Source organism: Callorhinchus milii, unplaced genomic scaffold (genome assembly GCF_018977255.1).
Source record: "Callorhinchus milii isolate IMCB2004 unplaced genomic scaffold, IMCB_Cmil_1.0 Scaffold5, whole genome shotgun sequence".
Taxonomy (NCBI): Eukaryota; Metazoa; Chordata; class Chondrichthyes; order Chimaeriformes; family Callorhinchidae; genus Callorhinchus; species Callorhinchus milii.
Genome location: NW_024704746.1, coordinates 55,828,430 through 55,960,870, shown reverse-complemented (window position 1 = coordinate 55,960,870; position 132,441 = coordinate 55,828,430). Strand labels below are relative to the sequence as shown.

General features: G+C 41.8%; 1 protein-coding gene and 1 non-coding gene across 2 annotated transcripts; one reads left to right on the top strand and one right to left on the bottom strand.

The window, feature by feature from the left end:
• Positions 1–20,185: 20,185 nt before the first annotated feature.
• Positions 20,186–114,017, top strand: lrrk2 (leucine-rich repeat kinase 2). Its single transcript, XM_007909988.2, has 52 exons — positions 20,186–20,498; positions 20,583–20,668; positions 22,143–22,252; positions 25,376–25,464; positions 26,718–26,852; positions 27,527–27,661; positions 28,073–28,204; positions 28,331–28,450; positions 32,799–32,914; positions 33,626–33,705; positions 33,812–33,918; positions 34,006–34,135; positions 34,627–34,751; positions 36,759–36,895; positions 37,006–37,150; positions 39,054–39,193; positions 41,873–42,001; positions 42,094–42,264; positions 45,119–45,380; positions 45,543–45,749; positions 47,480–47,574; positions 48,692–48,764; positions 49,486–49,694; positions 50,465–50,715; positions 51,746–51,894; positions 54,009–54,102; positions 57,948–58,134; positions 58,891–59,072; positions 59,920–60,155; positions 69,121–69,248; positions 70,928–71,146; positions 76,147–76,348; positions 77,487–77,575; positions 78,479–78,666; positions 79,971–80,125; positions 80,770–80,922; positions 82,835–83,026; positions 84,125–84,271; positions 84,512–84,624; positions 87,690–87,880; positions 88,828–88,988; positions 91,154–91,324; positions 98,789–98,889; positions 99,738–99,932; positions 101,586–101,779; positions 102,229–102,301; positions 104,410–104,591; positions 105,404–105,556; positions 109,680–109,864; positions 110,952–111,032; positions 111,339–111,462; positions 112,931–114,017. Exons 1-51 carry the CDS (start codon positions 20,363–20,365, stop codon positions 111,458–111,460), a joined length of 7,563 nt encoding a protein of 2,520 aa, XP_007908179.2. The 5' UTR covers positions 20,186–20,362; the 3' UTR covers positions 111,461–111,462; positions 112,931–114,017.
• Positions 42,625–42,696, bottom strand: trnaa-ggc. Its single transcript has one exon. It is a non-coding gene; the product is annotated as a tRNA-Ala (tRNA).
• Positions 114,018–132,441: the final 18,424 nt, after the last annotated feature.

Here is a 132,441-nt window from a genome sequence, read left to right as displayed (position 1 = left end):
TCCTCCCCCCGAGCTCCTCCCCCCCGAGCTCCCCCCCCCCCAGCTCCTCCCCCCCCAGCTCCTCCCCCAGCTCCTCCCCCCGAGCTCTCCTCCCCCAGCTCCCCCCCCCCCAGCTCCTCCCCCCAGCTCCTCCCCCCAGCTCCTCCCCCCCGAGCTCCTCCCCCCCAGCTCCTCCCCCCGGCTCCTCCCCCGAGCTCCTCCCCCCCGAGCTCCTCCCCCCCAGCTCCTCCCCCCAGCTCCTCCCCCCCGAGCTCCTCCCCCCCAGCTCCTCCCCCCGAGCTCCTCCCCCCCCGAGCTCCTCCCCCCGAGCTCCTCCCCCCCCCAGCTCCTCCCCCCCAGCTCCTCCCCCCCCAGCTCCTCCCCCCCAGCTCCTCCCCCCCCAGCTCCTCCCCCCCAGCTCTCCCCCCCCAGCTCCTCCCCCCCAGCTCCTCCCCCCCCAGCTCCTCCCCCCCAGCTCCTCCCCCCCAGCTCCTCCCCCCAGCTCCTCCCCCCCAGCTCCTCCCCGAGCTCCCCCCCCCCCCCCCCCTCCCCCCCCCCCCCCCCCCGAGCTCCCCCCCCGCCACTCCCGAGCTCCTCCCGGACCTGTTGTGGTTGGTTACAGGTGGCGGCCGCCTGTCCGCTGCTGTAGGGCGGAGGGTCTGACAGACAGCAGATGCGTCTCTCAGGTGTAGCTCAGACACTCACACACGCCGCCCCCACCCCCCCTCTCCGTCTCCTTCCTTCCTCTCCCTCACCTCCTGTTTTTACTCTCCTTCCCCATCTTCTATCTTCATGAGTCTCTCTCCTCCACATCTCTCTTCATTTCCGTCTCCCTCTCCCCTACCTTCTCCCTTCTCCCATTGCCATGGTGGGGGGCGTTGCCTTGCAGGGTGGGGTGGGGTGGGGTTATCCTTCCTCCCCAACATGCGGTCCCTCACCAGCACCACTTTCTTCCACCTCCGACGCATCGCCCGTCTCCAACAATACCTCACCCCAAAAGCCGCTGAAACCCTGGCCCATGCTTTGTCACCTCTCATCTGGACTTCTCTGACGCCCTCCTCGCCGGTCTCCCCTCCACTACCATCCATAAAATCCAGATTATACAAAACTCTGCCGCCCGCATTCTCACCCGCACCAAACTCCGCTCCCAATTACCCCAGTCATGGCCAGACTGCACTGGCTGCCTGTCCCAGAGAGGATCTACCTCAAGATCCTCACTCCTGTCTTCAAATCCCTCCATTCCTCTGCACCCCCCGACCTCTCTGACCTCCTCTCCTCAAAACAGTGCCCGTTGCCCTTCCTCCACTGGGTCTGGCCTCCTCATCCCCGAATCCTCCGCTCCACCATCGGCGGCCGTGCCTTCAGCCACTATGCCCCGACGCTCTGGAACTCCCTTCCTCACTCCCTTGGCCTCGCCCCCTCTCTTCCTATTTTCAGGTCTCGGCTAAAGACCTTTCTTTTCGACAGCGCCTTTGATCACCTTCCTCCCCTTCCCCCTGGCTCGGCCCTGAGATCCGTATTGTGAAGCGCTCTGAGATGTCGTCCGGCGTAGAGGGCGCTATATAAATCCAAGTTATTGTTGTGCGTTGCCTTGCAGGGTGGGGTGTGTTGCCTTGCAGGGTGAGGTGTAAACCTATCGCCTAGTCTCTGGTGTATATGGTCCGTTATCTGTGTGATATTCCTGGGTTGTCAGAAAGGATTTACGGCGGGTGGGTCTGTTAGATTCCTACGCGCTGCAGTGATCGCACGTTGACACATTTTATGTAACGCTGAACCGTATTGACATTATCAGGATTTAAGATGTTTTCAAATAAAATTGATGTTTGATGTTTTTTTTAATCGCAGACACGCGAACATGTTGGGGTGTCGCAGGGTCCGTCATAAATGTGTAATTGCCTGAACCCCGACACTGGGCTGCGTGGACAACAAGGTGACAAACCGGTTTGATAGAATAAGTTGCAATGTCTGACAGCAGCAGGCAAGGGAATGAGTCAATACCCTGAACTGTTCCTGTAAAACCCGCTTGAACATTGGTCTGAAATTCACCTATGCAAAGTCAGAACTGTTTAACCCTAACAGTTTAAAGAAAAACACTTTTCTTTGAAAAATAATTGGATAAGTAGCCGGACAGCATTCAAGAAATTGGAATAGGTCAACAAATACTCTGTGGGATATGCCATGACATGACTGCTGAAGGAGTGAGAGGGTCTGTGACTGATTATTATCTTTCAAGGAAAGTGCCGCTAGGTTTGAATAGAAGAAATGTTGGATGGAGATTTGTTTTTGAAGTTCAGAGATTGACTTATTAATCTATATGTGTTCTATATGCATTTATGCAGTCTGTTGCACAGTATTCACTTTTGCTACAACAGCGACTTACATAGGCCCTCCGAGCATGGTAGCGACTCAGAGTGCTTAACTGTGGCAGAGCCCGACTCCAAGCCAGGGGGTGGGGGAAGGTGGCCGTAAGCCCGGTTGAAGAGTAACATTTTCAGTTAGGACTTGAAGAAGGGGAGAGAGGGGGAAAGCGGAGGGATTGAGGAAGAGTGTTCCAGAGTTTTGGGGCGTAGTGACTGAATGCACGACCTCCGATGGTGGGGCAGAGAGTGCGAGGGATGAACAGGAGGCCGGTGTCAGTCAAGCGGAGGCGTTGGGTGATGGATTGGGAAGTGAGCAGGTCGGAGTGGTAGGGAGGTGCCAAAGAGCGAAGGGATTTGAAAACAAGTGTGAGGATCTTGAAGTCGATCTATTTGGTGATGGGGAGTAATCCAAGTGGAAGGTGACAAACGCATGCACGAGGGCTTTGTCTGCATTTGGGGTAAGGTGCGGTCTGAGGCAGGCAATGTGGTGGAGGTGGAAGAAGGCATCCCTGGTCAGATACCGGATGTGGGAAGGAAGGATAGCTGGGGGTCGAACCAGACACCTGGATTGCACACTGTTCGGTGAGTGTGAGGGAGAGCCTAGGGAGGTTTAGGAGTCCAGATCTGCAGGAGTGAAGATGTTGATTGGAACCAAGGAGTATGGTTTCCATCTTGTCCACACCTTTGAACCTGTCACCCCCTGTTCTGGTCAAGGTCACAAATGACATCCTGATCATGTGCGACCAGGGCTCCCTCTGCTCCTAGTCCTCCTCGACCTCTCCGCTGCCTTTGACACCGGACCACTCAATCCTCCTCCCACCTCAAATTTCAAAGTTCTGTCCTTGTCTGGTTCAGATCCTACCTCTCACACCGCCTCCACTTCATCGCAGAAAACGGCTTCTCCTCCAGCCCCTGCACCGTCTTGTGCAGTGTTCTTCAGGGCTCTGTCCTCGTTCCCCTCCTCTTCACCCTCTACATGCTCCCCCTTGGTGACATCATCCACAGTCATGGGATTAATTTCCACATGTATGCGGATGACACGCACCTCTATCTCTCTGCCTCCACCCTCAACTCCAGGATTAATGGCGTCCTGACCGACTGCCTGTCCGACATCAAGTCCTGGATGAGTGACAACTTTCTCCAACTGAACGTCAGCAAGACCGAGGCCCTCCTGATTGGCTCACGCCAGCGCCTCCGCACCTCGGGTGCTGGCACCATCAGCATCCACGGCTGCACACTCAACCTCACTAAGCCAGTCAGAAATCTGGGTGTCTTGTTTGACCCTGAACTGTCCTTTCTCCCCCAACATACCCCATGACTGGCACTGCCTAGCACCACCTCCGCAACATTGCCAGACTATGCCACTGCCTCACCCCTCAGGCTGCCAAAACCCTCACCCACGCATTCGTCACATCAAGGCTCATTACATAAATGTAATTTTGTTGTTGGTCTTGTCCACATTCAGCCTCAGGAAGTTTAGACTCATCCAGGCCTTAATGTCTGCCAGACAAGTTGATAGAACATCGGTGGACTTGGAGTTGGTACTGGAGAAGGCAAAGTAGATAGATTACGGGAACTCCCTCCTCATTGGCCTTCCCAACTCTTCCCTTCACAAGCTGAAAATCATCCAAAACTCTGCAACTCACGTACTCGCACGTACCAGGCTCCATGACCCCATCACTCGCACCCTCGCCCGACTCCACTGGCTCCCCATCCCTCAGAGGATTAAATTCAAGATCCTAGTCTTCACCTTCAAGGCCATCCATGGCCTTGCCCTCTCCTACCTTTCTGACCTGCTGACTCCCTACAAACTGGCCGCTCCCTGGCCTGCTCCATGTCTCCCGCCTGACCCACCCTACCATTGGGGGATGAGCTTTCAGCCTCTCTGCCTCCACACTCTGGAACTCCACCCCACAGTCCCTTCACCTCGATTCCTCCCTTGCCTCCTTCAAGTCCGGTCTCAAGATCCTTCTCTTTGATCATGCCTTCGGTCGGCCTCCCACCTCTCTCTCTTCCCTCACCCCTACACCACCCCTCCCCCATGCTCGGGTCCCGACCCCTAACTGTCCAGTGCTTTGGGACATCCTCCAGAAGTGAAAGGCGCTCTATAAATGTAATTTTGTTGTTGTTCTTGTCCACATTCAGCTACAGGAAGTTTAGACTCATCCAGGCCTTGATGTCTGCCAGACAAGTTGATAGAACATCGGTGGACTTGGAGTTGGTACTGGAGAAGGCAAAGTAGATAGATTGGAGATGGGATGGTAGTGTGAGAGGTTAGAGGGATTGAGGATGGGTTTTTTGAGGAGGGGTGTGATAACAACGGTTTTCAGGGGGAGTAGAACAGAGCCTGAGGAGAGCGATTGGTTGACCGTGTCAGCCAGCAGGGAGGAAGAGGAGACTGAGTTGAGTGAACAGTAGTTGGGTGGGGAGGGGGTTGAGGCAGCAGGTGTGAACGTCATCCAGATAATTGTGGTTGAGATGGAGGAACGAGAAATGGGGGCAAAGGAGTATAAGGAGGGGAGAGTAGCAGGAGCCATGGCGGAGCGAGAAGGCGGTGTTGATGGTCTGGGTGGGGTGGAATGGGACATGGGGGGCAGGATGATGAAGCCAAGTGGATGTTTTCAATCTTTGAGGTGAAGAAGTCTAGGACCTCTTGTTTGATGTGAGGATAGAGGTGGCCTGAGGGGGTGCACAGAGGAGCTGATGGACGGTGGAAAAAAGAATCTCTGGATTGTTGTTTGTCTCCAGGATGCCTTTGGCCTGTGAAAGGGAGAGGCGGTAGGTGCAGATGTGCTCGAGCCACAGCTGGCGGTGAATCATGAGGCAGAATTTCTGCCATCTGCGCTCGAGCGTCCGGGTTTGTGCTTTGAGTGAGCGGCGATGACTGTTGTACCAGGGGGAGTGGGTGGATTTGGAAACAACCCTGGATTTCAGGGGAGCCAGGGAATTGAAGGTTGTGGAGAGACTCCTTTAGCAGCTTGATGGCTGCATCAGGATCGCTGCGGGTGGAGGACCAGAGGGAGAGGAGGTCCGAGGAAGAGAGGACATTTGTGAGGGACTCGAGAGTAAGCTTTTTCCAGTTGTGGAAAACAATGGTGGAGGGCTTGGAGGAGGGGAGGGAGACGTGGGAGGAGAGGGAGATAACCTTGTCCGTGATAGACAGTTCAGAAATGTCAAAGCTATGTGTGATGAAGAGGTCGAAGAGGTGGCCACGGATGTGGATCGGCAAGTTGATGTGGAGGGTGAGGTTTAGGGAGAGGAGGGCAGTGAAATCCGAGGAGGTGGTGCAAGGGGAGTTTAGATGGAGGTTGAAATCACCCGTTATGAGCAGGTGTTCAGTGCAGGGACGAGAGGAGAGAAGAGAGATCAGTGAGGAAGGAGCCACTTTTGCTACCCAGAATGATGAGAAGTAGCCATCACAATGAGTGGTCACAGCTACAGCTGGTGTACAGCTGTATGTTATTTTATATTATTATGTTCTTTACATCATCAAACTAGTGGCGGCTAATAATAAAGTCATCTGTCAGGCTGTTATTTTCCACATGTGATGTATATTCTGTATTCTAGGTATAAGAAAAATAATTCAGGTTTGTTAGTTTTATATATCATGTGTTGTTTATGCTATTTAATTGTAATATTGAAAATGCCACTGAGTAATCTGACGTACAGAACTCATCTTAATTAAATTAAAGCAGCAGCAACACCTTGACCCAGAATGGAAGATTTAACTCTTTATTTTCAGAAAAGTGTTGAGTAGATAATGCAATCTGTGCAGTGATAATTGAAAACGTAAACCTTCCGAGCAGGTATCAAAGATTGAGCAATACAGTGCAGTATAACTCAACTGCTTTATTCACCAAGATTATGAAATCAAATACTCTGGGGCAGAGGTTCTCAAACTGTGAGTCAGGCCCCTGTTGGAGGTGTGGGTTGGGGGTTGGTGGATGCCTCCTAAAAGTCCCAGGTTTCAATGGACAGGTCCAGTGTCCTGGTGGGGCGTTTCCCCGAAGGCCAGGTCAGGCCTTGCGAAAGGGCTTTCTGTGACAGTCAGATCCCACCTCTACCTTTCCACCCGTAACCCCAAATTCCACTACTTTGTAAAGTGAGGAGACCAGTTCATCAGCAACTGATTGCACTAACGTGGTCTGTAATTGTTTGGTGTTATGATTTCCTGAAATGTTTGTGCACTTATCACAATCACACACTCTCTCCCACACACACTCTCACACACAATCACACTCACTCACACTCACCCACAATCTCACACTCACACACACACAATCACACAAAATCTCACATACATACAGTCACACACTGTCAAAAACACACAATCACACTCTCTCACACATAATCACATACTCTCTCACACACACAATCACACTTTCTCTCACACACAATTACACCCACACACAATCACACTTTCACATACACAATCACACTCTCACAATCACACTCGCTCTCCCACACACACAATCACACACACACACAATCACACTCAGAATCACACTCTCACACACACAATCACTCAAACATAATCTCACAATCACACACTCACAATCACACTCTCACAATCACACAATCACACTCGCTCTCCCTCACACACAATCACCCACACACACAATCACAGTCACACACACAATCACACTCACAATCACACTCTCAGAATCACACTCTCACACACACAATCACTCACACATAATCAAACACTCACAATCACACTCACACACACAATCACTCTCTCTCACACTCACACACAATCTCACACTCTGACACACACTGACACACACACACAATCACTCTCACACAAAATCACACAATCACACACACATAATCATACTCTCACACACTCGCACACACAATCACACACAATCTCACAATCACATATACACAATCACACACACACACACAATCACACTCTTACACACAATCACATTCTCACACACACAATCACTCACAATCACACTCACAGACACAATCACACACTCACACACACACAATCACTCATACATAATCACACACACAATGACACACACACAGTCACTCTCACACACACTCACAATCACATTCACACACAATCTCACACTCTGACACACATTCTCTCATACACAATCACTCACACACAATCACTCACACACAATCACACACTCACACATACAATCACACACACATTCACACACAATCACAATCACAATCACACTCACACAATCTCACACAAACAATCACACACAATCACACACTCACACACACAATTACACACTCACACAATCACACACTCACACACAATCACACTCACACACAATCACACTCACACACAATCGCACTCTTGCACACAATCACACTCACACAAACAATCACACACTCACACACACAATCTCACACTCTCATACACAATCACACACTCGCACACACATAATCGCGCTCTCTCATACACTCACACATCCAATGATACACTCACACACACAATCACACACTCACACATACAATCACACACACACTCACAATCACACTCACACAATCTCACACAAACAATCACACACTCTCACACACTCTCTCACATATACAATCACACACACACAATCACACTCTCCCTCTCACACACAATCACACACTCACACACACACAATCACACACAATCACACACTCACACACAATCGCACTCACACACAATCACACTCTTGCACACAATCACACTCACACAATCACACACTCACACACAGGATCTCACACTCTCATACCCAATCACACACTCGCACACTCACACTATCACACTCACACACAATCACATTCAAACTATCACACTCTCACATGCATACACAATCACACTTTCACATACAGTCACACTCTCTCTTACACACAATCACACTCTCACACACACAATCACACTCTCTCTCCCTCGCACACACACACACAATCACACTCACATACAATCACACTCTCTTACACACACACACAATCACACTTTCTCTCACACATAATCACAAACTCACACACACAATCACACACAATCATACTTTCACATACACAATCACACTCGCTCTCCCTCACACACAATCACATACACACACAATCACACTCTCTCACACACACAGTCACACTCACACACAATCACGCTCTCTCACAATCACACACAATCACTCACACATAATCACCATCTCACAATCACACACTCACAATCACTCATACATAATCACTCTCACACACTCACAATCACACTCACACACAATCGCACACTCTGACACACACTGACATACACACACAATCACTCTCACACAAAATCACACACTCACACACACAATCGCACACACACATAATCATGCTCTCACACACTCACACACCCAATGATACACACTCTCACACACACAATCATACACAATCTCACACTCACATACACACTCTCACACATACAATCACACTCTCACAATCATACACACAATCACTCACACACACACACAATCACACACACTCACACACTCACAATCACACACTCAGAATCACTCATACATAATCACTCTCACACACACAATCACACTCACACACACACTCACACTCACACACAATCACACACAATCTCACAATCACATACACACTATCACACATTCACACACACTCTCACACATACAATCACACTCACAATCACACACACACAATCACACCCTTACACACAATCACAATCTCACACAAACAATCACACTCCTCACACACAATCACACACACACACTCACACACACAATCACACACTTTTGCGCACAATCACACTCAAACAATCACACTCTCACATGCATACACAATCACACTTTCAGATACAATCACACTCTTACACACAATCACACTCTCACATACAATCACACTCTCTTACACACACACACACAATCACACTTTCTCTCACACATAATCACATACTCTCACACACACAATCACACACACACAATCGCACTCTCAATCACACAATCACACTCGCTCTCCCTCACACACAATCACACATACACACACAATCACACTCACACACACAATCTCTCTCACACACACTGACACACACACACAATCACTCACACAAAATCACACACTCTCACACACACAATCACACACAATCTCACAATCACATACACACAATCACACACTTACACACACACTCTCACACATACAATCACACTCACAATCACACACACACAATCACACCCTTACACACAATCACAATCTCACACAAACAATCACACTCCTCACACACAATCACACACACACACACAATCACACACTTTTGCGCACAATCACACTCAAACAATCACACTCTCACATGCATACACAATCACACTTTCAGATACAATCACACTCTTACACACAATCACACTCTCACATACAATCACACTCTCTTACACACACACACACAATCACACTTTCTCTCACACATAATCACATACTCTCACACACACAATCACACACACACAATCACACTCTCAATCACACAATCACACTCGCTCTCCCTCACACACAATCACACATACACACACAATCACACTCACACACACAATCTCTCTCACACACACTGACACACACACACAATCACTCACACAAAATCACACACTCTCACACACACAATCACACACAATCTCACAATCACATACACACAATCACACACTTACACACACACTCTCACACATACAATCACACTCTCACAATCACACACACAATCACACTCACACACACACACAATCACACACACTCACACACTCACAATCACACACTCACAATCACTCATACATAATCACTCACACACACAATCACACTCACACACACAATCTCTCTCTCACACACACTCACAATCACACTCACACACAATCACACTCTTACACACAATCACAATCTCACACAAACAATCACACTCCTCACACACAATCACACTCCTCACACACAATCACACACTCACACACACAATCACACACTCACACACACAATCACACACTCCCTCTCACACACAATCACACACTCTCACACACACAATCACACAAACAATCACACACTCTCTCACACAATCACACTCTCTCACACACACAACCACACTCTTACACACAATCACACTCTCTCACACACAATCACACTCTCTCGCACACAATCACACTCTCTCACACACAATCACACTCTCTCGCACACAATCACACTCTCACATACAATCACACTCTCGCACATACAATCACACTCTCTCACACACACAACCACACTCTTACACACAATCACACTCTCTCACACACAATCACACTCTCTCGCACACAATCACACTCTCTCACACACAATCACACTCTCTCGCACACAATCACACTCTCACATACAATCACACTCTCGCACATACAATCACACTCTCTCACACACAATCACACTCTCTCGCACACAATCACACTCTCACATACAATCACACTCTCTCACACACAATCACACTCTCGCACATACAATCACACTCTCTCACACACAATCACACTCTCACACACAATCACACTCTCGCACATACAATCACACTCTCTCACACACAATCACACTCTCTAACACACAATCACACACTCTCACATACAATCACACTCTCGCACATACAATCACACTCTCACACACAATCACACTCTCTCACACACAATCACACTCTCTCACATACAATCACACTCTCTCACACACAATCACACTCTCTAACACACAATCACACTCTCTCACACACAATCACTCTCTCTCACATACAATCACACTCTCTCACACACAATCACACTCTCACACACACAATCACACTCTCTCACACACAATCACACTCACACTCACACAATCACACACACAATCACACTCTCACACAATCACACTCTCACACAATCACACTCGCACTCACACAATCACACACAATCACACACACAATCACACACTCTCGCACACTCACATAATCACACTCGCACACGATCACACTCTCTCACACAAACACACAATCACACTCTCTCACATACAATCACACTCTCACATACAATCACTCTCTCTTACACACAATCACACACTCTCACTCACACACACACACACAATCACACACTCTCACACACAATCACACACTCTCAAACACAGTCACACTCTCTCACACACACACAATCACACTCTCTCACAATCACACACTTGCACGCACACACAATCGCACACTCACACACAAAATCACACACAATCGCACACTTTCTCTCACAAACAATCACACACACTCTCACACAAACAAACACACAATTGCACACACACACAATCACACACTCTCACACACACACAGTCACACACTCTCACACACACCAATCACACACTCACACACACAAGCACACACTCACACACACAAGCACACACTCACACACACAGTCACACACTCACACACACCAATCACACACTCACACACACAAGCACACACTCACACACAGTCACACACTCTCACACACAATCACACTCTCACACACACAATCACACACTCACACACACAGTCACACACTCACACACAAAATCACACACAATCGCACACTTTCTCTCACAAACAATCACACACTCTCTCACACAAACAAACACACAATCACACACTCACACACAGTCACACACTCTCATACACAATCACACTCTCACACACACCAATCACACACTCACACACACAATCACACACTCTCACACACAATCACACTCTCACACACACAATCACACTCTCTCACACACAATCACACTCACACAATCACACACACAATCACACTCTCACACAATCACACTCTCACACAATCACACTCGCACTCACACAATCACACACAATCACACACACAATCACACACTCTCGCACACTCACATAATCACACTCGCACACAATCACACTCTCTCTCACATACAATCACACGCTCTCTTACACACGATCACACTCTCTCACACAAACACACAATCACACTCGCTCACATACAATCACACTCTCACATACAATCACTCTCTCTTACACACAATCACACACTCTCACTCACACACACACACAATCACACACTCTCACACACAATCACACACTCTCAAACACAGTCACACTCTCTCACACACACACAATCACACTCTCTCACAATCACACACTTGCACGCACACACAATCGCACACTCACACACAAAATCACACACAATCACACACTTTCTCTCACAAACAATCACACACACTCTCACACAAACAAACACACAATTGCACACACACACAATCACACACTCTCACACACACACAGTCACACACTCTCACACACACCAATCACACACTCACACACACAAGCACACACACAATCACACACTCACACACAGTCACACACTCTCATACACAATCACACTCTCACACACACCAATCACACACTCACACACACAATCACACACTCTCACACACAATCACACTCTCACACACACAATCACACACTCACACACACAGTCACACACTCACACACAAAATCACACACAATCGCACACTTTCTCTCACAAACAATCACACACTCTCTCACACAAACAAACACACAATCACACACACACACACAATCACACTCTCACACACACAATCACACTCGCACTCACACAATCACACACACACACACAATCACACTCACACAATCACATTCACACAATCTCACATAATCACTCACTGACTCTCACACACAATCACTCTCACACAATCACACTCTCACACACACAATCACACACAATCACACACACAATCACACACTCTGTCACACACTCTCGCACACTCTCACATAATCACACTCACACACAATCACACTCTCTCTCACATAATCACACTCTCACATGCATACACAATCACACTCTCTCACATACAATCACACGCTCTCTTACACACGATCACACTCTCTCACATACAATCACACTCTCACATACAATCACTATCTCTTACACACAATCACACACTCACACATACAATCTTACACTCTGTCACACACTCTCACACACTCTCACACACAATCACACTCTCTCACACAATCACACTCTCACATGCATACACAATCACACTCTTTCACACACAATCACACACTCTCACTCACACACACACAATCACACACTCTCACACAAAATCACACTCTCACAGACACACAATCACACACTCTCTCAAACATTCTCTCACAAACAATCACACACACTCTCACACAAACAAACACACAATTGCATACACACACAATCACACACACTCTCACACACACACACAGTCACACACTCTCACACACACCAATCACACACTCACACATACAATCACACACTCACACACACAGTCACACACTCACACACAAAATCACACCAATCGCACACTTTCTCTCACAAACAATCACACACTCACACAAACAAACACACAATTGCACACACACAATCACACACACTCTCACACACACACACAGTCACACACTCTCTCACACACACAATCACACACACACACACAGTCACACACTCACACACAATCGCACACTTTCTCTCAAAAACAATCACACACTCCCTCACACAAACAAACACACAACTGCACACACACACAATCATACACATTCTCACACACAGTCACACACTCTCTCATACACACAATCACACTCTCACACACACAATCACACTCTTTTTCACACAATCACACACACAGAATCACACTCTCTCTCACTCTGTCTATCACACTCTCTCTCATATTACTCTCTATCTCTCACTCTCTCTCACACCCTCTCTCTATAACACACTCTCTCTCTCTCACACACACTTTCACTCCTCTCTCACACTCTCTCTCTTAAAATAATTAACATGTCCAAAAAGGATACAGTATAATCAAATGCTCTTAAAAGTATTCTAGACAAATTGGGTAAAACAAAATAACTTACCTACCATATTCCAAAAGTATTAATTAGAAAAACACTGTTCTTTTACATAAGTGATAAGAGGGATATGAAAGAACAAGTCATGACTGAATATGAACATAATCTTGTATATTAACCTGCTCAAATTGAGTCCTGGACGAGGTACAACTTTCTCCAGCTGAACGTCAGCAAGACCGAGGCCCTCCTGATTGGATCGCGCCAGCACCTTCCATCCAGCCTTGCCCCCTCCAACCTCTCTGACCGGCTGACTCCCTACCAACCTGTCTGCTCCCTCCATTCAGCGGGCTCCGGTCTGCTCCATGTCTCCTGCCCGACCCGCCCTCCCATCGGTGGCCGGGCTTTCAGCCTCTCTGCCCCCACACTCTGGAACTCCAACCCACAATCCCTTCGCCTCGCTTCCTCCCTTGCCTCCTTCAAGGCCGGTCTCAGGAGCCTCCTCTTTGATCGTGCCTTCGGTCGCCCTACCACCTCTCTCCCTTCCCTCACCCCTATCCCACCCCTCCCCCATACTCGGGTCCTGACCCCTGACTGTCCAGCGCCTTGGGACGTCCTCTCAACGTGAAAGGCGCTCTATAAATGGAATTGTGTTGTTGTTGTTGCTGCTTGAAGCAGAGGTTGAATCAGAGAGTATAGATGCATTCAATGGGAAGGTAGCCCTTCACATGAGGGAGAACGGAATAGAAAGGGTATAGGAGGGAGTAAGGAATGGGTGAAGACTGATGTGCAGTATAAACACTGGTACAGACTGGTTGGGTTGAGTGACCTGGTTCCGTGCTGTACATTCTTTGTAAATCAAAACAGCCTACATTGCAGCACATGCAGTACAAAGAATACATGCAGAACACAATGGAATAACAAACTAAAACAAGACCTGACATATATCCAAATACAATCAAGCTGCAAACATTTTGTAACATCAAAAAAAATTGCAGATAGCATACAACATTTTAATGACTTGTCTGCCTGTGGGTTATGTTGTGCCTGGGTATCTCTCACTCCCCTCCCAGTCTTTCTTGCTCACAATCTCTCAATTGTATTCCCTTTGATCTCTCGCTCTCATATCTTGGTCTCCATAACTTGGTTTCTCACTTGTTTATCACTCTTCCATTCCACCCAGTATTTGGTTACCTGCTTCACCTTCCCAGATATTCTCAGCCTTTAGAAGGTCATTCTTTACAATGCTTTCCAGGTTATTTTTGACCTTCCGCACCTCCCTTTCCCATTTGACTGTCATTTCAATGCTTGTTGGCTCACTTGGCAGCATGTTTGCTTCAGAGTCAGAAATTTGTGAATTCAAGCCCTGCATTAGGACTTTTGAGTTTGAGGTCTAGGCTAAAACCAGTCAAAGGTGCCATCCTTTGGATGAAATGTTAAGTCTTATATGCCTGTTCATGTGGACATTAAAGAACTAATAACTTATTTCAAAAGAGAAGGAATTTCCTCTGGTGTCACAGAATATGCGGTCAATTCATTTTACAGTATGTTCTGTGAAGTGCTTTGAGACGTCTCGAAGATGCTATATCAAATGCAAGGATTATATTATTATTTATCTAACCTTTTGAAAATCGCTGGTTAAGAACAAAGGTGATCTTTAAATCTTTTCATTGCTTTCTTTATGATTTTGCAGAATGTTTGATGTTTGATTTTTTGTTTCTATATCCAGCTTGTTCTTCAGCCATTTTCTTGTCTCCAGCAATGCTTTTCAATATAATGATTCTAAGATCCTTTCCTGGAACTAATAAGGGTTCCCCAGGCCAATAGGTAAGTGTGAAATATCTTTAATTTTTGCTTTTATGAGATATCCATAAGAATTTTTTTCTTGCAACTATATCATATGTGATAGGTGCATTATCATTTTTTGCATTATATCTCCACTGTTTTTGTTTATTTTCGATTGTTATTTTGGCAGTCCTAATGCTTTCGATTCACAAACTTGTTTATGAGTTTGAGTTGTTGACTTCTTCCATCTTAACTGGTCCCAAAATTTGTCTCACATTCTGTTTATTCTTCTTTCTGCATTATTCAGGTTTCTTTGTGATTTTTGTCTTCTTGGAAGTGTTTGATCTTGTAAACTTAATGTCAACCTGGCTCAGTTGATGGCACTCTTGCCTCTAAATCAGAAGATTGTAGGTTTAAAGATCCACAGTGGGATTCTGAGCTGATAAAGTCTAGGGCTTACACTCCAATGCACTGCTCGGAGCATGCTGCAATGTTGGAGGTACCGTCCTTCAGATGAGGTATTAAACCAAGGTCCTGTCCAGATGGATGTAAAGTTTGAAAAGCGATGTGTCCTGATCAAAACCCACAAATAAAATTTGTCACTCAGTTCATGGCTGATTGTGGAATATTGTGGGACTCTTTTTAATCTATATAAATGACCTGGACTTGGCTATAGGGAGTACAATTTCCAAGTTTGCAAATGATACAAAGCTAGGAAAAGTAGTAAACCGTGAGGAGATTAGTAACAGACTGCAAAATGACATAGACAGAATGGTGAAATGTGAGGCACATGGCAACAAAATTACGTTTGCAGAGTGCCTTTTAGAATATCCCAAGGCGATGGACAGGCAGAGTTACAGACCCAAGCTGGGGGTCGGGGTCAGGGAAGGTGGAGGGCGGTGGGAAGCAGGGAGATCGAAAGCACGGTTGAAGAGGAGGGTCTTGAGATGGGTCTTGAAGATGGCGAGGGAGGGAATGAGGCGGTGGGACTGCGGGATGGCGTATCCAGCGAGTGGGAGCAGAGCAGCAGAAGCCCCTTATGCCAGTATTCAGGCGAGCGAGGCCAGGGACGTGAAGCAGCCCGGAGTTCGCAGAGCGGAGGGAGTGAACAGGATGGTAGGGGGTTAGAAGGTTGCAGAGGGAGGGGGGAGCAAGACCATGGAGGGCTTTGAAGGTGAGGACCAGGATCTTGAATTGTATCCTCTGTGTGATAGGAAGCCAGTGGAGTTGGGCGAGGATGGGGGTGATAGGGTCAGGGAGTCATGGCAGATGAAGTTTAATGTGGAGAAATGCAAAGTGATGCATTTTGGAAGGAAGAATGAGGAGAGGCAATATAAGCTGATGGTACAATCCTAAAGGGGGTGAAGGAACAGAGAGACCTGGGGGTCATATAAGTAAATCTTTGAAGGTGGCAGGACAGGTAGATAACACTGTTAAAAAAGCATACAGGATACTAGGCTTTATAAATAGGGGCATAGAATACAAAAGTCAGGAGGTTATTATGAACCTTTATAAAACTCAGCTAAAGTTTTGTTCTGTGTTCAGTTCTGGGCACCACACTTTAGTAAGGCCTTGGAGAGAGAGCAAAAAAGATTTACCAAGATGGTACCAGGGATGAGGGACTTCAGTTATGAGGAGAGGCTAGAGAAGCTCGGATTATTCTCCTTGGAGCAGAGAAGGTTAAGGGGAAATTTAATTGAAGTGTTCAAAAATGATAAGGGGATTCGATAGGGTGAACAGGGAGAAACTGCTTCCACTGGCGTGTGAGTCGGTAACCAGAGGACACAGATTTAAAATAGTTGGCAAAAGAAGCAGTGGGGAGATGAGAAGAATTTTTTTCACACAACGAATTGTTTGGATCTGGAATGAATTGCCTGAAAGAGTGTGAAAGACGATTCAATAACAACTTTCAAGAGAGAAGTAGATAGATATTTGGGGAGGACAAATTTACAGGGCTATGGGGAGAGAGTGGGGCAGTGGGATTAATTTTGGACAGCTCTTTCAAAGAGCTGGCATGGACACGAAGGGCCGGATAACCTACTTCTGTGCTGTATAATTCTATGATTCTATGATTGTTGTGCCAAATTGACTGCCGCATTTGCCTATGAAAAACCTTCATGCACTTTGCAGAGTCTCCTGTGAAGTGCTTTGAAACATCCTCCTAACGTGAGACGTGTTACATTAAGTGTAAGGATGGTTATTATTATTGACAATTTGCCCACAAGTAAAATCCCACAAGCAGCCATGAAGTTAATGATCAATTAAAAGAGTACAACAACAAGATTACATTTGTATAGCGCCTTTCACGTCGGGAGGACGTCCCAAGGCACTGGACAGAGAACAGCATTTCAGATCCGAGCTGGGGTCAGGGGGGGTGAAGGGAGGGGAAGGGGGGTGACCAATGGCATGGTCGAAGAGGAGGGTCTTGAGTCGGGACATGAAGGAGGCTAAGGAGGGGGCGAGGCGGAGTGACTGGGGGGTGGAATTCCAGAGGTTGGGGGGTGAAGGCTCTCCCGCCAATGGTGAGGTGGGTGGGTCGGGGGACGTGGAGCAGGCCAGAGCTGGCTGAGCGGAGGGAGCTGGCGGGTTGGTAGGGAGTTAGGAGGTCGCAGAGGTAGGGTGGGGTGAGGCCACGGAGGGCTTTGTAGGTGAGGACCAGGATCTTGAACTGGATCCTCTGAAGGATAAGGAGCCAATGGAGTCGGGCGAGAGTGGGGGAGATGGGGTCATGGAGTTTGGTGCGGGAGAGGACATGGGCTGCAGAGTTCTGGATTATCTGCAGCCGGTGGAGGGAGGAGTTGGGAAGGCCGACAAGCAGAGCGTTTGCATAGTCGAGCCTGGAATAGCATGAAAGGAGTAAAAAGCTTTAAAATATAGGGGGAAGCGGAGGAAAATCCCCTTCCTTATAGAAATCATTTAGGCAATAAATTACAGCTGGTTAGGCATTGCAAAGCAGCACGAAAAATAGCTGGTGAATTTATGACAAAAAGGATTACACAAAATGATATGTTAATTAAATATAAATGTGGAAGATTAATCCATAATAGAGGCAAAGCGCCAGGAAATCACAAGGAATCATTATGGGCAGGGCCTCTGCTGCCCGAGGGTGTCTGAGAGCCACAGATGGCTGTGAGGAGCTGAGCTGCTTTCACCACTCCACACTGTGCAGCGGCTTCAGTCTCGGGTGTCCCGGCACAGTGCAGGGTGTTATTTATGGAAGCGAACAGTCAGGAACCTCTCAACATTTCGCTCATTTGTTTTGAGAGAAAAAAAGCAAAATGAAGTGAAGCGGAGATCCTTAACCCCCCCCCCCCCCGGGCTATCACACTGCATCACACTGTGCAGTTTGTTGTTGTGTGTCAGTGTGTGTGTGTGTGTGTGTGTCAGTGTGTGTGTGTCTGTGTGTCAGTGTGTGTGTGTGTGTGTGTCAGTGTGTGTGTGTCTGTGTGTCAGTGTGTGTGTGTGTCAGTGTGTGTGTGTGTGTGTCAGTGTGTGTGTGTCAGTGTGTGTGTGTGTCAATGTGTGTGTGTGTGTGTGTGTCAGTGTGTGTGTGTCAGTGTGTGTGTGTGTGTGTGTCAGTGTGTGTGTCTGTGTCAGTGTGTGTGTGTCAGTGTGTGTGTCAGTGTGTGTGTGTCAGTGTGTGTGTCAGTGTGTGTGTGTGTCAGTGTGTGTGTGTGTCAGTGTGTGTGTGTCAATGTGTGTGTGTGTGTCAGTGTGTGTGTGTGTGTCAGTGTGTGTGTCAGTGTGTGTCAGTGTGTGTGTGTCAGTGTGTGTGTGTGTGTGTCAGTGTGTGTGTGTCAGTGTGTGTGTGTCAGTGTGTGTGTCAGTGTGTCAGTCAGTGTGTGTGTGTGTGTGTGTCAGTGTGTGTGTCAGTATGTGTCAGTGTGTCAGTGTGTGTGTGTGTGTCAGTGTGTGTGTCAGTATGTGTCAGTGTGTCAGTGTGTGTGTGTGTGTGTGTGTCAGTGTGTGTGTGTGTGTCAGTGTGTGTCAGTGTGTGTGTCAGTATGTGTCAGTGTGTCAGTGTGTGTGTGTGTGTGTCAGTGTGTGTGTGTGTCAGTGTGTCAGTCAGTGTGTGTGTGTGTGTGTCAGTGTGTGTGTCAGTATGTGTCAGTGTGTCAGTGTGTGTGTTTGTGTGTCTCAGTGTGTGTGTGTGAGTGTCAGTGTGTGTGTGTGTCAGTGTGTGTGTGTGTGTCAGTGTGTGTGTCAGTATGTGTCAGTGTGTAAGTGTGTGTGTGTGTGTCTCAGTGTGTGTGTCAGTATGTGTCAGTGTGTAAGTGTGTGTGTGTGTGTGTGTCAGTGTGTGTGTGTGTGAGCAGCAGCTGCAGTAAACGTTTCCGAGGTTGTGGAAGGGATGACCCACAGTGTAGAGCCGCAGTTAAAGGAAGGAAGTGACAGGTCGCGCTGTGTGAGAGGATGGAAAGTCAGTAGCTGAGCCGCTGTAACTCGCCCCCACACTATGGCTGACTTTAAGCGGTCAGAAGAACACATTAATAAACTTATAGTTCGTCTCCAAAACGTGCAAGTGGACAAATCCGTGGACACTTTGCTTCAGATCCTGGAGGACCTGCTTCAACACACTTCTGCTGAAAATGGCAAGTGAAGCTTCCCTGTCCAGTTCTGCTATTGGTTTGTCACTATCAAAAATAGGATTTCTAACTTTGTTTCTTCTAAAACAGCCTCAAGTTTGTTTCAAAATAAAAATGTCTACATCAATGTGCTGGTGGTTTTGGAGTCCTACATCAATATTACCAGTATTCAGCAGGTAGGCCTGTGATTTTTCATACTGACCAATTTTTCTGGTTTGTTTAACCATTACGCAAAGGTGTGTGAGGGTTAATAATGTTCATGTGCAATGTTCATGTTTCTAACCTGTTACACAGTAAGTTGCATTATAAGGTTCCAGAGTGAGACTGAGTTTTTAAGAGGTTCAATACTATTTTACGAAGTGAAATTCTTGGGGGAAAAAAGTCATCATGAAAAAGTGTTTGACAAATGTGTTTTTCTCCTTAGAAATGCACAACCTTATTTTGGGAAATATATTGAAGTACATGAAGAAAGGCTGTTTAAGATGTCTGCCTGCCTCGGTTGAAAGCAAGAACAACAATTTGGATTTATCCAATGCCCTTTTGTGTTGGGAGGACATCCCAAGGCGCTGGGACAGTTGAGAGTTTGCACCCAAGCTGGTTTGCTTCCCTAGTCAAGTTCTACTAGAAGTAAATGCAACATATGTCTCACAGCAATCTATATTGAGCACAATGGAAATCACCTCAGTAAGATCAATTTACAGTTAAAGCAATGTGGGGTGCTCCTCCCCCGCATTGCTTTAATCAAAATTTTCGATCTTAATTGTAATTTTTGATTGAATTTGATCTTAGCAAAGTGATTTCCTTAGTGCTCACTATAGATCACATTCATAACTATTGACTGTCCTGAAACCTGAAAATGTCAGGTATTATTGAGTCACACTTTACTTCAGCATCGTCTTGGAGTTGGGTGGTGGAGCACGACTGATGTAAGCATGTTGCTTAGCAGCTTTCTAATGTGGCAGGCTTTCTCGAATGAAAGATGAAAATTGTGCTCTACCTTTGTTTGAGTAGGATTGACGAGTATAATTCAACAAGTAGAAATACAGGGCAGTCCCATCAAACCGAGCCCCGGTTGAGGTAAGTCAACCATGGACCTATGCTATACTAGATGCCAGTGACCACATCCTGTATATTGTGTGCAGGAAACATTACTGGTATCACATTGTGTGCCCCACTTTATCGGGCACACTTTTGATCATCTTTGTCTCCACCCCAGTTTGGGCTGTGATGCAGCTGAGTGATACGCTTTGATACGACTTCCCAATGTGAAAGGCACTATTCAGAGTTATTGTTTTGTTTCCAGGGTTTCTCTTTCGAGCTCTATTTTTGTTTCTATTAATTGGGCAATGTTTCCGTCCAGATCAACGTTTCATTTTCATGTGCTTTGATATTAAAAAAAATTGTTAAACAAAAACGCTTATGTTTGTTACACTGATACAATCAGTTTTTTGGGCTGTACAGAAGCTCTTGTTGCTAAGTTTTATATTTTTGAATTGTCTTGCATCTGCTGTGCACAGTATTCAGAGGAAATTATAAGTTTGAAATTTTTATTGTCTGAAACAATGTAGATAAAGACCTTTTCGTGTTGCTGAAATGATATGAAGAGATAATGTCTTCATCTGATGTGATGTTGTTTTGGACTTTAAATAGGCAGGCTGGTCTTTACTCTATAAGCTGATTGAGCTCTGTCCAAGTATACTTAACAAACTGGCTGCTCCCTGGGACGTGGGAAAGGATTGGGATGTACTTGGAGTCCATAAGTAAGTATTTATGTGACAGAATCACAAAGTACCATTCATAGAATCATAGAATTATACAACACAGAAGGAGGCCATTCGGCCCATCATGTCTGTGCCGGTTCTTTGAAAAGAGCTTCCAAATCAATTCCACTCCCCCGCGCTCTCCCCATCGCCCTACAATCTCGTCCTCCACAAATAATTATCTATTTCTCTCTTAAAAGTGATTATCGAATCGGCTTCCACCACCCTTTCAGGCAATGAATTCCAGATCCAAACAACTTGCTGTGTGAAAAAAAATTCTCACCTCTCCTCTGTTTGCTTTAACAACTATTTTAAATCGGTGCCCTCAGGCTACCGACCCACCCGCCAGTGGAAATAGTTTCTCCTCGTTCACCCTATAGAATCCCTTCATAATTTTGAAAACTTCTTTTAAGTCTCCCCTTAACCTTTTCTGCTCCATGGAGAATAATCTGAGCTTCTCTAGCTTCTCCTGATAACTGAAGTCCCTCATTCCTGGTACCATCCTGGTAAATCTCCTTTGTTCCCTCTCCAATGCCTTGACATCCTTCCTAAAGTGTGGTGCCCAGAACTGAACACACTACTCTAGCTGAGGCCTAACCAATGTTTTGTAAAGGTTCATCATAACTTCCTGACTTTTGTATTTTATGCCCCTATTTATCAAACTTAGTATCCCATATGCTTTTTTTTAACAGCTTTATCTACCTTTCCTGCCACCTTCAAGGATTTACTTATATTGATGTAATAAAAGAAAATATTGGCATAACTGTTATAATTGAATTGATGCCATTAACATGAGAATATTAGTATTTTTTGCCACATTTATTCTGTAAGTAACCAAAAAATTATGTTATTCCAATTAATCATGCTTCAGATTTAGAAGGTATTCTGTTTTTTTTTGGTCAGCTGAGTGTCTGACAGCTAGAGAAACCCATCACCATGCTTAAGAGTATCCAAACCAAGCTGAGATTTCCATGCATCCCACCTATACATGGAAAACATAGAGATACATTGGAAGGATGCACCCCTCTCTCCCTGGAGGAACGCATCCTACTTACCTAATTCTGGAAAGTATTAGGCACAGGTTGGCAAGAGCCAATGCTTGAGGACCCCACATGTGCATTGGGGTACTGCTGGAGTCTCACCAGCTAAACCCGCATAGCTTGCTATTGATATTGCTGTTTGGCAAGCTTTCCCACTGCTTGTCCAGCTAGGACCACCTTACCCATTAGGGTTTTGGGTTGTAGGGTTAACGGAGCCGAGTGGGATTCCCTGCTCCCAATGATTGGTCTGCCCTTCTAGGCCCTGCCGATGAGCCAGGCTGGCTGTGCTGTCATCAGCAGTGCCCTGGGATACTGGGGACTCACTTGGCTCAGGAACCAGCCTGAAACATTTGAAACACTGTTGAATGCAACAATTGAACCATTATAGGCTATAAAATGTTGCTAGAGTATGTTAGTGCTGCTGTCTGTATCAAACCGAAACTCTATGCCCTCTATGTGCACAAGTTTTAGGCTTGGAAGGACTGGACATTCCTATTGATTTAGTCAATTATCGGTCATTTCCATTCCTCCCAGCATGTATTTCAGCTGCTTTGAAACAGGAGCAAAGCAATATCTCCATAGAAAGATTGACATTTACTCAGAAATCCATTCAGTTCCATTACTCTGCGGTTGACTGTACTACCATCAAATATCTCCTGCTTATGCTCCTTGGGAAGACCCTTCATTTTTTTTAACAACTCCAATGAAACAAATGTGAAGTCCTGTAGCAAAGTGCTTGTGCACTCGCCTTGCAAACGAAGGTTGAATTCCTGGGCAGGGCAAAAAAGTTTCCCTTTTCCACACCTCTCTGTTTACCCAGCAGTAAGTATGAACTGATTATAGCTGATTGGCGGATTGCTTTCTGGGGTAATAATCCCCCCACCCATCAAAAAAATGTGGTCACTCAATTCACAAGTCTGTGGGACACTGCTGTGTGCAATTGGCTGCCGTGATTCACCCACAATATATACAGTAAATTCACTTTACAATATATTATGTGGATTGATTTGAGATGTCTCAACAATGTTATAAAGCACTATATCAAATGCAAGGATTATCATTATCATTATTAAAATCTGTCCTACAAATTAATGAAAACGGCTATTGTCAGGATTTTTTCAATACATATTAAAAAAAGAATATTAATTATGTCAAGTCAGTTATTGCCTGCCTCTCTCTCTAACCTTTTGCTCGAATTTACATGTTTAATTAATTCTTTCACTATATTTGGAATTGGCACGTATGATATAAATCAGCAAGGATGAGAAAGACTGCAACCGGTCCAGCCATCAACAAAAAAAATTGCTGTTTGTGGGGCCCGGTGTCTTTAAGGAAACCCGACACAGGGAAGATCTAGATTCAGATCCCTCAATACCCAAAGACACCCGAGAAAAAAAAAGTCACATCAATGAACCCCCAAAGTAAATCATGTCCCCTTGCAATAATGCTAATCACACATCAATAATAATAATTATTGAGATAATTATCCCTCCAAGATAAATAAATAAATAATAATAATCCAATCCATGACTGTTTGTGGGACACTGCTGTGTGCAATTGGCTGCTGCGTTTCGCCCACAAATACACAGTCAATTCACTTTACAGTATTCTCTGTGAAGCCCAATCATGTCATTGAGACTTTTTGGGAACATTTTTTTTGGAACATCTCCTTTTGTAGTTTTTCTTTTGACTGGAAGTTTTGTTCTTATGTTAACGATCATCTGTTTCTAGTTTTTTCCTGAATTTCTAGCCTTGACCTAAACTATTTTGGTCGATCTTTCTTACCTGCTTGTACACATTGTTCTTCATGGAGTATATATTTTAAATAAAACTCTCTTCTAGTCTTGTAGGCCTGAGTAAGACATTGGCGAGACTGGCTTACTTCTTTCTGATTTCCTGGTAGCACATAAATGTCAAGAAGTGGCCCTGATCTATGTTGAAGTTTCCGTCTGAAATTTTGCGCAATTTCTCTTTCTTTGAATATCTGTGTTTCTTTTTTTCAAAAAATCTTAATACCAACTAAAACAGTTTTGATATTGAAATTGCATTTTGATTTTTTTGTGCTCTCTTGTTTGTATTTTAGGCAGATCCTGAATTTGTTGTTTGTTCATAGTACTCATCCTGCTTTACAGGCACTTGGCATTAAGGTGCTAACACTCCTTGTTCATTCAGGTATAGTAATTACAATGAAATCAAAATTATTATTCTGAGTTTCTAGTTTAACATTGTTACCACTCTCCTTTTTCAATAGATATGTTTATGGAATCCTTTAATTGAAAATATAATTCTACCTTAATTTTCTTCAAATTAGTTTTAAAACTTAAATCTGTTTGTCAACTTCAGATTATCAATTCATGAACTTGTGGTGAGGGCAATTATTATTCTGTCTAACAGGGCATCACCCTGAACAATACATGGAGTAATTTGTCTGTCTCTCAATAATGCCCGAAAAAAACAAGCTATCCATACCAACTCCACATTGTTATTAAAATACACAGTGATATAGAGCATGAGGATTATCTTGGGGTTTGGTAAACACTGAAAGTCACTTTGTGATATATGATATATATTCTGCAGCAAAATGTCAAAAACTAACACTTTGATCATCAGACACTATTGTTTTTTAAGTAACATTAGCATTTGTCACCTTTTTAATGAATCACCCTTATGCTATACAATATACTATAGATAGTTAATGGTGTAATCTATTGGGGGTGGGGGAAAGGCAAATGATGTCCCTGTATTGTTTGAACATATGCTTGGTGTGGTTCATGAAATTCATCTGAAATCCCTGAATAATTTGTCTTATTACATATTTTGAACAATCATTTTCACGAATGTAATATTTACCATGTTCTGTGTCTTAGAATGAATTTCTATCCATCTGAGAAAGCTTGAGAGAGGATATCCTTTAGTTGTTGGTTCATTGACCTTGGTGATATCTGGTTGTTATGGAAACATCCCATTGTAAGAGCTCTCAAAGCCAAGGTTGATCTATGTATATATATATTATGATGATGTATTGACCAACTACTGCAGAATGCCCTTCCCATTTCTCATTTTCATTTTTTGTAAAAATACCTGTTATTTACACTCATCTTTCGCCTACAAAATATAAAGTCAGTTCACTTTTCAGTATATTCTGTGAATTGCTTTGAGACGACTCAGAGACGTGATAAGGTGCTATATCATATGCAAGGATCATTATTATTATCTTTGTGAATTGTTTGTCTCATGAAAGTCTTGGCCAATTCTACGTACTCCTCATGCACCACAGGGACTACTGATTGTTTTAAAAATATTAGAGGTATTTAATATTTGGCTACAATTTACTTTTCAGTATTTTGTTTGCTTCTGGTTGATATAAATCTAGTATTTTAATTGCTGACTGTAGAGACATTACTAGTTCTGAAATCTCATTGCAGATTCAATTTCAATGTTGCTGCGAGATGAGGATACGGATATTTTTACTTTGGTTGTTGAGGCCATGCGGACCTTTGCTACTGATTCAAGCATTCAGATGCAAGGAAGTCAAGTGTTGTGTGCACTTTTAGAAAAAGGTAATTTAGCAGAGAAAACAATTCTGAATGCATTTGGTAAGATTTGTTTTTGGGAGCAAAACCTAAAGCAAAAAGATGTGGATAGTGTACATGGAGATTGTTTTTAAAAGAAGCACCCTGTTGAAAAACAAATTGAACTTTTTTCATTTTGTTTTTAATCATCATGGGAATGAAACATTTATCAGCTGCTCTCCTGCAAGTATTGTGTGAAAATAAGGACTTTTGATTTTCCAATGGGTTAAGCCACACCAGTTGTAGCATTTAATTATACAAATTTGAAGGTTAAAGTCAGTCTGCGGTGTGCTAGCTGATCTCAGCAGGGTAGTAATGTAATTCCGGGCTACAATTAGCTTGGTATCCCAGAGCTAGGGAGGGCAACATTAAACTGATCACTATCCATAGACACCTGCCAGAAGGTGGGTGTTGGCTGATGTTTGGCTATCAAGCCTTCAGTCCTCTAGTCTCCATGCCAACAGGGCACTGGGATCTGTGGAATTATCCACCTCTGTAGAGAAGGGAAAGGAAGAAAATGGGAGGATGAGAAAAAATGCTATTGGGTCAAAAAAGAAAATAATTTACACGACAATGATGAGAAGGCTGATATTCTACAAACAGTTTTCGGTGACTATTATTTTTGATCCTTGATAAATAATATTGTGTTTTTTTAATTTAAGTTTCAGATGAGCAAGTGATTGAATTTGTGGAAGGGAAAGATCATTGGGTAATTTTAGAAGCCATAAAACACTTGCAACAAAATGAAGATTCTGTGCTACATGCCCTGAGGGCTCTACTTCCATTGGCTAGACCACGTATGTTTGTCTCATCATTCCTCAAAAACTTTTAAGAATTTGAGGCGTAACTGTGATCAATTTAAATATCCATTCAATACTTCATGATGTAACTTATGGTTTAAACAATAATTTAGCAGCTATAGGCTTGCTTTACACTTTTCATACAGTAGAAGTTGACATTTATCAAGTGCCCTCTGGAGTATATGCTGAGAGGAAAGGTTCACTTTCCATCCTACCAAATTGAATTGTATCCTCAATTGGTCATTATTGACTAGTGTAGTGGAGGTGAATGAGATTATGTTTTTTTAAAAAAAGACTCTTGTTACTAGGAGATGACTGGTCGTAAACAGTTTGGTGGAAAGGGGAAGGAGAAAGAGTACAATTTTCACCTCAACATTAGGAAAATGCAACATATATTTTGTTTTTCAGCAAATAATGTGGAAATTCTGATGTCTGGAAATGAAAAGTGTTACACTGTTGTAATGACTATAATGACATCATTTCCTGATAATGAGGCAATACAAGACATTGGTTGCCGTCTGTTTCAGAAGTTCACACTTGGTAAGTTTGACTTGGCAATTTTTTTTAATATTGTGTATCAAAGTTTTGTAAAAAACTATTAACGTGATGAATATCGTTTTTTGAAGAAAACATCAGAAATTGAATGATTTATTTTTGTTTTCCCAGATAATTTTTACAATATTTTGGTATTGAACGGCGTTCAAGAAGTTATTGTGAAAGCAGTTGTAAGATACCCAGCGAATAGTTCATTACAAGCTGCAGGTCTAAGTACTTTGGCTCTTTTAAGTAAGTACTGTTCCAAAAGGATTCTGGCGTCCTTGTTCAGAGGCGCTTCCATTGTATATTGAAAAATAAAAATTTGAATCAGAAATGCTTTGTATTCCTACAGATATAGAACATTGTTTTATCTAAGCGGTTTTCAGCCATAATTGATATTTTGCAACAATGTTCCCTTTCCTGTTTTTCAATGTTTCTATAACAACTCTGGGGCTCACTTTTTGACTTTTGGTAAACCTGTTGCATAAAATGAAACTGAGTTACGCAGAAGCAGAAGTTTGAAGGCTCTGAAGTTACACTCTGAACAACTGCTACTTCCCAAGTTGGGGGAGGGGAGAATTTGTTAGGTTCTGCCTTTCTATCTCCATCCAATGACCCACAGTGTTTGAGATGAAATTCTGCTGGCCCATAAAGTTAAAATCTTTCCTATATGTGTGTGGAGAAGGGGTGGAATAAGCATCTATCTATTGGACGCATGGCTAAAAGAGTGGTGCGGAACTCAGGGGTTTCTTTTTATGGGCCATTGGCACGAGTATTGGAGGAAAAGAGAGCTTTTTCAGAGAAATGGGCTGCATTTAAATCGGGCTGGAACAAATGTCCTAGCTAAACGAATTAATAGGGAGGTAAATAGGAATTTAAACTAGTAAAGCGGGGGGGAATATATAGGTAAGAGAAACCATAAGTTAGCGTTAGAAAAAGTAAAGATGACAGTGCAGAATAGTATGTCACATAATACTAGCTCTGTTAATTAGGGATGAAATAAAAGCAATGGAGAGGAAGGATCTGAAATCCAATGACCAGGAGGTCAAGACAATATGAGTGGAAGTAAAAAATAATAAAGGGCAGAAAATATTAATGGGAGTGGTTTATAGACCCCCAAACAGCAATCACAATATAGCACGAGGTATTAATCAAGAAATCAGTGGAGCATGTAGGAAAGGTAAAGCGATAATAGTGGGTGATTTCAATCTCCACATAGATTGGGAAACCAAATCTGCAAAAGTAGGTTAGAAGAAGAGTTCATTGAGTGTATGAGAGATAACTTTCTAGAGCAGATTGCCGAGGATCCAACCAAGCGGACAGGCCATCCTAGACCTTGTTTTGTGTAATGAAACAGGGCTAGTTGGCAGTGTAGGTATTAAGACTCCTCTAGGGCAGAGTGATCACAATATGATTGAATTCTGCATTAAGTTAGAGAGGGATACAGTTAAATCCGAGGCAAGTATTCTGAATTTAAATAGGGCTAATTTTGTAGGTATGAGGAAAGATTTAGGTAAAATAGACTGGAGAATAAGATTAAAAGGTAAAAATGTAGACCAACAGTGGCAAATATTTAAGGATGTAGTGCAAAATTCTCAGCGGTCGCATATTCCCTTGCGGAATAAGAGTACCACAGGGAAAGCAATTCATCCGTGGCTAACTAGAGCAGTTAGGGAAAGCATCAAATTAAAAGAAAAAGCTTATAAAATTGCCAAGAAAAGCAGCAAATCTGAAGATTGGGAGAGTTTTAGAAACCAGCAAAAAAAACTCAAAAACTCATTAAGAGTGAGAAAAAGGAGTATGAGGGTAAGCTAGCTAGGAACACTAAGTCTGATTGTAAAAGTTTTTACAAATACATTAAGAGGAATAGGCTAGTGAGGGTAAATGTAGGTCCACTAAAGTCAGAGACGGGAGAAGTTGTAATGGGGGAAAAGGACATGGCAGAGTCCCTAAATGGGTACTTTACATCTGTCTTCACTCTAGTTGACACAACAAGTCTGCCAACAATAGGGATGCACCAAAGGGATAAGGACAGGGAGCAACTTAGGGAAATCTTCATTAGTAGAGAATTGGTGCTAGGGAAACTGTTAGCACTAAAAAGTGACAAATCCCCTGGTCCGGATGGCTTGCATCCCAGGGTTTTAAAAGAGGTAGCTTATGAGATAGTGGAGGCCTTATGTCTGATCTTCCAAAATTCCTTGGATTCTGGAACAGTCCCCATGGATTGGAAGATCGCAAATGTCACACCACTATTTAAAAAAGGTGGAAAGGAAAAGATGGGGAACTATAGGCCAGTTAGTCTCACATCAGTGATAGGAAAAATTTTAGAATCATTGATTAAGGATGTGGTAGTGCGGTATTTAGGGGAGCACAATATAATTAGGCCAAGTCAACATGGCTTTACAAAAGGAAAGTCATGTTTGACAAATCTCATAAAGTATTTTTGAGGATATTTCGAGTAAACTAGGTAAGGGTGAATCAGTGGATGTAGTCTATTTGGACTTCCAGAAGGCATTCGATAAGATGCCACAAAAAAGGTTAGTCCAAAAGATAAGGGCCCGTGGAATTGGGGGGAGCATATTAATGTGGATTTGGGAATGGTTAACGGGAAACAAAGAGTAGGGATAAACGGGTCCTTTTCAGATTGGCGGGATGTGACTAGTGGAGTGCCACAAGGATCAGTCCTTGGGCCTCAGCTATTTACCATCTACATCAACGATCTAGATGAGGACATCGAAGTTAATATATCTAAATTCGCGGATGACACAAAACTAGGAGGAAGTGCCAACACAGAGGATGACATTAAAAAAATGCAGCGAGACATAGATAGGTTAGGTGATTGGGCAGGTAAGTGGCAGATGAAGTATAATGTAGGGAAGTGCGAAGTCATCCACCTAGGTAGCAAAAACAGTAGAGTGGGTTATTTTTTAGAAGGGTAGAAATTGGAATGTGTTAGCGTCCAGAGGGACTTGGGTGTCCTTGTACACCAAAGTTAGTCTGCAGGTGCAGCAGCAATTAGGAAGGCGAATGGTATGTTAGCATTCATTATGAAAGGATTAGAGTATAAGAGTAGGGAAGTCTCGCTGCAACTGTATAGGGCCCTGGTGAGACCACACCTGGAATACTGTGTGCAGTTTTGGTCTTCTCATTTAAGGAAGGATGCACTTGCCTTGGAGGGGGTGCAGAGTAGATTTACTAGGTTAGTACTAGGGATGAAGGGGATGAGTTATGAGGATAGGCTGACCAATTTGGGCCTATATTCTCTAGAATATAGAAGAATTAGAGGGGAACGTATAGAAACCTATAAGATCAGCAAAGGGCATGATAGAGTAGATAGTGGGAGATTGTTTCTCCTGGTTGGAGAAACTAAAACCAGGGGTCACAACCTTAAAATCAGAGGCCAGCCCTTTCGCACTGAGTTGAGGAAGAACTTCTTCACTCAAAGGTTGGTGAATGTATGGAACTCACTACCCCAAAGTGCTGTTGACGCTCAGTCCTTGAACATATTGAAGACTGAGATAGATTTCTTATTGCAAAAAGGATTAAGGGATATGGGGATAAGGCAGGGTCAGGTTATTAGCTGGAGTTAGATTAGAAGATCAGCCATGATTGAATGGCGGGGCAGGCTCGAAGGGCCGAATGCCCTACTCCTGCTTCTACATGTTATGTTATGGTATGTTAAATCCTAATCCATGCTTACATTGTAAATTTTCTAATCATCTGAAATGTGAAATCTAACGTAGTCTGTGAGCAGAGGCTCAATGAGCTAAACTTGTTCTCATTATCAGAATTGGAAGGGGAACAGGTATTTTTCTCAGAGGATTAGATGGGATAGAGTCTGGGGTTCAGTCCAGAGCTGTATGGTGTGGAAAGAGCAGGCTTACTGAATTGACTTTTCTGTTTAATGTTTTCTTGTTTTTACGTTCTTCAGAGAGAAGTTTGTATTAATACTGGGATTTATTTTCATCCACAATATATAGTCAATTCACTTTACAGTATGTTCTGTGAAGAGCTTTGAGACATCTCAAATTCATGATAAGGTGCTATATCAAATCCAAGGATTATTATTATGATTCAAGTAACACAGACAAGAGTTTTGTGTTTAAATTAAGCAGTAATTTTAAAATTATTTTGCAGTACAAAATTGATTTGTACTGAAGCAGCTGAAACCATCTCCTAAGGTGTGTTTAGGAGCAGGGCTCAGAAACAAATTAAGACCTGACTGCATTTTTGGTATTGATTCAAAATAAAATTAAATTAATGTCAATTGAACTGTATATTTAGGGCAAAATATTCATATTTTTGCACAATGTATTTGAGATTTAATGAACTGGGCCTATGTTGCTGTACAAATCCGATTTTAGACTCTATGCTGTTAACAAGGGTGAGAGTTGCTGTTTCATTTAGCCCTTGAAGATAATCTACCACATGGATTCTTGCCTTTTCTTAAAAAAACAAAGTTCATGTTTAGCAAATACGTTTTTATGAGTGATCAAAGCTTAACATTACTAACCATAAAGTTTGTTGATATGAAGTTAATGTTATCACTTCAGAGAAAAACGCAGTGCAACACCCTTTATGTCTTTTCTTTGTCAAGCTGAAACAATATTTGTGAACAAGGATCTTGATGAAAGAAAAGATGAGGAAGATCTCTGCTGGCTGGAGGCTTGTTGCAAAGCATTGGAATTTCATAAGGAGAACCAGGAAGTCCAGGTGAAGTACAAACATGTTACTGTTTTGTCATCAACTAATATTTATATCCAGTTTTTGTTTATTTCAGCAGTGCTAACTTGATTTGTTGTATAATGCTGTTTTTTAAGGCTCTGAAGTTATACCCTAAAAGTCTTCTAATTCCCAGTCAGGCTTGATTTTGAATAACCAAAGCTTTATGATATTAAAGTCCTGTGAAAAGTGATCCGGGACACCTCCCCTCATGAGTGGCACTATATAAATGCAAATTGTTGTTGCTGTTATTGTGAAGGAAATTATTATATATGAGTGTAATAAAACGCAATGCTTTCATCAGCTTTCATCAGTCAATATGATCTATAACCAATACAACAAATTTTAATTATACAACTGTGCTGATTCATAATTTTTCAACTTTCAACTTTTCAACTTCACTTTTTTCTTTTTTGTGTGGCCTGTAGTCTAACATCTATGTTGAGGGAATATAACTGCACTAAACCTAAATGAGAGGATGTGCTGTCACATACAGAATGTGGTGTTGTCCAGAATTGGCCCAAAATGAGCTCAAAGTAGTTTTTTTTAGGAAAGTTACCATGAACTATTAATAGTATACATGGCAAATTAAATGTTATATAGATACAAATTGAGCTGTACTTCTGAATCCTTAAGGACATTATGTAGATATTATCCTAAAGTTACTTAAAATTTTACTTTTTAAAATATTTACATTGACAGGAAGCAGCTTGTTGGGCATTAAACAATTTACTTATGTATCAAAATGATCTTCATGAGAAGTTTGGAGATGATGAAACAAGGTAACTGCATGTCTTACATTTAGCTCCAATAATAGTTTATTATTTCATTATTTTTAATGTTCTTCTGGTTCCTTTCCCTCTAATGTTTGTACTTATTACATTGTAGATTTCCAGTGCACAGACTGGTGATGGCAGCCATGTTATTGCATTCAACATCGAAGGAAGTGTTTCAGGCATCTGCAAATGCTTTAGCAACTTTGGCAGACCAAAGTGGTCAGTTAAACCCCGTCCCCAGAACACATTCAGTATATTAAGGTGTTAATATTTCTTCGATTACATTTTTTGTTTTTTATTCTACAGTGCGAATACGGAAGCTTTTATTGGCAAAAGGGATACATATCAATATTTTAGATTTAATGAAGAAACATTCTGATTGTTGTGATGTCCTGGAAAGTGCTTGTAAAGTACTTAATAAACTGTTCTTTGGAAGGTAAATTAATATTTTTTTCATGTATTTTATTTTTCTTGCAAAGGATACCCCTTCAAATCAATTTGGTTTTCTATAGCAATGCCATATGAAATATGTAATTGACTTGACTTAAGTTTAAAAAAAGTTACATTTTTAAACATAATATACTGTAGATAGCTGAAAGTAGACCATATTTCAATATTTTTGAAGGCATCAGGAATATCCTCAAAAAATCAGCCAATATTCTACTGTACTGCTGTGATTTTATTTTTCCATTTCACTCTCCAGCCATTCTCATGGCCTCTTGCATGTAAAATTGCTGACTTTCTGTGACAGGCACATGTGTCCACACTTGTCCATTTCTGACTTAAAAAGTATGAACCTGTACAGTAAGGCTACTTTAGGTGCATAGTTTCTGTCTTGAAAACCTAGATAAAATAATAGTGAAAATTAACCACCCCCATATTGTATTTTGTCACTGAATTCTTAATAATCATGTGATATCTCTTCAGTATCCTCAGCATAGATGTCATGAGCTTGAGTTTAACCAGAATAGTAAGTTCTATGAAGAGCTATGAACAATTTGTTTCTGTGCAACTGGAGGCCCTTCGAACAATATCACATTTCATTTGTTCCTGTAAGTGAAAAAGTCTTTACGTTTATTACTATGTGTGGTGATGTGGTTGGTATTAAAGTGGCTGAACGTTGTCACCCAAGTTTGAGATGTGTTTACCTAATTGTAAACCCTTTATTGGTTTGAAATGTTGTAACATAACTTGCCTAAATTAAGAGATTCTTTAAGTATTGAATGTGAACTACAACGCAGTACCATTGCAGTGTGCTCCACTATGGCATAAATTCACTTATAATGTGGTTGCACTGTGGATCCCGTTTACTCTGCACTTGTCCAGTTGCTGCTTGCTGCTTGCACAACAACCAGGTTTTCATACTAAAATGTCTGACATGTCATTAGGTCATCTCTCATGACACTTCCTAATATTGTATGAGGGCAGGGAGAAGGGCAATCATCCCCAGCATACTTGCACTCCATTCAGATTATTCACGTTCATTACTTGAGGAACTTCTTTACTTGACCCCAGTATGTCTCAATTATTGGTGGAATTAGTGTTAAAATGTGCTGACTTCATACAAGTTTCTTTAATCTGGAAATACAATACAAAATTACATTTGGATAGCGCCTTTAACATCCCTAGGTACTGGTTCATCTGTTACCTAGAAGTACATGGAGTCCTGTAGCTCAGTGTTTAGAGCACTCGCTTTGCAAACGAGGGACCTGGGTTCGATTCCTGGCAGGGTGAAACCTTGGGTATGGAGTTTCCTTACTCCATATGCCTGATAATAATCCCTCAAGAAAAAAAAAATTAGTCACTTCAATCCACGACGGTTTGTGGGACACTGCTATGCGCAATTGGCTGCCGCGTTTCGCCCATAAATATACAGTCAATTCACTTTACAATCTATTCTGTGAAGCGCTTTGAGAGGTCTAGAAGACATGAAATAGCTATATCAAATGCAAGGATTATTATTATTTTTATATACATCACCTGACTCATGTGAATTCCACTCTGAAAATAGATTGCACGAGAAAGAGATCCCACAAGTCAGCATAACGGAAGCCCATTTGAAAAGTCAAATTTTAGATCCACATTATCAATTTGCTTTCATAGAATCTTAGAATTATACAGCACAGAAGGAGACCATTCGGCCCCGTGTCCATGTCCGTGGCAGCTCTTTGAAAGAGCTGTCCAAATTAGATCTGCTCCCACACTCTTCCCATAGCCCTGCAAATTTGTCCCCCCTCCCCATTATATTTAACAATTTTTGAGTTACAGAGATTAGATGTGTTGATCTAGAAGTTCACATGCATTTCTATCCCTCAGAGGATAGAATTCAAAATCCTCATCCTCACTTTCATGGTCCTCCATGGTGCTGCTCCCTCCTACCTTTCTGACCCTCTATCAACCTGTCTGTTCCTTTTTTCAGCAGGCTCTGACCTGCTCAATGCCTCCTGCCCGACCTACGTTATCATCAGCGACCAGGCTTTCAGCCTCTCTGCCCCCACCCTTTGTAACTCCATCCCCAGTCCTTTTGTCTTGCTCCCTTGTCTTCTTCAAGGCACGACTCAAGACCCTCCTTTTTGACCGTGCTTTCAGCCGCGCTCCTACTTCTCTGCCCTCTCTCACCTCAACTTTGCCTCCCACATGCTTGGGTCCTAACCTCTGACTATTCAGCACCTTGGTACATCCTCCCGATGTGAAAGGCACTTTACAAATGTAATTTTGTTGTTGTTGCATTTGGATAATTTGCAGTTTTCACTTTGTTATTGGACCATAAATACTTTATTGTTTTTCTCAATTTGTTTTTTAAAACAAAATCTCATGTGCAATGGAGTTAGAGGTCAGCAAGTGCTGAATTCAAATTCGATACTCAGGTTTCTAGAGCTCTTTGTTTCAACAGAAATTCTATAGACTGTTGTATGAATGACAAGATCACACTTTAAACTTAATAACTTGTTAATAAGCTGTTAATAAGCGGATCCTGTCTTCCAGCATTTAACATTCCTGTATTCAATATTGGAAGTAAACCATCTGAGTCTAATTGGATTTATTGGTTTATTATCTAGTTTGCAAGATGAATCCGGAAGAGGTTGGCAGAAATTTGCATGAAGATACAGAAAGAATGGACTTAAAGCAAAAAGTAATTAAAAATCAGTGTTTGTTGGAGGGTGTTCACACATTGGTTCTTGAAGCTATGAACAAGGTAGGAGCAAAACAAAATGTGATATTATTTGTTTCATGTATTTATTCATCTACAACTTAATAACTTTAGTTTTCAAGTATCACAATAGCGAAAAAATTAATGTCTTTCAGTTTGTCGGCAACCCGGCTCTGCAGCAGTGTGGCCTAAGAGTACTGTACGCCATTTCTGATTGTTCTGGTTCATTGGAAATGATGACGGCCCATGGTGCGATGGACACTGTACTCCATACAATGCAGATCTATCCACATGAACGAGGTAGGAAAAGTAAACATAACATCTTGTAATCCTTTTAAATCCCCTCCACTTTTTAAAAAGAGGGGATTATGCATCTCAATAATCCCAAATCGTGCTGGAAATCGTTTTCTGGAAATTATGCATTTATAACATCCAGGCTCGACTACACAAACTCCTTGCTTATTGCCTTCACCAACTCCTCCTTCCATAGGCTGCTGATCATCTAGAGCTCTGCAGCCTGTGTTCTCTCACGCACCAGGTTCTGTGACCATATCACCCCCCTCCTCGCCTGACTCCATTGGCTTCCATCACACAAAGGATAAAGTTCAAGATCCTGGTTCTCATTTTCAAAGCCCTCCTTGGGCTTCCATCCCACAGTCCCTCCACCTTGCTTGCCTCCTTCAAGACCTGTCTCAATAACCTGCTCTTCGACTGTACCTTCGGTCACCCTCCTTCTCCCCACTGCCCTCCACCCTCTCCGATCCCGACCCCCCCCCAGTTTGGGTCCAAAACACTAATTATCCAGCACCTTGGGATATCCTCCCAACGCAAAAGGCGCTATACAAATGTAATTTTGTTGTTCTGCTCAGAAGCAGAATTTTATTTACACTGACTAAATCGATCATATGTTTGAGAACAATGTGTGACACTGAAAGGTGTATTGTATCTTAGATTGATAGTTGTGTATTTTGGTAACTTTGCTTGCCAATGTATAAATAACATTGACTAAGTGCAAGACCAGTTTAGTGATTATAAAATAATAGCGATGAGACAGTGCTGGCTGTTTATTTTACTTTCCTACAGCTGCTGAGTTTTGCATTGATGAGTTCTACATGTAGGCTTGAGCCAAGCCAAAGCTTTGGGAGAAAAAAATAAATAACTGTTTTTACTTTTATTCCTGTATAGAAGTTTTTGAAGCAGCAAATTTAATAAAATGAATAGAGTGAACAATGGGAGTTCTGCGAATTGTCTTGCTTTTCTTTAATCATTGAAAACTTTGATCATTGTGTAATTCTTAAAGAATTATCAGTGAGTTATGGATTTGGGGTCGAATTATATTGTTGTCACTATTGATTAAACAATTCATCAAATGAGTAGGTTTGATGCTTAAAAGTGTAACCAGTTGTCTTTGAGATTTCTGGCACTCAAATAGCTGAAATTAAGAGCCTTTTTCAACTGTGGATTTTTGCCTATTTTAGTGAAACAACTCATAATCCAGTACTACTCACTTTATTACAATAAAAAGAAACCTTGCATGTAATTTTGGTTTAGTGTCTCATCTGAAGGACGGCACACCTGTAGACAATGAGCTCAAAATCCCAACATATGGCTGGAACCTGCAACATTCTGAGTCGGTGGCAAGAGTTCTACCAAATGAGCCAGCCTGACAATCATTATTTCATGGTTTTAAAAACTGTCATACATTGACTGCATATGTGACCTGGCCAAGTCAACCTTTTCAATTCTGCCACTTGAATTCGCTGAGTTTCTGAGTCACTTTTCAACCAGTCTTTTTTAAAAAAAATAATATGGATCCAAATTGGAGCAGGTGGAGAAAAAATAAGAGAAAATGGGAAGACAGAATGTCAAAAATGGCAGAAAAAAGTTGATTTTTAAAATATATATCTAATAATGGGATCTAATTTTATGAGGTGCCTCACAGTGCGTTTAGCATAGGTTTAAATTAACATATTTAAAATGTCTTATGTATCATGATAGATTACAGCTGGGTAGTTGTACTTCAGTTTGGTGACCTATAACCACCACAGACTGTAATGTAACTGAAAAGACTACTTCAGTGTTTACTGCACACATAATTGGTGCAGTGAGCCAACTTTGGGAGATAATTTCTATGCAAATGTTCAGCTCTTCATGTGTGAGTAGATAAACCAGTGAATATATTGTACTCTCTTTTCTGTTGCAGAAATTCAGTGTTTGAGTCTGAAATTTCTGTTTGTCCTTGCTCCTAAGAAGCATTTGAGCAATACATTGTTAGCTTTATCAGCAAAAGTTATAGTGGAAACTTTACTCAGATTTGAAGAGGACACAGAGATACAGATACAGGTAGGTTGTTGTAACAAGGAAGGTAACTAAGACTAAAAGTAATTGTGTGTAGTTTTTTGCATCTACATCTGAATTTAATTTGAATCCACCTCCCACTGCTGGTATTTGAATGACTCTTCTATTGGATGATCGTGAGTTTAAATGAATTTGGGAAGTTTCAATCACAATGAAGTGACATAAAATTTCCTATAAATTGGTACACTCACTATGGCTATAACTTCCCAGTGAACAAAGTTCAAATCTTTATAAAGTGTTACAAAATGAACTTTTCTAATTTTGAGGATAGCAGACATTTTTGAGAAAAACAGAAGGAAATCTGTTCTGCATCTATCCCATGCTACTCCAGATCTAAGATTGGTTGATGCAAATAACGTACAAAATGCTTTGTAGCTCACCAGTGACAATTTTCTCCTTGATAAATAGTTAACCCCACTGTCATTAGAAAAAGAGATTATGTTTAAAAGATATAGAAGAATGTAGAGATAGAATCTAGAGATAATTTGAATTATGATAGAAACAACGATATGATGGTACACTAGAATAATAAGAACATAAGAACATAAGAATTAGGCGCAGGAGTAGGCCATTCGACCCTTCGTGCCTGCTCCGCCATTCAATAAGATCATGGCTGATCTTCTCACCTAACTCTGATTACCTGCCCTATCCCCATATCGCCTAATCCCTCTATTTTTCAAGAATCTATGATACAGGAATCTATAATATCTGTGCTTTGTTATGATAAGAGGCTGGGCAGCCTGGGTTACATTACTTAGTGCAGAGAAGGTTAAGGGGAGATTTGATTGAAATATTTAAAATAGTGAAAGGAATTAACAGGTTAGGTAGTGGATGAATCTTCCATTTGGTTGAGGGATCAATTACAAGAGGCATAGCCTTAAAATCAGAACCAAGATAGTTAGAACTAAAGTTGGAAAACGTTTCTTCCCACAGAGGGTTATGAAGAAGTGGAATCTTCTGCCCCAGAAAGCTGTAAGGGTAGAATGAATAGATCTATTTTAAAAAGATTCAGACAAGTACTTGGGCCCAGTAGAGCTATAAAGGGATATTAAAATTGTTGACAGTGAAAATCTGAGGGATATCTCCCTTGTAATAGATTGCTTGGATCACCTTTTCAAAGAGCTAGCACAGATATGATGAGTCAAATGGCTGTCTTCTGTGCTGATTTTAAGGCTATGCCCCTTGTAATTGATCCCTCAATCAACAGTAAACTGGTTAAATGCTCATAGAACTCATCTTACATAAGAACATAAGAATTAAGAGCAGGAGTAGGCCGTTTGGCCCCTCAAGCCTGTCCCCCCATTCAATAAGATAATGGCTATCTATTCTAACTCCACCTACCTGCCTTATCCCCATATCCCTTAATCCCTTTATCCACAAGAAAGCTATCAATCTCAGTCTTGAATATGTTCAAGGACTGAGCAACTACAGCCTTTTGGGGTAGAGAATTCCATAAATTCACTACCCTCTGAGTGAAGAAGTTTTTCCTCAACTCAGTGCAAAAGGGTTTAGCCCTAATTTTAAGACTGTGACCCCTGGTTATAGTTTCTCCAACCAGGGGAAAAAGTCTCCCACTATCTATTCTATCTTCCAAAGCATGTGGATTAGTGCTTCTGGAACTGCAGATGAGCAAGTTGGGTTGGAAAAGCTAAAATATACTTTTAATCATAAATCCCGTGGGTCAAAATAGAATCTTACAGCACAGAAGGAGGCCATTCGGCCCATCATACCTGTGCAGGCTTTTTGAAAGAGCTACCAAGTATTCCATCTCCCCCTCTCTTATCCCATAGCCCTGGAAATTTATAGAATTTATAAAATGAAATAAAAAATAGGGCACAAGGTGGTATTATGGTGCAAGGCACGAAGTGGAGTCCTGTAGTTTAGTGGTTAAAGCACTCGCCTTGTGAGCGAGAGGACCTGGGTTCAATTCCCGGAATGGTGAAATGTTGGGCAAGTTTCCTTACTCCACACACCTCTGTTTACCTACCAGTAAGTAGGTTGTTAGTCAACTGGGATTCACTTTTCTGGGGGTAATAATTCCTTCAAAAAAATAAAATAATTTGGTCACTCAATGCATGACTGTTTGTGGGAGACTGCTGTGCGCAATTGGCTGCTGTGTTTCACTTTGAGCACTTTGAGACGTCTCGAAGACCTGATGAGGTGCTGTATCAAATACAAAGATTATTATAAATGAAATCTTGTTGTTGTATTATTAATATTATTATTATAATCCTGCATCACTTATTAGTCTACACTACTGAAATGGGTACCAAGCAATTTTGCCTGAAAGTGAAAAATGTTTCCAGAATTGGGCAGCAAACCCTGTCTTTTTTCAATATAGTTTACAATTGATATAGCGGCTTTCAGTCCGGAGGATGTCTCAAAGCGGTTCACGCTGCTGGCTGGGCACACAACCTGGAGGTGTGAGTCAAAGAGGGAGGGAAATATAATTAAGAGTGCATTCAAAGAGGTATATTAAGACAGGCCTTGAATGATGGGAAGGAGCGAGTGAGTCGGAGGGAATCTGGGATGCAGTTCCAGAGAGTGCGGAATATTTATTTATCTTTAAGGATATTTTAAGGGTAGTTAACCAGAACATAAATACTTTTGTCATTTTTCATACAATAGATAACTGATAAAATCATGTTAAAATATTTATTTTAGGGTTTCCAAGTTGCTTTGATGTGTTTCACCATCTTGCCATCTGCTGCTACAACTTTCTTCATGGAGTCCATTGATAAAGTTATTTTTCGCCAGATGATACTTCGCTTCATGGATGACAGAAATAAGCAGGTCATTTATTTTTTGTTCTTGTGAAGCCATTGAGAAAAGTTATACTGCCTTTGCCATGTAAATTACTTGCATTTTGTATTTCATATGATTAGCTCCAGAACCTCATTTGTAAATGCTTGTCCAAATTGTGCTGTGACAATGCAATCAAAAACAAGATGCTTCAGAATGCCTGCTCAGAAAACAATGTCACTATGGCTGAATCCTTGATTATATTGGGAGCTGACGTCAATCAGAAATCTTGGAGTGAATCACTTATTTATCAGGTAAACGTGCAAAGTGGAATTTGTATGAATTATCCGAATTCTGTGGTTAATAAAAAATTAGTACTAAGCTGAATCCATATTAGCTTTTAAAAGCGGACTCGATAAATACCTTAAACAATAATAATAATCCTTGCATTTTGATATAGTGCTTTTCACGTCTTCTCGACATCTCAAAGCGCTTCACAGAATATGCTGTAAAGTGAATTAACTGTATATTTGTGGGCGAAACGCGGCAGCCAATTGCGCACAGCAGTGTCCCACAAACAGTTGTGAATTGAAAATGACCAATTTATTATTGTTTTGATTTGGAGGGATTATTATTAAGTGTGTGAAGTAAGGAAACTTGCCCAAGGTTTCGCCCTGACCTGCTTGGAATTGAACCCAGGTGTCTCGCTTGCCAGGCGAGTGCTCTAACCACTGAGCTACAGGACTCCACATTAAAGGAATAATTTAAAGGGTTCGTGGAACGGGCAGGACTGAAAAGATTGCTCTTAAGAGAGCCAGCACAGGCACAATGGGCCTAATAACCACCTTCTGTGCTGTAGATTTCTATGTTTTTATACGATAAATACAACATAGGTTTTAAAATGAGCTATTTACTGACCTTAAATATGTTAGGAATTCTTCTCTGAATCTTCTCACAGATGTACTCTGCTTCCTCCTATGAACAGAGACATTGTAGGCATTGAATAGAGACATTGTACCCAAAATATCCAGTAATAATACCCTTTATAAACTGTGGAAACAGCTGTTTTCTATTTGTGTAGCCTAATTTATTCTTCATATTGTTTATTACATTTGTTAAGAGCAGTTGAGCTGCAGTTGAGCTGCCTTTGAGTTGTGCTTTAGACCAGTTATATTTTGCAGGCATTCCTGGCTTAGGGTCTCAGGCAAATAGAGATATAAACAGAACTGATCCCCAGGCCTTTAAGTGAGGTGGGCACTGTTCCACTCCCTCTGAAAACTGCTGTCATCACACTCTTCCTCAAAAAAAAACACCCCCGATCTCTCTAATCTCTCACACCACCGTCCCACCTCCAACCTTCCCTTCCTTGCCAAAGTCCTGGAACGCATTGTTGGAGGTCAACTTCGGTCACACCTCTCCCTCCTCGAGCCCCTGCAGTCTGGTTTTCGCCCTGCCCACAACACAGACATCAAGGCTTGGATGAGTGTAAACTTCCTGCAGCTGAATATGAACAAGACAGAAGGTATACTCCTTGGCTCCCATCAATGTCTTCACTCCTTCAGATCTAAACTCCTCAACCTCCCTGGGCTCTCCCTTAGACTCAGTGAACCAGTGCGCAACCTAGGTGTCCAGTTCAACCCCCAGCTGTCCTTTCTCCCCCATATCCACTTCCTCCCCCACATCGTGCTTGCATTTGTCACCTCCTGCTTGAATTACTCCAATGGACTCCTCGCCGGACTCCCCAGCTCCACCATTCACAAGATCCAGCTCATTCAAAACTCTGCCGCTTGCATACTGACCCGGACCAAACTCTGTACCACCATCTCACCAGTTTTGGCCAGGCTCCACTGGCTCCCCATCACCGAGCAGATTGACTTCAAGATCCTCACACTCTTGTTCAAATCCATTCACTCCCTGGCACTTTCCTATCTCTCCGACCTCCTCACTCCCCAATCCACCACCTGGCGCCTCTGCTCGACTGGCACCGGCCTCCTGCTCGTCCCTCACACCCTCTGCCCCACCATCAGAGGTTGCGCTTTCAGCCACTACTCCCCAAAACTCTGGAATACTCTTCCTCAATCCTTCCACCTTGCCCCCCCCCCCCCCTCTTTCCAGTCCCACCAGAAAACTTTTGTCTTCGAACATGTTTATGGCCACCTCCCCCATCTTCTCAGGTAGGAGTCAGGCTCCGCCACTGTTAAGCGTTCTGAGACGCTACCCTGTGTGGAGGGCGCTACATAATATGAAGTTGTTGTTGTTATTGTTGAGGTAGTTTTAATATTTTAGACACATATTTCAATGACCTTCTGGATGTGTGCTGCTGTACGTAGACTGGCTGACGATATTAGCCCACATCTTTTTGCATAGTGAAATAAATTGAGTTTACATCATCTATATATATAGATGTTAGTTGCTTATAATATGTAAAAGCAATGCATTGGGCAATACTATTTATCAATTGGTTCTTTAAAAAAAATGAAAACATAAATAAGTGTAAAGAGATATTTAATGCAAATTGTATTACATTTACTCCATATCTTAAGTCAAAATTCCAATCTTTCACATGTTAAGTTGAGAATTAATACTTTCTCCTGATATATTCACTTTCATTTCTAAGAAAATAACTTGCTTGTGCTACTATTACAGTGGAGTGGTGTTTGTGTGGTACTATGTGCTCAATTTAAAGCAAATTCCAGTTCACTTGTACTGATAGTTCAAGGGATCTGAGTCACTTTGAGTTATTTTCTGTTTCACGTAACTGCTCTCTGAAAACCAAGGTAATAATTTCTGTTATTAATGAACAGCAGATGTTGAATTGGAACAAATTCATAGACCTACTTTCTATTTCAATGTATTGTCATCATTTTTAGTTTGCTTTCAAAGAGCTGCATCAAAAAGGGAAAAGTGCACGTAAGAGAAGAAAACTCGTAGGAATAGATACAATCTTCACATGTTTTTTGTGAGATGTATTTGAGATTTTCTTTTATGTTTTCAGGCAAAGTGGAGTAACAAACAAGTGTAAAATAAAAAATGCATAATTGTTCTATTTTGTTAATTTAAACCCAAACATTGGGTTTAAGTACAGAAACTACTTTGATTGTTCCTTGCAATGGAAGATTACTGATGAATATTATAAAAATTGCTTAGCACCTTCTTAATCTTTTGTAGGCTTGTGAAAGAAGCAACAACCCACTTTTAGTAGAACTTTTGCTTAACAGTGGCACACGTGAGCAAGATATTCGCAAATCCTTGGATGTCAGCATTAAGAAGGGAGATGCCAACATTATCGGCTTGCTGCTAAAAAAACTTGGATTAGACCAGAACAATAAGGCTATTTGCTTGGGTGGATGTCGTATGGGCAAAATTGAGGCTGCTTGGTTAAGTCCTTTGTTTCCTGATGAAAAGTTACCTGTTTCAAGAGGTCAATTAAGTAAGTAAATTAGATTTATCTCCCTTTTTTAGGTATCAACTAGAATCTTTACACATGAAACCTAAAATTCTGTTATAATGTTTTAGGGACTTTCATGATTTAGTTTATGCACAGTATGTCTCTTTTTATTTCTTTTTATTGTGCATTTTTTCTACTGTATAGCAATAGGTACTTCCTTGGCAAAGTTGGTGCTGAGATATAGGGCAAAACCTGGGGTGTTGTTAATGCATCATTCAAGTACAAGTTCTGACATGAGCTACCCTGAGGAAGCTTGGGAAAGGAATGATAACTGGATTTTGCTGCCAGAACTTTCAGCAACTGATTCAGAGGAAAGTGGTACATTTTGTACTGATGAGCTGGAGAGTGAAGGTTTGATTAATACTTTTTCTTATGAAAATAATAATAATAATAATCCTTACATTTGGTATAGTGCCGTTCACGTCGGGAGGATATTTCAAAGCACTTCACAGGATAATAATAATAATAATCCTTGCATTTGATATAGCGCTTTTCACGTCGGGAGGACGTCCCAAAGCGCTTCACAGAACACACTGTAAAGTGAATTGACTGTATATTTGTGGGCGAACGCGGCAGCCAATTGCGCACAGCAATGTCCCACAAACAGTCGTAGATTGAAAATGACCAATTTTTTTTTATTATTGTTTTTTGGTTTTTTTGGAGGGATTATTATTAGGTGTGTGGAGTAAGGAAACTTGCCCAAGGTTTCGCCCTGCCTGGAATTGAACTCAGGTCTCTCGCTTGCAAAGCGAGTGCTCTAACCACTGAGCTACAGGACTCCACAGGATATACTGTGTGTGTGTTTTGTGGGCAAACTCGATATTCCCAGTTCTCCAAAAGTCTGCAGTTTGTGTCATCTCTCCCTCAGGCTCCACTGGTTCCCCATCACCCCAGCTCATCGAATTCAAGATCCTATTTCTCACTTTAGAGCCCTCCAAGGCCTCATTCGACCATACCTCTCCTACAGCCCAACAACCCAGCTACTCCTTTTGCTCAGCGAATGCTGGCCTACTTCATATCCCCTGCTCAATCTCACCCACTATTGAACTTTCAGCCATTCTACCCCCACTCTCTGGAACGCCATCCTTGAGCTCCTCTGACTTACTCTCTCCCTTTCCTCAGTCAAATGTTGCCTCCTGATGGGAAAGGCTCTAAGTCAATGTAAATTGTATTATGATATGCCTATTCTGAGAGAGGTTTTTAAGTTATGGATTTTTGGGTTATTTCAGTTATTTTTACCTCATTGATATACTAAATGTACTAGGATTCATTATTATCTATCTGTCTATCATTTATGAGTCAGAGCCATACAATCTAAGCTGGACATTTTGTTGTAATTTGATTTATAGTTATGCTTCATTTGATAACTTCATCCTTTTTTGATGAAAACCACCTATGGTTCGATATGTTCATGTAATTTTTTTCCAGGAACAATGACCGAGAATCTTAGTCACAATGTCCATATTGTAAGAGGGTGAGGTAGGCAAATTTCTTTGGACTAAGGACTTGAAGAAACAGAACAGTCATTGGGTGTAGGGATTCTACCCACTTGGCTTCCATTAACTCTGTTAGTCAAAGCCTTAGCGTTGAATCGCTAGAGTTGTCCTAGGTGGACAAGTAAGGAAATATTTCAAGAAACTTCAGATTTCTTCTCTTCGCAATTATTTCATGATTTGAGTACTATAATAATGATCCTTACATCTGATATAGCGCCTTATCACGTCTCCAAGATGTCACTCTCTATAGCGCCATCCCACAGTCCCTTTGCCTCACCTACTTCCAGGTCTTTCTGAAGACCGTCTTATTCGACTGTGCCTCCATCCTCAACCCCCCACACCCCACCCTTGGCCCCACCCTTCCTGAATCCAACCCTCGGCTAAGTTGCAAATTCTCTATTGTCTTGGGATGTCCTCCTGAGGTGAAAGGTGCTATATAAATGCAATTTGTTGTTCTTGTTGAGTTCTTTGCTTAATCATTACTTTTACTATTGCAGCCTTAATTTCTGTAGTTGATCATGGATAGGACAGTTTCTCTGCATTTACATCTGTTACATTTCTAGACCTTTGTTTTTTTACATTCAGGAAGTGATGTTCCCATTAGCCATAACATGATTGCTGAAGCATTCAATGAGTCTACAGCAACAGAGAGCCTGTACTTCAAACCCTCCTGTACTCAGGTATGAAAATTACATTGAGTACACCATGAGACTTGTTACACAATGGTGTTAATTTTCCATATAACACATGGGCCCTTTAATTAATGCACCTTTTTACTTTTGGTGGATTTTTGTTGTTGTTTTGCAGTGTAAAGAATCTGTGCACTTTAATAAGTAAGTTTTTTTAATCCTAAATGTATTTTTTTTTTAAAAAAACTGCAACTGAAAGCTTTCAAATGAACCAATATTTGATATTTGCACATTTCATCCACTCATACAGTAAAACTCACATAAGTCTTATCTTTATAAATTCAAAATCGCCTAAGTTGTACATTCACCGGAGTCCCATTCAGTTTCCTATCAAAACCACTGAGATTTCTTTGCTCTATTCGTATTAATCATCTCCTAACTTGTACCTCCGCTCCCCTATGCACTGGTTGGTTGTATTGAATCACGGGAAATGCAGTCTTGATCTGTCAACGCAAGCACAGAAGAGCTTCATTTCCTGTGATACAATGAAATTTCAAACCTCACTGGTAAGTGTGCATGCGGCGACAGGTCAAGACGCATTGGATCGCGAGAAACCAAATTCCTTTCATCAGTAGAGAATTTAGCTGATTTCAAACCTTGCAATTTATTGATTTTATGTCTTACTATATTGAATGATCTGTTACATTGTATTAAATTACAAGATTAACCTATTCATTATTGTACAATTTGTGGACTACATGGGTTTTGATTACGCTGTTAAGGTAAATTCAATTTCATTTTTGTTTCTATCAGAACCAGTCTTAATCTGGCAACAAAAAATGGGCATTTTGCAATCTAGATTGATGCTGGAATGTTAAATCACTACATTTTGAAAGGGAACAGCTTTAAATCTTGAGCAAATTGAAAAATACATCTGCAGTGTAAATGGTACTGAGAATATAGAGTGGATGTTTTGCTATCTCATTATTTTGTGTTTTTGTGGCTCTATAGCTACCATAATTTTGTGACAGCAAATTTGTAGAACATTATAGTTTGGTCAAATATTTATGGAAGCAATAAAATACTATGCAATAAATGTTTTAAAAAATGGAGATAGTGGTTTGACAAATCATGTTGATCAGTTATTGAGTTTTGTTTATCTTGACAGAGTTCACTTGAAGATGCTGAGCCTGTAGTGAACCAAAAGCGGAAATTTGTTCAAGTAGTGCATCACAAACCAAGTAAGGAAAATCAAATCTTCGGGAAGGCCATTCCTAACCAATTGAGGAATGTAATAATAATAATAATAATTGGATTTGATATAGTGCTTGTTGAGACATACCAAAGCGCTTCATGGAATAAACTGTAAAGTGAATTAACTGAATATTTTGTTATGGAACTGTTACTCAAATAATTCAACTTTTCTGCCTTGCCCATTATATCTCCCAAGAGAAAGGCTGTTTAAGCCTACCCCAAAAGATAAATGGAGCAAATTCTGGATTATGTAACTAACATTATCTTCAATATTATTCACCCTATTCCACAACATATTTTCATGGTCAAATTGGTTCAGAACTCTAGATCATGTTTTCCTTATCAAATTTTTTTTTTTACAAAACTGTTGTCATACCAAGCCTGGATTAGCTGGCTTGTATATTACTATACATACTGTTAATGTGAGTTCATAACCAAACAGCAAATGCAGGGCCAGTGACTAGTTATGGTGAAATCCAATATTTTACATCTGATTAATATTAGTTTATTATATCCTTATAGTAACAATTATCTTAACTCAGAAACATGTTTAGACTACACTGACTTTTAAAACCTTGATTTTGCTGTCTCTATAGGTGTTATTTTTGCTAAATATTAAAAAAACTCTTGAATGCTATGTTTGTTTCTAATTGCTAGTTGGATAACTTGTGTAGTTTTAATTTTGAAATATGTAATTTTGTTCCCTAGATTGTGCATCCAAAGGGTCCTCTTTAGGAAGTGGACAAGATCTTGCTCATGAGTTTGAATGTATCAAGTCTTTAGATCTTTCTGCAAATGAGCTGGACAATCTAAACTCCATAAATGAGAAATGTCCAGTCAGCATGCAACTTGCCACACTGCAAAAATTGGATCTGCATCAAAATAACCTGATGGGCTTCTCAAAAGAATTGTGCACTGTAAGATAGTGACACTGGTTTTGCGTAATAATAGTTTCTAGAATGCTCTCTTCATTGAATTCCGGTTTGTTCTATTAATATGTATAATGAAGCATTTCATATTTGACATTTACCAATTGCTTGTGCTGGTGAATGTAAATAGCCAGGACAAAGCTAAGATTAATGGGGTAATCTATGCAGAATTAACTTCATAATCTTACCATTCTTTAAAGCACCTACCTCTCTTGAAAGCTACTGCTGGACATCATACAAATACACCATCACATGTCTCAAAACTTACCCTTTAAGAAACAAAGGTACACTGCCTGGTATTCTTAACATAACCTGCTGGGAATAGACAACAACTATGGTTTCGTGGTTAGATTTTTGCAAAACCAGTTTAATATTTAATAATGTAATAAAATATTATTGAAAGCAGGATCTTGTGTGTTAGGAGGCTAGGCTGGATATTCTGGAAGGATAAGATCAAATGGACCAAATGATCAGTCATCCAAACTAATCTTGTGATGACTGCAAAATTTGGACAAATTGAAGATGTTTAGGAGGTTAGAGGTGCTGAATGTCTCAAAGCAAACTACAGATCTAATCTGGAAATGAACTGGTGATATTCTCCTAGGGAGATTAAAAAAAACTTTAAAGTGGAAAATGGTGCTAGTTAAAGAAGCGATTCTCATTTCTGAATTAACTTAATAGGGTAATAAAATTAGTATAGTGTTCGCTTGGTTTTTATTTGAACTCATTGAATTTGTAATAAAATACTGCTTTTTTAGATTTTCAAGGGTCTGACTGATTTGGATTTGAGCAACAACAAGTTCACCTCTTTTCCTTGCTGTGTGCTGGAAATGCCTTCAATTAACACTATTGATATCTCGAAAAACAACATTGGACATTCTTTGATTTTGAATTTGAACACTAGATGCACTACCCTCAAACAACTAATTCTGTCTCAGAATCAGCTCTCCTCTTTCCCAGAGTGTCTTGGTGAAGTTATAACTAAAATAGAGGAATTGTTTCTTAAAGGGTAAGTTTGGAGAACAGTTTCTACTTATTCAACCTCATCCTAACTTTTAGGCTGTTCAAGTGCCAAGTTAATTTGAGCATTGTATTTAATTACTATAGGTTTATAAATTAGCTTGGTATTCCAATGTTTCATCACTCTGTATGATTATGCAACATTATGGAAGGGAAATGAAACTTTAAAGTGCTGCTCTTGCAGTTTGTTTTAGAACATCATACCGATTTAAGCAATATTGTTTAACAATACTCTGAAAATATGCAGAAAAAGTACAATGTCTAGTTGAAAGCAATAATAATTACAGCATTGAGGATTTAAATCTCACAGTTTACAAAGTTGTAAATAATCACTAAAGTAAATTGAGCATTTGATTATATAAATAAAATAAATCATAACTTGGTCACTCAATCCACGACTATTTGTGGGATACTGCTGTGCGCAATTGATTGCCAGGTTTCGCCCACAAAATGCACAGTCAATTCACTTTCTGTGCAATCTTTGAAGCAATTTGAGATGTCTTAAAGACATGGTAAGGCGCTATATCAAATGTAAGAATTATTATTATATACTCACTTGCAGTACATTCACCAAACCGTGACATATTGCCAGAACGCTAGTGTAGTACATTTTTTTTTCTTCCTACACACAAATGCTTCAAAATTAAAGAATTCAATAATTAAACAGGCAGGGTAGACTTTGCTGGCCAAGCAACTGGAAGCAAGTCTATTTTGAATCAGTTTCTTATTTTAACATGCATTATCTTGAATCTGTTCCCATTAAAATTCATCTGCTACTGTTTGTCCCAATGAGGAACTCCTAACATTTAATAAATTGGTCCAGATTATTTTGCATGCTATGTACCTCCGTTAGATTATTTACTTGACCTTAAAGCTTGGTAGAGTCAACACATTTGTAATAAAGCTGTGTAGAATGATTCCTTGCATTGTAAATCTTTCTTATGCTGATTATTTACATTGATTGCTTGTAGGGTTGGCAAGAAATCTAAATAAATTCACATTTTTCCTTAACTTTTTAGAAACAAAATTAGCACAGTTGTATCTTCACTGTGTTTGACTGAACTTAATCTACTCGATCTTAGTCAGAACTGCATCACGATCATTCCAGATACGTTCCTAATCCAGTGCCCCAAGATGGAAATATTCAGAGCCTCGGAGAATCATCTTAGTATGTATACTCACTTACATAAAACCTCACATTGATAAGAGACACTACTTTTCCTCCTTTAGAATGCATGTTTATGTAAATATGTGTGTGTGCGTGTGATCAATTAAGTTCTGAGAAAAGAGATTATTCTTACACATTAATCATGTGGTGTAATGGCTTTTACCCACTGTGCAACAACAACTTACACTTATATAGCAACCTCCACCCAGGGTAGCGTCTCAGAGTGCTTAACAGTGGAGGAGCCTGACTTTGAGCCGTGGGGGTTGGGGGTAGGTGGCTGTAAGCACGGTTGAAGAGGAAGGTTTTCAGAAGGGACTTGAAAAATGTGAGAGAGGGGGCAAGGTAGAGGGTTTGAGGGAGAGTGTTCCAAAGTTTTGGAACTGTGTCATCAGTCTTCTGTAATGAGTATGTAGTATTGAGAATGAAGAAGAAGAATTTATCTGTTAGGTTATTTTCATTCTCCAAATGGTCACACAAAGATCCCACCCAATTATCCCCTCAGTCCCTTATGTGTAGGGATTCAGAGTGCCATTGCACCCCTTCTTTTGTCTGCCGATCTAAATTAACTAGAGATTTGAAATTAAAATGTCCAATTTATATTGTAACAGTAGAAATAGTAACATATATGATTTTAAGATGTGTAGCCTTTTAAAATGAGGTCACTTGCACACATTGGCCCCAGTGGGACTGACTTGATATATGCCCACCAGGCATAGATGTAATTTGAAAAACAAAAATAGATACCAGATAGGGAATCTGTCTTTCCTAATCTTTCTCAAGAACCTTTTGAACCTATTTGATGACCACAACATCACAGGCCACAGTACCTAATCTTTATTACCATTTTGTTTTTTGTGAAATATTCTAGAATGGTCTTATCATTGGCTGGCTGTTCCTTAGGCTGGCAGAACAAGCCTAATAGTGAAAAGAAAGCTGTGTCAATGTAACATGCTGATTGCTTGATCTTGCTGAATCTTATTCCTTTACGTGTCTTGTAAATAATGTTAGTGATTTTTTGGATTCAGATTAGCAATGCCACCTATGTGCTGATTTATACTGAATGGTGATCAGTAATGGAAGCCAGAAATTTATCAGCTATTATTAGCCTATTTGCAAGTACAAATTCAATTTAGCTTTTTAATTACTTCTCGAGTGTGTAATTTTGCCCATGCGCATTAAAAAGGGCATGTTGTATATTTGAAAGCCTAATTGTACTTATCTTAATGTGCATAATTTTTTGTAAATAAGAATTTGCCTGATATCCATGTTTTAAAAGCTTTGAAGTTTCCTATATGTGATACATTATGAGATGTTCTGTTAACTGGAATGGTCTTAATGATAAATTCACTGGATTAAGTAGATGCAGTGATGGAAAGTAGATTAAATGTTGTTCGTTTAACATATTTTGATTGTAGCAGATATTTAATGTGCCACAAGCAGATTAATCTTACAATTTGGTTTGTGCAATTGGTTTGTGCACCTTCAAAAAGAATGTATTGATTTTTTTTAACTGAATTTCAAGCCCATTTCTTTTATTCATTGGGAATTGAAGATGACATATGGATATGCCATCTTTAATAGAAACATTTTCATTATTATTCAAGATTGTGCTATACCAGCACAGCATTGCACAAATGTTTTACCGTCAAGAGTATACATGAATAGCCACCATTATTATTGATTTTCATGTCAATATGCCACTCAATTTTATCCTAAGATCTACTGATATGTTTTGTCCACAAAATGTAGTCAATTCACTTTACAGTGTGTTCTATGCACCACTTTGAGGGGTCTCAACGACATGATAAGGCGCTATATCAAATGCAAAGATTATTATATTATTTTTTATTTTTACTGATACCCTTAGGGGGAGAGGTACTATTAAGCCACAGATACCAAAATGTCAATTTCAGTCTGTGCTGGAAACACTGCCTTCAGTGATAGTTCAAGTGCATAACAAACCTCTGAATTTGAAATTTATTTTCTTTCACTACGTGCCCTATTTCAGATTCTCTGATTCTTTGGATAGTTATTGTGCTTGCCCCTGTGACACTGAATTTGTGTACTTTATCGATCAGGAAAACCACTGAATAACTGTTACTTCGCCTCAACAGGTATATTATCCGGTTTGCCGTCAAAAATCACTGTAATCGAACTGGCCAATAACAATTTTCATCAAGTTCCAAAAGCAGTTCTACAGCTTCAACAGTATGTACTATATTTTTCCATTCCAATTTGTTTTGCCTATTGTTCATCAAAAAGGAAATTGAATTCCTTTCTATTTTTATCAACTCAGTGGCATTACCAAGCACTCCCAGGTCAGATATAGCTGTATGTATGACAGATGTAGAGATAGGATTGATTCATTGTGATTTTTGTGTTTAATTGACACAACATACAGTATAAACCAGATTTCTGTGACATTAGTTTCCTGATTTGCACAATTCCAACACCATTTGCATAATGAATAAAGCTGATTTGTTATTACAGCTGGTTTCCAAAGAACTTTTAGACCTTAAAAGCTCTCCGCAGTTCATTGGACAACCTGAAGCTTTAACTCGTCAGATGACCCTTGATAATATTAACAATGAGCCAAGGTTCAGCAATGATTTGAAGAACTGTTTTCATAGTTCTGGCATGAATGGTTTTAGTAATCTTTTCAGTTAGAAGTAGACCATGTAACAAACCTTATAGCAGGCCGTCTCAAACTTTGTCACAGTGAACTTCCCTAAACCAAGAAAAAAAACAATTGCACCTCCTCACAGTTCACCAAGACAACACAAAGATCCCTAAATCCCATAACTCGGCAGTACTGAACTGGGGTCCCTGTTGTACAAATTATTTCTAATCCGGGGTTGCAGTGTGGAAAGGTAGAGATGGGGTTTGGCTATGGGGCCTGGCCTGTCAGGGGAGGGCCTCCCTTGGGGCTAGTGGCCAGCACTGCAAAACCTTGACCTGTTGGGAAGCACGCAACTAATCCTTCCCCTGGGGTCCACCCACACCCCCACAGTTTGAGAATCTCTGCCATAGAGAAAGCAAGCAAGTAATGAATGCTGCAGAATGCCCTCCCCAATTATGAATGTGGTGAGTTTTTGTTTTCTTCAGTCCTTGTTTGGTTAACCTAAGTTTCACCAACCAAGTTTATTTTTATTTTCCCTTACCCCCAAACCTGGTACAATAGTAAAATTCTATCTGGCCGTGTAGCTCCAGAGAACTTTAGGCTACTTAGATGCTTTATATGGTTTCAACTCAGTCACTATACCACATATTGATGTGATTTGTGCAGTGATTCAGTATGAGCAGCACAGTTAAATTGGAGTTGATCTAAAAGTAAATTGTGTTGCAGATTGATGCAACCAATATAAAGGTGGATTCAAATAGATTATAATAGTCTTGTCCTGTCCTACTGCACTTGTCAGTTGTATCCCTACGGGACAAAATGCAATAAGAATTACATAGAACATTTACAGGACATAAACATGCCATTTCGCTAAACTAGCCTGTGAAAGTATTTTATATTCTAACCTCTTCTAATCCCTTTTCCAACGCGCCACTACTACATCTCCCTCATGCATGCATCAAGTTTCCTCTTAAATACAGTACATTGATGATTTCTGTTTCAACCACAGCTTCTAGCATTGAGTTCCACATTCTGAACACCTCTTCGAAAAGAAGTTCCTCCTAAACTTATTAAATCTGATACTGGTCATTTTCACAGGATGAGCAAAAAGTCGTGGTACCATTACAATGTCGAATAAGTTTTAAAGAACTGATGATATACGCTTTAGATAATAGGGTAGTTATCACAACTTTTTGGTCACCCTGTATTTATGCCTGCTCATTTTGGACTTACAACAACAAGATTGCATTTACAGAGCGCCTTTCACGTCTGGAGGACATCCCAAGGCGCTGGACAGTTCGGTCGGGACCCGAGCAGGGGGGAAATGATCAGGGTGAGGGGAGGGAAGGGAGGGAGCGAAGAGGGGGTAGAGAGTTGAGAGAAGGGGTGAAGGCACGTTTGAAGAGAAAGGTCTTGAGACCGGCCTTGAAGGAGGAAAGGGAGGAGGTGGCTAAGGCACAGTGGGATGGAATTCCAGAGCCTAGGGGCTGAGAGGCTGAAAGCCCAGCCACCGATGGTAGGGCGGTTGGGGCGGGGGATGTGGAGCAGACCGGAGCCAGAGGAACGGAGGGTAAAGGCTGGTAAGTAGGGAGATAGTAGGTCAGAGAGGTAGGAGGGAGCAAGGCCGTGAATGGCCTTGTAGGTTAGGATGATGATCTTGAATTCGATCCTCTGGGGGATGGGGAGCCAGTAGAGGCGAGCGAGGGTGGGAGTGATGTGGTTGCGAAGCCTGGTGCGGGACAGTACACGAGCGCAGAGTTCTGAATGACCTGCAGCTTGTGAAGGGAGGTGCCGGGAAGGCCGGCGAGGAGAGAGTTCCCGTAGTCCAGCCTTGAGGTGATAAAGGCATGGACCAGTGTTTCAGCAGCGTGAGGGGTGAGGTAGTGCCATATTCTGGCGATGTTCCGGAGGTAGTGGAAGGCGTACCAGTTATGGCGCGGATGTGGGGAAGAAAGGACAGCTCAGGGTCGAACAGAACACCGAGGTTCCTGAGTGGCTTTGAGAGGTGGAGAGTGCAGCCTTGGATGCTGATGCTGTCAGCGCCTGAGGTACGGAGGCGCTTACGCGAGTCAATCAGGAGGGCCTCAGTTTTGCGCACGTTGAGCTGAAGAAAGTTGTCTCTCGCCCAGGACTCAATGTCGGACAGGCAGCTGTCAGGATGGGTGGTCATGGAGTTGAGGGTAGAGGAGGAAAGGTAGAGTTGGGTGTCATCCGCATACATGTGGAAGTTAACCCCATGTCTGCGGATGATGTCACCAAGGGGGAGCGTATAGAGGGTGAAGAGGAGGGGACCGAAGACAGAGCCCTGAGGGACACCGCACGCGACAGTGCGGGGGCCGGAGGAAAAGCCATTTGTGGAAACAAAATGAAGACGGTGGGAGAGGTACGACCTAAACCACTCAAGGACAGGGCCTTGAAGGTTGAGGTGGGAGGACAAGCGGTGGAGGAGGATAAAGTGGTCGACCGTATCGAATGCGGCCGATAGGTCGAGGAGGACGAGGAGGCAGAGGAAGCCATGGTCGCAGATGGTCAAGATGTCATTGGTGACCTTGACCAGGGCAATTTCCGTGCTAGGAACAAATTAACAGGATGCCATTCAGCCCATCAAGCCCGTTCTACTGTTTTTTAGATTATAGCACATTTCTGCCTTTTTTGTTAAATGCCGTGTTTTTGCGCTTTTCCAATTAGGCAAAACATAATAAGTAATGTTTAAAATTTCTAAATTACACAGCCATAACCTATTTTGTAAGGGCATAGACCATTTTGAAAAGATTCTGTAATCCAGAAATTTCTAGAGAAACTCCATAAGAACTCCCGTCAATGTCGCGGTTGCCTCCTGCCCAATCTCAGCCTGGGCTGAGTACAAAGGCAGCCATTATGCATTTCCACTGTGTTCAGAAGTCTGAAAGCCACAAAGCAGAAAGTGAAGAACTGCACATTGTTCAAATACCTATTTTTTAAACAATTTTAATGCTTTAAGACCTGCTTTAATATTGCAGCCTGGAAAATTAGATTCTTTAAATGTAGCCATGGTCTAAACCCTTCTTAGCTTTCAGGCCTGACTTAGTAATTTAGTTGAACTGCTTAGACTGTTGGGGCCTCTTATTACTTGGTTTATCCCTGATACATTTGCCAGTGATGACCCAAGTCATTGATTTGTTTCGCTGTTGACTTCCTGATCATTGTGACAAAACGTCCATCCTGAACAACTTCAGCAAGAGGCGAGCAGTGCCTACACACTGCAACTTACTGTTGCTCCTTGTGTGCAGAGCATACACCTGCTGAACTCACACACCCGACAAAGTGGATGCCATGTTTTATGATATGAAATATGGAGACGATGGAAAACCGATTTCTAGATCTTTGACTGTGTGATCATGATAATATCTGACAAAAGACAATCATTTGAAATGTTGTCTGTTTCGCTCTCCAGCTTAAGGAGCATTAACCTAAGTCACAATAAAATATCAGAGCTTCCCAGGCCTGTACTTTGGGCATCTTCCAACATAAGGGAGCTCATATTCAGTCACAACCAAATCAGGGTTCTGGATCTCAGTGAAGGAATGAACAAATGGTCAAGACTAGGAAAACTCGATCTTAGCAACAACAACTTAAAGGAGGTAAAACCTTTCATTGTTTAGTTATATCACATACAAGTAACTAATGCCACATCTGTGCCATGACCTGCTCTGTTTTCCCCCACCTTCGCAACATCCCCTGGCTCCACCAATACCTTACCTCACAGGCCGCCGAAACCCTCATCCGTGCATTTATCACGTCTGGGCTCAACTACGCCAACTCCCTGCTTGTCTGCTTTCCCAACTCTTTCCTCCAAACTGCAGATCATCCAGAATTCTGCAGCTCGTATCCTCTCCTACACCAGACTCTGTGACCCCATCGCCCTCACCTGGCTCCCCATCCCCCAGAGGATAGAGTTCAAAATCCTAGTCCTTGCCTTCAAGGCCCTCCACAATCTTGCTCCTTTAAGGCACATCTCAAAACCTTTCTCTTCGACCGTGCCTTTAGCCACCCTCCTACTCTACTTACCCTCCATCTTCCCTGATTTCAACCCCCCCCCTCCCGCCCTCCCCCCCACTCGGGTCCAAATCCTGCTCAGCGTCTTGGGATGTCCTCGTGACATGAAAGGCACAATACAAATGTCATTTTGTATTGTACTTGTGGCCTCTTATTTTGAACATTGATGGAAATGAGAAAAGATAAGAATACTAATAGCTAAATGTTCCAGATACTATTGCAACCATTTAGAATTTGTATTGTTTTGTTATAACTTTGCTAAATGTAGGCCTTTGAAGTATTTTGTTTCTCATTAAATAATGTTTTCTTGAACTATTATTTTTCTTTAAATCTTGCTTTAGCTACCCCTGCAGATTGGTCTGCTAGGAAACTTAACCTCCTTGCTCTTGAGTTACAATTCTGACTTGAGATCCTTCCCAAATGAGATGGGAAAGCTGCACAAATTATGGGAGCTTGAAATGCAAGGGCTGGACTTGGATTTGGATTTAAAACATGTGGGCAGCAAAACCAAAGATATTATAAGGTAGTAAACTTTTTTCTTTTAAATATTGACAAATGTTCTGATGTGTCTTGGAACAGAACAGCTTGTGCTATTATATTGGTGTTTACGACTGTGTAAATGTGTTGACTAATATGGATGTTAAAAAAGCTTGTATGTGTCTAAAGCATGCATTTTTGTCCTGAAGGCTGTGTATGAATCAATTAGGGTTAGTTTGTGTACAGAGGAGAACAGAGACTACGCATCACCAGGAGCAGATTGATGTGCCTGATATTTGGATTTAAGACTTGGTTAAAGTTGGCTTCCAGTCAAATGTAGATGATCAAAAATAACAAATGGTGTATCAGTTATGAACCATTTGATAAAACTAAGAAAGTGAAATGTTTAGTTTGTGTAAACTTGACACTTTAACAATTGTTCCAACCTTTCTATTGCTGTTGACTTGAAAACTAATTTAATGACTTTCATTAGGAGAAAGTGATGTATTCTACATTGTGTGATTGACTAGAAGACTAAATGATTGTGACTGAAATGGTATAAATCCTCCAGAAATGAAAGATACTTTATAAAGATGTGCGAAGGTGCTATATAAATTAAATTGTGTAGCTATTTAGTGAATACTTTTCAGGCTTGTAATTATGAAGAAGTTCAGACATAAATTCAAATGATGCTGCTCCTTATGCGCTAAAGCATAGAATTTTCATTACGATTTTTTAAATGTAATTTTAATTTTTCATCAGAATTTACCAATGTAATTAGCTTCAATGCAGCATAATTCAGATACTTATCAAGCTGAGAAGAAACCTGGAAAGCTTTAACAGCCTTTAATGTTATGTTCAAGACCGTATTTTATCCCCTTATTTTGCATAAGATTTTTACACCAACGTCTGAAAAAAGCAGTTCCTTACTACCGAATGAAGTTGATGATAGTGGGAAATGTTGGAAGTGGTAAAACAACGTTGCTTCGGCACCTAATGAAATTAAAGCGATCTGAAACTGGACCAGAAAAACCCACTATTGGCATTGATGTAAAGGAGTGGGTATTTCAAGTTAAAGAAAAAAAAGGAAAGAGAAAAGAGTACGTGTTGAATGTCTGGGATTTTGCAGGTATGTGTCTGCTATTTGTTTTCCTGTTGCTGGTGACTATTTTTTAGTTCTCTCTGCTTTATCTTGAAAAACAACAATAAAATTACATTTGTATTGTGCCTTTCACATTGGGAGGACATCCTCAGGCGCTGGACAGTCAGTGTTTTGGACCTGAGCTGGGGGTCCGTATCGGGGAGGGTGGAGGGCATGGGGGGGGAGGAGGGTCTTCAGACAGGTCTTGAAGAAGGCAAGGGAGAGGGCGAGGCAGAGTGACTGGGATGGAAGGTGAAGGAGGGCTTTGAAGGGGAGGACCAGGATCCTGAACTGTATCCTCTGTGTGATGGGAGGCCAGTGAAGTTGGGAGAAGATGGGGGAGATAGGGTTGCAGAGCCTGGTGTGGGAGAGGACACGGGTTGCAGAGTTCTGGATAATCTGCAGGCTATGGAGGGAGGAGTGGGGGAGGTCAACAAGCAGGAAGGTTGTGTAGTCGACCCTGGATCTTATGAATGCATGTTGAGGGTCTTGGCGGCCTGCAGTGTGAGATATTGGCTGAGTTGAGCGATCTTGCGGAGGTGGGGGAATGCAGAGCGGGACATGGATGTGGGTTAGAAAGGATAGTTGAGGGTCATACAAGATGCCAAGGTTCTGGACTGACTTAGAAAGGTGGTGTGTGCATCCTTGAATGATGATTCTGTCAGTGGCTGAGGTGTGAAGGCACTGATGGGAGTCAATCAAGAGGGCCTTGACGTCTGACAGACATTCTGTCAGGACAGCAGTGGTTCTGGAGTCAAAGGTGGAGGCAGAGAGGTAGAGATAGGTGTCATCCGCATACATGTGGAAATTGACCCCATGTCTGCGGATGATGTCACCAAGAGGGGGCATATAGATATTGAAAAGGAGGGGACCAAGGACAGAGCTCTGAGGAACACCGCACAAGACTAAAAAGTCAATCCATTAGGTATAATCAACCCTTTTGTGGATACTGCTGTAATAATCTCATCAATTTGAAACGTTCTGTTTGATATGGGAGACATAGCATGCAAATTTATAGGTCAGCAGGAAGGAATGTGAATCTATTTGCGGAGTTCACCAATTGGGAGGTAAAAGGGCAGAAGTAGCTGTACCTTCAGGCAGCAAGTGGTCTTAGAAAGCTACACCTGATAGATATAAGAACATAAGAACATAAGAATTAGGAGCAGGAATAGGCCATTTGGCCCCTCGAGCCTGCCACACCATTTGGTAAGATCATGGCTGATCTTCAGACCTAATTCCATAAATTCACTACCCTCTGCATGAAGAAATGTTTCCTCAACTCTGTTCTAAAAGGCAGACCCTTAATTTTAAGACTGTGACCCTAGTTATAGATTCTCCTATCAGGGGAAACAGACCCTCAGTGTCTACTTTATCCAGCTCTTTAAGAATCTTATGTTTCAATAAGATCTCCCCTAATTCTTCTGTACCCTAGAGAATATAGCCCTAGTTTATTCAGCCTATCCTCATAGGTCAGTCCCCTCATCCCAGGAACTAACCGAGTGAATCTATGCTGCACCCCCTCTAGGGCAAGTATGTCCTTTTTTAAATAAGGAGACCAAAACTGCACACAATACTCTAGTTGCAGTCTCACCAAGGCCCTATACAGTTGCAGCAAGACTTCCCTACTCTTGTACTCTAAGCCTTTTGCAATGAACGCTAACATGCTGTTCGCCTTCTTAGTTGCTTGCTGCACCTGCAAACTAACTTTTTGAGGCTGGTGTACAAGGACACCCAAATCCCTCTGCACACTAACACTATCTAATCTCTCCCCCTCTAGAAAATAATCTGTTTTTCTATTTTTTCTACCTAGGTGAATAACTTCACACTTCCCCACATTAAATTCCATCTGCCACCTACTCGCCCACTCCCCTAGCCTATCTATATCCCGTTGCAATCTTTTTGCATCATCCTCAGAGCTTACTCTCCCACCTAGTTTAGTGTCATCCGCGAATTTAGATACGTTGCATTCAATGTCCTCGTCTAGATCATTGATGTAAATTGTAAATAGCTGAGGCCCAAGCACTGATCCTTGTGGCACTCGACTAGTCACATCCTGCCAATTCGAGAATGACCCGTTTATCCCTACTCTCTGTTTTCTACCCGTTAGCCACTCTTCAATCCATGCTAATATGTTCCCATTAATCCCGTGGGCCTTAACCTTGTGCAATAGCCTTTTGTGTGGCACTTTGTCAAATGTCTTTTTAAAATCTAATTATACTACATCTACTGGTTCCCCCCATCTAACCTGCTAGATACATCTTCAAAAACTCTAAAAGATTAGTTAAGCATGACTTCCCTTTTGTAAAGTCATGTTGACTCTGCCTAATCTTGTTATGGTCTTCCAGGAATCCCATAATGACATCTTTAATTAAGGACTCAAGAATTTTCCCTACCACTGATGTCAGACTAACTGGTCTATAATTCCCCATCTTTTCTCTCCCACCCTTCTTAAATAGTAGTGTTACGTTTGCAATCTTTCAATCAATGGGAACCATTCCAGAATCCAGAGAATTTTGGAAGATCAAAGACAAGTCATCCACTATCTCAGTAACCACCTCTTTTAAAACTTTAGGATGTAGACCATCAGGTCCAGGAGATTTATCAGTTTTAAGACCTGACAATTTACCTAAAACCTTTTCTTTACTAATATTAATTCCTCCAAGTTGCTTGCTAACATTTTCTTCTTGGTTCCCCTCTATTCTTGGTAGGTTTTCAGTGTCTTCTAAGGTGAAGACAGTAGCAAAGTATAATTCCCCCCATTTCTGCCTGTAGTGGACCCACATTTACCTTTGAAAGCCTCTTCCTCTTTATATATTTATAAAAGCTCTTACAGTCTGTCTTTATGTTCTTCGCTAGTTTACCCTCATATTCCATTTTCTCCCTCTTAAACACTTTTTGGGTTCTCCTTTGTTGATCCCTAAAGTTCTCCCAATCCTCGGGTTTACTACTCATCTTAGCTGTTTTATAAGCTTCTTCCTTTAACTTTATACTTTCTCTAACTGCTCTAGTTAGCCACGGTTGGGCCACCTTTCCCGTGGCATTCTTATTCCTCAAAGGAATACGTGCTCGCTGGGAATTTTGCACTATCTCCTTTGTCTGCCATTAATGGTCTACTGTCAAATCCTTAAGTCTAATTTCCCAGTTTATTTTGGCTAAATCCTCTCTCATACCAGCAAAATTGGCTCTACTTAAATTTTAAACCTTTGCTTCGGACTTAGCTACTTCTCTCTCTAACTTAATGCTCAATTCCATCATATTATCATATATCACTTTGCCCTAGAGGAGCCTTAATTTCCAGTTTGCTGATCAGCCCTGCTTCATTGCACAAAACAAGGTCTAATATGGCCTGTTCCCTGGTTGGCTCCTCGGCAAACTGATCGAGATAATTATCCCTAATACATTCTATAAACTCTTCCTCTATCATATTTTTCCCAATTTGGTTGTCCCAATCTATGTGCAGATTAAAATCACCCACAATTAATGTTTTTCCTTTACTGCATGCTCTGCTAATTTCCTGATTTATACCTTGAGAGATACTGTGACTGCTGCTCGGGGGTCTATAAACTACTCCCACTAGAGTTTTCTGCCCCTTGTTGTTACGTACTTCTACCCATACTGACTCTACTTCCTGCTTTTCTGATTTAAAATGTTTCCTCTCTACTGTTTTTATCCCATCCTTTATTAGCAGGGCCACCCCCCCCCCTCCTCGTTTACCACGTTGCCTGTCTTTCCTATACATCACGTACCCTGGAATATTTAGCTCCCGCCCTTGATTTCCCTGTAACCATGTCTCGGTGATGGCTAACAGATCATACCTGTTTATTTGTATTTGGGCATTTAACTCATCTATCTTGTTTCGAATGCTTTGTGCATTCAGATATACAACAACAACAACAAGATTCCATTTATAGAGCGCCTTTCATGTCGGGAGGACGTCCCAAGGCGCTGTACAGTTGGGTCAGGACCCGAGCAGGCGGGAAATGGTCAGGGTGAGGGAAGGGAGTGAGCGATGAGGGGGTAGAGAGTCGAGAGGGGAGCTGAAGGCACGGTAATTCTGACTTCGGGCTATTAGTCCTATTCACCAGTACCCTATCCCTGGGCTTCCTTTCCCCACTTGACACCCTTTGCTTATCTCCCTGGTTAATCTGCTCTCCCACTTTCATCGGTCTTAATTTTTATTGTAATGGATTACATGTGATTGAATTTCCCCCTCCCCCCCTCAGTAGTTTAAAGCCCTGTCTACTTCCCTATTTATTCGTGTTGCCAGGACATTTGTTGCAGCCCTGTTTAGGTGGAGTCCATTTCTTTGGAATAGCTCCTGTCTCCCCCAATACTGGTGCCAGTGGCCTATAAAGTGAAACCCCTGCCCTCCGCACCATTCTTTTAGCCAGGTATTCAGTTCTTTAATTTTTTTTTGCCTGTACCAATTTGCTCCTGGCTCAGGTAATAATCCCGATATTAATACCTTCGAAGTTCTTCTCTTTAGCTTAACTCCCAATTCCCGGAACTTGCTCCTCAACTCGTCCCTACCTGTCCTACCTACATCATTGGTCCCTATGTGAATCATAACTATTGGATCCACTCCCTCCTGCTTCAAATTTTTCTCCAGCCCAGAAGTGATGTCCTTCACCCTGGCCCCAGGAAGGCAACAGAGTCTTTCTGTCTCCTTGCTACGGCTGCAGAAAACTGTATCAGTCTTCCTGACTGTCTCATCCCCAATTACCACTATATTCTTTCTGACTATTCCCAGTGTAGCCTCCTGTATAGAGGTGTTGGGGTAAGTTTGTCCATCTTTCTCACAGACTTCCTTGTCCACAGAGGTTGCAAGTATTTCATACCTGTTGGACAAGGTTAAAGCCTGGGGTTCCTCTGCCCCTCTTTTTCGGGTCCCCTTACGCGCCTGTCTGACCGTCACCCTGTCCTGTCCATAGCTGGCAACGGAATGTTCCCTGGGACTCGTGGGAGTGTCTGGCTCCAGGATGAAACTGTCCAGGAAGCTCTCCCCATCTCTAATGCTGCGCAGTGTCTCCACCTGAGACTCCAGCTCAGCTATTCTAAGCTGGAGCTTCCTCAGTTGCAGACATTTGCTGCAGATGAAGTCGCCCGGGCTCAGGTTGCTCTCCGTCAACTCCCACATACCACATTCCTCACACATCACCCTCCAGGTCATTTTCTCCTCTCACTCTATTTATCCCTGTATTATTGTCATTTGGAAGATATACTTCCCCCTCTGCACCTAATTCCCACTCTCACCCAATTCCTTCTCATTCTGGCCTCGCCTCACTCCGGACGTAGCTCACTCTGGGCTCTCTACTCATCTATCCTTAACAAGCTTCGTATTCACGAAACTCTGATCTATTAAGACACGAGCCTAGTGGAATAACTTTTATGTTAATTAGCTCCAGAGAGTCAATTGCAAATTGAGCTAAATTCAGTGCAATGATTGTAAGGTTGGTTGCAGTTCCATATTGGTGCCACCAAGAGGCAGTAAAACCTTATACTGAAACTGAAGTTGCATCAAATCAAATTTTTTTTCAAGTTTGTGGAAACCTTTTTCTTTTTCAGAAAGTTGTTTGTAGAAGTGGGATAAAAATACAAAGAAAGGCTATGCATTAGTGACATTAACCTTTCACAGTTATTACAACAACAACAACTTGTATTTATATCACACCCCTCATGCAGGGTAGCATCCTAGAGTGCTTAACTGAGGTGGGGCACAACGCCGAGCCAGGGGGAGGGGGAGTTGACCATAGGCAAGGTCGAAGAGGAAGGTCTTCAGGTGCGACCTGAAGACCTGAAGATAGGGAAGGAAGAGGCAAGACGGAGGGATAGAGGAAGAGTGTTCTAAAGTTTCGGGGCGTAGTGGTTGAAAACCACCAATGGTGGAATGGAGGCCACAAGGGACATGAATGGAGCTAGACGAGCAGAGACAGTGTGTAGTGGGTTAGGGGGTAAGCAGATCTGAGAAGTACGGATGTGCCAGGGCATGAAGAGATTTGAAAATGAGTCAGAGAATCTTGAAATTCATCCATTGGGCGATAAGGAGCCAGCGGATCCTGGCTAGAACTAGCATGATGGGGGTATGGAGTTTAGCATGGGTGAATTATGTGGGCGGCGGAGTTTGGGATTAGCTGGATCCTGTGCACTGGCGAAGAGGGCTTTTGAAAAGTTGAGTCGTGAGGTGAAGAACGCATGGAGTGTTTTGGCTGTGTCTGGGGTAAGGCACAATGACACGATGGAGTTTTCCAGGACATACTTGCATTGTGAACTGTGTTGTCTTGTTGAAAGATTAGTGGACAATAGATATCAATTACGAAACAAAAGCAGAAGTCGCTGGAAGTACAGAATGTTATCGTTAAAATAGTATTATTTCGCCCACAAATATACAGTTAATTCACTTTACAGCCTATTCTGCGAAGCGCTTTGAGACATCGAGAAGACGTGAAAAGCGCTATATCAAATGCAAGGATTATTCTTTATTATTATCATTATAAATATTAATCTTTTCATTACACCTTAAAAATGATAAATAATGTTTGAAGGCTTAACAAAAAGATTGTTATTTTAGCATTTGGATGAAGACAGCTCACAGTGTCTCCTTGTATCTACTGCATATTTTTCAATTTAGATTGCAATCTGATAAACTGGAATTATCACTTACATGCCACTGTAAATGATAATTCCAGGTTATCAGATTTTCAATATTTTGCTTTTACATCAGTAACCATGAATACAGTAATATGTTTTCACACTTCTTCCTTGAACATTTTTGCTGCATCAGTAATTGAGAACAAAAAAGAGCACTGAAGCCTTAAACCAGAGTGCAGTTCTGCTGCAGCTTGGTGTCGCCAATAGTGAAGGGCATGTACTTGTTATAATAATCCTTATATTTGATCTAGTGCCTAAATTCTACGTCTCCAAGTGTTTCATGAGCAATTCCGTTGATTAATAATATTTGTGCATTTTGTGGGAAACGGCAACCATTTTATGTGTACAGTCAACAAGACTGAAGCCCTCCTGACTGGCTCCAGTCAGTGCCTCCACACCTCAGGCACTGACAGCATCATCATTCCAAGGATACACACTCCACCTCACTGAGCCATTCTGGAACCGTGGCGTCTAGTTTGACCCTCAACTGTCCTTTCTACCCCACATCCGTGCCATGACCTACTGTGCCTTCCCCCACCCCGAAAACATCACCCGGCTCCACCACTGCCTCACCCCTCAGGCCACCAAAACCCTCATCCACGCATTCATCACATCTAGGCTCGACTATGCCAACTCCCCGCTTGTCAGCCTTCCCAACTCTTACCCCTACAAGCTGCAGATCATCCAGAACTCTGCAGCTTGTGTCCTCTTCTACACCAAGCTCCGTGACCCCATCATCCCCACCCTTGCCTGGATCCACTGGGTCCCCATCCCCCAAGAGGATAGAGTTGAAAATCTTCGTCCTCGCCTTTAAAGCCCTCCATGGCCTTGTGTCTCCTCTACCTCTGTGACCTGTTGACCTCATATCAACCTGTCTGCTCCCTCCGCTCAGCAGGCTCTGGCCTGCTCTATGTGCCTCGCCCGTCCCGCTCCATCATTGGCGGCCGAGCCTTCAGGCTCTCTGCACCCCCACATGGAACTCCATCCCACATTCCCTTCTCCTCCCTCCCTCCCTTGCCTCCTTCAAGGTGTGTCTCAAAACCCTCCTCTTCGACCGAGCTTTAACCACCCTCCTAGCCTCCCTGCTCTCCACCCTCCCTGATCCTGATCCTTAACTCGGGTCCAAACCCCTGTCTATCCAGCGCCTTGGGACGTCTTCCCGACGTGAAAAGTGCAATAAAATGTAATTTTATATTGTATTGTACAGCAAGAACTAATTATTACTGCTTCACTGAATTAGACATTTATAAAACCTTTATGCCTTCCAAAATAGTCTTTAGCCATTTGTTTTAGGACTTCAATACTTACAATGGAATAATATTTGTGCACTTAGAATATTCAATTTGTATGTTGTAAACGTATCACATTCACAAGGGATAGAATCGGTTGGACGAAGTTCATAATAGCCTTTGGTTGGTGGCGGGAGTAGATAGGCTAGTAACATTATCCCATTCAATAGGATTTCCTATGCTGAACTCATCAGACAGTCAAAATTCAGAGAGTACAGGCTCCTCTTCCTTAGCATGTGCAGTGGTCTACTTATATCCTTTCTTATTGCTGAATAACTACTGTTCCTGACAAGTCTTCACAAGCATCAACGTTGCTTTAAGTTACTATTTACCTCATATATTTTAACTATAACATTCTGTACTTTGTGCTGTAAAAAAATGACATATTGATATTTTAGTTGTGTAAATTGCTTCCATAAATGTGAATTATATTGGACCACCCTGACTTGAGTGATAGTGAGACACGTTAAACAAACCAGGGTCAAATTATCAAGAGTTTAGTGTATAAATATGTGTGGGAAAATTTGTTAATATGTTAATTTTCCCTCTAATTCGGAAACCGCTTCATTTAAGACCCTTAATTCTTTGCAATTTTCCCGTTTCTAGCTAAAATGACTTTGTAGTTGATCTATATATTTATATCAAAAATATGATTTGGTCACTCAATTGCCGACTGTTTGTGGGACACTGCTGTGCACAATTGGTTACCGGGTTTTGCTCACAAAACACACAGTTACTGCACTTTACAGTATATCTTGTGAAGCGCTTTGAGAAGTCTCAAAAGATGTGATAAGGCACTATACTAAATGCAAGGATTATTACTATTTATTAATTTTTAAGGAAATTGTTTCAAGAGGCACATTGGAAATACTATGAAGCTTTAATTTATCCCATTATTCTGCTCTAACCCCTGAAACTAATACTATCAATATCTGTATTACAAGTCTATCTATATCTGTATTTCTTTACCCATTTTATATTTTTTACTTGTTTATATTGTGCTTTTTTTGTACAAGGCCAAGAAGAATTTTACAGCACACATCCCCATTTTATGTCTCTACGAGCCTTGTACCTCGTTGTTTACGATCTTAACAAAGGAGCTAGTGAAATTGATGCTATCAAACCCTGGCTCTTCAATATAAAGGTAACATAAGATGGTTTATGAATTGAACAGTATTTATGCAATATGTGTTTATTGACTTTTTCTTCATTCAGTGCATGAAAAGGCTATGAATCAGATTACTTGGTTTCAGATTCTATATCTTTGCAGTAGTTATTCAACCCATGTGCATATGTATAAATAGGCACTTATAGCATGTGTACCTCTTTTCTTTTTCTGTAGTTGTTGGCCCAGTTGTTTAAATCGTATCAGAAAAAAATAGTTCTTTAAAATTCAACATGCATCTTAAATAATTCAGTATCTAGCTCGATTAGTGCTCTTGAATATATTTATATTTTTATCCCTTGTTGTTTAGTTTCAGTTGGTGTTGATAGTCTGAACTCTTGGTTTTGTGTTGAATTTTCAAGCAACACTTTTGCTTCATTCATGTATTTGAACTGTACAGCCTGGAATTTTTAGAAAGAGATTGTGAGTAATAAGATGATATGTTAATACTCTATGCTGAACCAGCAAAGTCTCAGTTCACTTTCCTTTTACAAGAACTCGATGTGAGAAAGAGAATTTACGAAATGATGCTCAGTCATTTGAACTTGTTGCCTCTTGGAAAGAATTGACTCCCAGGACATGGTGTACATTATTTCTGAAGGGAGTGGAAAATACTTCATGGGACTTGAAGCACCATATTAAACTTCTAGATGTTAGATTCAAGACTTCCGAATCAAGTCTTTTCTGCAGTGATGAAGGCTCAACTGATACTTCTATGATGGCAGTATCAGATAACGTTTTGTCATCTTCTAATTTCTCTACCACCAACTAATCAGGATATACTGTGAAGCGGAATGACAGTATTTTGTGGGCAAATGTGCAGCAAATTTTATGGACATAGATGCTCAAGTTAGATGCTGCAGTATTGTGAATTGCTGTTATTTTTATTTGTTGCTTAACAACAACACAACTTGCATTTATATAGTGCCCCTCTGGCAGGGTAGCATCCCAGACTTGACAGTGGCAGAGCATGATCCGAGCCAGGAGAAGTGGGGAGGTGACCGTAGGCACGGTTGAAGAGGAGGAGAAAAAAGAGGCAAGGTGGAGAGACAGAGCAAGAGAATCCAGAGTTTTTGGGCGTAGTGATTGAAAGTACGGACACTGATGGTAGAACGGAGAGCATGAGGGACATGCAGGAGCCTGAAGTCAGTTGAGCGTAGGCAGCGGGGAGCTAACAGGTGGGAGAGGTAGTGATGTGCTAGGGCATGGAGGGATTTGAAAACAAGTGCGAGGATTTTGAAATCGATCCATTTAGCAATAGGGAGCTAGTGGAGCCTGGCGAGAGCTGGTGTGATGGGGATATGGAGTTTAGTACTGGTGAATATGCAGGTGGCAGAGTTTTGGTTCAGCTGGACTTTGTGGATGGTGGAGCGGGGGGGACCGGCAAAGAGGGCATTTGAATAGTCGAGGCGGGAGGTGATGAACGCATGGACGATTGTTTCGGCTGTGTCTGGGGTAAGATACGGTCAGAGGTTGGCAATGCGGCGGAGGTGGAGGAAGGCATCCTTGGTCAGAGACTGAATGTGGGGAAGGAAGAACAGCTGTGGGTCTAACCTGATGCCTAAGTTGCGAATCTGAGGGAGAGGCTTAGCTGATGCAGTGTAATACTGTTTGTTATGCAAATTTCATCTGTGAGTTTGTTTTGTTTTTGTTGATAGGCCCGTGCACCATCTTGCCCTGTAATTCTTGTGGGTACTCACTTTGATGTGACTGATTTAAAACATCGAGATGACTGCATCATCAAAATTAACACTGAACTCCTTCAGCATCGGGATTTTCCACCTATCAGAGATTACCATTTTGTGGTCGCGACAGAAGAATCTGATTCTTTATCAAAACTCCGGAAAGCCATTATTTGTGCGATACAGACTTTCAAGGTACGAGTATACAAGAGGGAGGAGGGTATTAAGGGGTGAAGGCGCATGTGGTGTAAGAAATTCGGATAGAGTTGACCAATATGGTTATGTAATAATCCAAGGTTTATTAAGTAATACAAATAGTTTAACTTATTCTTAAAACTGATACCATAGATATCGTAGAATCGATATCGATTCCACTGGGAAGTGCGCTGACCTTCTACGACAACTCCAACTATTCCAAAGTTACATCTTTTATGTGTTTCTAACTCCATTTCCCCTTGTCACAGAGATAGCCCCCACCTTTGCAGGCTGCTAGCGATCCTAAGCTGGCTCTTTTCACATGGGAAAGTAACTGATAAAGAGAAAGATATTGACAGCTAATTGGAAACATCTCCCTGTTTCCTAGTCTTGAGATAAGCAGATGTACACAAGTGTGCTTTTCTGAGCCTCCTTGTTTTCACATCTGTGCTCAAGAACATAGAAACCTATAAGATCATCAAAGGGCATGATAGAGTAGATAGTGGGAGATTCTTTCCCCTGGTTGGAGAAACTAAAACCAGGCGTCACAACCTTAAAATCAGAGGCCAGCCCTTTCGCACTGAGTTGAGGAAGAACTTCTTCACTCAAAGGATGGTGAATGTATGGAACTCACTACCCCAAAGGGCTGTTGACGCTCAGTTCTTGAACATATTCAAGACTGAGATAGATAGATTTCTTATTGCAAAAGGGATTAAGGGATATGGGGATAAGGCAGGGTCAGGTTATTAGCTGGAGTTAGATTAGAAGATCAGCCATGATTGAATGGTGGGGCAGGCTCGAAGGGCCGAATGGCCTACTCCTGCTCCTACATGTTATATAACATGATTAATTAATTCTTAGATGGTAGGATAACATGGGACCCAGGCACCAAATGAGGGAAAGATATCAGAACCTGACCTCAGTTCGGGTCAAGCCAACGTATCTTTAACTTTCCAACGCTGATTGGCACATGTACCCTCTCAGTTATTCATTAAAAACACACCACCTTGTCCATGCCCCAATGACTAAGGAATGCCATAGTAAACAGATTATAAGTTTTTGGTTATATTTTAAAAGTATACTAATTAAAAAACCTTAAAAACAGTAAGCATCACAAATATAATCTTATAGTGGTGTATATAAATACTGTCACAGACTAATTGAATGAGTGACTAATTTTCCATGTTGTATCACTGTGTGTAAAGACTAACAACTGTGTGTTTTCATCTATATCAATCATTATAGATTTATGCATATAGGAAATAAAAATAGGAGGCATATGTAAATCATGGATGGAATAGAACTTGCCAAGGGTGAAACTGAAAGAGATCTGGTTAGATCTAATTAGTTGATTTGTCATTCATCATGTCATTCATCATGTCAAAACAGTGTAAGGCAGCAATAAAAGAACAAGGCCAATAGGATCCTGAGCTATATTGTAAATCAGTTGTGTTCAGATCCCCAGAAATTAACTTGTACAGTGGTCTGATCTGGCCATATCTAGAATACCTTAGACTGTGTAAAAAATTTGGTCACTCAATCCACAACTGATTGTGGGGCACTGCTGTGTGCAATTAGCTGCTGTGTTTCGTCCACAGAATATACAGTCAATTTACTTTACAGTGTATTCTGTGAAGCGCTTTGAGACATCTCAATGACGTGATCAGGCGCTGTATCAAATTCAAGGATTATTGATATTATTATCCAGGTACTGTTCTGATCACTGTGACATAAGAGCGTTTCCCAGGCCCTAGAGGCGGTGAAGAGAACAACAACTATGATCTGGGCCAATAGAAAAATGTGGAAATATTTGCCAAATATTGTGGGACATTTGATGAAGTTACAGAGAGATCTGATGCCTTTTGCGGAAAAAAGCGGAAGGCTGGTTGGTGCTATTGAGAGACGTATTTTGTGAAACAACCCAGATTAAAACTATAGACATATATTTCCTGAACATGTAGTTATATTTAAAATTACTAAAACTATTAATTTGAATAGTACAGCACTTACCAAGAATTGGTCGCAGGAGATCAGTTTAGGCTGCAGTGCCGGACGAAGCCGATTTCCCGCTCACACTGTTTCCGTGATCCCAACCCTCTCTGTGACCGGAACCGCTCGGCCCTCGTTAGCTGCGAAGAGCAAACAGCAAGAGAAGCCTAGGGCTGAGCACAGTGTGTACAGGTGTGTAGCGGGGCCGAGCACACTGTGTACAGGTGTGTAGTGGGGCCTTGCACACTGTGTACAGGTGTGCAGCGGGGCCGAGCACACTGTGTACAGGTGTGTAGCGGGGCCGAGCACACTGTACAGGTGTGTAGCGGGGCCTTGCACACTGTGTACAGGTGTGTAGCGGGGCCGAGCACACTGTGTACAGGTGTGTAGCGGGGCCGAGCACACTGTGTACAGGTGTGTAGCGGGGCCGAGCACACTGTGTACAGGTGTGTAGTGGGGCCTTGCACACTGTGTACAGGTGTGCAGCGGGGCCTTGCACACTGTACAGGTGTGTAGCGGGGCCTTGCACACTGTGTACAGGTGTGTAGCGGGCCTTGCACACTGTGTACAGGTGTGTAGCGGGGCCGAGCACACTGTGTACAGGTGTGTAGCGGGGCCGAGCACACTGTGTACAGGTGTGTAGCGGGGCCTTGCACACTGTGTACAGGTGTGTAGCGGGGCCGAGCACACTGTGTACAGGTTTGTAGCGGGGCCGAGCACACTGTGTACAGGTGTGTAGCGGGGCTGAGCACACTGTGTACATGTGTGTAGCGGGGCCGAGCACACTGTTTACAGGTGTATAGCGGGGCCGAGCACATTCTGTACAGGTGTGTATAGCGGGGCCGAGCACACTGTGTACAGGTATGTAGTGGGGCCGAGCACACTGTGTACAGGTGTGTAGTGGGGCTGAGCACATGGCCTAAAAAGTGTGGTGCACTTTTCTACTACCACAGATTATGATTATTCAAGTTAGAGCTCTTCAGTCTTGAAAAGGATCTTCTCTGATGGGACCTTATGAGGTATTTAAAATTTGAAAGAGAGCAAACCCAGAACAATATGTTTGAATACACAAAGACAGCAGTATAGGAGGACACATATTCAGGGTTGCAAAGAACAATTTCCGAATGGACAGGAAGTATTTATTTATCCATGGGGTAATTATTAATTGGAACAGATACTGAGGCAATTTAAGAGAAAGCGTAATGCTGTATAATAAGGATGGTATCACACCAAGTATACAGTTCCAGATCCTGGTCCTCACCTTCAAAGCCCTTCATGGTCTCGCTTCCCCCCTACCTCTGTGACCTCCTAAGCCCCTACCATCCTGCTCGCTCTCTCTGCTCAGCGGCCTCCGGCCTGCTTCATGTCCCCTGCCTCGCTCGCCCCACTATTGGCGGGCTGGCCTTCTGCCACTCTGCCCCCACTCTCTGGAACTCCATCCTGCAGTCACTCTGCCTCACCCCCTCCCTTGCCACCTTCAAGAGCCATCTCAAGGCCCTCCTCTTCAACTGTGCTTTCGATATCCCTGCTTCCCCCCCTGCCTACCCTCCCCGACCCCGTCACCCAGCTCAGGTCCGTAACTCTGTCTGTCCAGCTCTTTGGGACGTCCTCCCAACGTGAAAGGCGCTTTACAAATGTAATTTTGTTGCTGTTGTTGTATGTTTGGTGGCAAATTGTGAAAGGATAAGATGAAATGTACAATAAGGCCTTTTTCATCCAAATCTTTTTTGTAATCTTATGAAAACAATTTTCTTCAGTAAATTTTAGTGCAATTGATTTTGATCTCACTATTTTGGACTTAATCTGTTTCTGCGTGTTTGCATTTATGTTCCAAAAACTGTTCTTGCATATACAGTTTGACCTCTTGACATTCTTGCAAGGAACCTGCTCTGCATCACAAAAATATGTTTGTCTAGGGTTAGATATATTTGTTTTCTTTGTACCAAAATAGAAGTCGCTGGGAACATTCAGGAGGTCAGGCAGCGTCTATGGAGAAAGGAAAATAAGTCAACGTTTCGGGTCCACGACCCTTCATCAGAACTGGGGCATGTTGGGAGGGAGAGGCTTTTAAAGGCTAAAGAGAGTGGGGAGGCAGGACAAGGAAGACAAAGGAGAAAATGGGATAGAGGACAGGGGACGATGGGTTAAAGAGGTGCTCATGATGCAAAACAAAGAGGGGGATTGCAACAATACAGGGGAATAGAGGTGTTAATAATGCAAAGCAAAGGTGTGTGTATGGGGGGTGGGGGAGGGGGAGAAATTGCAACAAAATAGGTAGACCAGAAAGAGACAAAGTCTGCCTGTGATCCAGATGATATGCTAATGGTCACAGAAGAGGGGGAGGGGGAAGGTGAGCTGTTATGGTCTGAATTTGTTGAAATCAATATTGAGCCCAGAGTGCTGTAAGATCCCTAGTAGATAGATGTTGTATATTTCTTATTAATTTGTTGTATATTTCTGATACTAATCTTCTGTACTAGTGAAACCTTGATTAAAAAAAAATCAATCTGTTCAAGCGGTCTCGATTGCACAATTAACTGCAAGAATGAAGAAGGACCAGTAAGTGAGAAGGAAAGGGAGGTGAATACCATGATAACAAACCCGTTTGGGCAGTCTTCTCAAAGGGTTCAAGGCAGAGTTTATAATAATCTCAAAGTGCTTCAAAGTAATTTACAGTAAAGTGAATTCTCTGGAATTAATAGACAAATGGCTGTAGGCTTAGAAGTAATTTGAAACGTGCACGTGGGCGGGACTGACTCATGTTTCTGCGTGTGTAGTTTGAAAGGAAATTGGCAGGAAATCTTAAAGAAATTGTTTGGTGCGAATAACTTCTACAGTTAGGGAAGGCATAAAATTAATAAGAAACACACGAAAATATGCATCCGTCTCTCACTTGATAATATACAAATTTACTGACTCCACTGTGTAGTAAGAATTTATTTTGCTGCACAACCATTGTAATTTCCCCCAAAACAATCTTCAGTTTTTAAACAATCACAATGTTTTTGCAGATCAGAGACCAGCCAGTAATGGGTCAGCTGATTCCCCACAGTTATATGGAGCTGGAAAAGAGGATTGTTCAAGAACGAAGGGTGGTTCTATCAGAATTCCCAGTGATCCATCACCAGCGATTGTTGGAAATTGTTCAGGAGAACCAACTGCAGTTGGATGAAAATGAACTACCCCATGCTGTACACTTCCTCAATGAATCCGGTATCAACAATATACCTAGAATACTATTTTAGTGTTTCATGTTTGTTTGTCTACAAAAATGCATTACATGATTCATTTTGCACCTGGAGAAAGGTAGGAAGAGGGGAAAGGTTATAATGGTAAAACAAAATGTGTCCATTGGTATTTTGCTCGAAACTCCAAACTGTACATCCAGACTCTGACCAAGACTGCTTTCCTCAATCTCTGCAAAAGTGTTTGCCTCTGCCAACACCTTACCCCCAACATATCCAAAAGCTTCATCATCTCCATTCTACCTTCCAGAAGCTCCAAACTATCCAGAATTGCATTCAAGATGCATTCAAGAGGAAGCTAGACCTCCATATGAGGGAGAAGGGAATAGAAGGGTATGGGAGGAATAAGTAATGGGTCAAGTGGCCTGTTTCTGTATTGTACATTCTTTGTAAATGTTTGTAGTATGCCACAGCCTGTATCCTCTCCCACACAAGCCATCACTCCATATTATGGCCAAACTCACTGGCTCCATATACCCTGGTGAATCAGATTTAAATTTCTTGTCATTCAAATTCCTCTACAGCCTTGTACCACCCTATCTCTATGATTTCATGTGACACTATACCTGTGCCTCTCACTTCAGTGTCCCAAATTTGACCTGCTTTGTGCTTTCTGTTCTACTATCAGCAGGCGAACTTTTGGCCACTTTTCTCCCACCCTCCAGAGCTCTCTTCTCAAATCCCTGCCTTGCCCCATTCTTATCTGTTTTCAAAAGTTGACTAAAGACCCATGTGGTTAAACGCACCTTCAACCACCACCCCTTACTCCTCTCCAACTTTCTCCCAGTTGAGTTAAGGGTTAAGATTTTTAGGGATGTCCCACAAACAGCTGTGATCATTAGTTTTTATTTGGGGAGTTGTTGGCTAGGATACCAGGGGAAACTCGCTTCTCTTTTGGCATTTGACAATTCAATTTGTGAATGACACCACATAATTAAAATGATGCTGCATGTTTTTTGTTCAGAATAACTATATTCCAGCACACACAGTTATGCAGTGATACCTTCTATTCTTCATCATGATTTTGTGTTATAAACCATTATAAACATGATTGACAGATTCCCATTACCAAGTATCATTAAAGATGATTTTTTTCTCCTTTACAGGAGTTTTGCTGCACTTTCATGATCCAGTACTTCAGCTACGAGATCTGTATTTTGTTGACCCCCAATGGTTGTGCAAGATGATGGCACAGGTAGTGTATACAAGCCAGTTAACAAGTGGTTTCTTTAGTTTTTGAAAGGGTGAATGAAATCCGATGAAATACACGCTATGAGGAGGATGCAGGATTTGATATCAGTGTGGACCTGATGATTCAGTAATTCTCCCCATTCTCTGGAACTCCATCCTGGAGTCTCTCCAACTGGCTCCCACCTTCAAAGTTCATCTCAAGACTTATCTTTTTTGATCTTGCTTTCAGACATCTTTCTCCTGCCCAATCCCCTTCAGCTCCCATCCCCAGTTCAGGTTCCAAGCCAGTATTGTTAAGTGCCTTGGGATGCCCTTTTGATGTGAATATAAATATATTAAGGTATGTTTGTATTGTAGTGTATATTGTACAGAGGATACAGTTCAAGATCCTGGTCCTCACCTTCAAAGCCCTCCACGGTCTTGCTCCCTTCTACCTCTCCGACCTCCTAACCCCCTACTACCCTGTTCGCTCCCTCCGCTCAGCGGGCTCTGGCCTGCTTCACGTCCCCCGCCTTGCTCGCCCCACTGTCGATGGGTGGGCCTTCCGCCATCTGCACCCACCCTCTGGAAATCCATCTCGCAGTCCCTCCATCTTGCCCCCTCCCTCGCCAACTTCAAGACCCACCTCAAGACCCACCTCTTTGACCATGCTTTTGATCTCCCCTCCTCCGCCCCCGCCCCTCCTCCATCCCAACCCTCAGCTTGGGTCTGTAACTCTGTCTGTTCAACGCCTTGGGACGTCCCCCCAACGTGAAAGGCACAATACAAATGTAATTTTCTTGTTGTTGTAGTTGGCCAAAGTAAGTTTCATACATAAATTGGCTTTTACACCTGTCTAGTTTCAATAAAATAAATACATGGGGAGCCCCAGAATGTTGAATGTACTACTGTGTTGAATTTTACTCAGGTTGTGACTGTTAGAGCTGCAAGTTTTCCAAAGCATCCACAAGGGATTATTTATCGTTCTGATGTTGAGAAGTTTCTATCACAGAAAAACAGTTTCCCTCGTAATTACATGTCGCAATATATAAAACTGCTGGAAAAATTCCAAATTGCATTGCCTTTAGGAGAAGAGCAATTACTTATTCCAAGCAGGTAAGTACATTTAATAATAATAATAATAATCCTTGCATTTGATATAGCGCTTTTCACGTCGAGAGGACGTCCCAAAGCGCTTCATAGAACACACTGTAAAGTGAATTGACTGTATATTTGTGGGCGAACGCGGCAGCCAATTGCGCACAGCAATGTCCCACAAACAGTCGTAGATTGAAAATGAACAATTTATTATTGTTTTTGGTTTTGGAGGGATTATTATTAGGCTCTGTGTGGAGTAAGGAAACTTGCCCAAGGGTTCGCCCTGCCTGGAATTGAACTCAGGTCTCTCGCTTGCAAAGCGAGTGCTCTAACCACTGAGCTACAGGACTCCACTGTAATTTAAAATATGCTACCACATTTAAAATATGCTACCACATTTGCCTACAAAATACACAGTCACTACACTTTACAGTATATCCTGTGAAGCATTTTGAGACATCCTACTGATATGAAAGGTGGTAAATGAAATGCAAGGACAGACAATAAGACAAAAGTGATAAAATTCTTTGAGATATGCGAGGGTGGGCAGAACAAGAGAGAACATGTTCAGGGTTGTGAAGGGCTATTTCAAGACTGATCTGGGAAGTAATTATTTACATGGAATGGTTGGATGAGTACATCAGACTGATTTAAGAAGCATCTATAATGGGAGGATGGTTGAAGGGGAATTCAGGAAGGATGAGAGGGCCGAAGGGCTCTTTCATAACAATGCATTACATTGTGTTCATCAAATTCATAATAAAATGCATTAATGTGAAAAGCCTTTGCTCCCCCAACCCCTAAAACAGAAGTGTAACACTTCAGAACTCAATGGGTTCTGTGTGATGGAAAGTAAGCTTTGTGGCTGACAATTGCTATTATTCATTAAGCTTTTTTTAAATTGCTGGAGTTATTTAACATCTTTCAAATATGGGATACAGGAAATGTGATTTATACTTAGCTGCTCCAAATTGTTCTTCCTGGGTCTGACCTACAGCCTCATTGTCATAACAACACACTATTATCTGGGGAGCTTTGGGTTTGAACCACTGCAGTGTAAAAAATTGAGTGTGACTGGATTCCAGCTCCTAAATGGTCATGCAGCTGGCTCCTTGTGCCTGCCGTGTTTCGTGGTGATAGTTGCAGCAAGGGCAGTTGTTAACTTTTGCAGTTGAGTAATTGCTTTGGAAGTTGGCTTATTTTTTTACTTGGTTTAAAAGAGTTGGAGACAATCGGTCAGTGGATCTCTTTATTTGTTTCTTCTTCCTGTTGGTAAAAATGCAATGGTGCATGTTCTATAACTATTTTCTTTCTCTTTTAAGCTTGCCTGATCAGAGACCTGTAATTGAACTTCCTCATGATGAAAACTCTGAATTGATAGTAAGGCTTTATGAGATGCCATACTTCCCGATGGGATTCTGGTCCAGACTTATCAATAGACTGCTGGAGGTTTCTGTTTACATGCTTGGTGGACGAGGTAATGGTCGCATTTCATTTTGGTGCCTTGACCTTTCAGTTCTGCGTATATGTATATAAAACGTATAATACCTTTAGATTGTATGAGATAAGGCATTTATGATTGTGATCGCTGCTCAGTGTGATGATTAAGTAAATTACATTTTATAAAGATTCTGTGGGTTTATCTATTATGATAATGTTGCATGACTGCAATAGGAGTGAACCACATTCCAGGGTAGTAGATGTTGTTTCCTGCAGTCAGTTGCCCCAGCAACCTTTTGCAGTATTTAAGAATCAGCTGTAGGGGAGGGCGCTATATTATTATTATTATTATTATATAAATGCAAGTTATTGTTGTAGCATATTCCAGAGGCCTAGTTGAAAAGTTCACTATTCAAAAGTGGAAGGGGGAAAGTGGGAGGAGAAATTCCACAATATTCATTTCTGTGCTCTTGGTGTGTATGGTGGAAGGTATATAGAGTATAACAGGCCAAGATTAAGTCATTAAGTTATTGGTTTAAAACACATATTTTAAGATGGTTTTTTAATTGAAGATGTGGGGGAGTTCTACAGTACATTTGGAGCGATTAATAGCAGAATAAATTATACATACCGTTTTGTGCTTCTACTTGATTTTCTTTGAAAAATAAACTTATTTTCCAGATCTAGAGAAGCCTTTACGTTCAAATAGGACATACTGGAGACAAGGTATATACCTGATCTGGTCACCAGAAGCTTACTGCCTTGTGGAATCAACTATACTGGACAATAAACCAGAGAGTATTCTGAAAATAACTGTCCCATGTTGCAGGAAAGGTAATATGATGGGTTATAATTGGGGCCAAAAGAAAATTGTGGCAATATTTGCAAAAAATTGCGGGGAAATTTGATGCATTTTGCGGAAGCTGTGGGAATTGGTTGGTGCTATTGAGAGGTACATTTTACTGCTAGCCTACACTTTATCCACTTTATTGATTAAAAATTAAACTTGAAGAAATAACACATATCAGATTATTGAAAAAAATTATTAATGCTTTCTTTAACAAAAACTGGGTGGCCCACTTGGAAGGGAGGGATTAGTCCTGACTGAGAGGCTCCAGGAGGTTAACACCTCTTGCACTTCGGGGGCGCCACTGAATACAACAACAAGATTAAATTTGTATAACGCCTTTCAAGTCGGGAGGACGTCCCTAGGCGCTGGACAGTGTACAGCATTTTAGACCTGAGCTGGGGTCAGGGGGGTAAGGGAGGGGAAAGGGGGTGGCCGATGGCATGGTCGAAGAGGAGGGTCTTGAGGCGGGATTTGAAGGAGGCTAAGGAGGGGGCGAGGCGGAGTGACTGGGGGATGGAATTCCATAGGTTAGGGGCAGAGTGGCTGAAAGCTCTCCCGCCAATGGTGGGCCGGGTGGGTCGGGGGACATGGAGCAGGCCAGAGCTGGCTGAGCGGAGGGAGTTGGCGGGTTGGTAGGGGGTTAGGAGGTCGCAGAGATAGGGTGGGGTGAGGCCACGGAGGTCTTTGTAGGTGAGGACCAGGATCTTGAACTGGATCCTCTGAAGGATAAGGAGCCAATGGAGTCGGGCGAGAGTGGGGGAGATGGGGTTATGGAGTTTGGTGCGGGAGAGGACACGGGCTGCAGAGTTCTGGATTATCTGCAGCCGGTGGAGGGAGGAGTTGGGAAGGCTGACAAGCAGGGAGTTTGCATAGTCGAGCCTGGAGGTGATGAAGGCATGAACAAGAGTTTCAGCGGCCTGAGGTGTGAGGTAGAGTGGCGGAGTCGGGCGATGTTACGGAGGTGAGGGAAGCCGGGTCATGGCTTGGATGTGGGGAAGAAAAGACAGTTGAGGGTGGAACAAGACACCGAGGTTCCTGACTGGCTTGGTGAGTTGTGTGCAACCATGAAGGTTGATGCTGCCAGAGCCTGAGGTGCTGAGGCGCTGGCGCGAGCCAATCAGGAGGGCCTCAGTCTTGTTCAAGTCTTACTCAAGATGTGACTCTTTCCCATTCCAAGAATCCCATCCCACGTTCCAACTCCCAGATGGGCTATCATTTAATTTTTTAAAATAAGTAGTTAAAATTATACTAATTTAAATTCATTTTATTTAATTTATATTGTAGCTATTACTACATATTAAAATTATAAAAAGAAAATGTTATGTGCATCAGCTGTTTACAATTGGAGGATCACAAAGACATTTTATCTACAACAACAACGAAGAACAACAAAATTACATTTATAGAGCGCCTTTCATGTCAGGAGGATGTCTCAAAGCGCTGAACAGTCAGGTGTCAGTTGTAGGTTGTAGGGTGCCATCCAGTCATCAATAAGATCAATGAATGTGTTTAGTGAACCTGATCTGAATATCATCGAGAACCTTTAAATCTAGCTGTACAAATGGCTACCATTGAAAGGTTCTAATTTTGAATGCAAAAAGGAAAGATGAAAATAAATAAATAACCTAATAACAACAACAACAACTTGGATTTATATAGCGCCCTCCACGTCGGACGGCGTCTCAGAGCGCTTAATGGGTGTTTGTTGGGCACTGTTGCCTTCACCTGTAAAAAGACATTATAATTTACAGTAAATCCTGTAAAGAGTTTTGAGATATCCTTCCGATATGAAAGGCGCGATACCAAATATGCGGATTATTGCTATAATTGTTTGAAACCCTCTTGAATTTGTGTTTTAAGATAAATTCTTTTGTTTCTCGTATTTGAACTGAGCAGGCTTCATCTTATTGGGCCAGATTGTGGATCACATTGATTCTCTCATGGAGGAGTGGTTTCCAGGTTTGTTGGAGACTGATGTGAATGGGGAAGGAGGCACTCTTTTGAAGAAATATGTCATGTACAGCTTTGAAGATAGTCAAGAATGCCAGCAGATGTTATTGGATGACCTGATTGACATAGCTGAAGAAGGTAATAATTTCTTATGTTTTGAAGGAACTCTAGATAAGCTGATCACCATAGACTATGGTGCAAATACTGTAGTAAAATGTAATATTTATAAACATTATTTATTTATAGGTGCTGCTTGAGTATGAATCTTACACAAATAAACTTTCATTTGAATATGAAGTGTTACTGAATTAGAATTTGCAGCAATGATGACATAATCATAATTTATTTTAACATTACCATCCAGTTTATAGAGTATACTAATGTAAGGTTGTTCTCATAATAATAATCCTTGCGTTTGATATAGCGCTTTTCACGTTTTCTCGACATCTCAAAGCGCTTCACAGAATAGACTGTAAAGTGAATTGACTGTAAATTTTTAGGCAAAACACGGAGGCCAATTACGTACAGCAGTGTCCCACAAACAGTTGTGGATTGAAAATGACCAATTTATTATTGTTTTGGAGGGATTATTATTAGGCGTGTGGAGTAAGGAAACTTGCCCAAGGTTTTGCCCTGCCTGCAATTGAACCCAGGTGTCTCGCTTGCAAGGGGAGTGCTCTGACCACTGAGCTACAGGACTCCACATAGACAGCTATTGCCAAATCCAGCATCTCCTTCCCCAAACTGGAATATAAAGGTTCATGAAACTAAAACATATACATTTTAAAGAGGCAGGGGACTGGATGGTGAACTGGGTTAGACACTGGTCTTTTACTCTGTGACATGGATTCAAATCTAGTCAGGACTGAATATAACATTTTGCAAACCTCCAATATGAGAAGTTTGTGGCTTCTCAATCCACTTTATTTGGGCAAGAGTTCAATTGGCAGTAAATTGACAATCTATTTTCGAGAGGTAACAGGAGGATTGATGTGGGAAAAGAAAGATGTTGGGCTTGTTTGGATGCTGAGACAAGTTGTTAGGGCAGTCTTAAGAAAGCTTCACTCAGCATCTAATCACACTGAACCCAACCTCCAAGCACTTGACCTGAAAATATTGTTGCTTATCTCAATGAGCGCAATATTTACCAAATTTTATTTAGTTTTTGTGTTGTATAATATGTGAATGTAAATTGTTGCTATTAAAGTAATTCAGGTATTTTCCATTATTGTTCAGGGGACTTTTTGTCTAGTCCTACTGATAGAAGCAACAGGATATCTATATCTCGAGTTGCCCCAGACCTTGTGCTGAGTGATCTACCTCGGAATATTATGCTGGATCGTAACCACCTTGAGCTGGAGCAAACACCTGACTTTCTATTAGGTAAGTGCTAATTCAGATACTATCTGTGTTTGCATAAAGGACTCCCCCCAAAATTATAAAACAAAATTATAAGAATGTAAGGCAATGGATAAATGTAGTTTTGTTTTAAAATCTATATATAGGTATGTGTTTACTGAAGTCTAAATATTTGTTATTTCATGGTTTGATTTGATTGAGTTGAAAATTCTGCATGCTGTCTTGGTGAAATTTAAATTTGCATTTTCTTGTTTCATTCTGAAGGTGATGGAGGATTTGGGTCTGTCTATCGTGCATCTTATAGAAGCGAGGAAGTGGCTGTTAAAATTTTTAACAAACATGTGTCACAAATGCACCTTCATCGAATGCTGAGACAAGTATGTAATAGTGGCCTCCTTCAAATTATAGAAGTAATCTACTTGGAGAGGTAATAGTTTTCACTTTGTGCAGGACGTTTGCTAGTCACAGTAGCCAGCTGATACTGACAACTCAGGTTTTAAATGCTTACTGCTCAGCATCCAAGCCCAGCCTGCTGGAGAAGCTTATGTCAGTGAAGCAGATTCCTGCAGAGAAGAGTTTAACCTTTTTTTTTGGTCAGCTGGATGTCTGACACGTGCAGAAACCCATCACCATGCTTAAGAGTATCCAAACCAAGCTGAGATTTCCATGCATCCCACTTACACATGGAAATCCCAGAGCTAAATTGTTGGAATGGAATGTGCACTCTCTCCCTGGAGGAAAGCAGCCCGCTTACCTAATTCCGAAAAGTATTAGGTGCAGGTTGGCAAGAAACAAGGCTTGGGGACCCCATATGTGCGCTAGCATGCTGCTGGAGTTTAACCAGCTAAACCTACATAGCTTGCCATAGATATTACTTTCTGGCAAGCTTTCCTGCTGCTTGTCCAGTTAGGACCATCCTACCCGTTAGGTGTTTGGCTTGTAGGGGTAACAGAAGCTGAGTGGGATGACTCCCTGCCCCCAGTGACTGGTCTGCCCTTCCAGGTCCTGCTGATAAGCAGGGCTGTCTGTGCTGTCATCAGCAGTGCCCTGGAATACTGTGGACCTGCCTGGCTCAGGAACTGGACTACCGAGACCATCATAGAGGGCTTGCTCAATTCTGACATTCTGTTGCCAGGCATGTCACCATGGAGCCAGTTCAGCTCCAAGGATATCCTGTTTGCCTCCCTTTTCCCCTTTGAGAGCATTAACACCATCTTCCTGTCCGCACCATGGGGAGAAGAAAAGAAAATAGATTAAACACTTTAGTTATAGGAAATTTGCCAATAGTTTCTCATAACTTAAATAGGGGAAGTACTTTATATGAAAATTGCTCTCTGTGAATTTATTTAAAGTGAATAAAAAGATAACTAAACCTAGATTATACAAGATTTGTACTTCTGATATTATTTAAGGAAGATTTCATTTGATGTTAAAAATGTCGAGTTGGTGAAATCAGTTTTATTGATGATACAGCTATTGGTACACAGATAACTTTGTGCTTGATTTAAAAACACAAAAGATTGAATGACGTATTGATGGTTAAATTATACCAAAGACCAGAGTACTCTGGGTTTGAGCGCATAATCACATAGTGCTCCAGGCAAAGCCATCATTAATGGATGATTTTACTAGTAATCTGACTCGCATTGCTGGTCTCTAAATGCAGTTGGTACAAATCCATTTTGACTCTGGTTATAAATGATCTCTTAAACGTTTGTGATAGGCTATCCCTTTGTTGCTTTTCGGGAAAGTATCCATCTGGTGAAGCAACAACAACAAGCACTAGGCTGTACAAGCCTACTTCTCATTGCTTTTGCAGTATAGTGATTTGAAGCGGGGAAATTGGATTCATAGCTCCAATGAGCATTGAGGACACACTCGTTTTTTACAACAAATTAGATAGATTGGATCTTTAATAACATCAGTAAACTTAAAAGTGGTCTTTTGGACAGCCTTGAGAATCTTATAATCTTTGCATTTGATATAGTGCCTTATCATGTCTTCGAGACGTCTCAAAGCGCTTCAAAGTATCTTCATAGAATCAGACAGCACAGAAAGAGGCCATTCGGCCCATCGTGTCTGTGCCTAAAAGATCAATCCAACTCAATCCCACTGGCCCGCTTTCTCTCCATAACCCTGCAATCCGGTCCTCCCCAAATACCTATCTACTTCTCTCTTAAAAGTTGTTATTGAATCGGGTTACACTACCCTTTCAGGCAATGCATTTCAGATCCGAACAACTCGCTGGGTGAAATTTTTTTTCCTAACCTCCCCTCTGTTTCTTTTGACAACTACCTTAAATCAGTGTCCTCGGGTTACTGATCCACATGACAGCAGAAACAGTTTTTCCCGGTTCAACCTATTAAATCCTCTCATGATCTTGAAAACCTCTATTAAATCTCCTCTTAATATTCTCTGCTCTAGGGAGAATAGCCTAGTTTTGCTAACCTCTCCTCATAACTAAGGTCCTTCATTCCTGGTACCATCCTGGTAAACCTCCTTTGCACCCTCTCCAATGCCCTAACATCTTTCCTAAAGTGTGGTGCCCAGAACGGAACGCAGTACTCCAACTGAGGCCTTACCAGCATATTATAAATATTCAACATAACCTCCTGACTTTTGAATTCTATATCCCTATTTATACAACCTTGTATCCCGTATGCTTTTTTAACAGCTTTATCTACCTGTCCTGTCACCTTCAGAGATTTGCTTATGTGGATCCCCAGGTCTCTCTGTTCATTTGGTTCCTTTAAGATTGTACCATCATCTTATACTGCCTCTCCTCATTCTTCCTACCAAAATGCAACACTTTGCATTTCTCCACATTAAACCTCATCTGCCACATTTCTGCCCATTTTACCAATCTGTCTAAGTCCTCTTGGAGCCTGGTGCTATCTTCCTCACCATTAACTACTTTTCCTAGCTTAGTATTGTCTGCAAATTTGGAAATTGTGCTCCCTATATCTAGGTCCAGATCATTAATATAGATCAGGAAGAGCAGTGGTCCCAATACCGACCCCTGAGGGACACCACTAACACATCTCCCTCCAGTCAGAAAAACAACCGCTTACTACCACTCTCTGCTTTCTGTCTCCTTGCCAGTTCTGGATCCATGTTGCCACAGTCCCTTTTGATACTGTGGGCTTCTATTTTGCTTACAAGTCTCTTATGTGGCATTTTGTCAAATGCCTTTTGAAAATCTAGGTAAACTACGTCTACCTTCATCCACCCTCTCAGAAACTTCATCAAAAAATTCTATTAGGTTTGTCAGACACGATCTGCCTTTAACAAAGGTTACAAGTCTTGTATAAGTTTAAAAATTATTTTAAAATTGTCAGCTCACAATTACGCACTCTTGTTTGCATTACTACTATAAATCCCTGTATAACAAATATACTTTCAAGTAGAAGTAATAAAGAGTGTTCAATTTTTTAATATTTAGGAGCTCGCAGTTCTTAGTCATCTACATCACCCAAGTTTGGTCTCTTTGTTGGCGGCTGATTTCCGACCACGGATGTTGGTAATGGAATTGGCACCTAAAGGTTCCCTGGATCTTTTTCTTAATCATGAGAAAGGCAGTCTTAATCGAACTCTTCAACATCGGATAGCTCTACATGTGGCTGAGGGCTTAAGGTAACTATCAAATAGCTTACTGCAGGTGATTGTGATATTCAAAAATTAATATTGGAAGAAAAAACATTTAACTGTAAAATAAAATACAAGACAATTTACATTTTCAATGGTGCCTTTCATATTGGGAAGATGTCTCAAAGAGCTAGATAATGCTCGGATTTGGAGCTGAGCGGGGTGGCAAAGGGAAAGATGACTGTAAGTGTATTCAAAGAGATACGTTTTGAGATGTGCTTTGAATAAGGGGAGAGAGGGAGAGAGTCTGAGGAACTCTGAGATGGTATCGAATTCAAGATCCTCATCCTCACCTACAAGGCCTTCACGGCCTTGCTCCCTCCTACCTCTCCAACCTCCTATCCCCCTACTTACCTGCCCATACCCTATGTTCCTCTGTCTCCGGTCTGCTCCACATCCCCTACCCTAATCGCCATCGGTGGCCGGGCCTTCAGCCCCTAGGCTCTGGAACTCCACCCCCCAGTACTTTCGCCTTGCCTCCTCCCTTTCCTCCTTCAAGGCCGGTCTCAAGACCTTTCTCTTTGACCGTGCCTTCAGCTCCCCTCTTGACTCTCTTCCCCCTCCTCGCTCCCTCCCTTCCCTCCCCTCACCCTGACCATTTCCCCCCTGCTCGGGTCCTGACCCAACTGTACAGTGCCTTGGGACGTCCTCCCGATGTGAAAGGCGCTCTATAAATGAAATCTTGTTGTTGTTGTTGTATTCCAGAGGGAGGGGACAGAATGGCTGAAAGTCAGCCCCCAATAGTGGGGCGGATATAAATGTTTATTAATTAGCCTTGTTGAATGATGGATCTCAGTAAAAAAGTTAGCACTTTTAAGCTGTATTTTACTCCTATTTGAAGACATATTTCATTCATGTTCATGGTGATATGAAGCAAATTCTCAAAATAGATTAATTGTTCCTGAATTTCTATGTGTATTTGCTTCTTTTGACAGATATCTGCATTCATCAATGATCATATATCGAGATATGAAACCACACAATGTGCTGCTTTTCAACTTAAACCCCAATTCTGCCATAATTGCCAAAATTGCTGATTATGGCATTGCTCAGTACTGCTGCAGAATGGGAATCAAGAGCTCTGAGGGCACAGCAGGTTACCAACTCCTGTGGCTTTACGTACAGAGTGATATATTTATCAGGAAATTGTTTATAGTATTCATTGTCGCATCTTTTATTGTGTTTTAATTTGGATTGCTGGCAAGAATTCTGTTTCCCTAGTGATTGACCTCATGCTGGTTAATCATTAATGGTGACCTGGAATAATATAGCCCAGCCTGGCTCAGTTTTTGGATCACCAACTCTACCTCGCAGAATTGACTTAGCTTCAGACCTCTTTCGTCAGACCATTTAACATGGAGTCAGCTTGATTTCAGAGCGAGCCTGTTTATTTCTACCTCTGCCTCCCAGTGGGATAGACACATAAAAATTGCCCTGTAGCACAAGGAAATATACTACAACCTTGCACTATTTCATAATTAGCTAATCAGAACCTTTTTTGGATGATGTGATTCATAATTAGAGGAATTTCTAATTTCTAAAATTACTAATGGATATGCAGCACTGTAAATAACTAATAATGGCAGCTTTATCAGGGTGTTCCAATCTTTTGGCTGCCGTAGGCTGAATGCCCTGCTTGAGAATTTATGCGGGTCGCATAAGCTGTATATTTGTATTTCCCTTCCAGAAATATAATAATATTACACAGCACCTTTTTCACATTGGAAAGGTGTCTCAAAGTGCTTGACCCTGCTAGCTGGGCACCTGAGCTGGGGGTGTGAACTGAGGGAGGGGGGATGGGAGGGGAAAAGATGATGGTAAGCGGGTAAAAGAGTTAGGTCTTGACGTGCCTTCAAAGTGAGGACAGAGTTGGGAGTTGGCAATAGTCTGGGAATGGAGCTCCAGAGAGCAGGGGCAAAATGGCGATGGTGGGGCTGATGGGGTGGGGGGACATGAAACAAGCTTATGCTTGCTGGGCAAAGGGAATGGCTGGGTCAGGAGGTCACAAAAGTAGGGTGGTTGGTGGTGGGGGAATAAGGACGTAGTTTCTCACTGAGGAAAGAAGGAGGTTTCTGTGAGGAAACTGCACGACACAGCACTCGGTGTCTCTCCTCGGTCTCCCCGCACTGGCCGAGAGAGGCTATGATTGTCTCTTAACAGTGAACCACAAAATGCTACCCTCACTTCTCTCTCTCTCGCTTTCTTTGTTTCTCTCTCTACCCCTCTCCCTCATACACTCTCTCTCAATCACTGTCACCCCCTCTCAATCATTCTCTTTCTTTCAGCGCATTCTCTCGCACAAACTCTCTCTTCCTCTCTCCCACACACTCACTCTCTCCTCTCTCACCTCTTGCTCAATCACTCACTCACTCTCACTTTCCTCTCACACACTCTCTCCCCTCTCAACTACTCTCTACTCTCTCTTCCTCGCTCGGTTTCTTTCTCTCCCTGTTGCTTTCTCTCTCTCCCATCTCTGTCACTCACTCTATGTCAATCACTCTTCTACTCCTCTCTCAATCACTCTCTTCACCCTTCTGTCTCTCTCAAACACTCTCTCTGTCTCCATCTCTCCCGCACACTCTCTCTTTCCCAATTCCTCTCCTTCTCAGTCAGCGGGAACGGCTGCTCTCCCAGTGGTGCTGCACACTACCGTAATGGACGGCATTATTTATCCCCGCGCTGCGTCTTCCCAACTGCCGGCTCCTGCCGCTGCCATGGGAGGACGTTCGCTGGGGAGAGAGGGAGCGGATGGTCCGAAGTTGGAAATAGTCTTGGGTTGGTCTCAGTTGGAGCTTGCTGACATATAGATTTACTCCCTCACCCCATCCAGCACTATAATGGTGCATCATTGACACACGAACTCTCGGGGTTTAAAGAAGATCCACCTTAACGGTTTGGGCAGTAAATCCCGACCAGCTAGAGTTGCAAATTCTGAGAATATTCTTTTAAAAATAATGTTTTAGTTTACTGATTGGTTGTCTGTTATTTACCACACCTCTACCATACTCCTGCCTAGTGAAAAGGACACAACACAATTGCTAGACACACAGAACTCGCAGGTTTCTTGATTTATTATTACATTTATTAATTATTATTCTCATGAAGTGAGTTACTCTTGTGCTGGTACCTTTCTTGGTAAAAGTAAGAAGATTGTGTGCTTATGGTTTAGAAGATGATGAATATCGATAAAATATTTGCCATTAAGGATGCTTGGGGAAGTTGATGATTTTAAAAATAATAAAATCTGTTTTCTTTCGTTAGGATTTCGAGCCCCAGAAGTTGCAAAAGGAAATGTCATCTACAATCATCAGGCTGATATATATTCTTTTGGATTACTTTTGTATGATATTATCACCAATGGTAGAAGAATCATAGATGGAATGAAGTTTTCAAATGAGTTTGATGAGTTAGCAATTCAAGGAAAATTACCAGGTAAAGTTTGTTGAATTTGTTACATGAAAACAAACTTTTTTTTTAATTTGAAAGCATCTTCCCTCCAATAGAAGTAGTATTTTAGATAGGAAGGTAAGAATTATAGACTTGATACTAGATTTACATATATTTTTCTCGTAACAACTTGTGTTGTCCCACTTTGGAAAAACCTTTCATGATGCTCATTATTAGATAGTTTGTTAGTTTGCCTCTCATTGGTTATTTCTTTGGCATATAACATTCCCTACCCAACAGAACTGGAAGGCAACCTCACTTAGGGTTAACTTAGGCAACTATTTAATTTCCTTGATCAGTTGAGAGCTTGATATGTGTGGGAATTCCTTGCTCTGCCTAGGATTCTCCAGTTCCAGATATTGAACATTCAGTAGAAATAGTTTCCATGATTATTTTTTCCCACAGTTGAATGAAAGATACATTCTCCGATTTACCTGTCAGTAACGTGCAGTGCCCCCAGAAATTGTTACTGGACTGCCAGCTTTTCACTCTGTAGATTGATGATCTGGATATTGTGAAATAATGGGAGCATTTGCAGATGATAGTTTCAAAGTGAAAGTTTGGAGATGATACTAAACTTGGTGGTGCACTAAATTTTGAAGAGAGCAAAACATTACAAAGAGGCACAGATAATTTAAATGAATAAGTGATCTTATAGGTAGGTTTCAACAAAGCAAGGTGTGTGAGATAGCATAATTTGAATTTAGATCAGCTGATGAGATTGTATGCTAACCCGGGGAAAAGAATAAACAAATGAACAAATGGATTTAGGTTCTAGGTTTATTGAAGGCTTGTTCACAGGTGCAAAGAGCAGCCAAAAAGTTTATCATAGAATCGGAGAAACTTAATGCAAAGAAGGAGGCATTTGGTTCATTGTTTCTGTGCTGGCTCTTTTAAGAGCAATCCTTTAAGTCCCACATACCTGCTGTTTCCCCATATCCCTGTAGCATGAACAGAAAGCATCTACAATGCAATATCAATGAAGTAAACTGAAATGTACAGAGCATTGGTTAGGCCTCACTTGGAATATTGTGGTCATTTTGCGGGTTCCCATTTTATGAAGCATATACATGCCTTGAAGTCAGTGACAATTCACCAGAATGATACCTGAGATTAAGGCATTTGTATTAAATGGGGATTAACGCTCTGAGAGGATGTGGAGGGCGCTATATAAGTTCAAATTGTTCTTGTGTATGATGAGAGACGAGCAGACCGCGCAAACATTTTCTATAAGACATTGAATACTTTGATAGCCAAATGTATTGGGACTTTGTGTTCATAAATGTTGTTTCAACACTCAAATAAGCTGAATTCTTTATTGGAGTTCAAACAAACTACATGTTTTTTCAAACATGTTAAATTAGAAATGGTTTGGGGACAGAAAGGTGGAATTGAGTCAGCCCTGTATGTCAGTCTTGGCAGTCAATTTCTTGAGCCAGTCAGGTACAATCATTCCTAATTTCAAACAGTTCACCGAGGTGATTCTGGAAATTATCCAGAGGCACAGAATCTGAATTATGAGAAAAAGAACATTGCCCAACCCAAGGACTTCATTGTACATGAGAATCCACTATTTAGATTGCCTGCAGAACAGGTAAAACTGGATCAATATTCCTAACCTCTGAAAATTGTTAATAGATTTTAAACAAATCTTCATTTCAGGAGGACGTCTCCAGATGGGAGGATGTGACAGGAGCCATTCCTGGCAACGGAATGTCAGAGTTGAGCCAACCCTCTGTGGTGGTCTTGGTAGTCTGGTTCCTGAGCTAGGCAGGTCCACAGTATTCCAGGGCACTGCTGATGATTGCACAGCCAGCCTGGCTCATCGGCAGGACTTGAAAGGGCAGATTAGACACTGAGGGCAGGGAGTCATCCCCTCAGCTCCTGTTAAACCTGCAAGCCAAAATCCTAACGGTTAGGGTGGTCCTAGCTGCACAAGCAGCAGGAAAGCTTGCCAGACAGCGATATCAATGGCAAGCTATGCGGTTTTAGCTGGTTAGACTCCAGTAGTACCTCAACACTCACTCTGGGGCCCCCAAACTTTGGCTCTTGCCAACCTGTGCCTAATACTTTCCAGAATTAAGTAAGCAAGATGTGTCCCTCCAGAGAGAGCGTGCGCATTTCATTCCAATTAGTATCTCTGAAATTTCCAGGTGTAAGTAGGGTGCATGGAATTCTATTTGGTTTGGATCCTCTTAAGCCTGGTGATTGTTTTTCACATGTGCCAGACACCCCTCCCGCCTCCCCACCAAAATGCTACCCACACATTGAAATTTCCCTGTGTCTGGAATGGGATCTGCACTGTTTCTCTGGAGGGATGCACCTTGCTTACCAGAGTGTTATGCACAGGTTAGCGAGGGCCAAGTCTCGAGGACCATTGTAATACTTCTGGAGTTTAACCAACTGATACCAAGGCACTGTTGACAGCGCTGCCAGCCTGGCTTGTTGACAAGACGTGGACAAGCAGACCAGTTACTGGTGTCAGTCCCACTTAGTTCCTATTAACCCTGCAAGCTAAAGCATAAGCAGATAGACTGGTCCCACCTGGACAAACAGTAGGAGATTCCAGAGTTGTTTATTGGAATGAAATATGCACTCTCTCCATGGAGGGACACATCCTGCTTACCTAGTTCCAGAAAGTATTAGGAGCAGGTTTTACTTAAGAGTTCAGGCTTGGGGACCCAGAGTATGCTTTGGGATACTGCTGGAGTCTAACTAGCTAAAACCTCATAGTTTGCCAAGCTTTCCCGCTGCTTGCCCAGTTAGGACCACTGGAACCGTTAGTGCTTTGGCTTACAGGGTGAACATTAGCTGAGTGGGATGATTCCTGCCAAGTGACTGGTCTGCCCTGCCAAGTCCTGTGAATGAGCCAAGCTGGATCACATCAGCAGTACCCTGAAGTACTGTGGATCTGCCTGACTCAGGAACCAGACTACCAAGACCGCCACAGACTGGCTCAAATCTGACATTCCATTGCCAAACATGTCACATCCTTCCATTTGACATGTTCTCCTGAAATGAAAGATCATGTCATCAGATACAAGGATTATTATGTAAAAATACATTTGAAATAATTTGTTTAAAATCTGTCGACACTTTTCATAGAGGTTGATCCAGTTTTATCTGTTCTGTGATTTGCATGATCCAAACAATAGATTGTCATGTACAGAGATGTCCTTGTATCTTGCAATGTTCCTCATAATTCAGATTCTGTGCCTCTGGGTAATTTCCAGAATCACCTCTTTATAATAATAATAATAATAATCCTTGCATTTGATATAGCGCTTTTCACGTCGGGAGGACGTCCCAAAGCGCTTCACAGAACATACTGCAAAGTGAATTGACTGTATATTTGTGGGCGAACGCGGCAGCCAATTGCGCACAGCAATGTCCCACAAACAGTCGTAGATTGAAAATGACCAATTAATTATTGTTTTTGGTTTTTGGAGGGATTATTATTAGGCGTGTGGAGTAAGGAAACTTGCCCAAGGTTTCGCCCTGCCTGGAATTGAACTCAGGTCTCTCACTTGCAAAGCGAGTGCTCTAACCACTGAGCTACAGGACTCCTCTTTGAAGTGTTTTTATGTTATGAAGGGCTGTAACTGCTTCCTGGCAGCATAACTTGTTTTCGTTTCAGCCCTTGAGGTATTTCAAGATTGATTGGATGTGGAGGCATTCCAATGCAATTGTAATGTCATTTGCTTTTATCACCCAGCATCTTAGCCAAGAAGAACAATCAATTGTAATGTGAACTTAGTTGAAATTGCTTACTGAGCTTGGGTTTCAAACATTTGCTAGGTCAAAAGCCAGATAAACCGGATAGGTAATCAGAAGGAATATGACTTCAGCTTTGCTCTTGAGAAAACCTCACTCTAACCTTGAATAATTTGAGTACCCAATATACCTAATGCCTTCACATAATAAGTGGAAGAGGTAATTACAAAAGACGGCCTTCTTTTGTCTAATTAAACTTTTGGTGTTTTGTTTATAGTTTAGAAATTTCAAGATCAGTCGAAGTTCCTATTTTGAGCTATATGTCCACCCTTATACTCTTGTCTTATGTTGGATATTCCTGATTTTAAGCCAAATTTAAATTAAATAAGGCCATCAAATGTCCAGATATTCTTAGCTCTCACAAATAAAAATCTATCAAGGATAGACAGTGTCTGTTTTGCACTTCAAGTTCGGTAGAATAATATACAAAATTCGATTTAAAAAAAAAGTGGAAAAAAAATTCACTTTCGTCATTTTTTACTATTGCTAAATATTTTTTATAATAATAATAATAATCCTTGCATTTGATATAGCGCATTTTCACGTCTTCGCGACGTCTCAAAGCACTTCACAGAATAGACTGTAAAGTGAATTGACTGTATATTCGTGGGCGAAACGCGGCAGCCAATTACGTACAGCAGTGTCTCACAAACAGTCGTGGATTGAAAATGATCTATTTATTATTGTTTTGTTTTTTGGAGGGATTATTATTAGGCGTGTGGAGTAAGGAAACTTGCCCAAGGTTTCGCCCTGCCTGGAATTGAACCCAGGTGTCTCGCTTGCAAGGCAAGTGCTCTAACCACGGAGCTACAGTACTCCACTTATGGATCAAATAAAAATCACCCAACTTACCAAATGGATATATCTCTGTCCTCACTATTGCCAAAGAATGCTGCAAGAGATTCACTGATAATGGTGTTTGGAAATACGAAACATCCAACTTTAGAGGATAATTTTCTATTTGTTAATCTATTCGCTTTTTTTAAATTTCTTTTTTCTCATGAGTTTGCTTTTAATTGTTTATTTGTATGAGCTGAAGATGACCTAATTTAATTTGAATTTAGCTTAAAATCCAGAGTCTCCAGGAGACACCTTACAACCAAAACTATTTTCATTCTATCAGTGAGATCGGTGAGATTTATTTCAAGAGAGAAGTAGATTTAGGACTTAGAACTCACAAAGTTTAAGATGTTGGTCCTGTCCTGATCAACAATCAGTCATTTACTGCAACACTGTTTTTGGGATGATGCTGTGTACAAATTTGCTGCTGTATTCGCCCACAAGATACAAGTCACTACACTTTACAGTGAGTTACTTTGAGATGTCCCCTGATGTCAAAGGTACAATATGAAATGCAAGGATTGTTATTATTATGATGAATATTAATATTATGCTTTCCTCCAAAGCATTTGTTGAATGTTAAATATTGAATATTTGTAAATTATTATGTATTTACCTGATTAGTTTAACACATGTTTTTCTTTTGTCTTAAAATATTAAATCCACATTGTGGTTATAGCTCAGTGATGATACAGTAATCCTTGCATTTGATAAAACACCTTATCACATTTTCGAGACGTCTCAAAGCTGTATCTGTATTTTGCATTTAGAAAGGTTTTGAGGGACATCATCAACCTGTCCCTCTCCTCTGGCTCTGTCCCCATTCCATTAAAAACTGCCATCATCACGCCCACCCTGAAAAAACCCTCCCTTGATGCGTCGCAGCTATCAAGCTACCGGCCCATCTCCAACCTCCCCTTTCTCTCCAAGGTCTTGGAAAGAGTTGTCGCCTCCCAACTGCGCTCTTTCCTTTCCACCCATTCTCTTTTCGAACCCCTTCAGTCAGGTTTCCGTGCTGCCCATAGCACAGAAACTGCCCTGGTCAAGGTCACCAATGATATCCTGACCATCTGTGACCAGGGCTCCCTCTGTCTCCTCGTCCTCCTCGACCTATCGGCAGCATTCGATACGGTCGACCACGCTATCCTACTCCACCGCTTGTCCTCCCACCTCAACCTTCAAGGCACTGTCCTTGAATGGTTTAGGTCGTACCTTTCTCACCGTCTTCATTTCGTCTCGACGAATGGCTTCTCCTCCACCCCCCGCACTGTCTCATGTGGTGTCCCTCAGGGCTCTGTCCTTGGTCCCCTCCTCTTCACCCTCTATATGCTCCCCCTTGGTGACATCATCCGCAGACATGGAGTTAACTTCCACATGTATGCGGATGACACCCAACTCTACCTTTCCTCCTCTACTCTCAACTCCACGACCACCGATGTCCTGACAGCTGCCTGTCCGACATCGAGTCCTGGACGAGAGACAACTTTCTTCAGCTCAACGTGCGAAAAACCGAGGCCCTCCTGATTGGCTCACGTCAGCGCCTCCGCACCTCAGGCGCTGACACCATCAGCATCCAAGGCTGCACTCTCCACCTCTCAAAGCCAGTCAGGAACCTCGGCGTTTTGTTCGACCCTGAGCTGTCCTTTCTCCCTCACATCCGCACCACAACTGGCACCGCCTTCCATCACCTCCGGAACATCGCCAGACTACGGCACTACCTCACCCCTCACGCTGCTGAAACTCTGGTCCACGCCTTTGTCACCTCAAGGCTGGACTATGGGAACTCTCTCCTCGCCGGCCTTCCCGCACCTCCCTCCACAAGCTGCAGGTCATTCAGAACTCTGCAGCTCGTGTACTGTCCCGCACCAGGCTTCGGGACCACATCACTCCCACCCTCGCTCGCCTCCACTGGCTCCCCATCCCCCAGAGGATTGATTTCAAGATCCTCATCCTCACCTACAAGGCCATTCACGGCCTTGCTCCCTCCTACCTCTCCGACCTACTATCCCCCTACCTACCTGCCCGTACCCTCCGTTCCTCTGGCTCCGGTCTGCTCCACGTCCCCCGCCCCAACCGCCCTACCATCGGTGGTCGGGCCTTCAGCCTCTCAGCCCCCAGGCTCTGGAACTCCATCCCCCAGTGCCTTCGCCTTGCTTCCTCCCTTTCCTCCTTCAAGGCCGGTCTCAAAACCTTTCTCTTTGACCGAGCCTTCAGCTCCCCTCTCGACTCTCTTCCCCCTCCTCGCTCCCTCCCTTCCCTCCCCTTACCCTGACTATTTCCCCCCTCCTCGCTCCCTCCCTTCCCTCCCCTCACCCTGACCATTTCCCCCCTGCTCGGGTCATGACCCAACTGTGCAGCGCCTTGGGACGTCCTCCTGACGTGAAAGACGCTTTATAAATGGAATCTTGTTGTTGTTGTTGAGATGTCCTCTCAGCATGAAAGGTACTAAATCAATACGAAATCAACTGCATAGTATTGTGTGTGATTGCTGTACGGCACTCTTCATATTCAATTCAAAACATTAAGAGCCTGACTGTTTCGAATTATTGTTGTTCTATGCACTAGAATTCTGTTTCTCTTCTGAAAATATAGTTTAGGAAATTAACTTGTGTTGCGTTTTTTTAAAATGATCTTCATGAAGTGTAGATGTGAATCCTAACAAAAACAGAAAATTCTGGAAAGTTGAAGCATTATTAGCATCTTGTAAAGGAAAGTAGTTTAACACTTTGGGTACAACTTTTCAATCACCAAAAGTTTTAAGTGAACTTAAACTTTTCATCAGAATATCGTCATCATCACTTAAGAAAGAGCTATGTATTGAAACTTTTTTTTTAGATCCAGTCAACGAATATAATTGCTCTCCATGGCCTGGTATCCAAGACTTAATTGAGGATTGCCTGAAAGAAAACCCCGAGGACAGGCCAACAGCTTTTCAGGTATGATCCAAGAATTGGCACAAGGCTAAATGTTTGATTTCTTACAATAATGTGATTGATCAAAAAATACATCTAGAATTTGGCTATGTGTTGTGAATCTAAGGAATTTTTAAAATCAAAATTACATTAGCTTTAACACTTGTTTCATCAAACAGTACCCTGAAAATGCAGCAGACCTTTTGCAAGTAAGAACAAAGATGCCTGACTTATAAACTGATGATTTCATAGCTGTGTCTATCATACTCGGTCCCAAAGCACTATTTGAAAAGAAATGGGAATTTCTACCAACGACCTGGTCATCCCTCAGACCAAAAATTAGTCATTAATTTCCAGGGACATTGTTTATGGGACATTATTGTGTGCAAGTTGACTGTGGTATTTGCCTATAACTACAGTCACTACAGAGAAGAGTTTTAAGATGTTTCAATAGTATGCTAGGTCGCTATATCAAAATCGAGGATAATGTTTTTAAGACCTATTTAATACTTGAAATCCTTTTTAGCACCTCTTCAGATTTTTATTTTCTTCTCTCCTAAGATTGTTTAGATTATCCGATGTTTTGTTCCCTCACAATCCCAATGCATCTTTCAGAGTCCAACATCTTAAAACAAGCTTGTAGTCTGATATATGAACTTGACACAACGGTCTGACTGTGAAAAGCAATTCTTTACTAGAAATAAAGTTTTGGTTTGGGAACAGGAAAGCCATCTGTTCGTCTGCTGACATACACCAGCATAAAAAGGGTTTGTATGGAGGAAAGGTAGAGGAATACATTCATAGCTTATGTGAGTTTCATTGGAAACAATTTTTTTAAGGTAGTAATCTATTATCGCATTCTTCTTTTGTAGGTGTATCAGACTCTGAATTCAGCAGAACTACTCTGCTTGAAGAGAAGGATAATTATACCCAGTAACTTGACAGGAGAATGCATGGTGGCGACTAATCCAATTTGCAAACAGCCTGGAGTTTGGATTGGTACCGGAAAAAGATATAAGGCACAACTGTCCTCTTTGGAGTTGAATACTGATAGACAGACTGTTGTGGTATGTGTGGAAGTCAGAATCAAAGATGTCAAATAACATGGTGCTGGACAGGGAAGACTGCAATGATAAACTTCCTCATTGGGGCTAGAAATGCTTGACATAATCCTGCCACTTTATAAATCACTGGTGCGACCCCACTTGGAATACTGTGTGCAGTTCTGGTCACCACAATGTAAAATGGATATTGCAGCGATTGAGAGGATATAGAGGGCAACCAAAATGATTGAGGGGATGGAGGGACTGGACTACAAGGAGTGATTAGATAAACTGTGCATGTTTACATTGGAGAAGGGAAGGTTGAAAGGCGATATGATTACGGCCTCTAAGATTCTGAAGGAAATAGATAACGTAGACCAGGATAAGCTGTTTTATATTGTACTGAACAGTAGAACCACAGGACTTGGACTGCGATTGAAGGGGTAAATTCAGAACAAATCTGCCAAAACACTGCTTCAGTGAGTAGTAAACGTATGGAACAGGCTTCCTCGGGAGACAGTGGAAGCAGAAAATTAGATAGATTTTTGCTAGAAAATAGTATCTCGGGATACAGTTTATAGTTTGGGACACAACATGTCAAGTGACAGCCAGGATGGCGGAAGACGAACTCGATGGACCTTGGTCTTCTTTCGCTTTGCAAATTCTTCTCTATACATTCTGTGATCCTTTTCACTTGTCTCACTCTGTGCTTCACTTCAAGTCCCACTTTTGCTCTCTCCCATCATCTGTGGGTAAGCATTCCACTACTTTGTCCTGCCCTGTGAAACTCTCTTCTCAAACATCCCTGCTTTGCTCACTCTCTGCTTTCAAAACCCATCTAAAGATTCTTTTACTATGACTTTGGACACTTCCTCTTATGTCTCACCAAGCTCGGACTCCGACTTCATCTTTGTAAAGTGCTTTGAGACATTCTCCTGATGTGAAAGAAGTTATCTATATACGTGTAAATTGTTGTCACTGTTGAAGTTAGTTGTACCATGGAATATCCTTTCAATCGTGTCAAGGATAAACACATTTATGTTTTATTTATTGCTTTGTTTCTTTTATCATACACTTGCAGTACTTCCACAAGTGGTTTCAATCTGGCTCAGTTGGTTGCACTCTCACCTCTCAGTAGTGAAGTTTTGGATTCAAGCCCCATGGCAGGACTTGGGGTGTACTTCATTGTTAAATGCCGTCCTTTGGATGAGATATCAAATTGAACTGCTTTCTGTCTGTTCAGATGGACATTAAAGATCCCATGACACTCTTCTGGCTAACAATCTCCCAAATAAAATTGGTCACTCACTTCATTGCTGTTTGTGAGATATTACAGTGCACAAATTAGCTGCCGTGTTCGCCCATAAAATACAGTCACACCACTTTACAGTACATCCTGTGTAGCACTTTGAGGTGTTTCGAAATGATAAGACGCTAAACAAATGCATGGATTATTAATATTATCAGAAACATTTTTACATGGGACACTAGGTGATTCATGGGTGATACTAAGTCCTTTTACATTTGTGACAAATCCAAATACAGTCCAAATTAAGGGTTTGAAATTTTCTATGAATTGCCTCGTTCTGTTAACAAAAGCTATTTTCATTGAAAATTACTACAGAAGGTAGTTTCAAGTTACTTCAATTACTTTAAATGACGTTTATCCTTTCCTAGGATATCGACGACAGTCGCATTTTATGCCTGGAACTAATATCTGTAATTGGTGAGCAAGATAATTGGGTGGTTGCTGGCACACAGTCTGGGCATCTGTGGGTAATCAACACAGAGAATGTCAAATCCATTCATCAGCTTCGGAAAATGTCTGATTCTATTACCTGTTTGTTCTTCACCTATCATTCGAAACATAGGTAAGACCCTACTGTATTTTCACAAGTACTGTATGCAGCATCAAGTGTTTTATCCAGTTAAAATATTTTGTTCATGTCAAGGATATCATCTGTTACTCTGGTTCCTTTTACTGTTAAGAGCTGTGAAAGCTGTTTTCTCCTGTGTAAACTATTGCAAACCAGGTTTTTATTTGTTTCAGCTTTTGCATGGTTCTGAGGCAGCTATTAATAATAATAATAATCATTGCATTTGATATGGTGCCTTATCACATCTTTGAGATGTCTTAAAGCGCTTCACAGAATATACTGTAAAGTGAATTAACTGTATTCTGTGAGCAAAACGTGCACAAATTTGTTTTTTGGAATTGGGTAGGGCAGGGAACAACCAAATTGGAATTAGTTTTCTATTGGTTAGAAAAGGGGAGAATGAATTACCAAATAAATATATGTTGTGTTTGGATTGCTTTCAGCAAAGAAGAAAACTTTCTGTTGGTGGGTACAGCAGATGGAAAACTTGCAGTATTTAAGGATACAACAGTGAAGGTAAACTCGTTTTTTGTTTCACGATCCATTTTAAAACCATTAAACCATTCAGATACAATTTTACAAAGATTGTACAGCACAGAAACAGGCCACTCGGCCCAACCAGTCCGTGCCGGTGTTTATACTCCATTCCTTACTCTCTCCCATACCCTTCTAATCCTCTCTCCCTCATGTGACAGTCTAGTTTCCTCTTAAATGTATCTACACTGAACTTACATTTATATATAGTGCCTTTCACATTGGGAGAACATCCCAAGGTGGGTGACAGCTTGGCACCCAAGATGAAAGTGGGAGCTGTGGGTGGGTGGGAGGGGAATTATGACTGACGGAATGGTTGAAGAGGAAGGTCTTGAGATGAACCTTGATGAGGGAGGGCTGAGTCAGAGGGCTCCAGGGTGAATTTCCAGAGAGTGGGGGTAGATAGACTGAAAGCCTGACTGTGGGATGGGTAGGCCAGGGAACATGAAGCAGGTCAGTGTTGGCTGAGCAAAGGAAGAAGCCAATTGGTTCGGCCAACTTTAAGATTTAAAGTTTTAAACTGATTTGGTGGGTTTCACATAGAGTGAAACCCACCTCTCTTCCTCAATCACTTTCTCTCCCTCCTCTCACCCTCTCTTCCCTTCTCTCTCTCTCCCCCTCTCTCTCTTTCTCAATCAACCACACATTCCTACACAGCTGATTTTTTTTGGTCAGCCGGATATCTGACACCCAGCTGACCAAATCGATGATGGGTTTCTTGCATTCAGTGGACCTCAAAAAATATTTGATAGCTTAAGAGAGAGAGGGTCCTCCCAACCGCCGGCGGGTGCTGCCACCGCCTTGAATGGATGATTCACCGGGGAGAGAGGGAGTGGGTGGCCTGAATATTTTTTCTTCTTGCCGTTCCTTCCTCTCTCAACCCCCCATACCCCGCTTTGCATGATGGAGTTGGGAGGGAGGGGCTGGAGTTTGTTGGGGTGCGTATTTGTGGGGTTCTGTTTCAGGTAGGTGCGAGAAACTAGGGTTTTGTCCCGACAGCCGGCAAGTGCGGAAGTTGGCAGTGGCGTTCTGAGTTGCATGATTGTGCAGATACATGTGCAGATACACGACATGTGCAGATACATTTAAGTGGGTTTAATAGGAAATTCAACAGGACTTGAGCAGATGTATGAGTTGGGTGATTATACAATTTATACAGATCAGACAGTTTTACTGTTTCATTGCAATGAAGTTGAATGGAAAATGAGAATTTGCAGAGTCTTATCATAATGTGCATCGTCGGATTTTATGTTTACAAAAATTCACCTTTCAACTGAGACAACTGTGCTGATGGTTTCTAAAGCAAGCAAACATATGCAGTACTTTGTGGAGACTTTGTTTTTCCATCCTGTAGCTTTTGGCAAATTTGTATACAAAATAGTCACTACATTTTACAGTAAATCCTGTGAAGCATTTTGAGGCATCCTCCTGACGTGGTGAGGCAATAGAGCAAATGCAAGGATTGTTGTTATTATTTTAACATGACGCACCTAACACATGCTACATGTTTGAACCACCTTTGGATTGCCATTGAGCCAGTAATTAGAACATTTAAAGGGACTATGTTGCCTTGAGTGCATATTCTGCTTTAGTCAGTAGTCAAAATATAGTTTGTAGCATTTGAAGGCTTTAAATAATGCTGTAACATGCAGTTCTGTTTTTCTCATAAAAATCTGTCTCTTTAATATAATTTATGTTTAGCTCTGATGCTCTAAGATTTGGAAAAGAATCCTTTTTTTTTAATGTACATAGATATGATTCTGTGAGCAAAGCCACTTCGCCTAGGTAAAATTTGTCATTCACTTCATGGCTGTTTGTGACACATTGTGTGCAGATTGGCTGCTGCTTTCACAAATACATAATTATTACCTACAAATACATAATTAATACACTTTGGACAAATCTGATGAATTGCTTTGAGATGTATCGATGATATAATAAGGTGCTATATGAAATGCAAGATCATTATATCATATTTCTAAACGTTAAATGTCTGGAAACTTCTTGAGACAATTCAGCCACAATTATTGCACTGATGTAACCTGCATTAGTAAATCTTAACAGTCTATGCTCGTATTCTATTTCAACAGTATCAAGATGGTGCACCACTGAAAGTTATAGACATTGGTGACGTGAGCACTCCTTTGGTGTGTCTGAACATATCCCAGAATTCAGGACAGAGTGTCATTTGGGCAGGTTGTGGAACAAAAATCATATCATTTACCAACGATTTTACAGTTCAGAAAATGATTGATACAAAAACAAATGTTCTGTAAGTTACTATTCAATTTAAATTGCACTTATTTGATTTTGAATGCGGAACATTGTAAAACTATGATTTATTGATCCCTTTTTAAAATAGACATAAAGATTTATTTTCAGAGAAATAAAGTTTCCTTTTTATTAATGAATGTTGGTGTAAATGTATACATGTATGCATGGAATTCATTAAAAGGTGATGCTTCCCATCAAAAGGTGGTTATTGGGGTCAAATAATGTCTAACCTTTCCAGATCAGTTAAGTATGAATTTCTCCAATTTGTGGCATTGGTTGGATTGCAGTTATATTCCAGGTTTAGCAAAGCCATAGTCCCACTAACTGTCAATCAGAAGCTGGAAGATGAATGCATGATCCGGCTGCAGGATTTTGGCATTGAGAAGTGAGTTGGGACTCCGCTCACTTCCCTTCCCTGTCTGCCCCCTCACATGAAGATGGTTCATATTCAAGTTGTAAGTGAAGTGAAGTGAAGGTAGCATCTTTGGAACCACCAGATTCTTTCTGTTACTGGTCAATTGAAAAGAAAAAAAAGGAAATATTTTTATACAGAAGCACCAACTTTTGATGAATATCATTGACATATGGCACTGATATTGTCAATGCACAAGTTTATAATACCACCTTTGAGGAGTGTTGCACGAATACTTGCCTCTGCCAGGGAATTGGCAGCTATTTTCTATGTCTCACTGAGAGAAGGGATAAGTATCTGGAAATAAACAAATCTTGAGTCACCAAAACCAAATCAAGGAAGATGGTTAAAGTATACTGGAGGAGATAGTTTATTATTTCACTTTGCTTTTTTTGCAGTTGGCAGCAAAAGTATCACAGTGATGGAAATATTATCACAATGGCGATTGACAAATATATTTATTTGGCAAAAAAGAACAGTCATGTTGTTGAACTATGGGACAAAAAAACTGATCGCCTCAATGTGTCAATTGACTGTGCTTCACTTCTTAAGTAAGTGATTAACTTTTATTTGTCTGGAGTATTTGAGACCACTACATGGATTTAAAGATATACGTCTCATCTAAAAGATGACACTTCTAACAATGCAGCAATTCACGTGAGGGAAGGGGATGACCAACCACAGTGAAACACTTTTGAGTCATAATAACCAAGCCATGTGAGACAGAGACACACGTACACTCACAGACAGAGAGGACACACAAACAAAGACACACTCAGACACAGAGAGACACACACATACAGACAGAGAAAGATAAACTCACAGACACAAACACACGTAGAGAGGAGAGATACGGACACACTCACACAGAAACATACACACACTGAATTTCAGTGTTTTTTCTTGATTTTAGATTAGATTAAAAAAAATAGATTTTTTTTGTTTCATCAAAACCAATAACTTTCTCTGAAACAAGAACAACAAATTACACTTGTACAGGGCCCTTCACATCAGAAAGACAGCCCACGGCACTGGACAATCAGGGGTTTTGTACCCGAGCTGGGAGTTGTGGTCAGAAGGGGAGGAGAGCAGTGGGAGGGTGGGGGGAGGATGGCCAAAGGCGTAGTCGAAGAGGAAGGTCTTTAGGCGGGACTTGAAGGAGGCAAGAGAGGGGATGATTTGGAGGGATTGTGGAGTAGAGTTCCAGGGTGTTGGGGCAGAGATGCTGAATGCCCAACCATCAATGGTGGGGTGGGAAATGCAGAGGACCTGAAGCAGGCCAATGTCCGCCGAGCGGAGGGTGCAGACAGGCTGATATGGGGTTATACGTTTAGAGAGGTAGGGGGGAGCAAACCCATGGAGGGCCTTGAAGGTAAAAATGAGTGTCTCTCTGTGTCTGTACTCTACGTAATTCTCATATTTAGAATCATCTTAAGTGAATATCTGCTGTACTCTCAAAATGGTTGTGATGTTATTTATAATGGATTCTCATCAACTGGACATTGATAATTATGACCAATAATGTATTATTATTATCTGGAACTGTATCCCTTCTCCTTGCTCCTTCTCGCAATGTCCGTCTTGAAGACCTTCCTCTTCGATTGCACCTTCAGTCATCTTCCTCCTCCCCCAGCAGTCTTGGCCCTCATCCCTCCTGAATTCACCCCCTAGCTCAGATGCAAACTCCCAAATGTCCATCGCCTTTGGATGTCCTCATGTCCTCCAACATGAAATGCAATTGCTGTTTGTTATTGTATATATCTAATTCTCTTTTAAAGTAATTTGTGAGCTCTTTATAAACAGTAGTTTGTGAGAGCGATTACAAACTTCAGCTATGTTAAAGTTGTTTTTCTAACCTCTAATTTTCTTAATAATTATCTTACATTTGTGTTCTGTGTTACTGATTTAATGCAGGTGTTACATTGGGCAAAAGAAACATTTAATGATGTTTTATCATCTTTATTTTCAGAAATGATAAGAACCTGAACACTTATTCTGCCAGAGTACAAACACAGAGAGAGACAATCACAGACACAGAGAGACAAACTGACAGATACAAACACACATGTACAGAGTAGCGGGAGATATAGACTCACTCACACATACAGAGACACAGACACACAGTGTAGAGCGTGACACCTAGACTATCCCAACAGCGGGGCCTCCAGGGTGAGCAAAGCCCATTTCCCACTTGTGCCACACTGTGCTGCTCTGCCCACATTAGCGTTGAGCAAACAGCTGGCAACAACGCATAGAGGCCTGAGGCCTGAGCATCCTGCGTTTTTACAACAATAACAACTTGCACTTATATAGTGCCCGTCACATCGGCTGTTGCAGGTTTTACCATGGTTACCTAATGAGTGATTAAACTATTGCAATGAAAGGAGCAAAGTTTAATCAGTGTGTATCACAAATTAAATCAGTCACATGACTCAGTATCTGCTTTGCCCGCCTGTGGCTTCATGTTACAGAATAGTTTCCTGGAACGTGATATATCTTCTTGTAATGATCTCAAGTCTCTGACCTCCAGGTTGCATTACTCTAATCCGTAATTCTCAGCAAATGGCATTATTGGCAAAGAACTGGGATTAGGTTGCCCATGGAAAAATGTATGATCCAGGTGAAAGTAAGGGGGGGAAGATTATTTGAATAGCAGAGAGTGAAAGACTAAACTCCGTGGGGAAGCAGATGAAAATCCGACTGAAGCTCCCTGTGTGGCAACAGAATTCAGTCATCAGTGTGTATCCTTTTGAGTAATCTTATCAGCAAATATCAAGACTATTTAATTAATGTTTCTACCTGAAAGTAAATTTAAAGCAGAGAAAAACAAAATAATTAAAGCTTGAGGCAGCTTTCATAATGAAATATTTTTTTATTTCTATCATACCACAACCAGTATTTAACAAAAAAAACTGGGGGTGAAATGAAAAGGTCAGTTAAACTTTCTGAGCACTGCCATTGAGAACATTTAAGGTTTCACACTGAATTTCAGTGCTTTTCATGATTTTTCTCAGTGTCTTGGTATTAAGGAATAAGAACCTAAAACAAATTAGGACAACCATTGCAAATTAGGACAACTATTGAATTGTTTGTTTAGTAAGAGGGTAACTCTCAATTCCTAGCCTATGCCTAAAAGTAGTAACAAATGCCAGACGATTCTGTGTTTTATACTCATGCAGGAACTTTGTTTCCCCCAAAACCATGCTTAACATCTGTGAATAAATCAGGTTCTCTTTTTACATCAGAAAGGAATAGAATTCAAACCTTTTCTTGTCTTGAACAAACGTATTGAATTGTTAACTTTACATCCTTTTGGTGATCTATAACCAGATATAAACGGAGTGCTCCACATCACCCTCTTAACGTGCTCTGTGGTGATCAACATTTACTGTATTTGTTTTCATTGTCATATAAAATGTTTGCTTATTGGATAACCTCCACTGAGACCATTATTATTTAGTAGTTTCTGTCCAATGAAATCGGGTCCTGCTTTATACTGGGATTGTTTATAAAAATAGCCATGGGTCAGAACTTCTGCTTGTGGGTCACTACTTAGGTCATGTCCTGTCCATGCATCCAGGAAGATGGTTATCTTCTCTCTCTTGGCAGTATTTTCAGTGGTTGCTGGGACACACTGCGTGCCTTCTGTACCTTTGCACTGTGCACAGGAAGCTGGCCAGACGGCACTGGAACTTCTGCCTCACTTTTGCTGTATGACCATGTTATAAATGAACCTGTGCTATACTGGCCCCTTTGTAACAAAGTCTGGTTGGATTTACTTTTAATTCTCATTGGCATTGTATGGTAAGAAGAATCATCTTTTTGATGCATAAAATAAACTTGGAGCGTTCCTGTGTTATTTTCCATTTATTCTTGTGCCCAGTTATCACTAAGCACAACATGCTGTCATCTCTTTTTTGTTTCTCAAGATTTTGTGAAGTTTTCTGAATTTTCTCTTTTGGGCAGGGTAGAGGGCTAAAATGACCCGTATGCTTTTTTTCCCCCCACAAATAAATACAGCATATTATTTATCTAACTTTTTTTGTTTCACCAAAAACAATAACTTTTTCTGCATAACTCTTGACGTCTCATATCTAGAATGATATTTGATGAATCCCTGCTTTATCCCCAAAATGGTTGTGATGTTATTTATAATGGATTTCATCAACTGGACAATGATAATTATGACCAATATTATATTTTTCAAATATAGGCTTTCAGCCCATTTGCTTCCACTCTCTGGAACTGTATTCCGGAGTCCCTTCGCCTCAATGTCCATCTTGAAAACCTTCCTCTTTGACTGCACCTTCAGTCATCTTCCTCTTCCCCCAGCAACCTTAACCCTCACCCCTCCTGGATCCACCCCTTAGCTCAGATGCAAACCCCCAATGAGACTCTAATGTCCATCGCCTTTGGATGTCCTCATGTCCTCCAACATGAAATGCAATTGCTGTTTGATGTTGTGTATATCTAATTCTCTTTTAAAGTAATCTGAGCTCTTTATAAAAAAGTTTGTGAGAGTGATTGCAAACTTCAGGTATGTTAAAGTTGTTTTTCTAACCTCTAATTTTCTTAATAATTAGCTTACATTTGTGTTCTGTGTTACTGATTTAATGCAGGTCATACAATGTGTAAAAGAAACACTTAATGATGTTTTATCATCTTTATTTTTAGAAATGACAAGAACCTGGACACTTATTCTGCAAGAGTAAAAGCACTTTACCTTCAAAAGAATACTGCTCTTTGGATTGGGACAGGAGGGGGGCATATCATATTGTTAGACCTTTCGACTCAGCAACCAATTCGAGTGATTCCTAAACTATGTGACTCTATCAGGTGTATGGTAGCTGCGCAAATTGGTAAGAATTTGAGAGTGAGGAACATGGCAGATATGTAGGAAATTATTTGGAGATTTTTTGGGTCAGCCGGTTATGTGATGTATTGAGAAACCCGAAATGGTTTTGTTAAGTTTCATTACCTAGTTAACCGTGGTGAAATACTTTCAATCACATGTGGCGGATACATGAGCTGGTAATTATAAAACTTTAAAATGTAATCATTTTAACCAGAACATGTTGTGAGTTAAGTTGATTCTAAGATGAAAGAACACTGCTATAAATACTGAAAGGTTATTTATGACTACTGAGACTCTACTGCTATGTTTTTAAGATTTATTTTCCTAGGATGTTCCTGAACTTAGGCAAAGAATTGTAAAGGTCTTTTCCAGACTTCCAAAGTTTTTATGCTGAATTTGGGTGTTCTTGCTGCCTTTCTCCTTTTTTGTGGATAACTACATTGTCAGTTCTACGCTCTGATAATCTCCTTATTACAAACTTTGCATTCAATATTGTCCCTTATCACGTCCTCAAGATGTCTCAAAGTGCTTCATAGAATATACTGCAAAATGAATTGACTGTATATTTTGTGGACGAAAACCCGGCAGCCAATTGCGCACAGCAGTGTCCCACAAATAGTAGTGCAGTATTGCACTATGATTACTGGCATCCATATCCTTGTCTGACCTGAATTACCAGATCTCAGCTGCATCAACAGTTGAAACATAACAATTGACCTTTTTAAATGCTAAAGGTAATAACTGGAACAAGTTGTTACCTCTGAAGTGCTTTGAGATGTCCTCCCGATGTGAATGACGCTATATCTACTGCAAAGATTATTGAATGAAATAGTCCACTTTTTTTTAACAGATTTTTTAGAAACTGTTTCCATTTATTCCATAAACTTTATAAAAGGAAGTAGAACAGAAAGCATAGGGCATAGGTCTGCCCAGCGGTCTGCACACTACCAAAAGAGTACAATTAATCCAAGATCTTCAGCATGGTTATAAACTGATGTTGCAAAGTAATGACATTCTTTGTGCATTTTTGTTCATGAGTTCATCTCTGAATAGACATATTTCATTGATTTATTCTAATTATTTATTTGTAGAAAAGGGAAATCCATATACAGTAATGCTAATCCTGGGAAATATTTGTAAGGATTGTCACGAAAGCAACAAATGGCAAAGTGGTAAGATATTTTTAAAAATACTTTATAAGGAAAATTGGAGAGAACTCATGAACTGATAATGAATTGATCAATTAATATAATTACTTATTGACTTCTTGACATAATTGTATTATAAAGTTAATATATTCCATAGTTATCTTGAATAAGTTTATTATTAAGTATTAAAAAANGACAAATATTTAAAATATTGCACTGAACCCATGATATTTATTTGTGGATAAAACTGATTAGGACATTAGCAATAAACTAATACTGTCTAAAAATACTATATTTATTACTTGATCTTTAACAACTTGCATATTTCAGAATTACAGGCACACCTGTTTGTTTGGGATATAAATCTTCCTTACGATATTCAAAATTTGAAGAAGCACACTGACATGAGAAGAGAAATTACTGAAAAAATGCGAACTGGTTTGTTGGAATAATGGTATGTTTGGCAATATTTGATGAAGCTGTCTTGACTTATTGTGTGTTTGTTTAGGTATGGTGATAATCTACAATGTTAAATGCAAAATTGGTAAACGGAGAATGTTTTCTGCTTTTCAATATGACATATACTGTTCAGTAGCACCAATTTTATTGTATGTATTTTTTGGGACTCAGCCAGGTGTCAGACCCATTACCATGGTTAAGAATATCGAAACCAAACTGGGAATTCCATGCATCCCACCTACATATGCATATTCCAGAGAGATTGTTGGAATATAATGCACACTTTCTCCATAGATTACCTAAATCTGGCTAGTATTAGGCACAGGTTGGCAAGAGCCAAGGCTTGGGGACCCCAGAGTGTGCATTGGGGTACTGCTGGAGTTTAACCAGCTAAAACCGTTTAGCTTTCCATTAATATCACTAGCAAGCTTTCCACTGCTTGTCCAGCTAGTATCGCCTTCCCTGTTATGGGTTTGACTTGCAGGTTTAACAGAAGCTAAGCAGGATGATTCCCTGCCCACTGCGGTTTTAACTGGTTAGAATCCAGCAGTACCCCAATGCACACTCCGGGGTCCACAAGCCTCAGCTCTTGCCAACCTGCACATAATACTTCCTGGCATTAGGTAAGCAGGATGTGTTCCTCCAGGGAGAGAGTGCGGTTCCATTCCAACGATCTATCTCTGGAATTTCCATGTGTAGGTGGGATGTATGGAAACCTCAATGAATGGTTGTTGTTGTTCTGCCGATGAACCAGGCTGGCGGTGCTGTGCGTTGCCGTGGAATACTGAGGCTGCGTCTGTTTCAGGAACTGGACTACCGAGACCATCACAGAGGACTGGCTTGATTCCGACATTCTGCTACCAAACATGTCACCTTGGATCCAGTTCAGTTCCAAGGAGACGCCGCTTACCTCCCCCTCTCGGAGGATAAATATATTTGGATATTAGATTTAATTTTCAGTGTAGGCTATTATACACATGACGCCCCAGTTTCCACTTAGTGTTAATTTATAAGACCAGTTAGTCTTAAAATTAGAGAATTGTGAAAAATTCTTAAAGTTGGTCTTCATCTGAAAATTATAAGATAACTGGCTGACCAAAAAAAACCAGCTGGGTTGAAATTCTGATTGATGTTACATGTAGAGGCTTTGATGGTGGCATATCCCCATATATCTGGCATTTACACATAATGACGAGTGAAATTTCAGTCCAATAATTTGAAACAGCAGGTGCCAAGACAAGGATTGTTAAAGCTTTAGAGCATCCTTCCAATGTGAAAAGCTTTATTGTATTGTTCTGTAAAGGAGATGTTCAAGTGCTATATTCGTGAATATATTTACCTGCATGAGAATGAATTTGAAATATTTCTCATGAAGCTTTTTTTAATAAATTGAAGGAAAAATCTTAATTGTTTTAATGATCTGAACTAACTTGTTCTTTTTATTTTTATGTTTCCTTTTACAGATGTTCATAATGTGTCTTGAGAACAATCTTTTATAAAATTTGCATTTTATAGTCTTTTTTGGATTTTGGAGATCAAAGTGATACATGAGCAGAATATTTAGATACTCGTATTATATTTACCACTATTATGTACAAGTTTTTTTTAATCAAAACAATATAATATCCTCTTGAAGTCTGATGTTAAATAATGCACATGTGTTATTATTTCATGCAAAATCACTTTTATGGTGATGAAGTGTAAAGTTGAAATATACTAATTATTGAACTATAACTAGCAAATTTTAACTTGCATATCCACATTATTAACTAAGAACATAAGAATTGCTAGATGAAAGAAAACCAAGGTCCATTATCACCCTTTGTGGCAGTCGCTTGCACATGTCATGCCCCAAACTATATACTGCATTGTACAATGCAATACAAAGTTACATTTGTAAAGCGCCTTTCATGTCGCCAGGCGCTGAAAATGTACTGAAACAGTACGTGAACAGTATATATATATAATTAATGTTTCTGAAATGGAAGGTTGCTCCTGCAGTTATTTGGAATATTTTTCTCTTGTGATGGAGTTGAAGTCAGTGATCTGCAGTCAAGTTCACACTGTAGTTCATTCTTTAGCTCTGCCTTCTTGGCAGCATCAGTTCGAAACATTGAAGCAGACTGTTGGAAGTCAACAGTGACCAAACAAACATAATGTTAAGAAAATTATTCTACACCATTTTGCTCAATCAATAACAAGAGGAATGCTGAGGGTATGTTCAGAGGAGCCTTTTATTATCTTCTGCCTATTATTTATGAGGGAACTTTGATTCTTGTATCCATATTGTTTTAATTGGAACAGGGTTAATATAGGACTATTGAACCTGTTGAGAGCTTACAAGCTAGAAATGTATTCAGAAATAATTTTGATCTAAAGTGCTGTATTGTTTGGGAATAGAGATCATTCATGCAAATCTGTTTTGTGTTTATACTATTAGTAGTATAATGAAGTGCAGCAAGAAGCCAGGTTTATTCTACCTGCTCCACATTACTTTCATTTGGTATTTACAATACAACACAAAATGACATTTGTATAGCGCCCTTCATGTTGGGAGGACATCCCGGGGCACTGGATAATCAGGGATTTGGACCTGAGCAAGGGTGTTAGAGTCAGAGAGAGTAGTGGGGGGGGGGGGGGGGGGGGGGTGGGGTGCACGGTCAAAGAGGAAGGTCTTGAGACGTGCTTTGAAAGAGGCAAGGGAGGGAGTGAGGTGAAGGGAATGTGGGATAAAGTTCCAAAGGATGGTGACAGAGAGGCTGAAGGCCCAACCACTAATGGTGAGATGGGCCAGGTGGGGGACATGGAGCAAGCCGGAGGGAGCAGATTGGATGATATGGGGTTAGCAGATCACAGGGTAGGAAGGAGCAAGGCCATGGAGGGCCTTGAAGGTGAGGACGAGGATTTTGAACTTTATCCTCTGGGGGATAGAGAATTAGTGGAGTGGAGTGAAGGTGGGGGTGATAGGGTCACAGAGCCTGGTGTGGGAGAAAGCATGGGCTGCAGAGTTCTGGATGATCTGCAGCTTGTGGAGGGAAGAGTTGGGAAGGTCGTCAAGCAGGGAGTTGGCGTAGTCGAGCATAGGTATAATGAATTCATGGATGAGGGTTTAGCTGATATTGAAGGGACAGTTTGAGAATGGGAGCTTGAAATGAACCTAAAGGAAGCAAGTTCATTGGGATTTCCACCTGCATTATTTACATTGCACAGTGATAACAGAAGTGAGGCTCCAGTGTGACTCACGCTGCTGGAGTCTATAGCTTCTCCACATTTGGTGACAAGTCACATACTTGCAGAGTTCTGGAAAATTGAGATCAAGCTGACTACTGACCAATGACTGAAGGGCCATCTTCAAAAAAAAAAGAGCAGTAAGCTGTGTTTCTGCTCTGGCTGAAATGTGTTTGAAAGAATGGACATATGGGAACTAAAGAGCATGTCATGCACAATTGTAGATCTTACCCAAGTGAGTATTTTGTGTGTGTGAGCCTGGACAGGTCTTTGGTGTAACAGGTATTTGGACAGGATTCAGAAGCAACAATCGAATTTTACAAGATCGGTTTGGATGAAGAACCCATCAGATATCATTCCTCTAGAGCACCAACTCTGCCATCCCCTCATCATTGCATCAGGCTGCTTTTTAAATGAGTCTCATCTCCTGGCCTCCACCACCATTCCTGACAACATGTTCCAGTTATTACCTTTTGCATTTAAAAAGGTCAATTGTTATGGTTCAACTGTTGATGCAGCTGAGATCTGGTAATTCAGGTCAGACAAGGATATGGATGCCAGTAATCATAGTGCAATACTGCAATGAGGGTGGTTTTTCTCATGATGTTTTCATCTTTAATTGTAAAACACCCTGCATGGGAAACTGGGTGATTCAGTGAGGCTCTTTTATTTGGAACCTGGTTTCAAACCCAGACTAGTGTATTGGATTGAAGTTATCTTTTCTCCCTGCCAGCTCCAAGTAAAATTGATCCATGTCTAATGGCCATTTGGAGCTAATTTGGTCTGTAAAGCGCCACAAAATTTGGCACTGAAAATGGAATACTATAGTACCTTCCTGGCATATTAATGCTGCTTGAGTGGTCTTTGTGAATTATTCAGTTAATCATTTTTATATGTTAAAATAGAGCACTTTTGCTGTGTTTTCAGTTTGATGTTTTACTGAGGAATAAAGCAGTCCACAGCACTGACTTATTTTCTATAAATATATTTAAAAATTTTAAAATATTTGCAACATAACATGACATGTTGGAGCAGGAGCCATTTGGCCCTTCGAGCCTGCCCCGCCATTCAATCATGGCTGATCTTCTAATTTAACTCCAGCTAATAACCTGACCCTGCCTTATCCCCATATCCCTTAATCCCTTTTGCAATAAGAAATCTATCTATCTCAGTCTTGAATATGTTCAAGGACTGAGCGTCAACAGCCCTTTGGGGTTGTGAGTTCCATATATTCACCACCCTTTGAGTGAAGACGTTCTTCCTCAACTCAGTGCAAAAGGGCTGGCCTCTGATTTTTAGGTTGTGACCCCTAGTTTTAGTTTCTCCAACTAGGGGAAAGAATCTCCCACTATCTATCATGCCCTTCGCTGATCTTATAGGTTTCTATAAGTTCCCCTCTAATTCTTCTATATTCTAGAGAATATAGGCCCAAAATGGTCGGCCTATTCCTCGTAACTCATCCCATTTATTCCTGGTATACTAACCTAATAAATCTACGCTGCACCCCCTCCAAGGCAAGTACATCCTTAAATAAGGAGACCAAAACTGCACACAGTATTCCAGGTGTGGTCTCACCAGGGCCCTATACAGTTGCAGCAAACCTTCCCTACTCTTATACTCTAATCCTTTCATAATGAATGATAACATACCATTCGCCTTCCTAATTGCTGCTGCACCTGCAGACTAACTTTCTGTGATTGGTGTACAAGGACACCCAAGTCCCTCTGGACGCTAACACATTCCAATCTCTCGCCTTCTAAAAAATAACCCACTCCACTGTTTTTGCGACCTAGGTGGATGACTTTGCACTTCCCTACATTATACTTCATCTGCCACTTACCTGCCCAATCACCTAACCTATCTATGTCTCGCTGCATTTTTTTAATGTCATCCTCTGTGTTGACACTTCCTCCTAGTTTTGTGTCATCCGTGAATTTAGATATATTAACTTCGATGTCCTCATCTAGATCGTTGATGTAGATGGTAAATAGCTGAGGTCCAAGGACTGATCCTTGTGGCACTCCACTAGTCACATCCTGCCAATCTGAAAAGGACCCGTTTATCCCTACTTTTTGTTTCCTACCCATTAACCATTCCCTAATCCACGTTAATATGCTCCCCTAATTCCATGGGCCCTTATCTTTTGGACTAACCTTTTCTGCGGCACGTTATCGAATGCCTTCTGGAAGACCAAATAGACCACATCCACTGATTCACTAGTTTACTCGAAATATCAACTTTTTATTTACAATAAATCAAAATGAATAAATAGATACTGGATTAATTGAGAAATAATTTGGTTTTAACTCCATCCAGTATTCTGAGGTTAGATATTTTCAGCTTTGAAAAGAGTTACATTTGATATAGCGCCTTATTATGTCATTGAGATGACTCAAACTGTTTCACAGGATATACTGTAAAGTGGAGTGACTGTATATTTTGTGGGCGAAACGCGGCAGCCAATTGTACCCTGCAATGTGCCACAAAGAGCCATGGAGTGAGTGACCAATTTTATTTGGGGGATTGTCAGCCAGGACACTGGGAGAAACTCCCTTTTCTTTTCAAATAGTTCCATGGGATGTTTAACATCCACCTGTACAGGCAGATGAGACGTCTCATCCGAAGGACGGCACTGCTGACAATGCACCTCCGACAGCATTGGAGTGTCAGCTTAGATTATGTGATTCCAATTTCTGACATGGGGCTTGAACCCACAACTTTCTGAGTCAGAGGCGAGAGTTCTACCACCGTGCCAGACTGACACACGTTTCTGGTTATCTTAGATTTGGTTTATCACACATGAAGGAAACGACAACAAAATTACATTTGTATAGCGCCTTTCTTGTTGGGAGGACGTTACCAGAGTTACGGACCCAAGCTGGAGGTTGTGGAGGGTGGAGGGAAGGGGGGGAAGCAGGGAGATCAAAAGCACAGTTGACGAGGAGAGCCTTGAGATGGGTCTTGAAGGTGGCAAGGGAGGGGGCAAGGCGGAGGGACTGCGGGATGGAGTTCCAAAGGGTGGGGGCAGAATGGGGCGAGCGAGACAGGCGATGTGAAACAGGCTAGAGCCCACTGAATGGAGGGTGTGAGTAGGATGGTAGGGGGTTAGGAGGTCACAGAGATAGGGGGGAGCAAGACCGTGGAGGGCTTTGAAGGTGAGTACCAGTCATCTTGAACTGTATCCTCTGTGTGATGGGAAGCCAGTGGAGTCAGGCGAGGATGGGGGTGATAGGGTCGCGGAGCCTAGTGCGGGAGAGGACACGGGCTGCAGAGTTCTGGATGATCTGCAGCCTGTGGAGGGAAGAGTTGGGAAGCCGACAAACAGTGAATTTGCATAGTTGAGCCTCAATGTAATGAAGGAATGTATGAAGGTTTCGTTGTCCTGCGGTATGAGACGGTGTTGGAGCCGAGCGACGTTGCGGAGTTGGGGAAAGGCAGAGCTGGTCATGGTGCAGAGGTGGGGTAGAAAGGATAGTTGAGGTTCAGACAAGACCCCAAGGTTCTGGACTGGCTTAGCAAGGTGGAGTGTGCAACCTTGGATGGTGATGCTGTCAGCGCCTGAGGTGAGGAGGCACTGATGGGAGCCAATCAGGAGAGCCTCAGGACTTGTTGACATTCAACTGAAGAAAGTTAGCTCTCATCCAGGACTTGATGTCAATAGACATTCTTTCAGCGCAGCAATGGTCCTGGGGTCAAGGGTGGAGGCAGAGAGATAGAGTTGGGTGTCATCCACATACGTGTCGAAGTTGACCCCATTGTCTGCGGATGATGTCACCAAGAGGGAGCATATAGATATTGAAGAGGAGGGGACCAAGGACAGTGCCCTGAGGAACACCGCAAGAGACGGTGCGGGGGCTAGAGGAGAAGCCATTTGTGGAGATGAAGTGGAGGTGGTGTGAGAGGTATGATCTGAACCAGTCAAGGACAGAGTTGTGAAGGTTGAGATGAGAGGAGAGGAGCTGGATGAGGATGGAGTGGTCGACGCTGTCGAAAGCAGCAGAGTGGAGGATGAAGAGGCAGAGGGAGCCCTGGTTGCAGATGGACAGGATGTCATTTGTCACCTTGACCAGTGCTGTGGGTGGCACGGAAACCCGATTGGAGAGGTTTGAGAAGGGAATGGCAGGAGAGGAAGAAGCGAAGCTGAGAAGCAACAACTCGTTTCTGGACCTTGGAGAGGAAAGGGAGGCTGGAGATGGGGCAGTAGTTTGGGAGTAGAGAACGGTCTAGGGAGGATTTTTCAAGGACAGGAGTGATGACGGCATTTTTTAACGGGGTGGGAATAGTACCAAAGGACAGGGAGAGATTTATGGTCAGTGAGTAGAGGAGCAAGGAGGTGGAGCTAGGAGGTAAGGAGAGAGATAGGATTTTATATGGTCCAGCCAGATCTACCAATGGACCTTAAGGTTTGATTTAAGTCAAGTGTGCTCAGCGGCATGTACCTGTGCTTTAGGGAGTGGATGTGGCTGGTGTACCAAGTTGACTTACGTGAATAGGAGATGGTTTGGGAGGAGAGGGGAGCTAGGGAATCGAGAGTGGCGGAGAGGACGCTGTGGAGAAGAGTTACCGGGAGGATGCAAAGAGGGGAAGGAGTTCAGATGACTCCAATGCAGCTGAGGGGGGGGGGTGATTTTTTTCCAGGGGCGGTAGGAGATGGAGATGGGTTGGATGGCGGTGGGGAAAGAAATTGAGGAGCTAAGGGAGATGAAGTGATGGCCCGAGATCGCTTTGTCGATGATGGTGAGGTCCAAGACTGTGAGGCCCCGAGTGATCACCAGGTCGGGGGGATGACTGTGGACGTGGGTGGTGGATGTGGAGTGAGAGATTGAGGGAGGAGATAGGGAGGGAAAGTCAGCAGAAGTAGAGCAGGACAGGGTGAAGAAGTTTGAAATTGCCTCGGACGAGGAGGCTTTTGGAGGGAGAGGAAAGATAGGAGGGTGGAGATGTCAGGCATGAAGATGGTGGAGGGCTTGAGGGTGGGCTTGCGATGAGAATTTTGAGGAAAGGTTGGAAGGGTGATAAATGATAAGGTGCTCAAAGGAGGGGAAGGTTCAAGAGGAGTACGGGGATAGGACGAGTAGGGATCGGGAGACGAGTGCCACACCGCCACCACAGAGGTTAGGTGGGGTATGATGGAAGGTGCAGCCAGGTGGTGTGGTCTCTATTGGGGGAAGGTGTCAGTTGGAATGATCCAAGTTTCAGTGAGGGCATGAATATTGATGTTTTCATCGATGATGAGGTCTTGGATGGTGAGTGTTTTGGAGAGGAAATGGACATTTTGTAGACTGATGCGGAGGGGACAGTTGGTGGCGGAAATTAGAGGGTGAGGGGAGGGAGGGGGAGGAATGATAGGGAGGGTAGGCATGTGGATCAGGGAGGAGAGGTTGATCTGTGAGCCTTGAGGCGAGAGTAGGGGATAGGGCAATGGCTGCTGTTAGACAGCCAGAGGCGACTCCCAGCTCGACGGAGGATTCGCAGGCTGGAGCAGAGGGAGGGAGGTTGAGCTGGGATAGGAGTCGGGGAGGGCGGTGGGAGAGGAGGACCGAGTGAGAGTATTGGAAGATAGAGGATGGGGTGGTAGTATTTTGGGGAAGCAGCTTGGGTTGGTGGCGGCAGCCAAAGTACACACGCTAAGACTAAGAGCAAACGGCAGGGGTGTGGGGGGGAGGTCAGCGAGGCATGGTTAGCCCGCTGGCGTGGGTTGTCATGGGGAGAGGGGACAATCAACAACACCAGTTCATGCAGCTCACACGCCATTTAGATATCATCACAGACTATTGCCCTCTTTCTTTCTCTTTAACTACAACAATGATAACAATTTGCATGTATTTAGTGCCTTTAATGCCGGGTATTGTCCCGGAGCTCTTCACAGTGGTGGAGTCTGACAACAAGCCAAGTAAAGAGGGAGGGGGAGGTGACCATAGCTCTTTAGGTGGGGTTTGAAGGTGGGGAGCAAGGCCAAGGGTTTGAGGGAAAGAATTCCAGAGTTTTGGGTCGTGGTGGCTGAAGGCATGGCCAATGATGGTGGAGTGAAGGCGACCATGGAAAAACAGGAGGCCGGAGACAGCTGAGTGGAGGCAGCGGGTGGTGGAGTAGGGAGTAAGCAGATCGGATAGGTTGGGAGGTGTGAGGGCATGAAGGGATTTGAAAACGAGTGAGAGGAGCTTGAAATCAATCCATTTGGCAATTGGGAGCCAAAGGCGCCTGGCAAGGACTGGTGTGATGGGGTACAGAGTTTTGTATGGGTGAGTATCCGGGCAGCAGAGTTTGGGATTAATTGAATTTTGTGTATGCCAGTGAGGAGGGCATTGGAATACTCCAGCCAGGAAGTGACAAAGGTGTGGATAAGGGTTTTGGCTGTTTTGGTTATGAGGTATGGACGGAGGTGGGCAATGTGGCGGAGGTGAAAATAAGCAGTCCTGATCAGGGAACGGTTAAGGGGTAGAAAGGAAAGCTGGGGATTGAACCTGACTCCTAAATTGCACACAGGTTCAGAGCGTCTGAGGAAGAGCCCATGAAGTTCATACTTGCAGGAGAGAAGCCGTTGATGGGAGCCAAAGAGGCATAGTTCTGTCTTGCTGACATTCAGCTGCAGGAAATTTGCGCTCATCCAGGCGTTGAGGTCCGTCAAACAAGCTGGCAACACATTAGTGGACTGGGAGTCGCAACTGGAAGAGACAAAGTAGATTTGTATGTCACCCGCATACAGTTGGAAGTTTACCCCAAGTCTGCGGATGACATCGCTGCAAGGGAGCATATAGATACAACAATAACAAAATTACATCTGTAAAGCGCCTTTCACGTTGGGGGGACGTCCAAAGGCACTGAACAGTCAGGGCCGAGAACCCGAGTATGGGTGGGGGTGTGCAGAGGAGGTAGGAGGGCGGCTGAAGGCAAAAAGGAGGGTCTTGAGTCATGCCTTGAAGGAGACAAGAGAGGAAGCAAGGCGAAGGGATTGTGTATGGAGTTTCAAAGAGTGGGGGCAGAGAGATTGAAAGCCCGGTTGCTGATGGTAAGGCTGGTCGAGGAGTAGACCTGGAGCAGGCCAGAGCCCGTTGAGTGGAGGGAATGGACAGGTTGATAGGGGGTCAGCAGGTCAGAGATGTAGGAGGAGGTAAGGCTGTGGAGGGCTTTGAAAGTGAGGACAAGGATTTTGAATTCTGTCCTTTGAGGAAACGAAGGGGACCAAGAATGGAGCCTTGGCTTACTTTCAGGTGACCGGGCAGGAGCAGGACGAAAAACCATTTGCCGAGATGTATTGTTGGCGATTTGTTAAGTAGAACTCAAACCATGCGAGTGGGGTCCCACTAAGGTGGATGAGGGAGGAGAGGTTACCAATCCATATCCATTTTGTACACTTGATGATACCCACTGGCATTGTTTGTAAAGGAATTGATCTTGCTGTACTTTGACTTTTTTGAAGTTTAAATTTAAAACATTATGTCTCTTTCCACAGTTTATACAATGTCATATCCTCAAAGGGTACATTAGGTTGATAAGGTACAATTCAAATATGTTTATTGTCTGAATTTATCTGCGTCATTCAAAAGAACCACTTTTGGAAAAAAAGTGCGCTATTACACTATTCATTTATTTTCCTTATCTGCTTCTGTGACATCAGTAACAGCTACAACAGCAGTAATCTTTAAGGTTTTATGCCTCTGTTGTTTTTTTATGGTTCACTGGATGCATAAAATCACTATTCATAGCGCTCAAAGAAATGTAAGTCTTTTGAAAAAAAATCTGTTTTGCTCTCGGTGTGTCAGCCTTGCTCAGTTGATAACAAATTTGCTTCTGGGTCAGCAGGTTGTGTGTTAAAGGTCTATGTCGGGATTTAAAACTTAACGTCTGTGTTGGCCCTCCACTGAACTTAACGTCTGTGTTGGCCCTCCACTGGGGGTATGCTGCAGTGTTTTTGCTGTTAAACTCAGTCCGTTCTCCCTTGTTCAACGTGGATCATTACACAACTCCCTTAATTTTCAGCAAAGGGTCTGTGAACACATGCTTATCTGAGTTCAGAATACTACCCCATGTTATTAGAAAAATGATAGATTTTACTGTGTATTGCAATGAGAGTCAAAATAAATAAATAAAGCATTGAGTTCAGCTATTATTGGATTATTGAAGGATGTCACATTGCCAGATGTGACAGTGTGGGGGCTGGAGGACAAACTGTTTCAAAATAAGCAGATATCACAAGAGGGACAAGGGTCTGACCCATTGCTACTTTGAAGCAAGGCAGGGAAAGTTCCAAGCCCCACTCACAGTTATGATCCTGCTCCTTATGATATGGTCTAACTGACAAACATACCAGAAGACTTAATGTGTTAAAATATAGTCCTGAAGTAGCATGTGATCAAACCCTCATTGTAATATAATAATCGTTGCATTTGGTATAGCGCATTATCATGTCTTCAAGACATCTCCTGGACGTCTTCTAGATGTCCCCTACCAACCTGTCCACTCCTTCCACTTCGCAGGGTCCGGCCTATTCCATCTTTCCCTCCTTGCCCGCTTTACCAATGGCGGGTGGATTTCAGCCTCTCTGCCCCCACTCCAACCGCCCTTGCCTCCTTCAAGACCCATCTCAAAATCCTCCTCTTCAACCGTGCTTTCATCGTACCGTGACCCTCTTACCCCTCCCCTCCCAGCCCTCCGCCCCTCCTGATCTGTGGATCCCAGATTTTCCAGCGCCTTGGGACATCCTCCTGATGTGAAAGGCACTGTACAAATGTAATTTGTTGTTGCTGTCTCAAAGCTCTTCACAGAATATACTGTAAAGTGAATTGACTGTATATTTGTGGGCAAAATTCCTCCTTGCCATTCATAATATTTTTTGAATGCCGATGGGGAAGCTTTGTTTCATTGACTATCCATACAAATTTTATTTTTATATCTGTTAAGTTATCATTGTTTTTAATTACTCAAAGATAATTGGTGATCAAATAAGATGTATGAGGGATAGAGTAACCTCTACTTTTTTAACTTTCCCAGTTAAAGTTGCATTAAGTTAGAGATGAGTCTTTTCCAATCCTATATATTCCTACGTAACTATGAAAATGTTTACTTTCAGATTTTGATAAATACAATATCAGAATGTTGCCTTGGATGAGCAATTAGTGATTATCTTTCTTGGAGATGAGTTACCTTCAGATTACGTACTTGCCAATCAAATGTCGGAATCGGGTCAGTCCTCTGTAGCAGTCTTGGTAGCCCATTACCTGAGCTGTTGACAATACTCCAAGACGATGTTGAGACAGACCAGCAAGCCTCTCTCATCAGCAGCGCTTGGGAGGGCAGTCTGTGGAGAAGGGATTCTTTTACTCAAATCCTGTTAACCCTGCAAGCCAAAGCAAAACGTAGAGCATTGTTTGAGCTTGTTGTACAAGCATTTGGAGGTTTGCCACACAGTGCCCACCAATGCAAGCTATTGCTAAGCAGTTAAACTCCAGAGTATCCCCAACATACACTCTGGAGACTGCAAGCCTTGGCTCTTGCCTATCCATGCTATCCCTTCGGAATTAGGTAAGTAGGTTGTGTGTGTGTGTACGTGTGTCTCCTCCCACACACCCGAGAGTGACCATTCCAGATACAGAGAAATTTCATGTATGCTCCCAACATGAAATATGCAAAACAAATATAATTTTGATATGGATATCTCAACCTAGTTTGGATACTCTTAAGCATGGTCTTGGATTTGTGCATGTGTCAGACACCTGCCTGATCAGAAAAATAATCTATGAGGCTAAAAATCCAAATGTATTGACGTAAAAGTATAAGGAACTCGAAAGAGTTCCTTATACTTCCTTAAAGCTATTAAAATAGCTGTCAAGCAAATTTGCATTGGAAATGAATCATTCATACCACGCATTTTGATTTGGAAATTCCCTTAGAAAAATGATGATGAATAGGAGGAAGAGTTTGTGCTGGTATAAATAATATTCAAACCTGTTTAGAGATAACCGGAATCAGGAAAGATTTGTTACCAATAAATATAGTGTACCATATACTTTTCAATTTTGGATACTAAAAATTTTGTTTGATTTTACAAATTAATTAGGGTGTAGAGTTAAGTATAATTGAAAATAAATTGTAAGTGATTAAGCATTGTAAATATTGTGAAGTGCACCAAGAAATTATTCTGCATGATTTGTGAAGCAAATTTGCATTGGAAATGAATCATTCATACCACGAATTTTGATTTGGAAATTCCCTTAGAAAAATGATGATGAATAGGAGGAAGAGTTTGTGCTGGTATAAATAATATTCAAACCTGTTTAGAGATAAACGGAATCAGGAAAGATTTGTTACCAATAAATATAGTGTACCATATACTTTTCAATTTTGGATACTAAAAATTTTGTTTGATTTTACAAATTAATTAGGGTGTGGAGTTAAGTATATTACTTAACTTTATTATTATTATTATTATTATTATTATTATTATTATTATTATTATAATGCACTATGGGGCCAAAAGCAGGCAACTCGCTCTTCAATTTGGTTGTTCATTCACACACAAATTCAGAGTATTTGACCCACTGGATGATAATGACAACAGTACAATGACAAAATCTGACACCAAGGGAAAAAGACATGTAAATTGAATCCAATGGATTGTTATTTCAAAGAGCCAGCAGACTTAGATTTATGTAATTTACCCATTCATCTTCCATGCTCTGAGTATAGATCATTCATTTATGCTGGTTGAAGACTCTAAGACACAACTCCTCGTGAAGGGTGCTATAATAAATGTAAGTTATTGTTGTTGAGACTCAAAACGGATCCCTGAGGTTCCCCACTCAATACCTTCCATCATTCAGCTAACCTCTCCTTACAGTTAACCTCTGGTTCCTTCACTTTAACCAATTATTAATATCCACATATTAGATTAACAGTAACATGATGGTACATCTTATGACTTTGTTCATCTTATGAATTCAGGATGTTACCTCTGAAAAGTGTCTATTATGCTATCAGTCTGAAATTTTGACCTTCTGAAGCTGTGCTGGCTATCATTTACTAGGTTATTTTCAAAAGGTATTTTTTTAATTCATAAGAGTCTTCAACCTGCTCCCAGCATAAATGAAGAGAGAGTTGCCTGCTTTGGGCCCCATAGTGCATTAGGTAAAGAAACAATCATGTAGCACATTGAGAAGCTCAGAGTCCTTTCCAGTTCATGTTTTTATTGTTCTCCTGCCTCCTCAGGCCATTTGTGGAGTAAAGTACCTTATTTCAGCCAATAGCACAGAGAATGTATCTTGGAGCAAATCTCACTCTATCCTTGCATGTGCAGTGCAATAATCAAAAAAATTGACTGATATTTAACACTCATTTCATGGAGCAGTCAGACACATGTAGGTAGGAATAAGATCTGCCCTGACTCCCTTCCTTGGCTCTTGCTATAACAAAGAAAAGCCTCTACCCCTCTTCTCTCCCCTTCTTTGCCTGGCATCCAGCATCTACAACAATAACAACTTACATTTGTATAGGCTCTTCATGCAATGCAGCATCTCAGAGCGCATGCAGCAAGCTTTCTGCAGAATACATGACGCATTTTGTGTTCTCCATATGAATCTTTATTTAAATCTGATATCCTTGTGAAAGAGAAAACAATTTGCTTGTCAAGATAACTGCAGAAATATGTTCATTGGTGGCCTGACATCTGCTATCTCTAAACAACCTCTGGCAATACTTCTCGTACCTGTCAAGCCTATCATTATTTGTTTTGTTTGATTTAGTGTTTGTGACTAAATCTGTGGTTCCTTATTTTGGCCGGAAGGGATATAAAAACAATTATAAAACACAATTTAAATATCTTTTAACCACCCATTTCAACCTCTGAGTAGTTGTAATGCACAAACTCCTTAGTCTCCTTCAAGTCCCGCCTCAAAACCCTCCTCTTCGACCATGCCATTGGTCACCCCCCTTCCCCTCCCCTCCTTCTCCCCCCTGACCCCAGCTTGGGTCTGAAAGGCTGTACACTGTCCACGTTTTGGGACGTCCTCCCGACGTGAAAGACGCTATACAAATGTAATCTTGTTATTGTTGTTGAATGCTGGCATCTTGGATTCACACATAAATACTTAATTAACTTTATTATAAATAGTTTGGAAGTTGGAATTACTATCTATAAAATGTAAACTGTTTTATGAATTGAAGCCACATTTCAGGAATTGGAAGTTGAAAATCCAGTAACAAAATTTGGGAGAGTCCTATATTATTGCAAACACTGACTTTTGCATTGGACATTTAGCAGAGGTTGTGGCTGCCTTTATTCACATAAACATTAAAGATCCCATGATGCACTTAAAAAATCAAGTGAGTTTCTCCAGCTACCTGGGAGATCCACCAGATTATTTGGTTAACCCAAAACAAAACAGTCATTAAATTTGATGACTTGCCAAATTGTTACGGTTAACTTTGAGAGAGTTTGGCAGGATAAAACGCTACAAAAATAGAAGTCCTTTCTTAATTTGGGAGTTCTGACAAATTAATTGAAGACATACCATTCCACTGTTTCCCTTACCTCCAGCAAATTAACTTCAAAATCCTCATTCTGAATTTGAATTCCTTACACTTTGAGAGGACCCGGGTTCGATTCCGGGTGGGATGAAACCTTAGGCAAGTTTCCTTATTCTAATAGGCCTCCGTTTACCTAGAAGTAAGTAGGCATCTGGTTGGTAGTCAGTTGGCAGATTGAGGTAATAATCTGTCAAAAAAAAATTGGTGATTTAATCCGATACTATTTGTGAGGCACTGCTATGCGCAATTAATTGGCTGCTACATTTCACCCACAAAATGCAGTCAATCCACTTTACAATATACAATACCAAATTGCTTTATAAAGCGCCTTTCACGTCAGTAGAACATGCCAAGTCGCTGAACAGTCAGGAATTAGGACCTGAATGGGGGAGGGGGTGTGTGTGTGTGGTTGGGATTAGGAAGGAGGGGGTAGAAGGGTGGCCATAGGTATGGTCCTAGAGTGGGATTTTGAGGCATGCCTTGAAGGAGGTAAGGGAGGGGGCGAGGCGAAGGGAGTGTGAGATGAAGTTCCAGAGGGTGGGGGCAGAGAGGCTGAAAGCCCAATGGCCGATGGTGGGGTGGGCCAGAGGGGACATGGAGCAGGCTGGAGCCTGCTCAGCGGAGGGAGCGGACAGGTTGATAAGGGGTTAACAGGACGGAGAGGGGGCAAGACCATGGAGGGCCTTGAATGTGAAGACAAGAATTTTGAACTCGATCCTCTGAGGGATGGGGAGCCAGAGGAGCTGGGCGAGGGTGGGTGTATTGGGCTCACGGAGCCTTGTGTGGGAGAGGACATGAGCTGCAGAGTTCTGGATGATCTGCAGCCTGTGGAGGGAAGTGTTAGGAAGGCCGACAAGCAAGGCATTAGCATAGTCAAGCCTGGTTGTAATGAAGTCATGTATGAGGATTTTGGCGGGATGAGGAAGTGGCGGAGTTGGGCAATGTTACGGAGGTGAGGGAAGGCAGAGCGGGTCATGGCTTGAATGTGGGGGAGAAAGGACAGTTGAGGGTCGAACAAGACGCCTAGGTTCCTGACTGGCTTGGTGAGGTGGAGTGTGCAGCCATGGAGGTTGATGTTGCCAGTGGCTGAGGTGCGGAGACGCTGGCGCGAGCCAATCAGAAGAGCCTCGGTCTTGCTGACGTTCAACTGTAGAAAGTTAGCTCTCATCCAGGACTTGATGTCTGACAGACAGACAATACAGATAAGGAAGCTGTTCGCACATTCCTTCTTCCTCATTACTATAACAAGCAGAGCAAGCATATTAGATAAAAAAAAGACAGACACTATTAATTTCTACTAAGATTACAAAAGTTACACAAGTCAGTAGCAAACAAAATTCCACTTTAAGGTATAGCAGTACAAATGTTCAGTGATTTTCCATTATAGGCAAAATACATAGCAGTACAACAACATAATAGTCAGTTAACAAGAATTCATCAATCCATATTAAAGTGATTACAAACATATGTTTCATGCTAGCAAAGCTTAGCAATGGTATTATATTCTCAAAAGAACAAGAATGAAAATAACAAGAACAAGAGAACATTCTATGATCAAGAACAACTCACCAAGGATGTTTCAAAGTGCAGAATAGATTTACAAGGATGTTACCAGGAAAGAGTGAATTTAACTATCAAGAAAGATTGGATAGGTTGGAGCTTCCCTCTGTAGTAGAGAGATCTAGTAGAAGTACTTAAAATTATGAAAGGATTCTTTAAGGTGGCTGTTGATAGACTCTCTTCATTTGTTCGTGAATCCAAAAAGAGAAGCATAAATATGATAATGATCCTTGCATTTGATTAAGAACCCTATATCAAGGTGTCTATGTCACTGTCAAGATGACAATATATCAATGTCAAGCTGTCTCAGAGTTCCAGGATACACTGAAAAGTGGTGTGACTGTATTTTGTGAATAAACACAGCAGTTAATTTACACACAGCAATGTCCCACAAATAGCCACACAGTGAATAATCAATTTTATTTGGGGGATTGTTGGCCAGGACGCCAGGAGAATAGTGCCATGGGATCTTTAACGTCCACCTAGACGGGTAGACGGGACTTCCGTTTAATGTCTCATCCGAAGGATAGCTCTGACAAGTACACTCCTAGCATTGAAGTATGTGGGTCTAACGGGGAGTTTAGGAAGAACATGTTCATGTAGAGCAGGGTGGTCCAACCTTTTGGCTGCCGCGGGCCAGATCCCCTATTTGAGAAAGGTCCGCGGGCCGCGTAAGCAATATTTGGTGTTTTCCTTCCAGGAAACATAAGAACATTGACACAGCACCTTTTTCATGTTGGAAGGACATCTTTATACTGTCAGCACCTGAGCTGGGGTTGGGAGCTGAGGGAGGTGGACTGGGGAGGAGAAAAGATGACCGAAAATACGGTCAAAGAGTTAGGTCTTGATGTGCATTGAGAAGGGGGAGGGAGTGAGCCGGAGTTCCAGGAATGGAGTTCCAGAGAATAGGGGCAAAATGGGTGGGGCAGATGGGATGGGGTTACATGAAGCAAGCTGGTGTTTGGTCTGCAAGGGGAATGGCCAGATCGGGAGGTCGCAGAGTTAGGTTGGGGAGTGAGGTGGAATGACGGATGTGAGGAGTTTCTCACTGGGGAAAGAGGGAGTTTTCTGAGGGGAAACTGCACATCACTTGGTGTTTGTTCTTGGTCCCCCAAGTGTTGGCCAAGGGAGGCTCCGATCATCTGTCCTGACAGTGAACCACGAAACACTGCCCTCAATTTTCCTCTCTTTTTGCTCTCTCTCTCTCCCCCCATGCTCTCTCTCCTTCACTCTCTCTCTAGCCCCCCTCTCTCACACACACTCCCTCTCCTTCTCTCACACATGCACTCTCTCTCCTTCTGTGGAGTCCTGTAGCTCAGTGGTTAGAGCACTCGCTTTGCAAGTGAGAGACCTGAGTTCAATTCCAGGCAGAGGGCGAAACCTTGGGCAAGTTTCCTTACTCCACACAGAGCCTAATAATAATCCCTCCAAAACCAAAAACTATAATAAATTGGTCATTTTCAATCTATGACTGTTTGTGGGACATTGCTGTGCGCAATTGGCTGCCGCGTTTGCCCACAAGTATATAGTCAATTCACTTTACAGTGTGTTCTGTGAAGCGCTTTGGGACGTCCTCCCGACGTGAAACGCGCTATATCAAATGCAAGGATTATTATTATTATTATTCTCTCACACATGCACTCTCTCTCTCAATTACCCTCTCACACTCTCTCTTCCCTCTCACACTCCATCTCCTCCTCTCTCAATTTCTCTCACCTCTCCTCCCCTCTCTCACACACTCCCTCCCTCTCAATATTCTCTCACCCCCCACCCTCTCTTTCACATGCAGAGTTTCGGGGCGTAGTGGCTGAATGATCGACATTTGCATACAATTACATGTATCAACCCTTTCCATGATTCAGCTTCAAGGAGACCCCGCTTATGCTCGACATGCGTGTTTTTACGGTTTCCAACATACAAGGATACACAAGACTGCAACGTGATGGGTGCTATATATAAATGCAAATTGTTATTGTTCCCTTCTCTTTCAAGTACTCATTTATGTTATGCAAATCTATAGTTATCAATATGAAATCAAACATATATACAATTTATGGCAGATAAAAAGGAAATACCTTTGGATTCAAAAGTGAACTTGTATTCAACCTCTGGCATGACAGCAATAGAAACAATTTCCATGTTATTAAATAATATGTCTATTCTATCAAAAGCCCTTCATAATTTTGAACACCTTTATTAAATATCCGCTTAACTGTCTCTGTCCTAAGGACAATGCAAGCTTATCCATTCCCTCTACATAACTAATAACTAAATTCTCTCATCCCTGGTACCATTCTGGTAATTCTCTTCTTCACCCTCTCCAAGGCCTTGATATCCTTCCTCAAGTGCGGTGCCCAGAATTGAACACAATACACCAGCTGTGGCCTAACCGGTGATTTATAAAGGTTTAGTAGACCTTCTTTGCTTTTGTACTCTATGCAATCTTAATAGCTCTGTCCTGCCACCTTCAAAGTCCTGTGTTTGGGAACCCCACAGGTCTCTCTGCTCCTGAATCCCTCCAAAAACAAAACAATAATAACTTGGTCATTTTCAATCCACTACTGTTTGTGGGACACTGCTGTGCGCAATTGGCTGCCACGTTTCACCCACAAATATACGGTCAATTCACTTTACAGCATATTCTGTGAAGTGTTTTGAGACATCTAGAAGATGTGAAAAGTGCTATATCAAATGCAAGGATTATTATTATCCGCTTTAAAACTGTACCATTTATTGTATATTGTCTCTCCTCATTCTACCTCCCAAAATGCGTCACATGTCTGCCCATTTCAGCAGCCTTTCTATGTCCTCCTGCAGTCTGCCACTATCCTACTTACTGTTTACTACGTTCCCAAGTTTTGTGTCATCTGCAAACTTTAAAATGTTGCTTTCTATACCCAAGACCAAGTCACTTATGTATATCAAAAAGAGCATTGAATCTAATACCGATCCTTGGGGGACAGCACTGCACACTTCCCTCCAGTCTAAAAAACAACCGTTCACCACTACTCTCTGCTTTCTGTCTCCCAGCCAATTTCGTATACATGCTGCCACTGTCCCTTTTATCCCAGAGGCTTCAATTTTGCTAACATGAGCTTCACTTTTGATAACTAGTCTGTTATGTGGCACCTTATCCAACACCTTCTGAAAGTCCATATACACTACATCAACTGCACTACCTTCATCAATCTTCTCCATTATTTCATCAAAGAACTCAATTAAGTTTGTCAGACATGATTTGTTTTTAAAAATTCTGTGTTGACTGTTATTAATGAACTTATGTTTTTCCAAATGAAAATTAATTTTGTCCCAGAAGTTTCCCCACAACTGACATTAGGCTAAAAGATTTATCCATCTCCCCATTTTTGTACAGCGGTGTGACATTTACAACCCTCCAGTCCTCTGGCACCATTCCCATATCCACGGAGGATTGAAAGATTGTGGCCAGAGCCTCCACTATTTCCACCCTAACTTTCCTCAGCAATCTAAGATGTATCCCATCAGGCTGGGTGATTTTTCTACTTTGAGGGCTGCTAACCTTTTAATTACCTCTCTATTTGTTTATATCCTATCAAATTTCTCTACCCCCTCCTCCTTTACTGCAACATTGGCAGCATCCTCTTTTGTGAAGACAGATGCAAAGTACTCATTCAGTACCTGAGAA

Excerpts from the sequence above, each read along its gene's own strand:
- lrrk2 (XM_007909988.2), top strand. The coding sequence starts at position 20,363 with ATGGCTGACTTTAAGCGGTCAGAAGAACACATTAATAAACTTATAGTT. Across the intron at positions 34,136-34,626 it reads AATAAACTGTTCTTTGGAAG|TATCCTCAGCATAGATGTCA; the intron begins GTAAATTAATAT and ends ATATCTCTTCAG. Across the intron at positions 111,033-111,338 it reads AAGCAACAAATGGCAAAGTG|AATTACAGGCACACCTGTTT; the intron begins GTAAGATATTTT and ends TGCATATTTCAG.